General features: G+C 36.4%; 1 pseudogene; it reads left to right on the plus strand.

The window, feature by feature from the left end:
• The first annotated feature begins 18,623 nt into the window (after positions 1 to 18,623).
• On the plus strand, positions 18,624 to 93,944 carry LOC149818274 (pumilio homolog 1-like; annotated as a pseudogene).
• Positions 93,945 to 144,179: the final 50,235 nt, after the last annotated feature.

Raw genomic sequence — 144,179 nt, forward strand, 5'->3', positions numbered from 1 at the left:
AAATGGAGGATGGCACACCTCTGGGGTTTGAGAAGATCGGATATCCTATTGAATGGGGTCATTGGATCACCTTTTCTTTTTACAAAAGTTATGTCTAAGCACAGATTACCCTGTAGTCGTTCCTAAAATTAGACAAACCAGAGGGCAATCCAGTGACTAATGGAATCCCATGCTGGCCAGTGTGGGCAATGAGGTTGCCAACGGCCATTCATTAAAAAGATAAATGTTCCTATGGCTATTCATTGACATCTGTTTTGGTATAGTCTATACCAGGTATTCAGGCTGATTATGGAGAGGGCTCGAGATGGGTGATAACATTAAATCTGATTTATCGAAAAGGCCTGGTTCGCTATGAGGAGGTTCACTGATAGCCTCCTTAAGTTCATCATCATTCATTTACACGCAAATTTATTCCTCATACTTTCTTAAGGCATCTATTTTCCCTGTTTCACTCCCTATATATTACCATTACATTGCTGATCACCCATCCCACTATATACCCTCACTGCCAACTGCGATTTATTGTCGTTAGCAGGTAGGCATCAGATCCAGCAACAAAACAGAGAATTCGGCGTTAAAAGCTGCCCAGGCAAATTCAGCCTCTCTGCTGACAGAGGTGGAGACAGGGAATGAAGACTGCCTCCTGAGGAGTTCACTATAGCTCATCGACATCTACAGCAGTGTCATACACTGCTGTGAATTGTGTTTCTTTTCTTACAGGCGCATTTCCATTAAGCATTCTCAAACCATGTTAAAAACATAGTTTTCTCGGTTTGCTGTAAATCATTTCTTTAGTTTACTCCACCAAACTATGAATCACTTGGGTTGTCTTCTTTTGCATTTTAATACACCCACAACACTCTTCCGTATCTTCATTACACCACTATAAAAACCCATCCTGCTGACATTACTTCAAACTGATTTCTAACTGAGCGAATGGCTATTCACTTGCAGGTTATTAACCTACAGGCAATATCAGACCATCACAGGTATGATACTCCCCTCTCTGTATCCATTCTCGCTATCAATTGTTTAATCCAATATGAATTTTTGTCTCTGTACAATTTATCATAACTCTCTTAGGAAATTTTGGTCTTACTATAAAATCAGGTTGACGTCTATAAAATTTGCTTGGGCCATTCTTAATCGAGAATGTCTGATGAGTTCACTAAATTTCCAGGACAAACCTACAGTGCCCTGTGATTTCAATTAAAAACCTCCCTTTGTTCATATAATGGGTTTTCATCAATCATTCAGAAATAAGTCTACTTAGGATTCCAAACCATTTTGTGAGTTCGGTGGATGGAGTTAATTGAATAGAGAGAATCAGTTCGCTATGGTTCATTCAACATTTTTTTTAGCATGCTATAGATACCATTACACTTGAGACCCACTGTCATACCTCACCTTCAGATTGCATTCACCTGTAGCATTTCACAGGGTTTCACCATTTTATCAGTATCACCCCCCCCCTTTTTGAGGCATGTGTTGGTACCTCAAGTGGCAACTGCGGATATGATCCCCAGATCGGCCATTCCTTTTTTTTTAGTCTGTTTTGCCACTGGCTGCATACTCATAGTTGCAGTGATTCCTCCTTCAGTCTGACTGTCCCATTTGAAGAGGGTTGGACACCTGTGTGCATATTGTATAAATCTTAGTTTACACATATATGTTTCATTATAATAGATAGTAATAGGACGGGTGATCATGTACAACGCTTATGTATGTCCAGCTTCCTACCCCTGCAACAAACCACGAGTTCCACTACAAGATGGTGCGTCTTTCACAGTGGTTCACATTGAACCACTGTGGCTATTTTCATAGTGATTCGCAAAGAATCACTGTGGTTTTCCTTTACTATAGTGATCCATCAAGGATTACAATAGCTACTTTTCTTTTGCAGTGGTTCACAATGAACCACTGTGATCCTTCCTTTCTATAGAAGTCTATCAGGAATTACTGTAGTGGTCCTCCTTCAAAAGTAATTTATGAGGAACCGTGGTGGTCTTTCATTATGAATTACTCTATTTTCATGATGATTCACCTAGAACCATCTTGGCCCTTGCTTTCATCCATCGCATATGCCCTCTCATATAGGTTTTTATTTACCAACGGTGTTAGATATATGTATATGCATCTATATATGTACAAATATATACATATATACATATATATATATATATATATATATATATATATGTACATGTATAGATCCATGTTCTCTCATAAATACAGAAGATGCTATTACTTCCCACATATACAAATATTATTGGTATCCTTAGATTCAATATGAATATTTTGCCATTTCCATTTTCTCTCACTTTATACTAACTAAGTGTCTTGCAGGAAACATTCAGAAGTTGTTGAAAATTGCCTTAGATCTAGGATTTCATTATTTCTTTGCATTCTCCAATTTGTAATAGGTTAGATATCAATGAAAATTTTACCTTTCCAGTCCTAGATTAGAATGTATAAGCATATAACATATTGTTTGTTTTCATATCATTCTTTTCACTTTTCAATATTTCACAAATGGTGAAACACGAATGGCACGTGCACCATTTCGTAAAAGGTAAATTAATCCTAAGTTGATGATCCATATCAATGGCCATAGTAAGGGTGTGGACAAAACTTAGTATTTTTATCTTTTACGAAGTAACACTGGATCCGCACTGGATCCGTCTTTAAAATTCATCATATTTTCCTTAAATATCTTCTTCTTTTATCAGAATTTAACTTAAAATTAACTCAAAATATATACCAATGACCATAGTCAGGGTATATTGAGAGTTTATTTCATTTTAAATTCTATAAAAGCACCAAATGTATTTTATTCTTCACCTGAATTTAAATATAGATTATTATATAATACATTCAATGACCATAGTCAAGGATGTATTATATCTTCAATCTTATTTTAATTCATTTAAAAAATGGAATAGCTTTTCAAACTCCAATTTCAAAAATTTAAATTCATTCATCATTTAGATGAAACTGCATCATATTTTCAAAATTCCTTTTTCAAAAACTCCAAGTGATGTAAATATCTTCCTCAATCTATCTTCAATTCTTATAAAAACCAATTCATCCTTTTCATCTTCAAAATTCAATTTCATTTTTAATCTCAAAAGTTCAATTTAACTTTGAGATTTCAAAGTCATTTTTATTAAAATTCAAATCAGATTTCAAAGTTCAAATTCACTTTGAAATTCCAAATTCATTTTGTATTCAAAACTCCAATCAAAATCAAAATTCAATTTAACTTTGAGATTCTTGATTCATCTTCTGAATTTAACTCCAAACCCATTTTAGGATCCAGGATTCAACACTCATATTGGATCTCAGACTTCAGATCCAATTCCTCTTTAGGATCCAGAGTCCAATCCCACTTTTGGATCTCAGACTTCAGATCCAATTCCCCTTTAGGATCCAGATTCCAATTTCACTTTTGGATCTCAGACTTCAGATCCAAATCCATGTTAGGATCCAGAATCCAACTTCACCTTGGATCTCAAATTACAAATCCAAAATCCATTCAAGGATCCGGAATCCAATTCTACTTTGGGTCTTAAACTTCAGATCCAAATCCATTCTAGGATCCAGAACCCAATTCTATATTTGGATCTCGGACTTCAGATCCAAATCCATCTTAGGACCCAAAACCCAATTTTATATCGGATCTCAGATCTTAAATCCATCTTTAGATCCAATTCCATTCCCAATTCTAGATTTCAAATCCAATTCCATTTTCAGATCTCATCTAAACTCCCTAAATCCATTTTTATTCTTAAATACCACTCGATTATCTCAGATCCATTCCAAACTTAAAAATCCAAATTCAATTCCATCTCAAGTTTTCATTTCCTTTCCTAAATTCAAATTCAAATTCAAATTCAAATTCAAATTCAAAGTCCATTTCTGACTTTGAAACTTCATCTCCTTTCGTTTTTAAAGCTTCAAGTCATTTATTTTCCCAACTCTGATTTATTTCAAAGACTTAGAACTACTCTGATCTATCTCAAAGTTCTAAGTTAGATTCAAATCATTTCTTCACTCATTTATCAAGTTCATCTCGGAATACTTGGAAAATTTTCAAAAAAAAATATCTTTTAGAAAGAGCATACATCCTTGCATTGCACAAGTATGATTCTTTGTGCATTTAGAGTTAGGATAAATTCTTAGATTATATTTAGGCAAAGCAAAAGGCATAGATTCGATCCTTGGTTCGATTACCCCTGGTAAAGGCGCCAGAAACGGTCGAACCTCGTACCGACGAGCGAATACCGTCTCTCCATTTTTCCCGCAATATTTTAAAAACGGAGGCGAGTAATTTTCTAAATATTTTTAAATCAAGGTCAAGTGAGACCGCGCAAAATAGTTCATCTTCTCTCTTTCTTTCTTTCTTTTCTCTTCTCTCTTTTCTCTCTTTTATTCTTCTCCCTTCAAAAAGGAGGAAAATAGAGGTTAGAAAAGGGAAAGAGAAGAAAGAGAGAGAAACCATAAAAAGAGGAAAATTTTTGCGATGATCACAAGATGCTGGTTGATAGGATTAGCCGGGAGGACTAGGGAGGAAGTTAATTTTTATCATTTCAGTGGATATGCTAAGTAGTCTTGAGGAAATAATCATCGAGATTGCACATGGCTACAACTACAAGGATTCCAAACTCCACCAGCATTTCATAATTACTGTGTATACAAACCACACTAGCATCCCCCAGCAGTACCTGTCATCTACAACATTTACCCAGCTCCAGCACCTACACCCGACCTGTATTTGTCATCAGTTTAGCGCAGAAGCCAGGAAACATTTTTTTCCATTGCATACATATAGTAAACTCGTCCATTAAGGCTGCCTCCAGTCCACTGTTTGCCCACTGCTACACTGCTATCCAGATCCACATGGGTCCGATCTATTCCCTTGCTACAGCTATGCTATGGCACAGTCCCCTGTACCATCCAGGTGAATGACCCCCATCTCCCTTCACAGCACCTTTATGGCTGCTGTAGTTTCACTTTAGCCACTCATAAAAGACCCTTCTATTTACTTCATACTTTTATTCCACAGCACTTGTCACATCTTTTGTCTTATTTCAGCCCCATCGTACCTATCACTCACTTCTACACTTTCCAGCATCTCACTCAATGAAATCCCACACTCCATTCATTCGCATTGCTATCCATTTGCACTTTCCCGTACAACTTACCATCATGCATATACCTTCATCGCATTATAATGGTATCCATTCCTGGCCACTTTCACAGCACATCAATTGTTCACTATACAGCATATATATCATCTTGCATCTTAAATATGATATAACATGTCTCTTACTTCTTCTATCTTGTGCTGGCTTGGATTTTGTAAGAATTAAGTAGAAATTGTTTTTTCCTTCCTAGATTAGGAATTTGATTTCAATTTAAAATTCAATGTTGTAATAGTTAGATATCAATGAGAAAATTTACATTCTTGTACTAGATTAGAATGTATGAGCATGCATTTTCATAGAATTACTTGTTTTCATATCATTTTCCCCTTACTTCTCAAAAATTCACAAATGGTGAAACACGAATGGCACGTGCACCGTTTTTCATAAAAGGTAATTGATCCTAAGTTGATGATCCATATCAATGGCCATAGTCAGGGTATGGACAAAACTTAGGATTTTTAACTTTTACGAAATAACACTAGATCCACACTGGATCCGTTTTCAAAATTCATCACATTTTTCCTAAATATTTCTTCTTTTATCAGAATTTAACTTAAAATTAACTAAAAATATATTCCAATGGCCATAGTCAGGGTATGTTGAGAGTTAATTTCATTTTAAATTCTATAAAAGCACCAAATGTGTTTTATTCTTCACCTGAATTTAAATATAGATTATTATATAATACATTCAATGACCATAGTCAGGGATGTATTATATCTTCAAAACTTATTTTAATTCAGTTCAAGAATAAGATAGCTTTTCAAAATCTAAATTCAAATTCTTTAAATTCATTCATCATTTAGGAAAGAACTTTATCATATTTTCAAAATTCCTTTTTCAAAAACTTCAAGTGATGTAAATATCTTCCTCAATCTATCTTCAATTCTTATAAAATCCAATTCATCCTTTCATTTTCAAATTCAATTTCATTTTCAATCTCAAAGTCCAATTTAACTTTGAGATTTCGAAGTCATTTTTATATTCAAATTCAAATCAGATTTCAAAGTTCAATTTGACTTTGAAATTCCAAATTCATTTTATATTCAAGACTCTAATCAAACTTAAAATTCAAATTTAACTTCGAGACTCTTGATTTATCTTCTAAATTCCAAATTCAAACTTCAAAAATTCAAGGTCTAATTTGACTTTGAAATTCATTTGTATATTCAAATTCTAAATTTCATTTTTCAAGTTCAATTTAAACTTGGAAGTTCTGGATTCATCTTTTGAATTTAACTCCAAATCTATTTTTGGATCCAGGATTCAACACTCATATTGGATCTCAAACTTCAGATCCAATTCCTCTTTAGGATCCAGACTCCAATTTCACTTTGGTTCTTAGACTTCAGATCCAATTTCCATTTTAGGATCCAGAATCCAATTCCACTTTTGGATCTTAGACTTCAGATCCAATTTCCTTATAGGATCCAGAATCCAATTTCACCTTGGATCTCAGATTTCATATCCAAATCCATCTTAGGATCCGGAGTCCAACTCTACATTGGATCTCATACTTCAGATCCAATTTTCTTATAGGATCCATGATCCAATTTCACTTTGGATCTTAGACTTCAGATCCAATTTCCATTTTAGGATCCATAATCCAATGCCACTTTGGGTCTCAGATTCCAGACCCAAAATCCATTTTAGATCCAGAACCCAGTTTCACTTTGGATCTCAAACTTCAGATCCAAATCCCCTTTAGGATCCAGAATTCAATTCCATCCTGGATCTTAAAATTTTACATCCAAATTCTATTTCAAATCCCAGATCTAGTTTCATCTCGGATATTAGATCAAGATTCCATTTCAAATCTAAATTCATCTTCCATTCTCAAAAGCCAATATTATTTCTCAAGTCTAAATTCAAAATTCAAATTCCTATGTTGAATTCAAAATCGACCCTCGAAAATCGATTCTAATTCGAAGTCCATTTCTGGCTTTGAAACTTCATTTCCTTTTATTTCAAAACTTTGAATCATTTTTTCTCAAAGTCAAGATTTATTCTTCCAAACTTTGATTTACTTCAAAGACTTAGAATTTCTCTGATCTATCTCAAAGTTCTAAGTTAGATTCAATCATTTTTTCACTCCCTTACCAAATTCATCTCAGAATACTTGGAATTTTTCAAAACATCTTTCAAAAGAGCATACATCCTTGCATTGCACAAACATGACTCTTTGTGCATTTATTTCTTTAGGATAAATTCTTAGATAATATTTAGGCAAAGCAAAAGGCATAGATTCGATCATTGGTTCGATTACCCTTGGTAAAGGCGCCAGGAACAGTCGAACCTCGTACCGACGAGCGAATCCCGTCTCTCTATTTTTCCCGCAAATTTTCAAAATGGAGGCGAGTTAAATTTCTAAATATTTTTCAAATCAAGGTCAAGTGAGACCGCGCAAAATAGTTCCTCTTCTCTTCTCTCTTTCTTTTCTTTCTTTTTATTTTTTCTCCCTTCAAAAAGGAGGAAAATAGAGGTTAGAAAAGGAAAAGAGAAGGAAGAGAGAGAAAGACTATAAGAGAGGAAAAATTTTGCGATGATCACAGGTAACAATTGGTCCAATGCAAGCATCGGAATAAAAAAGAAGCCTGAGTCAGAACTCGAAACTTTGAAAATAAGAACATATACAAAAGGGAAAAACCTGAGTCAGAACCCGGTTTTTCAAAATAACAAATGAAAGAGAAAATTGAGTTTGAGAACCCAAATTTTCGTCGTAACAATTGGTCCAATGCAAACATCGGATCCAAAAGGAAGCCCGAGTCGAAATTCAAAACTCCGGAAATAAGAATACATACAAAAGGAGAAAATTCGAGTCGGAACCCGGTTTTTCAAAATAAAAGAATGAATGAGAAAATCGAGTTTGAGAACTCGAATTCTCGACGTAACAATTGGTCTGATGCGAACATCGGATCCAAAAAGAAGCCTGAGTCGAAACTCGCAACTTCGGAAATAAGAATATACAAAAGGGAAAACCTGAGTCGGAACCTGGTTTTTCAAAATAAAAGAGTGAATAAGAAAATCGAGTTTGAGAACTTGAATTCTCGATGTAACAATTGGTCCAATGCGAACATCGGATCCAAAAGGAATCCCGAGTCGAAACTCGCAACTCCAAAAATAAGAATATATACAAAAGGAGAAAACTCGAGTCGGAACCCGGTTTTTCAAAATAAAAGAATGAATGAGAAAATCGAGTTTGAGAACTTGAATTCTCGACGTAACAATTGGTCCAATGTGAACATCGAATCCAAAAGGAATCCCGAGTCGAAACTCAAAACTCCAGAAATAGAACACAAAAAAGGAAAACACGAATCAGAACCCGGTTTTCCAAAATAAAAGATAAAATAGAAAATCGAGTTTGAGAACTCGAATTTTCGATGTAACAGTTGGTCCAATGCGAACATCGGATCCAAAAGGAAGCTCGAGTCGGAACTCGCAACTCTGGAAATAAGAATATATACAAAAGGGAAAACCCGAGTTGGAACCCATTTTTTCAAAATAAAAGAATGAATGAGAAAATCGAGTTTGCGAACTCGAATTCTCGACGTAACAATTGGTCCAGTGCGAACATCGGATCCAAAAGGAAGCCCGGGTCGGAACTCAAAACTCCAAAAATAGAATACAAAAAGGAAAAACCCGAGTCAGAACCCGGTTTTCCAAAATAAAAGATAAAATAGAAAATCGAGTTTGAGAACTAGAATTTTAGACATAACAGTTGGTCCAATCCGAACATCGGATCCAAAAAGAAGCCTGAGTCGGAACTCGCAACTCCGGAAATAAGAATATATACAAAAGGAAAAACCCGAGTCAGAACCCGGTTTTTCAAAATAAAAGAATGAATGAGAAAATCGAGTTTGAGAACTTGAATTCTCGATGTAACAATTGGTCCAATGCGAACATCGGATCCAAAAGGAAGCCCGAGTCAGAACTTGAAACTCCGGAAATAGAATACAAAAACGGAAAACCCGAGTCGGAACCCGGTTTTCCAAAATAAAAGATAAAATAGAAAATCGAGTTTGAGAACTCGAATTTTCGACGTAACAGTTTGTCCAATGCGAACATCGGATCCAAAAGGAAGCTCGAGTCGGAACTCGCAACTCCGGAAATAAGAATAAATACAAAAGGGAAAACCCGAGTCGGAACCAGGTTTTGCAAAATAAAAGAATGAATGAGAAAATCGAGTTTGAGAACTCAAATTCTCGACGTAACAATTGGTCCAATGCGAACATCGGATCCAAAAGGAAGCCCGAGTCGGAACTCAAAACTCTGAAAATAGAATATAAAAAGGAAAAAACCGAGTTGGAACCCGGTTTTTGTAAACACCCCAAATTTTCACTCACCGTCCTGACATCTCCATCAATCACCACATTTAGGTTCTCCGAAATCACTGAAGGGCAAAATGGTCATTTTCTGAGATTGAACCTTGCAGAAAGTCCTAAATTTCAGTCTCAATCCTCAAAATTTCTATATTTAGGTTCAAAAACCTCTTCAAACTGCAAATTTTGAAAATCTCATGCTTAACAAGAAGTCAGAATTTCCAATTTCAAATTCAGAGTGGCAATTTCATGGGACATGTCTTCGCATATCATCGCATGAGCATTTCATATCATTTCACTGCACAGCATGTCATTTCGAGGTCCAGAACTCCTGATTTTCAAAAATATCAATCCAGATTCGAGTTTTAAATATTTCAAAATTGATTTCAAACCCCTTGGTTTTTAAAATTGCCAATTCTTCCCATTTTACCCCCAGGACTCCGAATTAGAAAAGTTTTCTCTAGAAAATGATCTAGATAGTTTCTGATATTGATTTTCAAAATTTCGTCAGTTGGAAAGAGGGGGACACAATTTGAAATTTAGAAGACTTTATTTCAAACTTTTACAAAAAGGGCTAAGGATTTCTCCACATCTTTCTAAATTTTGCCTTGAAGGACCATTTTCTTCTAAGTTTTGAAATCAAGCCAAATTTTGCTTCGTGTTTTCTAAACTAGCCTACAATTATGAAAATCCCCAAAAGAATTTATTTTAGCTTTTATTTCAAATAAATGACGTGGGACCCGCCTTGAAGTGGTGTCACACTCAAATTCTCAAATATTTCTCTTATTTTCAAAACAGTGCCCATCCGAAGGTGACACCGATTTATAAAACTCTTTCATTTAATTTAATTTTTAATAAAATAATTAGTGGGCCCATGTAGGTGGCGCCCCACTAAAGCCCCTTGCCAAGAAAAACATTTTTTTTTACCTCAAAAAGTTTTCAAATCCCGTTGAGGTGGCACCACCTTAAAAAAAAAAGGAAAAAAGGAAAAAAAAGGAAAGGAAAAAAACAAAATTTGTTTTATCATTTTTTTTGTTTTTTGTTTTATTTATTACTTTTCAACCCCCAAAAAGAACCCACCGTGAAAACCCTTGTCTTTACCTAAGCTTTGAACCCATTTTTTTTTCTTTCCCTTTAGAAAATAACGCCATCCTCTTCTTAACGATTGGCGAACTTCAAAAATTTTTGAAAGTTTGTTTGAAGATTTCAAATGTTTTCGAAATTCAGTTCGGATGATTTCAAAACACCCGATTTTTCTGTAAAAAGAGCCAAAAATTCTTAAAAAGCAAACCCCATTGGAGAAGGAGGCATCGGTGATTTCCGACTTCTCCCATCTCTCAAAACCCCTCTTCCTTCTTCCTTAACCTATCGCCTCCTCTTCTTGACACCACGGTCGATTCCCCTCTTCTAGCAGAGAACCTCCTCCCATCTCGGCTAACAGGAGATCGTCAGCTTCCACCCTCCTTCAAGGAAGTTCCAAAGAACCTGCCAGACATAAGGAAGAAGAGCCCCCTTTTGGTTGCCGATTCTGCATACTGGGATCCATCTCAACACTCCAATTTCCAGGAGTCAGCATCCGAGAGGTGTGCAACGCATAATCAGGTAGGGAATCATCTCCTTTCTTTATTGGCAAGCCTCCTGAGAAGTTATATCCCATCGTTTTCATTGAGGCAGACATGCGCCCAACCCGGTTCACTTAAGCATTTTGTTAAACCTTAAGGTTTTACAGCAGCATAGGGTTGCCTCATTACCTATGATTGCGAAACTGGGTAAATATGCATTGTATTCATTTAGTGGGGGTCATAAATTTGGTTCATCGGTTGAAGTGGCATGCATACATGATGGTCTCATGCATTGATAAGCGATGATGCCTCACAAATGGCATCATCAGCTCCCCCCTGAAGATCATATTTTCTAAAGTCTGCAATTCCTTTCTTCTTTTTTGTTTATCTTGACATAGGATGATATTTGGTTTTAGCCGATGAATTTTCAGAATCATATTCGCATCATACCATATTATATAACTCCATTCATGCTATTGAGGGTCATTTTGCAACTGATTTCTAGTCTGTTAACGTTCCAATTTTTGCAAATTCAGTGAAGGTGATACCAGCTGGTATCATTCTCGCCATCCTTTTGGCAGCCTTGTTATTCCCCATGTTTTCTCACATAGTGACATTTACTATAACTCTCCTGTATCTCATTTTTTTCCATCCATACAGTTTTTTTATTTTTCTTTTAGGAAAACATATGCATGTCATGATCTCAAGCGATACCCTTGTGGAGCTATCGTATAGAAAATAGCGCCCTGGACCCAGGTGCAACATCAAAATTTGACATAAGTCCTCATCTCAACTTGTTATAATGTTTTATTTACATATTGCTACAGTTGATGTTGTTATATGTGCTTTAAGTTTCTCTATTTTCGGTAAACTCATATCCAGGGTACTGTCTTGATGATCAGCAAAACCCTTGATCTAATTGATATGTTAGTCTACAAATTCTCCTCAGCACGCTCAACACTAGAAAATTTTCTGTCTGCTTCTTTACTTCTTACCTATTTTCCTCTTATAAAAGACACTACAGCTCAAGAAGTATAACCACCTGTTTAAACATTTGATTCATGGTTATCATCTGTAAAATCCAGATTTGGATTTCTGCTGGGTCTTTGCGAAAAACCTTGGTTATAACAGGGGTGATTTATGTTTTCACCACTATGAGAAGCCATTTCTGATGATCGGCTGCATTTTTTTTTTCTCAATGCTTGCCAAAGTCGATAAAAATCTGTCATATGGGCTTGTATTTTATCATGGGAGATTTTCTTTTACAACACATTACTGTGTTCCCATGGATATAACACCTGGTCCTGAGTACAAAGGGCCAAGACAGTCCTCTGTAAGTTGAACCCTTTCACAATCTCACAGCATCATGGCAATCGACATCAAGGAAAATACTTGTTCAGTTCGCCTATCAGACATGGATTCAGATTGGCGAAGCATATGTATTCCAGCATTGGTTGTGTCTCATTGCTTCCTCACCTTTGTATTATACTTTTTTTTATCCTTTATATTTCAGCCTTTTAGACTCCTGCACCTTAATTTCTGTATAAATATCTATTTTTTTTATGAACCTGTTTGATAGATCTTACTTTGCTATCACTATGCTGGTATAGTTAGGATGATCTGCTTGCTGGTATTGAAACTGCAGTAGTAAGATAGTCCATCATCATATTTATATTAGTCCCATTCTCCTTTTATCAGGACCGTTCATGTCTATGTATAAAGTTTCCCTTTTAGGCATTTATCCAGGTTTTGAAACTTAATAAAAATCAACTTTCACAAACTGACAGCAACTCGTTTCTTCCTCTTACACCTTCACGACTGGCACTTAGATGCTAACAGTGTAGTGCTTTTCCCCTGTACACTCTGCTATTGCCTTCAATTATATCTAGGCACTTTACATTAAGCACATCACTATTGCTTGTATCTATGTCGTTGTGTGTAGCATCATTATAGTAAATTGATGCACAATCCCTACACATTGTATCTGTACACTATGTGTATCACTGTGTTATAACTGCAGATTCAGTGGTTCTTTTTTTTTATCTCATGATTCTTGCCTCAGCCATATATGGTGTTTTGCAGAACCCTTTATAACAGTTTGTTGATAAATTTAGCAGATTTCAATAGTGCATGATATAATCTAGTTCAGGTAAGACTGACTTGTAGGCCGGTGCTGTAGGAGTTTATTTTTCATGGCAGGCCATTTGGTATATATAGGTCATCAGTTTAATCCATGTGTATTCCATTTTCCAATTTATCGATGAATTAAAAGCCGTTTTGATCTTTACGTTATCCTGCTGTGAGCGCTTCATGGCTAAGTAGGCTATGTTAAGACACTGCATCCTAAAATCAGCCTTTGGATTGTATGCTGCAAAATATCTGATGTTTTCCTTAATTTGCTGAATGTGAGCATGGTCATGTCATCACGTGTCACTTAGCACAGATTTGAGCATTTAGATATGTATACCTATATATTTTGTTGTACATGTTCTATATATACCCATTTCCTTGGGTATCTTGTATATCCATTCCTTGTACTAATTCTCATTTTGCAGGAAAATCTGGAGGATGCTGATTCTTTCACACTCTGTAGTTTTTTTATTTTATTTATTTTGATTTACGTCAGAGATGTAATACTCAAACTTAGAATAATATTTACTTTTACTGCTTAGATTAAGATGCATCTCATATAATTTGAGTTTCTGCAATATCCTGATTCTATGAATCATGCATTTTATTTCAAAATCACTGTGGATGAACACGAATGGAACGTGCACCAACTCTTAGAGAGTTGATGAACTCGGTGGAGTCCATATTTACAGCCCTAGTCGGAATATGGACAAGACCCAGATTCATCATCTTTCTACCAGTCACATTGAGCCTACACTCTTAGGCTATCTTCAAAATGCACATCGTATTTCCAATTTTTCAAAATATTGTGAATTAAATCAATTAAACTCTGAACATGTTTATGGCCACAGTCAGAATATGTGAAGGATTTATTTTGACTTAATACACAATTTTCCAACAAATTTCTCAGAAAATCTTTCCGGATATCTTTTCCAAAGTGCATTCATTCATTTAAATCATCTGCATCATGGCATCATCTGCTTTTCTCATGATTTTCTCAAGAAAATTTCACTCCATGGAAATCGATTCCTCAAGAAACTCTAAAATTTTCAAAATTGGATTTTTCCCAAGTCAAGTTTTCCCGTGATTTTCCCCCAAAAAATGTTATTTTCTTAAGATTCATTTTCAAAAGAAATTTCTCATCTTTTTCAAAATCAAAATTGATTTTCAGATATTTCAAGGACAATATTCTCAGGATTTCAATTTTCTAAGTTTTGATTTTCCTTCTCCAAAGAGTTTTCCAATGAATTTCAATCGTTTTCCAAAGACAATTTTCAAAGTCAGAGTTTTCCTGACAAATATTTTCCTCTTTCAATGTTTATCTTTTCTCAAGAATTCTCTCCACTTTCCCATGATTTTCTCATATCCTCAGAAACTTTCTTTTGATTTTCAAACCCTTTTATGTGAGTTTTTCTGAGAGATTGATTTCCATCTTTTGCCTTAGAAATATTTTCCAACTCGAAAGCATTTTCTAAGCATATATCATATTTTCTAACTTGCATTTTACAAGATGTCATAGCACATGCCTGAATTCTCTGTGCATTTAGGATAAAACACAATTTCGATGATTTAACTAAGTCAAGCACATTTTGGTCCTTGGTTTGATTACCCTTGTTAAAGGCGGCAAGAACGGTCGAACCTCGTACCGACAGGTCGAGCCCCATCTCATGGATTTTCCCGCTATTTTCAAAAACGGCGGCGAGTATTTCAAAACAATTTCCAAAATCCGGTCAAGTTTGACTCGCAGAAATCTTTTTCCTCTCTCTCTCTCTCCCGCAAGAAAGGGAAGACAGAAAAAAATTTGCGACGATAACAACTTTGGCGACCGTGATGGGACTTGTCCTTGTCTGATAAAAATTGTGCTTGGCTTAGTTCAATCATCAAAACTGTGTTCACAAAATGTCAACTCTTTTACTTTTGATATCATGCAAACCTAGGAGCCTAAATTCTGACCTAGCTGACATTGACTGCATATAGATTAGGCATGGTTTGGTAGGACCAGATTGAGGAGATATTTTCATGCTCACATAGACTTAGGTCTAAATACAACTCTCCTCAATTTAGGATCTGAATGCAAACAATGTATGCTTCTTCAAAAAATTTCAAAAGTCTATCTCTTTAGGTTTTAGAGCCATCTATTTTCTGCATGTGATCATTTTTTTCAAACCCCTTACCTATCATTACCCGATCTTCACGTTGCTGGGCTCTCTTACAGAACCCTAGTTCGGGACAGAGCCTCACAACTGGGCCAATTATTTGGGTTAACACCCCCCTACCACGTACCGCGGGCCACAGTCCGAAGTATATCGGTAGGCGCTCAAGGATGTTGGAAAACCTTACCTTAGAACCGGAGTTGAAATTATATGCCACGTACCTCAGATTTCGGTTTGGGTATATCGACATAACTGGATTGGACAAAGATGATCTGAACTTAGAGTTAGGACTAGGGTCCTACAGCTGTTTTCAAAATAATGCATCTAGAGTCAGCCTTCTAGTAAGTGTTGTATGTGCATAAATGTTTGTGCAGGATGTGATTGATTGTATGTTACCTTTATTCCTCCCACATTTTTTTAAAATATTTTTCAAATATCCATATTTTTCACCTTTTCCTTTATTTTCTCAAACCCTGGATGACTTTTCAAAATATCCAATTTCTTTCAAAACTCCAGGTGATTTTCCATTCTCTCGTTCCACTGGATTTCGAATTTCCAGCTGCATTTTATATCCTGCCTGCAAATTTTTTAAAATTTCCTGTATTTTCCTAAGTCTTATTCTGAGCCTTTCTTCGTTTTCAGCTCGATGGCATCCAGTCAAGTCGATCCTATCTTTCCAGAAGGTCACATCTCCTATGAGGTGCGACAAGGTCATCCTGAACATCGAGCCCTTAGCACCGGACCTTTCATTCCCCGGTGGTACTATTCCTGGCTCAAAAGCTTTTCTCGAATGTTCCCAGACCATTTGAAAGAGTGCGGATTAGAAGTGGCATCAGCAGTCGGAAATCAGACCATCAACGACAACCTGATCCATGTAATGGCGGAGCGATGGAATTCACGAACATGCACTTTCTGGTTCCTGTGGGGAGAGATGACCATTTTAATGGATGAATTTTCAGAGATTATGGGATTACCAGAACCAGCCGGTGTGAACACCCCAAATTTTTTAAAATCTTTTAAATATTCCCTTCTTGCCTCTAAATTCATTTTTGAGCAAATGAGTCATTTTTAAATCTAAATTCTAGTTTATTTCTCAAGTTTTACTGAAATTAAATTCATTTTATATGTTTAAATTGATTTCGGATCTGGATCCATTGTCCAGATCCAAATCTGAGTCTTATTGTTCAAATTTTAAAATTAAAATTATAGAAAATACCAAAAATAGTTTTTAAATAGCTCGGACAGTCCCTCCGGTATCCGTTTGGATCCATCACATTATTTTCCTCGATTCGAGGCTTAAAACTCAAATATTTTATCAAAACCTGGATCCAAACCCATTCTTCTGAAGAAATTTCCCCAAAATAACCCTGATTTTTCAGAAAAACCTTTCTTTTATGAATATTTTGAAATTTTTGTAAAATTAGTATTCATTTTCTTAGTTTTTAGAGTTTTGTTTTCAAAAATACAAAAATATGTTTAAAATTTCAAAGAAAAGAACAAAAAAATAAGAAAATCAAAAGAGAAAACAATAGAAAAATTCCAAAAATTCAGAAAAATATGCAATTGAAACTTCTTCTTTTTTGAAAATTGTTTTTGTTAAAACCTCCTTTTGAAAATAAAAACCATTTTTTAGAAAAGTTTTGAAAAGGAGACCCCTCTTTGGAATTTGAGAAAAACTGCAACGGCCACTCCCGTTCGCACCCTCCATCGCCTCTCTCCCAATCAATGGCCTTCCATCCCCAACTGCTTCATCTTCTGGAGGATTCGAGTCTCTCTTTAAGAAGAGACCTCCAAGCCTCTACAAAAGGATCTGTCTTCACCAATACATCTGCTTCTTCTTGATCGAAATCCATTTTTTTCATCATCTCTTGGTGTTTTTCACCATCGATCTTCACCCCTCCTAGCTTAGCCTCGTCCAGTAGTGGTAACCCTCAGCAAAAGTGTTTTCCTTCAGAGTTTCTACAAAAGCCAGATATCTGTTGACGCCCGCAGCAAAACGGCCTCCGGGATATAATAGAAGCCTTAGTTTCCTCTTTCAGAATTTCTGCGAAAACAAGGAGAGAGTCTTTCCCTCTCATTTCCCCAAGGTCACGGTAAGCGATCCTTCTATTCTCTTTCTCTTTACCATTCTTCTCATTTCCTTTTTTTTTTTTTGCCTTATCGTTCGTTTACACATAACTTTTCATCCGCGTTTCAATTTATCGTGTTTACTTCTGTTTCATGGTGGATTGACGGTCTTTGTTCAATACTCTCCCATACATTCTGATGATTGACGATGCCTCGCAATGGCATCGTCGACTCATCCGCGTTTTAAACTCTAATTTTATATCAGCATTTATATTACTTTTACCCTTCTGTTATTTTGATTTCTCGCAGAGATCTCATTTTAACGCTTTAACTATGTTTCTCTTGTTTTTGTTTCATTGATAGGCATAGAAGGTGGGATCGATCTGCATATAGCAGGATCGATCTGCATATAGCAGGATCGATCCACCTAATGCTACAGCAAAGAGGAATGATCTCATTCCAACACGATCTCTCCCTTCCCATTTTCTTTTTACATTTTGTTTAAATTTGCATTTCAGTACTATGACTTATGTTACTTCTTTCCCCTTTCATTGGTTGAATTTTTTGAATTCACGTCTGATCTCTATTTTTCTGTGGATAATCGATTGGCATTTATGAGTTTCTTTTTTTTTTTCCTGTACCCATCATGATTCAATTTCTTACTGGTTTCCGATCATCTTCTTGTAATCGGGCTTATTCTGCCATGATTTTTCATCCTTTTCTATGTTTATTAGGACCTTTTTTATAATGTATCATTGCAGTTAAGCATCGCATTCTCTAGATTAATCTCCTTTGTCTGCAAAATCCCGCATATACAAGCTTCTATGTTGTCTTATGTATCCTTTTTTTATCGGTATAATTGTCTCTGCCCCTGAATGACTTGTATGATCATCATCGAGTTATTGTCCCATCCTCTAAGGCTGCTTAATAGAACTCTGCATCAGCAGTCATGCAACTAGCCCCGGTGTCTCGCATTCCAATTGGATATGCTTCTCAACCCACAAAAGTTATCTTCCGAAGAAGGAAAACCCAATGTGAGTTGTAAGCCCCCCCCCCCCCCCCCCCCTTGGTGTGGATCATGCTGTTCTAACAAGAGGTCAACTTGCAAATGTACATAATGATTTGGATAGTGTTGCTGATCTCCATTCTGGAACAAATAACTTATGCCTGCCAAGAGTTCAGACCATGGGTTCATCCATTTCTCATTCATTTGCTTCTGCTGTGGGTTCCCCTCTGTTAAGAAGTACGACCTCTGATCCTCAGTTGATGGCCAGGGTTCCAAGCCCAGGTCTTCTGCCAGTGGAGGCAAGAGCTTCTTTGGATAAAAAGGTTCTGATGAGCTCAAACTCTTTTAATACTATTCCTTCATGTATGGATGAGCAAGCAGAGGTTACAACATCCTTCTCTGGCCTAAATTTATCCAAGAATGGAGTAATTGATCAGCGAAGTAGTTTACATTCTCAGCTGCAACAGGAGCTTTCTGATCATTGTACTTTTCTTCAAGATCTGCCAAATGGTCACAATGAGTTTTTGCATCAGCAGCATACAGATAGATTTGATGCTGAAATGCTGCATATGTTCGCTCTGTCTAAGACAGTCGATGCTTCTGGAAATTCTGAAAGATCTAATGCTCATTATCAAGATGCAAATGCTTGCTTTCCAGGATTTGATTTGAACTTATGCCCAAATCAAATGTTGCCTTCAATAATAAACAATATTCAATTTAGTGCAGGTACCAAAGATGCACAAGATTTTAGATGTGGGAACCAAGTAGTAAATGGTCTTGAGAGGTCTGTGATGGACCAAATGCATCTGCAGTACCTGCAAAGCACTACTGAATATGCAACTCAGGCTGCTGCAAGTATGAGTGACCCTTCATTGAGAAGGAATTATGTAGATGCATATTTACTTGAGCTTCAGAAATCTTACTTTGAGACATTGCTTGCTCAGCAGAAATCACAGTATGGTATGACTTCATTTGGGAAGGCTGGAAACTTGAATCATGGGTATCATGGAAGTCCTGCTTTTGGTCGTGGCCTGGCATACCCTGGAAGTCCATTGTCTGGTTCATTGAACCCTGCAAGTCCTAACAGGCAGATTGATAGAAATCCACACTTTCTTTCTTCGATGAGGAGCTCAAATGGGCATATGGGATCTTGGCATTGTAAAAATGATGGAAATATGGAGGGCAATTTTGGATCCTCATTATTGGAAGAGTTCAAGAGTAACAAGACCAGATGTTTTGAACTTTCAGAAATTACAAATCATGTAGTTGAATTTAGTGCAGATCAATATGGGAGTCGATTCATTCAACAGAAACTAGAAATGGCTATTGATGAAGAGAAAAACATGGTTTTCCATGAGATCATTCCTCATGCACGTTCTCTGATGACTGATGTTTTTTTGGAAATTATGTCATTCAGAAGTTTTTATTTTAACATGGTACTGAAAGCCAAAGGAAGAAACTTGCTGATCATCTTTCTGGGCATGTGCTGCCTCAGTCTACAAATGTATGGCTGTAGACTTATCTAGAAGGCTTCAGAGGTGGTGGATGTGGAGTACCAGACACAAATGGTTTTAGAACTAGATGGTCATGTTATGCAATGTGTTCATGATCAGAATGGCAACCATGTCATTTCTCTCCTTTTTTTTCACAAATTTTCTCATTTTATTTGTTCGTTGGAGGCAACCCTGTGTAAACACCCCAAATTTTCACCCTCATTCATTATTCATCCATTTCATATGTAATTGCATATCACTGCATACATTTTTGCATATCATTTCATCGCATTGCATAGCATTGCATGTCATTACATCTCATTTTCGAGATCCAACACTCCTGTTTTCAAAACATTCAATCCAGATTTGAGTTTTAAAACTTTTCTTTCAAAAATCAATTTTCAAAAACTGGGTTTTTAATCAACATTGTGTCATTTGCCAACCCCCAGAACCTTATATTTTGAAGTATTTTCTCAGAAAACAATCTGGATTCATTTCAAACTCAATTTCAATTGATTTCAATTCACAGATGAGACCCATTTAGGTGGTGTCGCTTCTGGATTCCTTCATTTATCAAAAATCTCAAAAATTTTAGAGTCCTAATTGGATCAGGACTCTTTTTCCAGAGTCCTAGTCGGATCAAAACTCTACTTTTCACTACCTTTTTACCTGTTTTCGGAGAAAACCTTTCAAAATTTTCTGTTTTGGCCAAAATCTTAGAGTCCTAGTTGGATCAGGACTCTTCTTCAAGAGTCCAGTTGGATCAGGAATCTTCTTCAGAGTTTTAATCGGATTAGGACTCTAATCTTTTACAACTATTTTATCTATTTTCAATCAAATCTTTTAAAATCTTTCAAAATGACTCAGAAACTCAGAGTTTTAGTCAAAACAAAACTTTGTTCAGAGAGTCCTAGTTGGATCAGGACTCTGATCCTGATTTCAATTTTGAGAAAATCTTTCAGAAATCTTTCAATCTACCAAAACTATTACACTTTTATCAAAGAATTTCAAAATTTTGAGGTTTTATCTCAGAGTCCTGATCAAATCAGGACTCTAACCCAGAGTCCTGATCGAAGTAGGACTCTATCCAAAATTGATTTTCTCACTTCATTTTCACTAGTTTTCAAAAAGCTTTGCTTAAATTTCATCATTTACTTATCAGAAAACCAAAATTTTTTAGAGTTCTGATCGAATCAGGACTCTTTCTCAGAGTCCTAATCAGAACAGGACTCTGAACCAAAACTTTAATTTCATCCCATTTTTAACTGTTTTCCAAAATTCTCTCATTTGTTTTATCAGAAAATCCAAAAATCTGAGAGTCCTAGTTCAATCAGGACTCTGTTCTCAGAGTCTCAGTTGAATCAGAACTTTGTTCTATTTCAATACTTGTCATTGTTTACATTGTTCTTTCGTCTGTTTTTCAGAAAATACCAAAAAAATCTAGAGTTTCAGTCCGATCAGAACTCTGTCCCAGAGTCCTAGTCCAGTCAGGAGTCTATTTTCAAGTCTGTTTTTATTTTATTTTTATTGTTTTCAAAATTTAAGTCATTTTACAGAGTCCAGTTAATTCAGGACTCTATTTTAGAGGTCGGTCGAGTTAGGAGTCTACCCCTGACTGTGTTTTTTTGACGTATTTCGTTAGTTTTTGATAAAATCTTTTGAAAACTCTTCCATTTGAATTCTAAAATCTAAAATCTCAGAATTCTAAGAGTTCAGGACTCTAACTAAGAGTTCCAGTTCGCTTGATACCCTATTTTCAAAGATCTTGAATTTCAAATACTGATTTTAACCCCTTTTCAAAACTATTTTCAGTGTTTATTTCAAAATTCTTCAAAACTCGATGCGGGCCCACTCAGTTGGCACCATATCCAGAAGAGTTATGACTTGGTTAGAACCCTATGCCATTTCAAAAATTCTAATTTTAAGATTGCTTTTGAAAATCCTTTTGCAAACTCCTTCAATTTCAAGTTTTAAAATCTTTTTTTGAAAAACTCAAGTAGGGCCCACTCGGGGTGGCGCCATATTCGAGTAAGTCAGGGCTAGACTAGGGTTAGTCAGTGTCTTAGTTAGTGTTAGGGGTTTAGAAGAGTTAATATCATTTTGAAAACCCATTTTGAAGTTTAGTTTTTAAAACTAGTGTTTTTAAAGGTTTTTAAAAAACCAAATGTGGAAGATGCCAAGTGGCATCACATTTGGGGGTTTTCTAGGTTTAGTTAGGGGCTAATTAGGGATTAATTAGAGTCCCACCTAGGCTATAATTCTCCAAAAAATCGTTGCCCCCTTTATTGGATTTATTAGAAAGAGTTCTAAAAAAATAAAACTCCTTAATTAACCCTGATTAAGGAGGTTTTGAAAAACTATAAAAAGGGACCTAAAGGGGGTCAAAGGGGGCTCTTTTTCTATCAAATTTTCATGGCCTCTCTCTCCTCTCCAGCACCTCCACCTTCCTCTATTGCAGCTGCATCCCCAAGGTGAGTTTATTTAATATTATTTTATTATTATTTTATTAGTTTTTATGATTTTTTAATAGATTTCACCATGGAAACTCTTGTGTTCATGGATTTAACCATGAATTTCATCAAAGAACCCCAAAATCGATCCAAGAAGATGATCTAACTCAGTTTTAGGGTGATTTCAAGGATTCCAATCCATTAGAATCGATGAGAGGTACGTTTTTCATATTCTTAACCGACGAAACGTGAGATTTACCCGTTAAATGGGTTTAAATCCATGATTTCAAAGGTGAAAGCAAATTCCAGCCATTGATTCCCTGTATTTTATTTTTTTATCTGTTTATTTATGTTTATTTTACATTTTCCAGCATAGAAATAATTTTTATTTACTGTTTTATGGTTTATTTTATTGTTTTTCATTAGTTAATGCATATTTTCTCAAGTTTCTTAGATTTCTGTGTGTTTTTAGTTTAGAACAGAAAAGAGCATGCTATTTCGGATTGAAATATGTGTTGTTAATTTCTGATTTTTTTATATGTGATGCATGCATATGTTATTAAACTATTGTAAAAAAATCCGAGATTTTGGACTTCGGGAATTCTGTCAGAAAAATCAGACATCAAGTCGAGTTTTTAAATCTTTAAAATCATTGTTAAAATCAAGAAGGTAACTTGCTGTTATGATATGTATTTCATCCTATATCTGATTTTAGATCTGTAAAATGCCATGGATTTACATTGATTAGATCTGTCTACTGCGAAATTTTCAGAATTTTTTATCACTGTTTAGTATTTTTCCTCTGTCAGAGACTCTGATTTTCAATTTAAAACTCGTTAGGGTTTATCAAAACCCTAATCAGACCTGTGTTGTTTATAAATCCCAAACCACAGATCCGATTCATGATCTGTAAAAAGTGAGTATTATTATTTTTCTGTCAACTGTTCACTATTAAAATCTCAAATATTTTAAATGAGTTATGCTATTTATCCCGGAATTTTCAATTGAAAGTATCAGTTAGGACCAAAGTTAAAATCAATGTATTCAAGGCCGGATTGCCGGATAAGGATCTCCCTGATCCTAAGTGATTTTTCAGATCTGTAAATAGGAAAAGTTCTTTTTTTCTGTCTATTTGGTCTCTGTAAAATTTCATAGATTTTCATGGAGGTTTGACGCCTGGTTTGGGTCTTGGACTGAGACTGGTTGGTGAACTAGGTTAAAAATAGCATATTTTTAGGGTTTGATGCTATTTTCGGATTAAATTAATGCCAAAAAATTATTTTTATAATTCCAATCCAATATTAGGGTTATAAAAAGTGCAGGTACCAATTTTTAGGATTTTTATAATCCATTTGATGCTTGAATGGCTTGAATTGCAAAACAGGGCACCCGAAGAATTCCAAAGCACTGCAAAAATCACAAAATTTGTGATATTCTTGGATTTTCGTGTATAAGCATATATTTTTAGGGTTTAATCATGTTCATAATCATATTAGGATACTTTAGGTTAAATTTGATGTTCATTTGATTTCATTTATGGCATAAAACCTAAGTTTTACCAAAATATTTTCTAAAAACCCTGATTTCAAGGCCATAGTCTTGCTATCGGGAGAAATTTGGTCATTTGACCTAAATTTCGAAGTCCTTAACCCTAATTTTCATATTTTTAATCATGTCACATCATATTTAGTTTGATTTATCATTATTTGTATTTCAAAACTTGCATTTTACCAAATATATTTCTGAAAACCCTAATTTTAAGGCCATAGTCTTGTTATTATGGGTATTTTGGTCATTTTGACCCCAATTTCGAAATTTCATATCTTATATTCATGTTTATTCAAGTTTAATTCATATTTTTATAATTTTGATTTAAGGGAATCATGGAAAAGGCTTATATCTAGCAAAATCCAGTAATTTCTAGATATTACTAGATAAACCTAGAAAAGCCAACATATCATCACTAACAAAGTTTTCTAGTTTTGCAGGTACATTGAAGACTTTATTTTTCATGTATTTAAATTTCAATAGTGATGTAAATTAAATTAAACTTTGGAATAAGAATTTACATTTCCTGCTTAGCTTAGGCAGCATTGCATATAGTTTATTTTTTTAAATAATGTTAATGTGTGATGGATGATGATTCATGCATATTCAAACTCACTATGGTCTACACGAATGGCACATACACTAGCTTTTATGAAGTTTATAAACTTGGTGAAATTCGTATTTATGACCATAGTCAGAATATGAAGGATATCTAGATTTATGATCTTCACATTAGCCACATTCAACCTACACTCTTAGGCTAACTTCAAAAATGCACTGCATTTCTCAAAAATACAAAAAGATTTTCTCAATTCCTCAAATCCATATTCATTCATTTCATGCATTTGCCAATTCCAATTCAAAGGAATCAAATTCTTCAAAATTTCCTAAGTCTTATTCAAAATCGATTTTCTCAAAATATGGATTTGCCAATGATATTTCAAGTATTTCCCAAGTTCCAAATTCGATTTTCTAAGTTAGATTTTCAATTTCAAAGTTTGAATTCAAAGAAATCAAGTTTTTTAAAGTTATTTCACATTTCTCAAAATCCTTATATTTCTTCAGAAATCGATTTTCACTTTCTCAAATACAGCATCTCAAAAATAATTCACAATTTTCAAAGAGTTTGTTTTCCAAGAATCTTCCAAATATTTTCCAATCTTTGAAGCAAACATCATGTTTTCAAATGTGCATTTTTAGAAATTCATAGCACATGCCTGATTCTTTGTGCATTTAGGAATTAAAATATGGTTTAGACAAGTTGAACAATGCAAAGCATTTGATTGATCCTTGGTTCAATTATCCCTGTTAAAGGTGGCAGGAACGGTTGAACCTCGTACCGACAGGCGAGTCCCATTCTTCGGAATAATCCCGCATTTTAAAAACGGAGGCGAGTTATTTTCAAAATCTTTTTCAAAGGTCAGTTTGATTTGCAAAAGTAAAAATTTTGCGATGATAACAGGTTTGGCGACCGTGATGGGACCTGTCTTCGTCTGATCAATCTAATGTTTTGCTTAGTTCAAATTGTCAAAATCGTGTTCCATGGAATGTCAGCTCTTACTTTATAATATCATGTGAACCTAGGAGCTTAGACTTGAACCCAGCTGACATGGATTGCATATAGACTAGGCATGGTTTGGTAGGACCATATTGAGGAGAAAATTATTCATGCTCACATAGACTTAGGTCTAATACAACACTCTGTGATCATCGCAAAATTGTTTCTCTCTCGTTGGTTTCTCTCTCTTCATTCTCTTTTCCTTTTCTAACCTATATTTTCCTCCTTTTTGAAGGGAGAAGAATAGAAGAAAGAAAAGAAAGAGAAAAGAAAAGAAAAGAAAGAAAGAGAGAAGAGGAACTATTTTGCGCGGTCTCACTTGACCTTGATTTGAAGAATATTTAGCAAATTACTCGCCTTCGTTTTGAAAATATTGTGGGAAAATGGAGAGACGGGATTCGCTCGTCGGTACAAGGTTCGACCGTTCCTGGCGCCTTTACCAGGGGTAATCGAACCAAGGATCGAATCTATGCCTTTTGCTTTGCCTAAATATAATCTAAGAATCTATTCTAACCCTAAATGCACAAAGAATCATACTTGTGCAATGCAAGGATGTATGCTCTTTAGAAAAGAATGTTTTTGGAAATTTCCAAGTATTCTGAGATGAACTTGATAAGGGAGTGAAGAAATGATTGAATTTAACTTTAGAACTTGAGATAGATCAGAGAAGTTCTAAGTCTTTGAAATAAATCAGAGTTGGGAAAATAAATGAGAAGGAATGCCTAGAAGTTTTTTTTTTTTTTTTTTAAATGAAAGGAGATAAAGTTTCAAAGTCAGAAAATGGACTTTGAATTTAATCATGGATTTGGGAGAAGAAGGTGAAGTTCTTTGAAGTGATATTGAAAATTTGAATCTTAGAATGAATCTGAAAAAAAAACCAAATGGTATTTAAGAATAGAAATGGATTTAGGGAGTTCAAATGAGACTTGGAAATGGACTTGGATTTTGAAATCTTAGAATTGGGAATGGAATAGGATCTCAAAATGGATTTAAGATCCGATGTAGAATTGGGTTCTGGATCCTAAGATGGATTTGGATCTGGAGTCTGAGATCCAACATGGAGTTGATTTTTGGATCCTAAGATGGATTTGGATCTGAAGTCTGAGATCCAATGTGGAGTTGGACTCTAGATCCTAAGATGGAAAATTGGATCTACAGTCTAAGATCCAAAGTGAAATTGGTTCTGGATCCTAGAATGGAAAATTGGATCTAAAGTCTGAGATCCAAATATAGAATTGGGCTCTGGATCCTAAGATGGATTCGGATCTGAAGTAGAGTTAGGCTCTGGATCCTAAGATGGATTTGGATCTGAAGTCTGAGATCCAAATGTAGAATTGGGTTCTGGATCCTAAGAAGGATTTGGATCTGAAGTCTGAGATCCAACATGGAGTTGATTTCTGGATCCTAAGATGGATTTGGATCTGAAGTCTGAGATCCAATGTGAGTGTTGAAATTTGGATCTTAAAATGGATTTGGAGTTAAATTCAGAAGATGAATCAAGAACTTCCAAGTTTTAAATTGAACTTGGAAAATAAAATTTAGAATTTGAATATACAAACGAATTTCAAAGTCAAATTCGACCTTGAATTTTTGAAGTTTGAATTTGGAAAGATAAATCAAGAATCTCAAAGTTAGATTGAACTTTGAGTTTGATTGGAATTTTGAATATAAAAATGAATTGGAATTTCAAAGTCAAATTGAACTTTGAAATCTGATGTGATTATAAAAAAAAAAATGACTTTTGAAATCTCAAAGTTAAATTAAACTTTGAGAAAAATAAAATAGAATTTTGAAAAATGAAAGGATGAATCGGATTTGATAAGGATTGAAGATAGATTGAGGAAGATATTTACATTTACTTGGAGTTTTTTTTGAAAAAGGAATTTTGAAAATATGATGCAGTTCCATCCTAATTGATGAATGAATTTGAAGAATTTGAAATCAAATTTTGAAAAGCTATTCCATTCTTTAAATGAATTAAAATATGATTGAAGATATAATACATCCTTGACTATGGTCATTGAATGCATTATATAATAATCTATATTTAAATTCAAATGAAGAATAAAATACATTTGGTGCTTTTATAGAATTTAAAATGAAATTAATTCTCAATATACCCTGACTATGGCCATTGGTATATATTTTGAATTAATTTTAAGTTAAATTCTGATAAAAGAAGAAAATATTTAAGGAAAATAATGATGGATTTTGAAAATGGATCCAGTGTGGATCCGATGTTATTTCGTAAATGATAAAAATCCTAAGTTTTGTCCACACCCTGACTATGGCCATTGGTGTGGATCATCAACTTAGGATTGATTTACCTCTTACAAAATGGTGCACGTGCCATTCGTGTTTCACCATTTGTGAGAATTTTGAGAAATAAAGGAAAAGGTGCATGAAAATTGGCAATTTATGATATTAACAATGCTCATTCATTCTAATCTAAGACTGGAAATGTAGAGTTTTCATTAAATGTCTAGCTTATTACAACACTGGGATTGAAAAAAAAAAGTTTCTAATCCAAAATTCCCACCATTCCTGTAAGATGGGGTTAGCACAAAAAGAAAGAAAAAATGTGAAGTGTAAATGACTATTCTAAATCTTACACAAGATGTTTTACTCATTTTGAATAAGGAAGGCATATGGCATGCCCTGCATTGGTTAAGAAATATATACATACATATATATAGGTACATACATATATATATAGGCAATGCCGTAGTTAAATGAACATTTTATATGTACTGAGTGGAGGCAAGGGTCAGGATGGTTCAAGATGCACTATCGTGGAATATGGTAACCATAGTAGTTCGTGATGAACTACTATGGGACTAAAGACTTCTTGTGATTCACAGTAAAAGAATGACAAAGAATGGTAGTTATGATAGCTCTTAAAAGGGCTATCATGACAAAGGGAAAGTTGCAGTGGTTCCTTGTGAATCACTGTAAATAATAAAGAATGCTAAAACGACAGTTATGGTAGTTTCAAGAATGAACTACCATAAGAAAAAAAAAAAAAAGCTTACAGTGGTTCCTTTTGAACCACTGTAAATGACAAAGAATGATAGGATATCAATTATGCTAGTTTAAGAACTAACTACCATAAGAGAGAAAAGGCTTACAGTGATTCCTTGTGGACCACTGTAAATGATAAAGAATGATGAAATGTATGTATACACATCCTGTGAGAACGTATGAATACAGATATACTTATACATAATATCTAAGGTTAATGAAAATTTACGTATGAGAAGGCATTCAAAACTGCCTTAGAGGGGGTGGTGATAAGACATACATTTACACAGCAATGTGCTGTGTAATGAATGGTTCAGCAAGTATGTGGATGTAGCAACAGGGTATGTCTCTGCTGCTATAAATGGCATTGTAATAGTGAGGTAACAAGTGATGCAGAAAATTACAGCAACAGGCAATGAAGGTTGTGATAGTGAGCATGCTGTAGGTGTTAACCGCAATTGATGCAAAATATAACATTACTAAGTGACATGATAATCGATGCCAACGTGCTAACACATGCTAACTATTGACTGACGTAGATTGTATCAGCTAACACCCTATATAATTCATTTAATGGAATTCAATTAAATTCCAAAATGCAAAATTCAGCTTAATCAGCAAATCAAGTCATAAATACCTTTGATTCCAGACTTCAGAATAGATCTTTATTAATAGATTTCCTGACAGCAGGTTTCTTGAAAATGAGGTTCGCATGATAAACTTTAAACATATGCTTGGGGAAAATTCATACCCAGCAGAGATTCCCCCTGCTTCAAATGTTGGTTGGTTCTAAATAATGAGATCCCCAAAACATTCTGAATCACAGGACACCAGTTGAATCCTGATTGGTTCCCGCCCATGACGGGCTTTTGTGCCCAATCATTGGAACAAATTTTACTCAAAGTTTTGACTGCTATGATCAATAACTCCATCTTTGAAATTTCCACAGAAAGAAAGTCCTTACCCAGCACTTGGGAGTTTAACAACTCTTAGAGAGAAGCCTTACAGGAAGGCATCTTACAAGAATATGCACATTGGTCGAGGTCTTTGGTTAAACCCTTACCAGAAAAACAGTGAACATGAGTCCTACCGAAACCATTAGCCGAAGAATGAGGCTCTTTCAGAGAGCAAAATATGAGAGGCCCTGGACTGGTATCTGATTGACAGATGACCCCATAGAAAATTCACAAAAGCACCATCCCTTTTATGTTCTGCGGAAAGTTTATCACTGTTGAATATGAAAATCTATCTCAACAGAAATCATTTTATGATGGAGACAGAATATCTAAGGGTGGAAGATGCCACTAGGAATCTAACATGAAGTGACTGTGTGTACATGAGGCCGTAGGGAAATGTAGAAAGACACAATATTTCCCTAAAGAAAATATGAATGATATAATGTATGATGCTAGGAAAATGATTACAGATGTGGTTTGGTGACAGGTAAGAAAATTTTTTAACAGCAACTATTTCAGCTTATTCTGGTTAAGCATAACATTCTTATGCCATTTTAATCTCCTTTAACTTACCAACAAATAATTTTAAAATAACAACTTCATGATATATCATTAAATCCATCCTGCCAAATACATCAAAATTGGCTAGCAGACACCATAAAACATAAGGAATTGGCATTTACTACTATACAGGACAGGGCTACTAACCTTAAACTCTAACCTGTATACCCGAGAATGGTGCAAAGATGCCAACTCGAGGATATCTCAACCTTGAAGTATATTTCGGCAGCAACTCAGTGACTTCCTCTGATATTAGGAAAAACAAGGGAGATAGACCTTGCAAGCCTCTTTGGTGTGAGAAAAAGGGAGATCACTTCCCCCAGTGGGTTGGGGAAGAAGAGAGGGATCGAAAGGATCTGATGGGAAGGTGGACGACCAATGGTGCGATCTCCTGTAAGGCGCTCTTTGGGATTTCCAGATGAAGAAGGATGCGAGCTGAGCTGAAAAAACCGATCCCCCCTGTGTGAGGGATTGCTTCCCTTTTAAAGGGGAGGAAGAGAAAGCTCCAGAAGCCTCTTCCGTTAGGGATGAAGGGTGGATCGCTTCCAGCCATGGATCGGAGGGTGGCGATTTGAGGGATGAGAGAAGTCAGGGAGTTTGTTCGTGATGAACGAAGGAGGTGGTCGTTGGGGATCGGATGGCTGAAGGATAAAGGATGCACATGGGGGAGGTCGTTGGGGATCGGATGGCTGAAGGATGAAGGATGCACATGGGGGAGGTCGGCCATGGAGGGAGAGAGGCGAAAGTAAAGGGGGCGAGAGGGGAAGGCGAGTTAGGGTTTTCAAAACCCCTAACTCGACCTTTAAACCTTAAAAGTTAGTTTTTCCAAAAAAAAAACCTTCTTTTCAAGTTTTTCTAAAAAGACGGTTAAAGATGAGTTTTTCGGCAAAAATCTTTGAAAACCACGCAGTCTTTCGTAATAAATTTTTTTTTTTTGATGATTTTTCCATTTTTTTGTATTTTTGGGACAGAATCTAAGTTTTTTTTTACACGAAAACAAAGATTAAATACTATTTTTTGTATTTTTCTGAGAAATATTTACAAGAGTATTTTTCTGAGAATTTCAGACCATTTTGGGGAAATTTCTTCAGAGGAATGGGTTTGGATCCAAGTTTTGAGAAAACATTCGAGTTTTAAGCCTCGAATTGAGGAAATTTAATTCAATGGATCCAAACGGATACCGGACGAACTGTCTGAGCTTTTTCAAAAGTTATTTTTGATAATTTTGAGAGTTTGATTTAAAATCGGATAATGAAGTTCAGATTTGGATTTTGATGTAGATCCGGATCCGAAATTGAGTCAGATATGTAAAATGAGTTTAATTCCAACAAAATTTGAGAAATAAAAATGGAATTTAGATTTAAAACCGACTCAATTACCCAAAAGATGGGGGAAAAAGGAAAAAAAAAAGGGATATTTACAACATTTTGAAAATTTTGGAGTGTTCACAGATGCCCCTCTTTGCTACTAAGCCGGTTGAAAAGCCGAGCTTAGTGGCAAAGAAACACTCCAAATTTTGAAAAAGGCCCCAGTCAGCTGATTCGAGCTGGGTGTGGAAGAGTTATTTTGAAAACACGGCTTTTTGGGCTTGAAACCTTATCTTGAATGGTCCTGGGGGGATGAAATCCTCGACACTGATGCGACTGAATGATAGAAATGAGGAAATCGTTATGGGACTTTGGGTGAAAATTCCAGGGATGGCGAAAGATAAGAACTTTGATCAAGTTTCATGGGTGAGACAAGATCAGCCCTTTGGAATGACTCAAGTTTAGCCCTTAACCTGGATGGGACGAAGATAGATCAAGATAATTTGGATGGGGAAAGGAAACATAAACGGACCTCGATGGGACATTTTGAGAGAAATGCCTTATGAGATGAAACTCAAGGACGATCCTTTCCTGGATGGATGTACAAAGAGCACGGATTCCTTTGTGGGGAAAATCGTGATGGGATGGGAAGGATTACTTCGTCTAAACGAGGCTCAGGTTTAATCCAAACCTGAAAGGAAGGTACCTCGCGGAGCGAGGTTCAGGCTTCACCCTTACCCTGAAAGGGATGACCATACAGACTCTTTAAACAAAGAAACCGTGATGGGACAGGAAGGAGCATATCATCAGAAGAAGATTTGAGATTTTAATCCTTGACCTGAGTGGGAGATGATGCAGAATCTTTGGATGAAGAAACCATGATGGGGCCTTCAGAATTTGGACGAACAAATCCGAAAGGGGTTTGCGAGAAGAGAAAATCAAGGGATTCCCTAAAGCTCGGAAAGGGGATGATCTTGGGCGCCTCATTGCTGAGACTAAAATCAGCTTTCTAAAAACAGACGACCTCTCGCAGAAGGTTCGGGTGGTATCTCGAGGAGCGAGGTAACATGTTTAATCCTTAGCCTGAATGGATATAGAATCCTCGAGGAGCGAGGAAACGGTGATGGGACTAGAAAGGATATCTAGTCGGAATGGGACTCAGGTTTTTAACCCTAACCTGAACGGAAGGTACCTCGTGGAGCGAGGTTCAGGCTTAACCCTTAACCTGAAAGGGACGACCATACGGAATCCTCGGATGAAGAAACCATGATGGGGCCTTCAGAATTTGGACGAACAAATCCGAAAGGGGTTTGCGAGAAGAGAAAATCAAGGGATTCCCTAAAGCTTGGAAAAGGGATGTTGTTGGGTGCCTCATTGCTGAGACTAAAATCAGCTTTCTAAAAACAGATGACCTCTCGCAGAAGGTTTTTGGGTTACACCTCGAGGGGCGAGGTGACAGGTTTAATCTTTAACCTGAATGGATACAGGATCCTCGAGGAGCGAGGAAAACTGTGATGGGCCTCTAGACTTTGCGCAATAAGTCCAAGAGGGGTTTTCGCAAAAAGGATAAAAATGGGGGTCCCTAAAGCTTGAAAAGGGGTTGTTCTTGGGCGCCTCATTGCTGAGACTGAAAATAGCTTTTGACAACAACAAATCTTTTGCAAAAAGTTCAGGTTTAGCCCTTATCCTGAGCGGGAACTGTCTATGACGGGACAGTGGGGAACACAGGGAAGTGCGCGGATCCGAGAGCGCTCAGATCAGACGGAATGAAAGGACTTTTCAGTCCTAAGGAGGGATGACGTCAGGATACGTCAAAACGACCTCAAGTTCACACTTCATGTTGGGATTATTAGAAAATATTGCCAATAAGATGCCAAAAATTGTAGTTGATTCAGAATGATTGAATTATGCTCATGTGTGAAAATATCACCTCTTTCTACTTAGAGTATTAATTCCAATTGGGCTAACTCTGTAGAATCAAGAATCAAAATTCAAATTTGCCGTTGTTGAGTTTCTTCAAGGAGGATATCAATTTCTCTGATATGAAAAGAAGAGGAAACATCCTTAGCTTCATAAAAGCAATTAAGTGAAAAGATATTGATAAAGAATTTTACATAGATAAAGATGATTCTTTGACAGTTTCGGGCAGTTTGATATCCTGGGCATTTCCCATGATGATCTGTTTGCACTCTTTTGAACCATGAATCTTTTCTGGTTTCTTTTACATCCTCCTTCATTTGGGGGATGTTCTCACTTTTCTCTCTTTTTTGAGGAAGGGTACGTCACAGACTCCTTCATCTTGGAGATGATCCGATCCTTCTTTTTCTTTCTCAGGGATTATGACATTGGTTCTTGGGTTGAAATCTCTAAATGATAGCAGAAATCAAATATCTTTTAGGGTTTGTCGATAGGCTCATCGCATCCGCCTTCATCTCGACGGTGATCCGAACTTTCCCTGGAAGGATTCGTCACAAACTCCATCATCTTGGAGATGTTTCAAATCTTCTTTGGCCCCGGGGGTCTACTCGCTTAATTCGCCTTCATCTTGACGACAATTGAGAGATCTTTTTTGCAGATATTTGATTTACAGCTCAAATGACTGAGGAGATATGGATTGGGTAGGTTCTTTTTTACTGCCCAGGATATTTCCACTATCTTACTGCCAAAGGAATAACCTTTAAGAATGCGCCACAGCTATGATCAATATCAGTTCACTTATGGCTTTTCAACATCATTGAATTTTCCTTTGTCGGTCATATCGAAGATTTTTCTTCATCCTCTTGGTTGACCAACAGAAAAAAGCTTGAATTTAGTTCTTATTTCGCAAGAGTCCTGCTCTTCTGAAAATGATACTGAAGGTAGTTTGAGATAATTCTTTGTGCGATGAAACTTTGAGATCAACAATGACTTTTGATAGCAAATTGGCAACGTATTCTAGAAAATCCTTGACGAAAGAAATCACTTGATGTCGAATCGATACGTCCGTGACAAAATTCTCCTCTCTCCCCAAAAAAGAGACTCAGGCTTAAGCCCTTACCTGAATGGGAAGTTGGAAATACTCCTCTCTTCTCCAAAGAGGAGGTGTTTGCAAAACAGAACTTTCGAAGAGAATTTAAGTTTTCGTCAAAACTCCCTATCTCTAGGATTCTCTTATGGAAAGGCGGCCGAAAAACAAAGTTGAGAAAGTATCATAGAGGAACGAGTCTATCACACTCTCCCTAGAAGAGGGTCCTCTGTGAAGGGGTTGGCCAAAGATGATAAAAACAGGGGCCACAAAAGAAACGAGCTTCCGTCGAAGCTCTCCCTGGAAAAAGGGTTCTCTTGTGTAAGGTTGGTTGTTGTTTTGTAAACTGTTCGCAAAGAAAACGAGTCCCTTCAAAACTCTCCCTGGAAGAGGGTTCTTTGCGAACGAAAAGATGGTTGTATGCTAAAGGAACGAGCTCCCTCGAACTCTCCCTGAAGAGGATCCTTCGCAAGAGAAAAAGATTGATTTTTTGATAAAACGATGACTTGAAGGTCGAAATTGAGAACTTAGAGCTTGAATGATGAGGGCCGGTTAGTGCACAGACTGAACCTGGAGGGCTAACTGATTAGTCAGTCAAACACTAGCGCAAGCACTAGATGCACCAACACTGGATTTCAAAAAGAAAGCCCCAGTATGAGCGCTGGGTTTTTGAAAAATGTACACCAGTACGAGCACTGGGTTTTTCAAAAGGAGGATTTGAAAAATGAGACCGACATTCGAAGATATTTGAGAATTGAGCGAGAATGATTGCCGGTGTTTCAGGATTATCCCTTATCCTGAAGGGGAAATTCAAGGGAAACTCCGCTCCACAAGTGAGCATTAAATTGGCAAGGAGATTCAAATCAGAATTTTGAGAAAAATGAGGATGTACAAAGGTGAAAATCCAAGTCGGGACTCAGTTTTTCAATTATAAGAAAATGGGTGAGAGCATGAGCTTGAAAAACTCGAATTCTCCACATGACAATTCATCCAATATGAGCATTGGATTCAAAAGGGAAGTTCAAGTCGAAACTTGAGACTTTCAAAAATAAGAATATACAAAAAGGAAAATCCGAGTCGGAACCCGGTTTTTAAATACAAGAAAGAAAGTGATAATCGGGTTCGAAAACTCGAATTCTTAAAACAACGAATTGTCCAACATGAGCATTGGATTCAAAAGGAAGTTCAAGTCGGAACTTGAGACTTCAAAAATAAGAATATACAAAAAAAGAAAATCCGAGTCGGAACCCGGTTTTTAAATATAAGAAAGAAAGTGAGAATCGGGTTCGAAAACTCGAATTCTCAAAACAATGAATTGTCCAACACGAGCATTGGATTCAAAAAGAAGTTCAAGTCGGAACTCGAGACTTCAAAAATAAGAATATACAAAAAGGAAAATCCGAGTCGGAACCCGGTTTTTTTAAATACAAGAAAGAAGGTGAGAATCGGGTTTGAAAACTCGAATTCTCAAAACAATGAATTGTCCAACACGAGCATTGGATTCAAAAGAAAGTTCAAGTCAGAACTTGAGACTTTAAGAATAAAAATATACAAAAAAGGAAAATCCGAGTCGGAACCCGGTTTTTAAATATAAGAAAGAAAGTGAGAATCGGGTTCAAAAACTCGAATTCTCAAAACAATGAATTGTCCAATACGAGCATTGGATTAAAAAAGAAGTTCAAGTCGGAACTTGAGACTTCAAAAATAAGAATATACAAAAAGGAAAATCCGAGTCGGAACCTGTTTTTTTTTTTTAATACAATAAAGAAGGTGAGAATCGGGTTTGAAAACTCGAATTCTCAAGACAATGAATTGTCCAACACGAGCATTGGAAAAAGAAAGTTCAAGTCGGAACTCGAGACTTCAAAAATAAGAATATACAAAAAAGGAAAATCCGAGTCGGAACCCGGTTGAGAAGGAGATAATTCCTACCCAAGAGTCGGATTGAAAGGATTGACAAAAAGCATGAATAGATTCTGCCGATTACAAAGGTTTATTCAAGATTCTTGACCCAAGATGGTCTGAATTTTGATGACTTCAGGATTTTCCCTTATCCTGAAGAAGAATGAATAAAGGTTGATATGAATTGAAGAGTTTATGGGAAGTAGTTCAGGTTTTTTTTATCCCTTATCCTGAAAGGGATATAAAAGATCGATAAAATTTAGAAGTTTGATAAAAACTTGATAAAACTTGACAAAATGGTAAAAATGGATAACAAATCGATGAAAATTCAATTAAATCGGAAAATGAAATAGATGCAATTTGAATAAAAATAGATTAACTGAAAATTGATAAGTTTTTCAGGAAAAGAGTTCGTCTAATCCTGCCTGCATATGACGAAGGAAGACAAGTATAGATCAAAACAAAATGCCCCAGTATCAGGGAGAAGATGTGAGAAAAAAAAATCGTCGCTTTATTGAGAGAGATTTTTGAAGAGTACAAAAGGCTAGGAATTTAAGTGTAAAATCTCTTCAAATGTAGGGCATTAATAGGATCTGGCAGTTCTACCCCATCTGCGTTGATCAGACGATAGGAATTGCGAGGCAATGCTTCTTTAACCACATAAGGGCCTTCCCAATTGGGCGACCACTTGCCCTTTGGCCGATGTTTGAGATGAGCTGTTGATCTGAGCACAAGATCATTGACTTGAAATCTTCTCTCAATAACTGATTTGGCGTAGTGCTTAGCTATCCTCTGACGATAGGCCTGAGCGTGCTCTGCTGCCTTGAGTCTTTTCTCGTCTAATAGATCAAGCTGTACCAATCTCTGTTGTTGATAATGATCAAGTAGAAGTTCAATGAGCGACGCAAACTTGAGTGCGGGCTTCTGAACATGTAGAGGTAACACCACCTCCGTCCCATAAACAAGCTCTGAAGGCGTAGCATTGGTTGGGGTTCGAATGGTGGTTCGGTACGCCCAAAGTGCGTCGTGAATCTTCTCGTGCCAATCATGGCCTGTTTCCACTGTTCTTTCCAGAATGCGGATCAAAATCTTGTTGGTGGCCTCAGCGTGGCCATTCCCTTGGGGATAGTAAGGAGCTGAGAAGTGGTGATGAATCTCGAACTTCGAGCAGAAGGTCTTCATCTTCTCATTCTTGAAATGATTGCCATTGTCCGACACAATATCGTGTGGGACGTCGAAGCGGCAAAGAAGATTCTTATGAATAAACAAAACCACTTGTCGACCCTCTACCGTTCGTAGAGTGACAACTTCGACCCATTTGGTGAAGTATTCTGTGGCTGCGAGGAAGTATCGGTGGCCATTAGAAGCTGAAGGAGTGATCGGACCAACTATGTCGAAGGCCCACATTGAAAAGGGCCAAGGAGAGACCGCGGATTGCAAGTATGTTGTTGGCGCATGAATGGAAGACGCGTGCATCTGACATTTGACGCACTTCTTTACAAATCGATGGCAATATTGCTGCATGGTTTTCTAGTAATATCCTGCGCGGATAATCTGCTAGACAAGTGTTTGATAGCTCACGTGACCACCACAAATTCCTTCGTGTGCCTCTTGGACAACTTCCATGGCTTCATCCTTATCTAAACATCTAGCATACTCAGAACTGAACCCACGACGGTAGAGAGTATTGGCAAGGATGAAATAGCGGACTGACATGCGTTGAATTACACGTTGCTCCCTTCTTGGGATGTCTGGTGGGAATTCACCAGTTTCGATAAAGCTTTTGATGTCTTGATACCAAGGCTTTTCCCTCTGAGCGGCCTGGTTCACTCGCTCAATTGGAATATAGGCAGGTTGATCAAGTCTGCCGATCTCGAAGGAACAACAGGATTCACTGTCTTTAAAAGACAAAATAGAGCCTAAGCAGGCTAGGCCGTCTGCTATGTGATTGTATTCCCTCTTGACATGATTGAGCTGAAATTCTTCAAAGTCGCCTATGAGAGCCAAGGCGATCTTCTGATAGGGAATTAACTTCGAGTCTTTTACTTGCCATTCTACATTAACTTGGTTAACAACAAGCAAGGAATCGCCAAAGGCATGTACTCTCTTGACATCAAAGTCTTGCAGAATCTTAAGGCCTTGTATTAGAGCTTCATACTCAGCCATGTTGTGAGTACATTGGAAATTGAGCTTGAGAGAATAAGGGAGCATCTCCTTTTCAGGAGTGATCAACAAGATCCCAATCCCTATACCAGACATATTTCTGGCTTCATCAAAGAATAGAGTCCAAACTGGAGATTCCTGAATACTGCAAATTCGATCGTCAGGAAAATCATCTTCCACCTTGATTTCTTCTGTCAACGGGAAGTCTGCCAACTGATCTGCGATGGACTGACCCTTGACTGACTTCTGAGAAACGTATTCCAAGTCATATTGCATCAGGAGGACTTGCCATTTCGCAATCCGTCCAGTAAGAAAAGGCTGCTCAAGGTTGTACTTGAGAGGATTGAGCTTGGACAAAATTTTGATTTCTGATGCCAGGAGATAATGTCTCAGCTTCTGACACATCCATACTAAGGCTAGACATGTTTTTTCCATCTGAGAGTATCTCTTCTCATAATCGATGAAAGTCTTGCTGACGTAGTAGATGGCATGCTCAATCCGGCTGCCTTCCTCGTACTGCGCAAGAAATCCGGCACAAGCATTGTGGTTGACAGAAATATACAAGAGGAGTGGTTTTCCGAGTTCTGGTGGCTTCAGAACAGGTGGATTGAGAAGATACTGCTTGATGCGCTCAAATGAGAGCTGACATTCTGATCCCCATTCAAATTTCACTTCTTTTCTTAATAAGTGATTGAAGGGCTCGCATCTCATGGCCAAATTTGAGATGAAACGTCGAATAGACTGAATGCGCCCCTGAAGGCTCCTTAATTCTTTGAGGTTGGTGGGAGGCGGCATGTCAATGATCGCCTTTGCCTTGGTAGGATCCACCTCTATGCCTTTCTTGTTGATCATGTAGCCAAGCAGCTTGCCTGACTCCACTCCGAAGACGCATTTTTGTGGATTGAGCCTCAGCTTGTAGAGAATAAGTCTTTCGAAGACTTGGCCGAGAGCATCAAGATGATCCTCTCCTTCTTTGGATTTGACCAGGATGTCATTCACATAGGCATCCATGTTCTTGTGTATCTGATCATGAAAGATCACTGCCATAGCCCTCTAATAGGTTGCCCCGGCATTCTTGAGTCCAAATGGCATGACTGTATAACAAAAGGTGTCCCAAGGCGTGGTAAAAGAAGTTTTGGATTGGTCACGAGCGGCCAATTTGATTTGATTGTAGCCCGAGTATCCATCCATGAAGGAGAACATGGCATGGCCTGCCGTGCTATCGATTAGAAGATCGATGTTGGGGAGTGGATAATCATCTTTCGGGGTTGCTTTGTTCAGATCTCTAAAGTCAATACAAATCCGAACTTTGCCATTCTTTTTGGGGACTGCCACAATGTTCGCCAACCAATCTGGGTATTCGATGGTCCGAATGAACCCTGCTTTTAATAACTCTTCAAGCCCTTCTTTAACTTGTGGTGCCACTCGAGGATCCATTTTTCTGAGTTTCTGTTTGATTGGCTTGCAATCCAGTTTCAACACAAGGCGATGTTCGACTAACTTGGAGTCTAAACCTGGCATATCTTCATAAGTCCAAGCGAAGACTTCCTGATGCTGTTTGAGGAAGTAGACGAGCCTTTTCTTCTCATCTAAACTTAGACTGGAACCAATTTTGAGGATTCTTGGATCGTCTTCCGAACCGATATTGACATCCTCCGTTGGATCTTGAACTAACGGCGATGGTTCATCCTGCTTCTGAATGCTGGCAAATTCTGGCAAACCTTGAATTGTCGAGTCGAATTCTGCCAACTCCTCAATCTGCTTTGTCATTTTGCTGACTTCTGCCCCTGCCTTCGCTTTGCATGCTCTGGCTGGTTTATTTTGAAAAAGGTTGGTGTTGATGACGAGCTTTTTGAACGATTTAGGAGCCATGATCCTGGCAATCCTGGAAGCGGAAAAGAAGGCCTTTGAGAAAAAGGTAAAATGTTCGAAAAATAGCCTTTTGTACAAAAACAGAGAATGACAACATAGATAAGGATATAAGCAGAGGATTTGTGTACACCAAGATGAACAGAGCAAACAAACTTTTCATTGATTAAGTAAACCTTGATATTTACAAGCGACTGTTTGAGAAAAAGAAAGAAACTGGGGCGGATCTTGCCCTTACAAGATGAAAGAAAGGAAAGAGAACAGAAAACACTGGCATTGTCTTCATTACTGAGCTCCCTTGACGAAGATGGTCTTTCTGCCGGATGATTGACCTGTGAAACCCAAGCCTGTGCCGGTGACATGCTGAGCAGGGATGATCGGCTCCAGGATGCCGTCTTCATCTTTGCCCAGGCCCCTGAAGGGCTGATACCCGTGCTTCATTAGGAGATCAAATCCTTTCCTTGATTTTGAGAATCGAGGAAACAGAGGGTGATCTTTAAATGAGGTGCAATCGAGGCGTCCTCCCAGCTTGAAGAAGCGAGGTCCTTGCCACTGAACAACTGCGGTGACATTTTCTGTTGGCTGGATTTCTTTCAAATTTAGCATATCCAGACTTTCACTCAGATCAATCTCTTCGGCTTCCCGGATGCTCGGGATGTCGGCAGTGAAAGTGGGACGGGGAATCATCGGTTGCGGGAGTCGTTCTTCTGGATCCTCTCCTAGGACCGTAGTGATCATGCCCCCCTTCGACCATTTGATACATTGGTGCAGGGTTGATGGGACCGCATTGGCATTGTGGATCCAGGTGCGCCCCAGCAACAGATTGTATGTTGGCGGTACATTGACCACATGGAAGAGTATAGTATGCACCGAATAGTTGATGAAGATCTAGAGAAATATCTTCCCCTTGGTTGTCTGCCCATGGTTATCAAAACCGTAGATCGTGATCGGATCCGGGGTATATTCCTCTTCTTTTAGGCCCAATGCCTTGGCCGTCATCTCAGGACAGATATTGAGGCTGCTGCCTCCATCAACGAGTACATGGGGGACTATCATGCCCCTGGTTCGCACCACTATGTAAAGTGTGTTGTTATGAAAAGAATGAGGTTTTGGCAGATCCTCATCCGAAAAGGTGATTGGCGTATTCGTCATGGCCTGATTGACGATTTGGGCCATGTCTTGCGGAGTGGTGATAGGCTTGACCTTGATCTTTCTGAGAAGATCTTCTAGCACTTGCTGGTGCTCTGATGAAGCGTGGGTCAGGTCTAAGATAGAGATGTTGGATAAAGCAGTAATCGGCTTCTGAACTGACCCTGAAGCCTCTTCTTTCTTCGAAGCTGCCTTGATAAAGCGCTTCAGGATCCTGGGAACCACTTTGGTAATTTTTGTTGTTGCCTTTGTAGTTTTACTGGAAAATGCGGTGACATCTGCCCTCTTGACGGATGACTGTGCCTGGCAAAGGACTAGGACCTGATGTTGATCCTGAATGTCCTGTTTAGAACATGGTTGGATGCTATCTTGAAGAGAGAATGCCTGCTCCGTGATGACCGAAGCTGAGTGCTTAGGAAATGGCTTGGACAAGATTTCTGGCTGCTGCTCATCCTCGTCCTCAATCAGCATGTTCTTGTCAATACAATCCTGAATGATGTTCTTGAGGACAAAGCAATGCTCGGTGTCATGTCCCACAGTCCGGTGAAACTTGAAGAACTTGTCAGTCCATTTACCCATAGCGACGGGAGGATCTGCTACCTTGAGAAGTTTAATCATTCCTTTCGACATCATATATTCCAAGATGTCTTCGCGGGACTGCTCTAAAGCTGAAAATTCCCGATCATAACTCCAACCTTCATGCTTCGGCTTTTCTGGCTGCTTCACTTCTGGTTGGGGCACTGGTTGGATGGGCTGTGGCTTAACAAATTTTCCCTTCTGGGCTGTAGAGTTTGCTCTTTCGGCCCTAGGATGCCCTGAGTTCTTGCTGCGGCCCTTCTTGTTCTTCTTTCTGCCGGAACCACTGCTGCCTTGATCTGTCAATCCTGCGGCATAGGCGACGTGCGCCTTTTTCTTTTGGTCAGGATTTCCTCTGACAAAAGGATATCCTTCGTATAGACCATTGTCCAGGCCGGTCTCGAGCCACTCGGCTCTCTCAATCAATTTGATGAATGACTTGGCAGGCGAAGTGAAAATGAGGTTCCTCAAAGGCTGGGCGAAGTTATTCAGAATAATCTACAGGGCGTGCTCCTCCGGGATGGGGACCTTCATTTTGTTATAGGTGCTCCTCCACCTGTGGATGAACTCACTGGCTTTCTCATTCTCCATCTGTTTTAAATTGTACAGATGATTGAGGGTTGGTGAGGCTTCAACATTAAACATGAAGCGCTCAATGAACAAGTTGACGACTTTATCGAACTCTCATAGTTCGATAGGATTAATGTGGTCTGCATACCACCTGGCCGCTACCCCTTCAAGGCTGCGAGGAAAACAGATGAATAACGCCCGATTGTCTTTCCTGAAACGGCTGCATTCGGCATAAAAGGTGGCCAAATGAGCCTTGGGATTGCTTGTTCCGTCAAATTTAAGGAACTTTTGAGGGAGATTCTCCAGATTGTCATCCCCGTCCAGGCCATGGTAAAAATCTTCACCAGAGTAGGTCTGCTTACCCTTGCTTTTGGACTGGATATCCTTGATGGCCCTATTCATTTCTTTCATCTGCTCTTGCATCGGGTCATTAGTCGGGACGGGCTTATTGATTGATTCGGGCTCTGCAGCGGTCTTTGCAAACTGCGGTGGAGGATTCTGATAAACAAGCTGCTCTTCCTCTTCTGATTCCTCAACTGATTCTGTTTCTTCGGAAGTGGTGTCGGGTTGTACTTGCTTTCTAACAATCCGGACTGGCTTCTTTACAGCCTTCTTCTTTGGCTTGCTTTTTGGAGCAACTTCTTTCTGACTAGCCTCGGCCTGCTCAGCCATCATTTTGGTCATCATTCTTTTGAATAGATTATACATGGCTGGATCTATATCATCTGCTTGATTCTGATTCTGTCCCCTGACTGATTTGGGAGAATCCATCCCTTCGGCCTCACTGTCACTGTGTTGAGGAATTGTTTCTTTTCCTGCCCTCGTTACAACCATTTTGCCAATGCCAGTGATTTCCTGTGAAGGTGAAAGGAATGGTTAGGGTTCGGAAGAAATTTTTGGAAATGTGATTTCTTTTAGGAAAAGACATGAGGGAAGGAATTGACAAATTTTTGCAATGATCGCATCACCCTTTTATGGTGACAAAATGCGCCTTATGACCTAGGCGAGGTCATCTGTCATGACGAGGGATAAAAGAATAGACAAAATGGGTCTCATCGCTGGGGATGAAGCCGTAACTATATGAAACAAAATAAGATTTGACCATAAAAGCTTTTTATCAGGACAAAAGTTTGTATTTTCATTAATGACAAAATTTTAAATACAAAGAGAAGGTGGGCAGACAGTTTGCCACCATTCTCGATACTCTGATGATACATTAGGACCGGGAAATATAGATAAAGGAATAAAGGAGTCCCAAGTGTATTTGGCGACGTGGTATGCTCCAGACCACTGATCCGACTATAGATCGAACTCTGGCATGCGGCCTGTCGGGAAGCGAGTGTTGACACGAACCTGCCGCTGCGAAAACTGTCTGAGACATCTCTCTGGCTGATAGTCTACGCAAAAGAAAGGGCCGAGCAGTTTGTAGCGCTTGTCACGAGCATAGGTGTAGCGAGGAACGGTCTCTCTTCTGTCGAAGAAGTCCCAAATGATTTCCTCCTGATGCAGTTTCTCGATCAAAGCTCGGCACTGAATGGCTCACTTCGGCTGCTTGTTGCTGAATCTGAAAGAACTGGCTTTTGACGGCACATGTCGCAGGAACCACGACTATAAGGCATACGTGCATCCTTCTACCAAAATGGTCTCTCCGAGGGCAAATCGAGCCAAACCGCTGTAAAGAAAAGCTAGAGCTGCCATGGATACTGAAAGCTGACGGGTCTGCTTGCTTCCCCATCTTCGAAAGAGTTGGGCGACTCTTATATCGATGAAATTCTGACCATCCTGAAAGAATGCTAATCCTACTATGCATAGGACCATGGCATGCTGAATTCTTTCTTTTGCCGCTCGAGATAAGGTATCGACTTCTTCGTAGGCCCCATATTTGTTGTAGAGTTCGAACAGATCGATGAACTGACTTCCGCTGATCTCTGTGAGAGGCCAGGATCTGCTCCCTGTAGCTCTGGCCAATGCTTTTCGAACATCTACCCCTTTGACATTGATCAAGAATTGCTGCTCGACCGGATCATCTGGCTGACCAGCTGGTTCTGGCAACCCCATGATGTCACTGAACTCGTCCATTAGCATAGTCATCTCTCCCCATGGAAACCAGAACGTGCAGATACGCGGATTCCATCGCTCTGCCATAGCTTGAATCAGACTGTCGTTGATGGTTCGCTTGCCCACTGCCGATGCCATCTCCAATCCACAATCATCCAAGTGGTCTGGGAACATACGCGAGAAGGCGGTGAACCAAGAATAGTACCACCGAGGGAAGAAGGTACGAGACTGGATGACCCGATGATCTGGGGTTCCATCCCTTATTTGATAGAAGACATGATCCCAAGGAAAGATAACATCGGGAGATTCGGATGCCATCGGAATGATATTGCAGCAAAAAAGAGTCAGATAGAATGCAGGACTTACGGATAGACTTTTGATGATGGAAAAAAAGGATAGACACAAATCCTGGAAATTTTCGAAAGATCAAGGGGCTCAGGAAAAGACTTTCCAGGGTTTTTAAGGAAAATTCTGACACAAAAGAGAAAAGAATGTAGGTAAAAGGAAAAGTATACACCTGGTGTTTTTGAAAAATAGAGGAAAAATTTTGAATAGTACACCCAGGGTTTAAAAGAGGTTGATATACATAGGAGAACACAAGAAAAACATCGCATAATCATAGCTGCACAAACAAGGATGCGCACACAGCACTCCCTAAAGGCTGACTCTATATGCAATATTTGAAACAGCTTGTAGGACCTTAATCCTAACTCTATGGTTTGGATTAGCTGATTTCAATCAAGGTACGCCGATATACTCAAGTCGAAGCTCGAAGTACGTGGCATATAAGATATTTCTGCAGTTCTAAGGTAAGGGCTTCCCAACATCCTTGAGCACCTACCGATATACCTCAGACTATGGCCCTTAGGTACGTGGTAGGGGGGCGCAAACCCAAATAAGTGGTCCAGTTGTGAGGCTCTCTCTTGAACTATGGTTCAGTGAGACAGCCCAACAACGTGAAGACCAGGACAATATAGGTAGGGATGTTTTCAAAATATGATCAACATGCAATAAAAATCAGAAGGCTCTAATGCAAGTCCTAAATAGATAGATTTAAATAAAGAGAAGCATACACTTGCATACATTGTTTGCATTCAATCCCTAAAATTGAGGAGAGTTGTATTTAAGACCTAAGTCTAATGTGAACATGGATATAATCTCCTCAATATGGTCCTACCAAACAATACTTAGATTCTATATGCAATGATGTCAGCTTAGGACAGAGTCTAGGCTCCTAAGGTTTGCATGGAAATGAAGCTGACATATGTTAGAATAAAGACTTAGATTATATAAAAGCAAAGCAAAGACATAGATTCAATCGGATGAAGACGGGTCCCATCTCGGTCGCCAAAACTGTGATCATCGCAAAAATTTTCCTCTCTCGTTGGTTTCTCTCTCTTCATTCTCTTTTCCTTTTCTAACCTCTATTTTCCTCCTTTTTGAAGAAAGAAGAATAGAAGAAAGAAAAGAAAGAGAAGAGAAAAGAAAAGAAAGAAAGAGAGAAGAGGAACTATTTTGCGCGGTCTCACTTGACCTTGATTTGAAGAATATTTAGCAAATTACTCGCCTCCGTTTTGAAAATATTGCGGGAAAATGGAGAGACGGGATTCGCTCGTCGGTACGAGGTTCGACCGTTCCTGGTGCCTTTACCAGGGGTAATCGAACCAAAAATCGAATCTATGCCTTTTGCTTTGCCTAAATATAATCTAAGAATCTATTCTAACCCTAAATGCACAAAGAATCATACTTGTGCAATGCAAGGATGTATGCTCTTTAGAAAAGAATGTTTTTGGAAATTTCCAAGTATTCTGAGATGAACTTGATAAGGGAGTGAAGAAATGATTGAATTTAACTTTAGAACTTGAGATAGATCAGAGAAGTTCTAAGTCTTTGAAATAAATCAGAGTTGGGAAAATAAATGAGAAGGAATGCCTAGAAGCTTTTTTTTTTTTTTTTAAAATGAAAGGAGATGAAGTTTCAAAGTCAGAAAATGGACTTTGAATTTAATCATGGATTTGGGAGAAGAAGGTGAAGTTCTTTGAAGTGATATTGAAAATTTGAATCTTAGAATGAATCTGAAAAAAAACCAAATGGTATTTAAGAATAGAAATGGATTTAGGGAGTTCAAATGAGACCTGGAAATGGACTTGGATTTTGAAATCTTAGAATTGGGAATGGAATAGGATCTCAAAATGGATTTAAGATCCGATGTAGAATTGGGTTCTGGATCCTAAGATGGATTTGGATCTGGAGTCTGAGATCCAACATGGAGTTGATTTTCGGATCCTAAGATGGATTTGGATCTGAAGTCTGAGATCCAATGTGGAGTTGGACTCTGGATCCTAAGATGGAAAATTGGATCTACAGTCTAAGATCCAAAGTGAAATTGGTTCTGGATCCTAGAATGGAAAATTGGATCTAAAGTCTGAGATCCAAATATAGAATTGGGCTCTGGATCCTAAGATGGATTCGGATCTGAAGTAGAGTTAGGCTCTGGATCCTAAGATGGATTTGGATCTTAAGTCTGAGATCCAAATGTAGAATTGGGTTCTGGATCCTAAGAAGGATTTGGATCTGAAGTCTGAGATCCAACATGGAGTTGATTTCTGGATCCTAAGATGGATTTGGATCTGAAGTCTGAGATCCAATGTGGAATTGGGTCTTGGATCCTAAAATAGAATTGGATCTGAAGTCTGAGATCCAATGTGAGTGTTGAAATTTGGATCTTAAAATGGATTTGGAGTTAAATTCAGAAGATGAATCAAGAACTTCCAAGTTTTAAATTGAACTTGGAAAATAAAATTTAGAATTTGAATATACAAACGAATTTCAAAGTCAAATTAGACCTTGAATTTTTGAAGTTTGAATTTGGAAAGATAAATCAAGAATCTCAAAGTTAGATTGAACTTTGAGTTTGATTGGAATTTTGAATATAAAAATGAATTGGAATTTCAAAGTCAAATTGAACTTTGAAATCTGATGTGATTATTAAAAAAAAAAATGACTTTTGAAATCTCAAAGTTAAATTAAACTTTGAGAAAAATAAAATAGAATTTTGAAAAATGAAAGGATGAATCGGATTTGATAAGGATTGAAGATAGATTAAGGAAGATATTTACATTTACTTGGAGTTTTTTTTTAAAAAGGAATTTTGAAAATATGATGCAGTTCCATCCTAATTGATGAATGAATTTGAAGAATTTGAAATCAAATTTTGAAAATCTATTCCATTCTTTAAATGAATTAAAATATGATTGAAGATATAATACATCCTTGACTATGGTCATTGAATGCATTAATAGCGCATAAATGAGCGTTCAAATGGAGATCAACTCCAAATCGCCCATGCGATTCCTTGATCGCTCCTCATTCAAGATTCTGCTTGACGAATGAAGCCCCTATTGGAAAGGCTTCGGTTTTTGGCAAAATGCTCTTTACGTAATGACTAAGTCAATTTCGTATGGCCTGGCTATGGCCAAGGGTTCCTGCAACCTTGATGGATGCAAAGTACGCACAACGGTGCTCATCTATTTCCCGAATTAAGCGTGGCGATTTCCTACCAAAGAGGGGAGATGCCGCTGAAATGGATAAAAGAAACGCACGCCTTCTCCGTAAAAGAGAGGGAGTGCTGCTGAAATTTCTGAAGAAGCTATGAATAGCTCAGAAAGAACGTAGCAGGATACTCTGACATATAGCAGAGTGCTACCCAGTTCATGGTTTGCCCTCTACAACGTAGAAGGGTTCGTCGCACCACTGCCGGTAGAGCAGGGGAGGTGCTGACGAAATGGTTGGCAGAAGAGCTGCCGGAACCAATGGAACGGCATAATGATGTCCGTTGATGGAACGATGCCAGATCGGCTCGTATCCTTGTGCCTGCAAGGGCACCTTGCTCGTAAGGGCCGCTGAGCCGGAGTAGAGGTTGCGCCTTGGCTAGGTTTGGACTCGTTGCGTAAAAATACGCCGAGTAGCCGATCTAGTTAGATCGAGTCATATGCATGCTCATTGAGAACGGTTACACAACCAGACTCGTAAGGGCCGAAGAGCCAGAGTGTGTTGTTTCCACCCAAAGAGGTGTGATGCTCGTGGTGGCCGAAGTGCCAAAGAGCGGTGTTCTGCATGCATATGAATAAGACTTAAGGTCGCACATACCCCGCGGTTGAAGATCGTGTTAGGGGTACCCCCTCAGTAATGACTGTGTTGGGAAAGACTGAATGGGGTCGAGTACATACTCCCGTAGTGCTGAAAGCACGGGCTGCCTAAATGGCATGCAGATTCTGTCCAAGTAATTGTAAGACTGGCAGACCCCTTCAGGAATTATGCTCACTGTGGAATGACAGTGATGGTACAGCCTTGAGTGACATGTATTTTACTTTGGACCTGATAGAGTCCACGATGGCCTCAGTCACTCATGGGTTTTGGGGTCGTGGTTATCCTTAAGATCTAAGGATTGAACCCAACTACTGCAGCAGCAGAATGCATTCGGATACCTAGAAAGGATCTCTTCCGGTATGTTGTACCGTCCTACTAGGGGGATGGGGTCAACAGGCCTCTGGGGTATCTAAAATACATAGAATAATCAACCCCCAGATCGTCGCGTTGTCGCCCAGATATGAGTCCCCTAAGCCCAGGGGGAGGTGCAATTATCGAAACAAAGCATTAGCTTAGGTACAACGCTACTTTGAATGTATGAGTGGATGACGTTGTTGAGTCAGTCCTACATAACCTTTGTGAAGGTGTCATGGTCGGTATACTACTGGACCGATTGGGAAAGAACCCCATTGATATCCGTACGACTAAGTGAAGCTCGGAGAGCTGTCCTTAGATTCGTAGGATACGGATGTGCCAAGCATAAAGGCTTGAGCTAGACATCCATTCGTGACTCTGAGGAAGTCAAGGCTAAGTCGTAGAGACTTGAGAGGTTATTCTAACTCACAGCCCTGAAGAGGCTTATGCGAAGTCATGACGACTTGCGTGGATGTTCAACTCATAGCCCTGATGAGGCTTGTGCGATATACGCTAAGTCATGGAGGCTTGAGCGTCGTATTACGAACTGCGACCCTGAGTGGTCTATGCATTTACTTGAGTTGAATAGATAGGTGTTTGCCTACTTACCAGACCATCAGTGGTTCTGACCCCGTTTAATGGGGATTTCAGGTGTTGAACCTGCGTGGCGATATGCGGAGCAAGGCGGCATCAAGTTCCAGGGTTTCTCTAGACAGAGTTGTACTGCTTCCTTTTTATTGAACCTTCACTGCTTTTCTAAGCAGTAATGTTGTAATAAACATGTGCTTTCGATAAAATGGAACACTTTGGTGGTCAATGAGTTGCTTGGCCACATACCTGCAACGTGCTCGGAGTTTTCTAAAACCGACGACTCATTATCGTCTTATTCCGCTGCTAAAAGCTTTTCTAAGTTCCGCTGCAAAGAAAAAAAAAAGAAATCCATGAAAATTTTAACTTAGCTTTGTTTTGAAAATCCGGGGCGTTACAGAAATGATATCAAAGCATGAGTCTGAGAAACCTGGTTCAAGATCCGTCATGGTCCCGATATCGCACTGTAAGTATATTTTATACTTCTTGTTCTGATCTGGGTGCATCTTTATATAGATGGCAACTCACGACTCCCGAGGATACTGCTATCGTTGCGGGATCATGCACGATGAGTGGGTATGCCCATATGAAGTCCAAGACTGTCAATATTGTGGCGAAGAAGGGCATTCCGTCAACGAATGCCAAATGAAGCATACCGCCGATATGGGTCGGCGGGGATCGCTTGGTCTTAGGGATGAGACCTCGCGTGTTAGTGGGCCACATTACTCCAGTAGAGAGAGTAGCCGTACTCCAGCAACTTCTGATGAACTACCATCTCTGGTAGGATTTGACTTGAACTTCCTTGAGGGATTTGGTCAATCGCAAGGCTATCAACAGGCATCATGTACGCCTAGCTTGCACAGTTGGGAGGAGGGATGCAACAACTCCTATAATCCCATTATGATTTCAGATTCCTCGAATCAAAGTACTATTATATGGGGGAACAGAGCGGGTACACCAACGCCGAGTCTGAATGGCCAGGAAGAGGGATACAACCTATATCATCCCGTTATGGTCTCGGATTCTCCGAGCCATGATGCCACTGAATGGGCAAGTGGACCGGCATCACTGATCTATCCACAAGAGTCGCTTGAGAGTGCGGAAGTGCCGCCCAAGCCAAAGCTAGTTGTGCCTGCACCAAGGCAATGTGGAAGTAAACGATACTTTGGGTTCTTTGGGTCAAGAAAGAAATCCAGTTCCTAGAAGAGACTGGTAGTGTTTTGGAGTCAATAGACTCATGTACCTAGTTTCTCAACGCCTAAAAGTCTGCCAGTGCGGCATGACGTTTTGTTTAAGGCGATGCTTGTGTAAATGTGATGTATATTAAGTAAATAAAACTTTGCTTCGATATATACATTGTGAAACTAAAACACGTTGTTTGTATGTGGTAGATAAATAGCTCCTACGACGAGGAGAACCATACCAAGCGAGGAGTCCCATACTCAAGGATTTCTGCTGGAAACACTCAACAATTTGGTTACTGCCATTCGAGAAACAAGGCCAGAACCAGTCACACCTCGAAGCGAAAACCTTGGTGGAATAACCTATGAAAAATTCCTCAAGCTCGATCCACCAGTCTTCGCCGGTAGAGCCGATCCTGAACTGGCAGAAAGTTGGGTCGAAGAGACCGAACGTGCCTTCCTGGTGCTGGGAGTACCAGAAGAAAAGAAGACCAACTTTGGCACGTACAGGCTGAAAGACAACGCACGGAAGTGGTGGGATACCACTAAGATTATCCAGTTCTCGGAAGTTGAAGTCATTCCTTGGACTGACTTCCGGAGAGCTTTCATGGATAATTACTTTCCATTACACTCCAGAAACAAGAAGAAGATGGAGTTTCTGGAATTGGAGCAGGGTGGCATGAATCTGATTGACTATACCACCAAATTTCAAAATCTTGAACGGTACTGCTCCCGGTTATTTGAGACCGACCAAGAAAGGGCCGACAAGTACATCAATGGACTGCGAGAAGGGCTAAGGTCACGGGTTATCACCAGCATGCCCCAAACGTTTCAAACGGCTGTGGCAGCAGCTTCAAAAATACAAGTGGATTGGGAGCGATCAAAAGTGATCATAGCAAAGAGGCCCATAGTTAATGGTCGGAACAATAAGAGGACGTTACCAGGTGGCCAGGACTCACGACCACCTTTTTATAAGAGAAATTTTCAAGACAACAACTTTACTCCACCGGCCGAGCGGCCATTACAGATGGTAGAAGCCAATCAGCTCTACCAACAGTCTAATTTTCGATGCCCAAGGTGTAGCTCAGATCATCCCGGAGGGGTTTGTCCTCGCGATACGGGAGGTTGTCTGTATTGCGGCAAACCAGGGCATCGTGTGAGAGAATGTCGTAAGAAGGCCTTAGATTTTCAACAAAGAAATATGGGATCTGGAGGACCCTCTCAACAAGTACAACAACAACGACTGCCACTATCCAGAATAGAGCAGAAACTTGTGGCAGGTCGTGTCTATGCGGTGACAGCCGAACAACTCACGAATGATGACCATATCAAGGAATCTGGATACCTTGATAGATAGAGTTGTAATGGGTAAAAAGCTATCAAAGGACAAGATCCAATGAATGCTTGAGACAAGTGGCTTATGACCTTGTGTACGGTCATCTATATCGATATGTATCCTTGCTTTCTAAAGTAATTTTGGATTTGTCAAATTAAAATCTTAAGTGCTTATACCCAGAAAATGATGGCTATAGACTCCATGATTGAGAAATTAAGTTTGCGTAATTAGAACGTTAAAAGTTACTTAATAAAATAAACCATCGAGGAATTGTTCTCAAGAAGAGAGTCCTGTGAGGTTTTACATATTCAAGATCAGATCGTCTAGCCAGAGTGAGCCTGTGAGGGTATACAGCTCCGTGCGAGTGTATATGTTCCAAAACCAGTAGCTTGGCTAGTATGATTCTGTGAGGGTGTACTGATCCAATATCAGGTAAGTCTGACGAAGGCGAACCTGTGAGGAGGTACGTTTCCAATACCAGGTAGTCTGACAGGGGACTTATTTCAATATGGTTAATCTCTAGAAGAATGATCTGTGTGTATGAAATAGTTACACAAGATGGCTATGTTAAATAGCCGGTTAGAAGAACATTGATTCAACAAACTATCGTGGTTGTAGCATAATTTGAACTCAAATATGAGAAACATACCTCATTGATCAGGAATCATGATATGAGGTAATGATTAGAATAAATACGATGTTGAACTAAGTGAACAACATTATGAATCTAACATATGGGAGAAATATCCCGAGTTACGCACTTAGTACTCTTAACTGAATTTCGCGGACGAAATTCCTTTAAGGGGGTAATGATGTAAGACCCGCAATTTTTCAGAAAATATCTGAATAAAATTCATGAGGCATTTACCGGTAAAAATGGCATTTTTCTCAGAATGCGAAACGAATCAATTCCTGCGAGCCAGTTACACTTAGGATATTCGTCGAATCGCGAATATATGCTCAAACACTCTGAAAGCCATAACTTCCTATCTGAACAAAATCAAAGGATTCCTGCGAGCCAACTTTCTTAGTGGCATCAATACGAAGATAATGGCGTACTCAGAATTTTTCGGAAAAAAAATCGCCGAAAACCCGAAATTCTTGTGGGACCCATAGAAATATGGGTGGGACCCACAGAAATATTTCTCAGAAAATATTCTAGAAGATTCTAGAATATTCCAGCACCTTCCAGCACCTTCCAGAGCCTTCCAGCTCCTTCCAGCACCTTCCATGGAAGGGATTCTCAGAAAAGCCCAAGGGTAAAGAGGGGATTCTGAAACTTGGGGCCCAAGTTTCAGAACCTATAAATAGAGGACCCCCCCTCCTTTAGAAAATCGTCAACCCCTCTCTCTCTCCTCCTTTTCCAAACCTCCCCTACCTAGCCTAGCCCACCTGAGCCCACCTGACCTGGTCTGAGCCTGCCTGACTTAGCCTGAGCCTGCTTGACCTGGTCTGAGCCTGCCTGACCTGGTCCTAACCCACCTGACCTAGGTCTGAACCTACTTGACCTAAGTCTGAACCCAGTTGACTTGACTTGAACCTGGTTTGGTTCAAAGTCAAAGTCCAAGTCCTTTTTCGTCCGAAGTTTGAAGTTGATCCTTTTTCGAAGTCGAGCCTCGTTCGAAGCGTTTGAAGCAATCGGAGTCGTTTCTTCCTCAAATTGAAGTAAGTTCGCTTCGTTGATCCATCTCTCTCAAGTATTTGACTGTTTGTATATAGAATATACTTTCTGAAGTAGTATCTTGCTTTAGTTCTTGGTTGAGCCCTCTAGGACGCTTCGGTGTTCACGCGCTCGCCTCGTAACTATCGTCGGATATATATGTTCGAATGCGCAGTATATGCGTTCTTCAAAAATAGTATCTCACCCTAGTTCTTGGTTGAGCCCTCTAGGACACTTCGGTGTTCACTCGCTCGCCTCGTAACTATCGTTGGATACAGATCTAGGTGTATATCTACTGATTCTGCCGACGCGTCTTATATCGCACAGGCTATGTAATTTACCTTTGCCGTCGCGTCGTATGATGCCAAGGCTCCCTGTTTTCTGCACTTCCGATTATGTATTTACTTACGCCGTCGCGTCGAACGATGCCAAGGCTTCTGCTTTGTTATATATGTAGAATATTTCGTTCAGTTACACACCCTGAACAATAGTATATGCATTTCTTTACGCCGCCGCTGTATAAAGCACAGGCTTCTGCTTATACTACATATATAGCGCATAAATGAGCGTTCAAATGGAGATCAACTCCAAATTGCCCATGCGATTCCTTGACCGCTCCTCGTTCAAGATTCTGCTTGACGAATGAAGCCCCTATTGGAAAGGCTTCGATTTTTGGCAAAATGCTCTTTACGTAAAAACTGAGTCAATTACGTATGGCCTGGCTATGGCCCAGGGTTCCTGCAACCTTGATGGGTGCAAAGTACGCACAACGGTGCGCATCCATTTCCCGAATTAAGCGTGGCGATTTCCTACCAAAGAGGGGAGATGCCGCTGAAATGGATAAAAGAAACGCACGCCTTCTCCGTAAAAGAGAGGGAGTGCTGCTGAAATTTCTGAAGAAGCTATGAATAGCTCAGAAAGAACGTAGCAGGATACTCTGACATATAGCAGAGTGCTACCCAGTTCATGGTTTGCCCTCTACAACGTAGAAGGGTTCGTCGCACCACTGCCGGTAGAGCAGGGGAGGTGCTGACGAAATGGTTGGCAGAAGAGCTGCCGGAACCAATGGAACGGCATAATGATGTCCGTTGATGGAACGATGCCAGATCGGCTCGTATCCTTGTGCCTGCAAGGGCACCTTGCTCGTAAGGGCCGCTGAGCCGGAGTAGAGGTTGCGCCTTGGCTAGGTTTGGACTCGTTGCGTAAAAATACGCCGAGTAGCCGATCTATTTAGATCGAGTCATATGCATGCTCATTGAGAACGGTTACACAACCAGACTCGTAAGGGCCGAAGAGCCAGAGTTTGTTGTTTCCACCCAAAGAGGTGTGATGCTCGTGGTGGCCGAAGTGCCAAAGAGCGGTGTTCTGCATGCATATGAATAAGACTTAAGGTCGCACATACCCCGCGGTTGAAGATCGTGTTAGGGGTACCCCCTCAGTAATGACTGTGTTGGGGAAGACTGAATGGGGTCGGGTACATACTCCCGTAGTGCTGAAAGCACGGGCTGCCTAAATGGCATGCAGATTCTGTCCAAGTAATTGTAAGACTGGCAGACCCCTTCAGGAATTATGCTCACTGTGGAATGACAGTGATGGTACAGCCTTGAGTGACATGTATTTTACTTTGGACCTGATAGAGTCCACGATGGCCTCAGTCACTCATGGGTTTTGGGGTCGTGGTTATCCTTAAGATCTAAGGATTGAACTCAACTACTGCAGTAGCAGAATGCATTCGGATACCTAGTAAGGATCTCTTCCGGTATGTTGTACCGTCCTACTAGGGGGATGGGGTCAACAGGCCTCTGGGGTATCTAAAATACATAGAATAATCAACCCCCAGATCGTCGCATTGTCGCCCAGATATGAGTCCCCTAAGCCCAGGGGGAGGTGCAATTATCGAAACAAAGCATTAGCTTAGGTACAACGCTACTTTGAATGTATGAGTGGATGACGTTGTTGAGTCAGTCCTGCATAACCTTTGTGAAGGTGTCATGGTCGGTATACTACTGGACCGATTGGGAAAGAACCCCATTGATATCCGTACGACTAAGTGAAGCTCGGAGAGCTGTCCTTAGATTCGTAGGATACGGATGTGCCAAGCATAAAGGCTTGAGCTAGACATCCATTCGTGACTCTGAGGAAGTCAAGGCTAAGTCGTAGAGACTTGAGAGGTTATTCTAACTCACAGCCCTGAAGAGGCTTATGCGAAGTCATGACGACTTGCGTGGATGTTCAACTCATAGCCCTGATGAGGCTTGTGCGATATACGCTAAGTCATGGAGGCTTGAGCGTCGTATTACGAACTGCGACCCTGAGTGGTCTATGCATTTACTTGAGTTGAATAGATAGGTGTTTGCCTACTTACCAGACCATCAGTGGTTCTGACCCCGTTTAATGGGGATTTCAGGTGTTGAACCTGCGTGGCGATATGCGGAGCAAGGCGGCATCAAGTTCCAGGGTTTCTCTAGACAGAGTTGTACTGCTTCCTTTTTATTGAACCTTCACTGCTTTTCTAAGCAGTAATGTTGTAATAAACATGTGCTTTCGATAAAATGGAACACTTTGGTGGTCAATGAGTTGCTTGGCCACATACCTGCAACGTGCTCGGAGTTTTCTAAAACCGACGACTCATTATCGTCTTATTCCGCTGCTAAAAGCTTTTCTAAGTTCCGCTGCAAAGAAAAAAAAAAGAAATCCATGAAAATTTTAACTTAGCTTTGTTTTGAAAATCCGGGACGTTACATTGGACAACTCCCATCATCCGATCCTAAAAGGGATAACAACAACGCCTGGATACATCAAAATAAACATCAAGTTCTCACTTCATGTTAGGATAACTTGAAAAGATTGCCAATAAGATAAAAATTGTGGTTAATGATAAGCATATATAAAAAAAAATATTCCCTCTTGTCTACCTGAAGTATTACCTCCGACTGAGCTTAACTCCGTAGAATCAAGATTCGAATTCAAATATCATTGCCTTTGACTTTATCTCAAGGAGGCTATCAATTTCCTTGATATGGACGGAAAAGAATGTATTCTTGATATTGCGAGAGCTATTGGTGAAAGGATATTGATAAAAGAATTTCACAAAATTAAAGAAGATTCTTGATAGATTCGGCAGTCTGATATCCTGGGATTCTTTTCTCATGATGATCTTTCTGCATTCTCTTTTTAACAGAATTGGAGCTCTCTTGGATTTTTCGGGAATTACATCATCCTTCATTTTGGAGATGTCCTAGCTTTTTTTCTCTCTTTATTTTTTTGGAAGGGTACGTCACAAACTCCTTCATCTCAGAGATGTTCCGATCCTTCTTTTCTCTCAGGGATTATCATGATGATTATTGGCTCATTGGTTGGGAATCTCTTGATGATAGCAGAAATTAAATATCTTTTAGGGTTTGTCGATAGGCTCATCACACTCGCCTTCATCTCGATGGTGATCTGAACTTTCCCTGGAAGGATCCGTCACAAACTCCGTCATCTTGGAGATGATCCAAATCTTTTTTGGCCCCGTGGGTCGACTCGCTTAATTCGCCTTCATCTTGACGACAATTGAGAGATCCCTTTTGCAGATATTTAATTGCAGCTTAGGTGATTGAGGAGATATGGAAATTGAGTGGATTTTTCTGTATCACCCAGGATATTTCGACTGCTTATTTTCCAAGAATGATCCTTAAAAGTGTGCCATTGACTGCGACCAATATCAATCACTCATGGCTTTGCAACAACATTGAATTTTCTTTGCTGGCCATATCGCGGATTTATTCTTCATCCTTTTGGTTGGCCAATAGAAAGATTTTGAATTTTGAATCCTTTTTCACAAAAGCTTTGTCCTTTCGGAAGTAATACTAAAGGTATTCTGAGGTACAATTTTATGCAGTAAAGATTTTGAGATCAACAACTATTTTTCATGACAAATTGGCAAAATATTCCTGAAATCCTTGGTGAAAGAAATCACTTGAGATCTAAATGACACATCTGTGGCTAGATTCTCCTCTCCTTTCCCCAAAGGAGAGACTCAGGCTTGACCCTTACCTGAACGGGTAACAAAAGATACTCCTCTCTTCCTTGAAGAGGAGGTGTTTGCAAAACGAACTTTCGAAGAGAAATAGAGTTTTCGTCAAAACTCCCTATTTCTAGGCTTCTCTTATGGAAAGGGGGCCGCTAACAAAGATTGAAAGGATATCATAGAGGAACGAGTCCATCACACTCTCCCTGAAAAAAGGGTCCTCGACGACGAAGGTGGCCTAACAAATAACATTTAGGTTTACAAGGAGGACGAGCTTCCGTTGAAACTCTCCCTGGAAAAAGGGTTCCTTGTATGACAATAAAGATTGTTTTGCAAACTGTTCGTGAAGCACGAGTCCCTTCAAACAATCCCTAGAAAAAGGGGTTCAACGAACGAACAATAAAGACATGCGAAAAGAATGAGCTCCCTCGAACTCTCCCTGGAAAAGGGTCCCTCGCAAGAGAAGATGATTGAAATTGGTATTGGGTGACCCAAAAGGGTCGAAATTGGGAATTGGTTCATTGGGAATGACATGGGTTTGATAGGGATTCAGCCTAAGAACGACATTGGTTCAATTGAGAACGACATTGGTTCACTGGGAACGACATGGGTTCAATAGGGATTCAGCCTAAGAACGACATTGGTTCAATTGAGAACAACATTGGTTCACTGGGAACGACATGGGTTCAATAGGGATTTAGCCTAAGAACGACATTGGTTCAATTGAGAATGACATTGGTTCACTGGGAACGACATGGGTTCAATAGGGATTCAGCCTAAGAACGACATTGGTTCAATTGAGAACGGCATTGGTTCACTGGGAACGACCTGGGTTCAATAGGGATTCAGCCTAAGAACAACTTTGGTTCAATTGAGAACGGCATTGGTTCACTGGGAACAACATGGGTTCAATAGGGATTCAGCCTAAGAACGACATTGGTTCAATTGAGAACGACATTGGTTCATTGGGAACGACATGGGTTCCATAGGGATTCAGCCTAAGAACGCGGATCAGGAGGACTTCAACCTACAAATCACATTTCTGAAAAATACCAATCCGAAAGGGGTTCGACCTAAGGACTGTAAAGAATATTGGATCAGGAGGACTTCAACCTACAAATCACATTTTTGAAAAATACCAATCCGAAAGGGGTTCGACCTAAGGACTGTAAAGAATATTGGATCAGGAAGACTTCAACCTACAGATCAAATTTTTGAAAGTGAGATTTGCTCCAAAGGGGTTCAACCTAAGAACCGGGGATCAATAGGAATTCAACCTACAAATCAAATTTTTGAGAATGAGACTGGTTCGAAAGGGGTTCAACCTAAGAACCACTGGGCTGAGAAGAACTTTTGGTTCACAAAGGGGTTCAACCTATGAGCCATATTGGTTTGACAGGCGTTCAGCCTACAAATCATATTGGTTTCGCAGGGGTTTGAACTACGAACTATCAATTCCTTAGGGATTTAACCTAAGGATCATAGTTTAAGAAGGAATCATTCAACTTGTGAGCTTTGAATGGACCAGGTGCTAAACTGGGTTTGAGGGAAGATCGAAATTCAAGTCTCTAAGGAAAAACTAGATGAATTGGATTTTGAAAGAGGGTTCGGGTCGGAACTCGGATCTTCTAGACCAATTGCCAAATTTGCAGGAAAGTTTGAGTAGAAGTTCGAACTTTTAAAGGAAAGCCAAGCGAATTGGATTTGAAAGAAAATTCGAGTCGGAACTCTGATTTTCTAAACCAATTCTGAATTGGATTTGGAAGAAGATTCGAATCGGAACTCGACTCTTCTAGACCAATTCTAGAATCTGGAGGAAAGACAATTATACGAATTGGATTTGTAAGAAAATTCAAGTCGGAACTTTGATTTTTTTTAGACCAATTGTGAATTGGATTTGGAAGAAGATTCGAATCGAAACTCGACTCTTCTAGACCAATTCTAGAATCTAGAGGAAAGAAAATTATACGAATTGGATTTGTAAGAAAATTCAAGTCGGGACTTGGATTTTCTAGACCAATTCTGAATTGGATTTGGAAGAAGATTCGAATCGGAACTCGAATCTTCTAGACCAATTCAAGACATTTAAAGGAAAGAAAAGTTGATAAGTATAAAGATGACATTTGGGACTAGTTCAACTAGTACGAGCATCAGATTTTGGAAGAGTATCAGTACGAGCACTGGATTTTGGAAGATTACCAGTACGAACACTGGGTTTTAAAAGGTTACCAGTACGAGCACTAGGTTTTTAAAAGATTACCAGTACGAGTACTGGGTTTTAAAAGATTACCAGTACGAGCACTGGGTTTTAAAAGATTACCAGTATGAGCACTGGGTTTTAAAAGATTACCAGTACGAGCACTGGGTTTTAAAAGGTTACCAGTACGAGCACTGGGTATTAAAAGGTTACTAGTACGAGCACTGGGTTTTAAAAGATTACCAGTACGAGCATTGGGTTTTAAAAGATTACCAGTACGAGCACTGGGTTTTGAAGGGTCATCAATTGACGATGACTTGGACGACTTGCCGGGGTCTCAGGATTTATCCCTTATCCTGAATGGGTGGTTCAATGCAAATTGATGCAGACGAATGCAGATGAATGCGAATGAATGCATGCAAATGCAAATGAATGCAAAATGATGTAAATGGATGCGCATGCATGCAAAATGAGAGATTTATTTGATCCTGCCTGCATACAGAGAGTTTTGAAGCCAATTTTCAAAATAATGCCCCAGTGTAATGGGGGAAGAAGATTTTGAACAAAAGGATAAATGATTAATGTTCGAAGAACGTTCTCTGAAGGTGACAAGACAACTGACTTTTGATTGATTTAGGAGAGACTCTGAAGAGATCATTCTTCATGAAAGAACATTTTACAGAGAAGAAGAATAAAAGGTGGCACCGAGCTTGCAGGAAAAGTAGACAGCTTTATTGATGCATTGAAGGAAAGTGACAAATCAAGGAAAGACAAACGGGATTGTATCCTCCCATAAAAACAAGACAATAAATTGGAAAAGCACTAATGTTATCAATTTCTGAAATGATTGAGGGAAAGCATGATCAGGATGATTGGTCCTTCTTTCCATCTTCAACGAGGAGATTCTTGTCAATGCCGTCTTGAACAATATTTTTAAAGACAAAGCAGTACTCGGTGTCGTGACCCATTGTCCGATGAAATTTGCAGAACTGATCTTTAAACCTTCCCATGGTCACAGCAGGATCCGCTATCTTGGGGAGTCTAACCGTCCCTTTAGCTATCATATATTCCAAAACTTGCTCCAGTGGTTGTTCTAAGGGAGTAAAATCGGGATCGTATCCCCAACCATCATGCTTTGGTTTTCCTTGGAATTTTAATTCTAATTGGACACTTGAGGAAGAGTTGCCATTTCGCTTATCCATTTTATCCTTTCGACTCGCGAGGTCATTTCTCTCTAGGTTTGGGTTTCCTGAGCCTCCCGCATGATTTTTTCTAGCGCCTCTTTTGTTGTGTCCATTGCTATTTCTGGTGGAATTAGTAGAAAATGTGGAATGAGCCTTCGGAGATCTTACTGTATCTTTCGCGAGCATGTATTCCAAAAAACTTTCAAATATTTGATCCAAAGGGGCCATCTTGCGGTTCTGATTTCGATCATCATGTTGTACCTCTTGCCGAGTGCTTGATTTCTGCTGGGACTTGGCAAAGACAGTCGACTGGTATTCTTTCTCACCCTTAACAAAGAAATTCTTGTCGATATAATCTTGGACGATATTCTTAAAGACGAAACAATGTTCAATATCGTGCCTCGTTATTTGGTGGAATTTGCAGAAGCGGTCTTTCCATTTTCCTAGGGCGACCAGAGGATTAACAATTCTTAGAAGCTTAACCATTCCTTTGCTCAGCATGTATTCAAGGACCTCTTCGAGGGGCTGATCTAGAGGAGTGAATTCGCGATCGTAACCCCAACCGTCATGCTTTTTCTTCTCTTTCTGTTGACTCAATTTTTCACTCTGCTTTAAAGATTTCTTTTTCTGACTTGTATGATTGCCTTTGTTATTTTTGCAATCACTGCGATTGGCATCAACGAAGAAGGTGAGTTTTGTCTTCTTTTCTGAATCTTGATTATTCCTGACGGAGGTGATGCCATCATGGAAATCTTTGCTCCTGAAGACCTTCTTTCCCTTGTCATGAGCTTGCAAATCTTTAATCATCTTGGCCATTTCCTTCAGCTGTATTCGGACTGGATCCATTGCTTGATTTTTCAATTTATAGGATGTCCCTTGTCTATGAGGGAATCTTTGAAGTGCTTGCTGAACTTCATACTCTTCATCGGTGTCACCTACCGATCCTGATTCATCAGATGTATCTTTAGGTTGGATATGTTTCTTGGATATCATCGACTGCTTCTTCAGTGTTTGGCTCTTAGCCTTCTTCTTGCTAGATATTTTACCAGAATTGACCTCTGCTTGCTCGACCATCATTTTACTCATCATCTTTTGAAACATGACATACATCTGGGGGTCAACATCATCATTGCCTTGCTGATTTTTGTTTCTGACAGATCTTGAAGAGGCCATTTCCTGTTCTGAGGCTGGTGAGTAACTGATACGCTGAACGGGTGTAATTTTTCTGCCAGACCTTTTCTGAACCATGTAAGGATGCAGATGCTCTCTGAAATGTCACTAACGCTCTCTGCAGGGCAGAATTGATGGTTAGTCTTCTGAAAGAAATTCTGATTGGGGAAAATATTTATTGAGAATATTACTAGGGATTGAGTCGTCGCTGGGATTATGACAATTGTGTTGTCATTTCTTTGCAAAAATAAACAACTGAAAAATATGCCTTGTTACCTAGGCGAGGTCGTCAAACCAATATGGGATGAAAATTAAAGGAATTTTATTGAAGGAAAAAGACATGATTTTATTAATAATAAACTTGACAAAGGGGAGGGGGGCGAACAATTTTCCACCACTCCTGATAATCAGAGGACACACGAGGACCAGGAAAAATAGTGAGAGTAACAAAAGAATCCCAACCATGTCTGGTAGAATGGTATGCTCCGAACCACTGATCTGATGTGAGATCGAACTCTGGCAAGACCCCTGATAGTGGACGAATCTCTACACATTTTTGTCTTTGAGAGAACTGCCTGACACACCGCTCTGGATGGTAGTATGCGCAAAAGAATGGGCCAAGTAACCTGAACCACTTGCCGTATGCATAAGTATATCTGGGAGGTGATTCGTGACGATCAAAGTAGTCCCATACGACTTCTTTTTTCTGAAGGTTGTCGATCAAGAATCGGTATCGAGCAATTGGAAGACGCTTTTCACCATGATATCTGAATGAACTGGCTCGGGCTGGCACATGCCGAAGGAACCAAGATTGTAATGCATAGGTGCACCCTTCGACTAGAATTGATTCTCCGAGTGTAAAATGGGTCAACCCTCGGTATAGAAAAGCGAGTGCGGCCATGGCTATGGAGAGGTGGCTGGTCTGTTGACTTCCCCATCTCCATAGAAGCTGAACTATTCTGATATCTATATAATTCGGTCCGTTGGGAAAGAAGTCTAATCCCATCGTGCACAGAACCATCGCGTGCTGGATTCTCTCTCGAGCTGTCCTGGACAATGAGCTGACCTCTGCAAATGTTCCATACTGTTTGTAGATTTCGAGCAGGTCCACATATTCATTTCCATCCTCCTCGATCAAGGGCCATGACTTACGTCCTGTCATGCGAGCTAAGGCATCCTTAGGGTCCAGACCCTTAACATTAATCAGAAACTGTTTCTCCAATGGGTCTCCAGGCTGACCGGCTGGCTCGGATAATCCCATAATCTCTGAAAATTCATCTATCAGCACTGTCATCTCGCCCCACGGGAACCAGAAGGTAGAAGGGCTCGGATTCCACCGTTCTACTAGTGCATGGATCAAATTACTGTTGACTGTCTGCTTTCCCACCGCGGATGCCAGTTCTAGCCCACAATCGTCCAAGTGGTTTGGAAACATACGAGAGAAGTTCTTGAACCATGAGTAGTACCACCGGGGAAAGAAGGATCCGGTGCTGAGGACTCGATGTTCTGGAAGACCTTGTCGCACCTCGTAGGAGATGTGACCCTCGGGAAAGACTGAATCAAGCTGACTGGATGCCATCAGAATCGACTGGAAAACATGGAAAATTTGGAATAAGACTTGGGAAAATATAGAGATTTTGAAAATGCAGGCAGGATAAAATGAAGCAGATATTCGAGATTCAGAAGAGAGAAAAGGATGAAAAATCACCTGGGGTTTTGAAGGAAATTAAGGGAAATTTGGAAAATCGTCCAGGGTTTATTGAAATATAAAGAAGTATTTCATAAAATGGAGCATTTGAAAATCGTCTAGGGTTTAAAACATGGACAGTATATGGACATGGATTGGAAATCGTCCAGTATTTTAGAAAGTTGGAAAAATATGGGAAATAAAAAGGAAATAACTATGACACATTCAATCACATCCTACACAAACAAGTATGCACATACAACACTCCCTAAAAGCTGACTCTAGATGTACAAATTTTGAAATAGCTGTAGGACCTTAATCCTAACTCTAAGGTTCAGATCATCTGTGTCCAATCATGCTATGCCTATATACTCAAGCCAAGGCTCGATGTACGTGGCATAAAATCAATTCCTCTGGTTCTAGGTTCAAGTTTTCCAACATCCTTGAGCACCTGCCGATATACGTTGGACTATGGCCCTTGGTACGTGGCAGGGGGGTGTTAACCCAAATAGGTGGCCCAGTTGTGAGGCTCTGTCCCGAACTATGGTTCTGGAAGAGAGCCCAGCAACGTGAAGACCGGGACAATATAGGTAGGGTGGTTTTTGAAAACATGAGCACATGCAATCAAATCAGAAGGCTCTAAAACCTAAAGAGATAGAGATTTTGAAGGAGCAAACATTGTTTTCAATCAAACCTAGATTGAGGAGGGTTGTATTAGACCTAAGTCTATGTGAGCATGAATAATTTTCTCCTCAATATGGTCCTACCAAACCATACCTAGTCTATATGCATTCCATGTCGGCTGGGTTCAAGTCTAGGCTCCTAGGTTCACATGATATCATAAAGCAAAGCAGACATTCCATGGAAATCGATTTTGACAATTTGAACTAAGTAGAGCATTAGATTGATCAGGCGAAGACAGGTCCCATCACGGTCGCCAAACCTGTTATCATCGCAAAATTTTTACTTTTTGCGAGTCAAACTGACCTTTGAAAAAGATTTTGAAAATAACTCACCTCCGTTTTAAAATGCGGGATAATTTCGAAGAATGGGACTCGCCTGTCGGTACGAGGTTCGACCGTTCTTGCCACCTTTAACAGGGGTAATCGAACCAAGGATCAATCTACTGCTCTGCTCTATTCAACTTGTCTAAATCATATTCTAATTTCTAAATGCACATAGAATCAGACATGTGCTATGAATTTTCTGAAAATGCATATTTGAAAACATGATGTTTGCTTTGAATAACTGAAACACTTAGAATAGATATCACATGAAAAATCATGAATTGGGATTTGAAATGTACTTCTGAGAAAAGTAAAATTCGATTTCTGAAGAAATGTAAGGATTTTGTGAAAATCGATTTTGAGAAATGTGAAATAACTTTCGAAAACTTGATTTCTTTTAATTCAAACTTTGAAATTGAAAATATAACTTAGAAAATCGAATTTGGAACTTGAGAAATACTTGAAATATCATGGGCAAATCCATATTTTGAGAAAATCGATTTTTGAATAAGACTTAGGAAATTTTTGAGAAAATGAACTTCTTTGAATTGAGATTTGAATTGGAATTGGCAAATGCATGAAATGAATGAATATGGATTTGAGGAATTGAGAAATACTTTTTGTATTTTTGAGAAATGCAGTGCATTTTGAAGTTAGCCTAAGAGTGTAGGCTGAATGTGGCTAATGTGAAGATCATAAATCTGGGTATCATTCATATTCTGACTATGGCCATAAATACGAATTCCACCAAGTTTATAAACTTCATAAAAGCTAGTGCATGTGCCATTCGTGTAGACCATGGTGAGTTTTGAATATGCATAAATCATCATCCATCACACATTAACATTATTAAAAAAAATAAACTATATGCAATGCTGCCTAAGCTAAGCAGGAAATGTAAATTCTTATTCCAAAGTTTAATTTAGTTTACATCACTATTGAAATTTAAATACATGAAAAATAAAGTCTTCAATGTACCTGCAAAACTAGAAAGCTTGATTAGTAATGATATGTTGGCTTTTCTAGGTTTATCCAGTAATATCTAGAAATTACTGGATTTTGCTAGATATAAGCCTTTTCCATGATTCCCTTAAATCAAATTTATAAAAATATGAATTAAACTTGAATAAACATGAATATAAGATATGAAATTTCGAAATTGGGGTCAAAATGACCAAAATACCCCTAATAACAAGACTATGGCCTTGAAATTAGGGTTTTTAGAAAGATATTTGGTAAATGCAAGTTTTGAAATACAAATGAGAATAAAGCGAACCAAATATGATGTAACATGATTAAAAATATGAAAATTAGGGTTAGGGATTTCGAAATTTAGGTCAAATGACAAAATTTCCCCCGATAGCAAGACTATGGCCTTGAAATCAGGGTTTTTAGAAAATATTTTGGTAAAACTTAGGTTTTATGCCATAAATGAAATCAAATGAACATCAAATTTAACCTAAAGTATCCTAATATGATTATGAACATGATTAAACCCTAAAAATATATGCTTATACATGAAAATCCAAGAATATCACAAATTTTGTGATTTTTGCAGTGCTTTGGAATTCTTCGGGTGCCCTGTTTTGCAATTCAAGCCATTCAAGCATCAAATGGATTATAAAAATCCTAAAAATTGGTACCTGCACTTTTTATAACCCTAATATTGGATTGGAATTATAAAAATAATTTTTTGGCATTAATTTAATCCGAAAATAGCATCAAACCCTAAAAATATGCTATTTTTAACCTAGTTCACCAACCAGTCTCAGTCCAAGACCCAAACCAGGCGTCAAACCTCCATGAAAATCTATGAAATTTTACAGAGACCAAATAGACAGAAAAAAAGAACTTTTCCTATTTACAGATCTGAAAAATCACTTAGGATCAGGGAGATCCTTATCCGGCAATCCGGCCTTGAATACATTGATTTTAACTTTGGTCCTAACTGATACTTTCAATTGAAAATTCCGGGATAAATAGCATAACTCATTTAAAATATTTGAGATTTTAATAGTGAACAGTTGACAGAAAAATAATAATACTCACTTTTTACAGATCATGAATCGGATCTGTGGTTTGGGATTTATAAACAACACAGGTCTGATTAGGGTTTTGATAAACCCTAACGAGTTTTAAATTGAAAATCAGAGTCTCTGACAGAGGAAAAATACTAAACAGTGATAAAAAATTCTGAAAATTTCGCAGTAGACAGATCTAATCAATGTAAATCCATGGCATTTTACAGATCTAAAATCAGATATAGGATGAAATACATATCATAACAGCAAGTTACCTTCTTGATTTTAACAACGATTTTAAAGGTTTATCTAGTAATATCTAGAAATTACTGGATTTTGCTAGATATAAGCCTTTTCCATGATTCCCTTAAATCAAAATTATAAAAATATGAATTAAACTTGAATAAACATGAATATAAGATATGAAATTTCGAAATTGTGGTCAAAATGACCAAAATACCCATAATAACAAGACTATGGCCTTAAAATTAGGGTTTTCAGAAATATATTTGGTAAAATGCAAGTTTTGAAATACAAATAATGATAAATCAAACTAAATATGATGTGACATGATTAAAAATATGAAAATTAGGGTTAAGGACTTCGAAATTTAGGTCAAATGACCAAATTTCTCCCGATAGCAAGACTATGGCCTTGAAATCAGGGTTTTTAGAAAATATTTTGGTAAAACTTAGGTTTTATGCACTAAATGAAATCAAATGAGCATCAAATTTGACCTAAAGCATCCTAATACGATTATGAATATGATTAAACCCTAAAAATATATGCTTATGCACAAAAATCCAAGAATATCACAAATTTTGTGATTTTTGCAATGTTTTGGAATTCTTCGGGTGCCCTGTTTTGCAATTCAAACCATTCAAGCATCAAACGGATTCTAAAAATCCTCAAAATGGGTACTTGCATTTGTTATAACCCTAATATCAAATTGGAATTATAAAAATATTTTTTTGGCATTAAATTAATCCGAAAATAGCATCAAACCGTAAAAATATGCTATTTTTGACCTAGTTCACCAACCAGTCTCAGTCCAGGACCTGAACCAGGGGTCAAACCTCCATGGAAATCTATGAAATTTTACAGAGAACAAATAGACAGAAAAAAAAAACTTTTCCATTTTACAGATCTGAAAAAGCCTTTAAAACCAGGGAGATCCCTATCCGACAATCCGGACTTGAATATATTGATTTTAACTTTGGTCTTGACTGATACTTTCAATTGAAAATTCCGGGATAAATAGCATAACTCATTCAAAATATCTGAGATTTTAACAGTGAACAGTTGACAAAAAATAACAATACTCACTTATTACAGATCATGAATCAGATCTGTGGTTTGGGATTTATAAACAACACAAGTTTGATTAAGGTTTTGGAAAACCCTAACGAGTTTTAAATTGAAAATCAGAGTTTCTGACAGAGGAAAAATACTAAACAGTAATCAAAAATTCTGAAAATTTTACAGTAGCTAGATCTAATCAATATGAATCCATGACACTTTACAGATCTAAAATCGGATATAAGATGAGAAATATATCATAACAGCAAGTTACCTTCTTGATTTTAACAACGATTTTAAAGTTTTAAAAACCCGATTTGATGTCTGATTTTTCTGACAAAGTTCCAGAGGTCCAAAACCTCTGATTTTTTTACCGTAGTTTTTTTGGATATGCATGCATTACATATAAAAAAATCAGAAATAAACAACGAATATTTCAATCCGAAACAGCATGCTTTTTGTTGTTCTAAAATAAGAAACACACAGAAATCTAAGAAACTTAAGAAATCATGCCTTAACTAATGAAAAACAATAAAACAAACCATAAAACAGTAAATAAAAATTATTTCTATGCTGGAAAACGTAAAATGAACATAAATAAACAAATAAATAAAATAAAATCAAGGAATCAATGGCTGGAATTTGATTTTACCTTTAAAGACATAGATTTAACCCATAAAAAGGGTAAATCACATGTTTTATTGGTTAATAATAAAAAGAATAGTGCTAAAATCAATTCTAATGGATTAGAATCACTGGAAAACACTAAAAACAGTGTTAGATCATCTTCTTGGACCGTTCTTGATGGTTCTTGAGGTTGAATCATGGTTGAATCCATGAAATAGATGGTACCAATGGTTAAACTAGCATTAAATCATGAAAAATATTAAATAAAACTAAAGAAATTAATAAAATTTCTCACCTTGGAGTTGCAGAAATGGAGAAAGGGCTGGAGAGGAGAGAGAAGCTCAAAGACTTGCTCTAAAGGTGGCTGGTAAAATCGACCCCCTATGGGTCTCAATTTATAGAAACTTTTTAGGTTTTAAAAATTAGCAATTTTGAAAATTTTGGACTTCTAAAGGGGGGGGGGCGATTTTGGGGTGGACTGACCTATATACCCCTAGACTAAATTATCCTAAATAATGCCTAATTAACCCCTAGCTAATCCTAAAAAATCCCCAAATGTGATGCCACTTGGCATTTTCCACATTTGGGTTTTTAAAGTTCTTTAAAAACCTTTAAAAACACTAGTTTTAAAATCCAAACTTCAAAATGAGTTTTTTTAAAATAACTTTTGACCCTTCTAAACCTCTAACACTAACCAAGACACTAACTAACCCTAGTCTAGCCCTGACTTACTCGAATATGGCACCACCCCGAGTGGGCCCTACTTGAGTTTTTCAAAAAAAAAAAATTGATTTTAAAACTTGAAATTGAGAAAGTTTTCAAAAGATTTTCAAAAGTAAGCTTGAAATTAAAAGTTTTGAAATGAAATAGAGTTTCAACTGGGTTAGAACTCCTCTGGATGTGGCGCCGACTGAGTGGGCCCACATCAGGTTTTGAGAAATTTGAAATAAACACTAAAAATAACTTTGAAAAGGGGTTAAAATCAATAATTGAAATTCAGAATCTTTGAAAATAAGGTCTCAAGCGAACTGGAACTCCAAGTTAGAGTCTTGAACTCTCAGGACTCTAAGATTTTAGATTTTAAAAAGCCAAATGAAAGGTTTTTGAAAGATTTTATCAGAAAATGGTGAAATGAGTCAAAAAAACACAGTCAGGGTTAGACTCCTAACTCGATCAGAACTCTGAAATAGAGTCCTGAACTAACTGGACTCTGCAAAATGACCTAATTTTTGAAAACAAATGGAAATAAATGAAAATGGAATAAAAACAGACTTCTTACTGGACTAGGACTCCGGGTCAGAATCCTGATCGGATTAAAACTCTAGATTTTTTTTTTTGTATTTTCTAAAAAAAATAGTTAAAATAATAACAAATATTGGAATAAACCAGAGTTCTGATTCAACTGAGACTCTGAGAACAGAGTCCTGATTGAACTAGGACTCTTATATTGTTGGATTTTCTGATAAGTAAGTGATGGAATTTAAGCAAAGCTTTTGAAAACCAGTGAAAATGAAGTGAGAAAATCAATTTTTGATAGAATCCTACTTCGATCAGGACTCTGGGGTAGAGTCCTGATTTGATCAGGACTCTGAGATAAAACCTCAGAATTTTAAAATTCTTTGATAAAAGCGCAACAGTTTTGATAGATGAAAAGATTTTTGAAAGATTCTTTCAAAATTTGAAATCAGGATCGGAGTCCTGATCCAACTAGGACTCTCTGAACAGAGTCCTGTTTTGACTAAAACTCTGAGTTTCTGACCCATTTTGAAAGATTTTGAAAGATTTGATTGAAAATGGTTGTGAAAGATTAGAGTTCAAATCCGATTAAAACTCTGAAGAAGAGTCCTGATCCGACTGGACTCTTGAAGAAGAGTCCTGATCCAACCAGGACTCTGGGATTTTGGCCAAAACAGAAGATTTTAAAAGGTTTTCTTCAAAGACAGATAAAAAGGTAGTGAAAAGTAGAGTTTTGATCCGACTAGGACTCTGGAAAAAGAGTCTTGATCCAATTAGGACTCTAAAATTTTTGAGATTTTTGATAAATGAAGGAATCCAGAAGCGACGCCACCTAAATGGGTCTCATCTGAGAATTGAAATCAATTGAAATTGAGTTTAAAATGAATCCATATTGTTTTCTGAGAAAATACTTCAAAATATAAGGTCCTGGGGGTTGGCAAATGACACAATGTTGATTAAAAACCCAGGTTTTTAAAATTGATTTTTGAAAGAAAAGTTTTAAAACTCAAATCTGGATTGAATATTTTGAAAACAGGAGTGTTGGATCTCGAAGGTGAGATGTAATGACATGCAATGCTATGTTATGCAATGCAATGATATGCTGAATTCATGCAATGATAAGCAATGACACATGAAATGTAAGCACTGGATAAGGGTGAAAATTTGGGGTGTTTACAGACTCCTTATCTCGTATGACAAGCCGTCGATCCTGGCCCCCGATCGAGCTGGATGGAAATGAATATGTCAATCTACTCGAGTTGTACCATCAATATGGGACCTTCGTTGAAGTCAGCTCACTATCAAGGACAGCTAAATAAAGGATCCAAAATGCAATGGTCCTATGCACTGTAGGATTAGCCCTCTTTCCAGATGGACAAAACTACATGGATATCAGAATAATCCAGCTTATGAGAAGATGGGGAAGTCGACAAACCAACCGTCTCTCCATAGTCATGGCAGCGCTTGCATTCTTGTATCAGGGTCTGACTCGTTTCTCACTTGGAGAATCCATCTTAGTTGAAGGTTGCATCTACGCACTTCAATCCTGGTTCTTTCAACATGTTCCAGCTCGAGCAAGCTCTTTCAGATACAATGGACAAGAACTTCTTTCAGTGGCACAATACCGGTCCATGATCGACAGCATCCAAGAAGATGACATAGTCTGGGACTATTTTGATCGACAACTGTCTCTTCCCAGATACACATATGTTTATGGCAAGCGGTTCAAATTGCTAGGAGCATTCTTCTGCACTTACTACCAACCGGAGCGGTGTGTTCGGCAGTTCTCTTAGAGGCAACAGTATGTCGAAGCCCGATTGCTATTAGGAGTTATGGCAGAATTTGATCTCACTTCTGCACAATGGTCTGGGGCATATCATTCTGCCCGCTACAGCTGGGATTCCTTTGTTTCTCTTAAATTCTTTCCTGGTCCTAAAGTGTCTGCCGACTATCATGAATAGTGGCAAATTGTTTGTCCTCCACCTCTTTGTCAAGATCAATAAAAATTCAAAATTTATCATTCCAAGAAAATTTTCTCTCTCTCTATTGTGGTTTGATGACCTCGCCTAGGTAACAAGACACATTTTCCGTTGTTTATTTCTCTTGCAAAAGAATAACAACACAATTGTCGTGATTCCTGCGATGACTCAGTCCCTAGTAATGGGATTCCTTTTCAAAATTGTCTACCATATTTTCAGCAACTATTTCTTCCAAAAACCAATTTCTTCAGAATCTAATCTGGTCTTTGCTCTGTAGAGAGCATCCACAGCATTTGATGGTTAGGACAAGGTCAGGGAGAAAAACAACATCACCACAGCACTCCTCAGCCTCAGAAGGAGAAATGGATCCCCCTAGGAGTCAAGATCAGCAGCAAGATGATGATGGCATAGACTCGCAAATGTATGCCATGTTCCGGAAGATGATAAACAAGATGATGAATGAGCATCCTGGGACCAGCTCAGAAAAGAATCCATTTAGAGAGAAGTTCCATGGTCATAAGGACAAGAAGGCTTCCAAGAAGCAAGTCCATTCAGAGGAGATTTCAGATGAATCAGACTCAACTGAAAATACCGATGAAGAATATGAGGTACCTCCGGCATTTCAGAAACAGGGCCGAGAACAAAGGAAGAGTCACAAATCAAAGAGTCAGGTCACAGAAGCGCCCCTGCAAGCACAGTTCAGGGAAATGGCTAGAGTAGTTAAAGATTTGCAAGTCCGCGACAAGGGCAAGAAAGTCTTCACCAGTGAAGATTTTTATGATGGCTTAGAAGGAGATGAAGATCTCGAAAACCTTCCACGTAAATTCATCAAGTTTGACGGTTCTGGCGATCCGAAAGCTCATCTTGCCACATTCTTTGCTGAGTGCTCAAGGTTCAAGAGGAACAACCAAGCACTATTTCTATGCTTCTCTCGCAGCTTGGAAGGAGTTGCAGCTAAATGGTATGCTGAGCATATCAACCCCATCGAGCTCAAGGAGTTCGACAAAGTAGTAAACTTGTTTATTGAACGCTTCCTATTCAACACGGAGGCACTCCTGACACTCAGTCATCTCTGCAGTCTAAGGCAGAACGAGAATGAGAAAGCATGAGACTTTATTCACAGATAGAGGTCAGCCTGCAATAAAATGAGGGATCTCATATCCTAAAGGCACGCCCTATCATTGATCCTCAACAATTTCTCGCAACCCTTAAGAGGATTAATCTCTACTGCACCATCCCGGACTTTCATCGAGTTGACTGAACGAGCCGAATGGCTCGAGCTGAGCGTAGAGAATGGAGTCTATCAAGGCTTCATATTTCCCAAGCAAAACTCCCAAGGTGAACAGAAAAAGAAAACACATTTCACCTATTCTGCCAACAACGGCCACAACAGTCGAAATCACCACAAGGGGCAGAAGAAAGATTACTGCTACGGCGCAGGCAATTCTAACAAAAAAGGAGATAAAAAAGTAAAGCCTACTCCTTAATACAGCAAGCCTCCTCAGCAGGATCAAGAGCCGAAATTGCGTGAGAAGACCAAACATGAAGGATGGAGCTATGACCGAAAATTCACTCCTCTCAATCAATCGCTCGAAGATGTGCTCGAGTACATTTTGTCGAAGGAGATGGTCAAGTTCCCAAGACTGGCCGATCCCCCTGTGCCTATGGGGAAGTGGAAAGATCAATTTTGCAAGTTCCACAGGACAGTGGGACACAATACTAAGAACTATTTTGTTCTTAAGAACATTGTGCAGGATCTTATGGACAAAAATCTATTAGTGGAAGGAGAAGAAGAAGAAAAAATGGACATTCTAAAACAGCCCTTTCCTCCACACACCACAGCTATGATATCTGAACGGCCATTCCAACCTCAGGAGCACATCAAACCATGCTTCGTTAAAGATCTCCAAGTGCAGCATCAGGTTTTAGTACTGCGACAAGCAGCACATGCTACCAAGAAGGTGGACATAATTTTAGCTTTTGATAAGCTAAAAGTGTCAGCAGAGCTAGCCAAAATATTTCCTACAGCAGTCAATCAAATTCCAGAGTTCCCAAAACATTTTCTCAAATCCATCCCAAAAAATGGAGAAACTTCAAGTCAAAAGCCTTTGACTGCTCTGTCCAATGTTTCAATTTTGGACTTAGACAAGAATTCTTGCAAGCACCAACAAGTACTGGATGATTTGCTCAAAAAGATCAAAGTCAAACCCAGTACCACACCTGAAGACATGGCACAAATAGTGAATTCAGCCATGACCAATGCACCGATCACCTTCTCAGATGAGGACCTTCCAAAGCCTCACTCCTTTCACAATAATGTCTTGTACATCTTCGTTCGAGTAAGAGGAATGACAGTACCCCATGTGCTAGTTGATGGAGGCAACAACCTCAATATATGTCCTGAAATGACCGCAAAGGCGTTATATATCAAAGAAGAAGAATACATTCCAAATCCTATCACTATCTATGGTTTTGACAATCATGGTCAAACGGCTAAAGGCAAGATATTTCTGGAGGTGTTCATCAACTATTCGGTGCACTCAGTGCTTTTTCATGTGGTCAATGTACCACCCACCTATAACCTGCTGCTCGGAAGAACTTGGATTCATAATGCTAATGCAGTGCCTTCCACCCTTCATCAATGTGTAAAATGGTCAAAAGGTGGAATGATTACAATTGTACTGGGAGAAGACCCAGAAGAAAGGCTCCCGCAGCCCATGATCCCTCGACCATCATTCACTGCAGATATCTCTCGCATCAGAGAGAGCGAAGAAATCAATCTCGGAGAAAATCAGGAAATACTCCAGATATCCTCATAATTAGCTCTACACACTGTAGCCATGACCCGATGGAGAGGTCCTAAATTCTTCAAGATTGGAGGCTGGATCAACTACAGTGCTATCAAAGATCATCCATTGTTCCCACAATTCATAAAAGCAAGAAAGGGATTTGATTTACTCCTGAAACATGGTTATCAACCCTTCAAAGGACTTGGCAAGAATGAAGATGGTCGCATCAAGCCAGTGATCCAAAAGCATCGTCTCCACAAAGCAGGACTAGGGTTCTCCGGCGAGAGCTCACCAAAGAAGACTGTTTTTGTCAAAGGGGCACATTGAGAACCATTTGTTATTTTCTTTCTATTCTTTCCCAAATAAATGTCTCATTCTATCAATGTCCTTGATTAGTTCAAAATCAATAAAATTTCGAGTTTCTTTGTCTATCTGGGTGCCATCTGTCTCATTTCCCTCTATCTCCTTATTTTATAATGCCAATGTCATTTTATGCATGATTCTCTTCAAATGATTGTTTCTATCATGATGAGCAATTTTACCTAAATCAAATTTCTTATCCAAAATTTTTAGAATGACTTCCCGAGCAATCAAGAAGCTCGTTCTCAATCCAAAGGCTTTTCAGAAGTCGACAGCAATTCACTGAGTCAAAGCGAGCACCGAAGATGGCAAGTTTGCAGAGCAGTCAGATGATTATGCAGAATTTGATCAGTCTCTTCAGGAATTACCAGAGTTTGCCTCAATTCAGAAATAGGATGAACCATCAGCTCTAGTCCAAGATCCAACTGAAGATGTCAATATCAGTTCAGAGGACAATCCCAAAATTCTCCAGATCGGAACCAGTCTGAGTCCGGAAGAGAAGGAAAGGCTCACTAACTTTTTCAAGCAACATAAAAAAGTGTTTGCATGGACATATGAAGATATGCCGGGCTTAGACCCCAAATTGGTCGAACACCGCCTCGTTTTAAAGCAAGATGCTAAGCCAGTCAAGCAAAAGCTGAGAAAAATGGATCCTAGAATAGAACAACAAGTCAAAGAAGGACTTGAAGATTTACTCAAAGCAGGATTCATTCGAGCTATTGACTACCCAGATTGGTTAGCCAATATCGTCGTTGTCCCAAAAAAAAACGGCAAAGTAAGGATTTACATAGACTTCAGAGACCTCAATAAGGCAACTCTGAAGGATGATTATCCACTTCCAAGCATTGATCTTCTAGTCGATAGCACGGCAAGACATGTCATGTTCTCCTTTATGGACGGATATTCCAGCTACAATCAGATTAAGTTGGCCGCTCGTGATCAATCAAAGACTTCCTTCACTACGCCTTGGAGTACTTTCTGCTATATAGTTATGCCTTTTGGGCTCAAGAATGCTAGAGCAACGTATCAACAAGCAATGGCCATTATTTTTCATGATCAGATCCGCAAAATCATGTATGCATATGTTGATGATATCCTCGTAAAATCCAAAGAGGAAGAAGATCACCTCAAAGCTCTTGATCAAGTTTTCAAGCGACTCATCCTTTATAAGTTAAGGCTTAACCCCCAAAAGTGTGTTTTTGGAGTCAAATCAGGCAAATTATTGGGTTTTTTGGTCAGCAAAAAGGGAATTGAAGTTGACCCAGCCAAAGCAAAGGCTATCATTGATATGCCACCCCCAACAAATCTCAAAGAACTGTGTAGCCTTCAGGGGCGCATGCAATCAATTCGGCGATTTATTTCCAACTTAGCAATAAGATGTGAGCCCTTTAACCACTTACTCAGAAAAGGAGTGAAGTTCGAATGGGGACCAGAGTGTCAGCAATCATTCGATCGCATCAAGAAATATCTCTCCAATCCTCCTATCTTAAAGTCGCCAGAATTGGGAAAACCCCTTTTATTATACATCTCAGTCAATCAAGTCGCATGCGGCGGATTCTTGGCACAGTACAAAGAAGGCAACCTGATAGAGCATGTCATTTATTATGTGAGTAAGACTTTCATAGACTATGAGAAGAAATACTCTCAAATAGAGAAGACCTGCTTAGCTCTGGTGTGGATGTGTCAGAAGCTAAGACACTACCTGCTGGCATCTGAAGTCAAAATCTTGTCCAAACTCAATCCTCTCAAGTACATTTTGGAGCAACCTTTCCTCAATGGACGAGTCACCAAATGGCAAGTCTTACTGATGCAGTATGACTTAGAATATGTCTCACAGCAATCAATCAAAGGCCAAGCAATTGCCGATCAATTGGCAGATTTCCCTTTGGCAGAAGAAGTGAAAGCTGAAGATGACTTCCTGTGATCATCGCAAAAATTTTCCTCTCTTGTGGTTTCTTTCTCTTCCTTCTCTTTTCCTTTTCTCACCTCTATTTTCCTCCTTTTTGAAGGGAGAAAAAGACAAAAAATAAAGAGAGAAGAGAAAAGAAAAGAAAGAGAGAAGAGGAACTCTTTTGCGGGGTTTCACTTGACCTTAATTTGAAAATATTTAGAAAATAACTCGCCTCCGTTTTGAAAATTTGCGGGAAAATGGAGAGATGGGATTCGCTCGTCGGTACGAGGTTCGACCGTTCCTGGCGCCTTTACCAGGGGTAATCGAATCAAGGATCGAATTTATGCCTTTTGCTTTGCCTAAATATAATCTAAGAATTTATTCTAACTCTAAATGCACAAAGAATCATACTTGTACAATGCAAGAATGTATGCTCTTTTCGAAAATTGATTTGGAAATTTCCAAGTATTTTGAGATGAACTTGGTAAAGGAGTGAAGAAATAATTGAATCTAACTTAGAACTTGAGATAGATCAGAGAAGTTCTAAGTCTTTGAAGTAAATCAGGGTTGGAAAAATAAATCTTGACTTTGAGAAAGAATAATTTGGAGCTTTGAAATGAAAGAAACATGAAGTTTCAAAGTCGGAAATGGTCTTTGAATTTGATCTTGAATTTAGGAAAGGAAATGAATACTTGAGATGAGATTGAATTTTAGATTTTGAAGTTTGAAATTTAGAATGGATCTGAGAAGTCAAAATGATATAAAAACGAATTTAAGAAATCCAGATATGATCTGTAAGTGGATCTAGATTTAAAATCTGAAAATGAAGTGAAATTGGTTTTGAAAGTTGAAATTGAAAATAGAACTTAATTTGAAATCTGGATTTCAAGATGGAATTCGAATCCAAAGTCTGGATCTTTGAATCTGAACTCTGAATTGGATTCAAAATTTGAAATGGATTTTGGATCTGAGATCCAAGATGGAATTGAATTCTGGATCCTAAAATGGGTTTGGATCTGAGATCTAAAAGTGGAATTGGATTTTGGATCCTAAAGTGGATTTGGATCTGAAGTCTGAGATCCAAAAGTGTAATTGGATTCTGGATCCTAAAGTGGAATTGGATCTGAATTCTGAGATCCAAGATATAGAGTTGGACTCTGGACCCTAGGATGGAATTGGATTTGAAGTCTGAGATCCAAAGTAGAATTGGGTTCTGGATCCTAAAGGGGAATTGGATATGAAGTCTGAGATCCGATATGAATGTTGAATCCTGGATCCTAAAGGGAAATTGGAGTTGTTAAATTCAGAAGATGAATTAAGAACTTCCAAGTTTAAATTGAACTTGGAAAATGAAATTTAGAATTTGAATATACAAATGAATTTCAAAGTCAAATTGGACTTTGAATTTGGGGCTTGAATTTGGAATTTTTAGAAAATGAATCAAGAATCTCAAAGTTAAATTGAACTTTGAGTTTGATTGGAGTTTTGAATGAATTTGGAATTTCAAAGTCAAATTGAACTTTGAAATCTGATCTGAATTGGAATTTTTTAATATAAAATGAATTGGAAATTTCAAAGTGTGATTTGAATTGGAAGTTTTAAATGTAAGATGAATTTGAAATCTCAAAGTTTAAATTTAGACTTTGAGATTGAAAATAAAATAGAATTTGAAGATGAAAAGATAAATTGGATTTTACAAGAATTGAAGATTGATTGAAGAAGATATTAAAATCACTTGGATTTTGGAAAAGAATTTCGAAAATATGATGCAGTTCTATCCTAAATGATGAAATGAATTTAAAGAATTTGGAGATTGGATTTTGAAAACCATATTTCATTCTTTACCTCAATTGAAATAAGATTGAAAATATAATACGTCCTTGACTATGGTCATTGAATGTATTATATAATAATCTATATTAAAAATCAAGTGAAGAATAAAACATATTTTTGGTGCTTTTATAGAGTTTAAAATGAAATTAACTCTCAATATACCCTGACTATGGCCATTGGTATATATTTTGAGTCAATTTTAAGTTAAACTCTAATAAAACAAGGAAATATTTGAAAATATGATGATTTTTGAAGAGGATCCAGTGTTATTTTATAAAAGATAAAAAACCTAAGTTTTGTTTACATCCTGACTATGGCCATTGATGTAAATCATCAACTTAGGATTAATTTACCTCTTATGAAATGGTGCACGTGCCATTCATGTTGCCATTTGCGAGATTTTGGAAAATGAAGGTAAAAAGCATGAAAATAGGCATTTAATGATATTTACAATGCTCATGCATTCTATCTAAGATAGGAAATGTAAATTCTCATTTAAGATCTAATTATTACAACACAAAAAGTTGAATCCAGAGCTCCAAGTAATGAGATTTTTCACATATTCCCTTCAAAACACTCAGTTAGTATAAAAACAGATGAGAATTTACATATATCGTATTAATTTCAAAGATGCAAATTATGAGACATTCATATACCTACCTTATGCTTAATACCTCATGAAACAACATGGATGATCATAGGTACAAAAGGGTAGCCAAATGTATTTACATATATATACATACATATATATATATATATACATACATATATATATATACATACATATATATATATGTGTGTGTGTGTGTGTGTGTGTGTGTGTATACACGTATTATCCTCATCAACTAATGTCAACTTGCAGAAGGATTGTAAATTGGAGGATTCACTTGAAATTCTAGGAGGAAACCAAGCTATCTGCTGAAGCTGAGAATCTCATTGATATGCAATGTTGGATAAAAGGCTGGAGTTCATGAAATAAAGGTACACTCATGGTTTAAAGGAGTCCATTGGGACAAATTGTATCAGATGGAAGTTGCATTTATATCAAGAGGTCAATTCAGATCCAGTCAGACATCTTACCCAAATCAAAACGGCCAACATTCCTAGACACTATATAGCCCCCACAGTTTTTGACCCAGCTTGCATCAGATAGCACTGGAAGCACTGGAACAACAACCTGATGCATTTGTATATATATTATATCCATAGGCCATGAGGTCTTCAGGCTAGGAGATGGTAAAGCGATGATAAATCATAAAAAAAAACTATGTTGCAACACAAGATAACATTGGCCAGTTCTGTTCCCAACATAATCATGGAGTAACAGAGACATCAATCCCCAAATCATCTGCTATACAAACTTGAATGGTAATAGGTATAAATACTCAGCTAAGACAGAGAAGAAATAGACAAACTGATCATGATTCACGTTCTGGAAATCATTTGTGTAGTCATCAAGTGACATATCGAAGTGAGGTTAAGAGATCAAATGTGGTTGTCTAATCTCTTGGCAGAACCAAAGGAAGTAACTGTACTTAATAGAGAGTGCCAAGATTACGTATATAATAGCCTACCATTTATTCGCTCAGTTGAAAAATAGTCAAAAAGGAAGTTTCTGCTAGAACACAGACTTAACTCCACAACTAGAAACCATTTCATCACAGGAGAATATATAAGGAAACATTTTAGCTTTTAGAAGATGGGCTAATCTTTGATACAGTATATATCTATACATATGTTTTTAATAGTGAAAAGAGAGTTAAAAGAAGAATACCTCCTTCAAACGCTCTTCATGAAAGTCTTGCTCCATCAGAATTTTAACAGCCACATCCGATCCATGCCAATCAGCACGATGGACAATGCCAAAAGAACTATTTGGTTTATTTGGGAGCACTTGACTAGCTAAAAAAAAAAAAATGAATCTTTGCCCATATCAGGTCTCTGATTGCTCAAAGCCAATAATGCCTGATCACGAGTGGCATGGCGTTGAATGTGTATCAGTGGTTTGGAATTTTGAAAGGTTTCTGGTGAGATCGAGGAATCCTGTGATAGATCAAGTATATTTCCTGTCTTGGATCAACAATGGACACTATTTAAATGCATTATTGGCAACATCACGATGCTGATCTCTCCTAGGTAACAAATAGATATTTATCATTTCAAGAATTCTTCCTCTTTACCAATGACGGCAGGCATCTCACTACTAATTTGGAAAACGTTGCCAACAACATCACCGAACTGTTGGAGCGCAGTATTAGACACCTAAATCTTCACATCACTTTCAATTTTAAAGTATTCCTAACTTGGCTCATTTAGCAGATCAAATGTTACTACACATCTATAATCCCAGGTTTGCCCCAAATGTCAGAGCAAACGAGTGGCATTGACAGTCAATTAACAGAGAAAAGTAGAAAAATAAGATAGGCATGAATTGCAAAAGATGAGCACATAATCATATAACCATGAATCGCAAAAGGATGGTAAAAGAGCAGAAATATTGTTAAAGGAATGAGATGAATGCACAACAGGGGTATGTGATACTGCTACAACTGCTATGATGAAAACACGTAAGGGAAATAAAAAAAAAAGGGGAAATAACTTACAAAGTGAAGAAGACGAGGGATCATGATATAGCAAGCAAATAAAGAACATCCGATCGAAGATTACATGAAATTTGGCCCATTATGAAGACCATCCATGATATTTAATGAGAGTTTTATGATGAATCAAACAAAGATTTCACCAGCAACCCAGATCGGATGATGCACTGTTGACTCAAACATGTAGGTAAATGTGATCAGATATTGTTGAAACAGTAACGTAATAAGGGAATTCAATGAACAAAGGCATTCATACAACATAATGGAAAATTTAAATAGAGATGCAGAAAATATACACTTAATCAAAACACAAGTGATGATGCTAATACTTGAAACCTAAGCAAATACAACGGATAATTGAGATAAAACAAAAAAAATAGATGTAAGCAAATGAAGGAAAGGAATGGAACTGAAATAAATGTGGGAAATCAAGAACATGAAGGATGGATTCTGTATAAACAGGTAATGGAAATGGAAATCAAATCATAAGCATACGTTTAAGATAATAAAAAAAAAAACTTCAATGAAAATTCAGGGGTAAATTGTAAAAGATAGAACAAGTGTCGGAACCTATGCATTCCATTGTTGTTGCACGGGAGGGTGTTGAAATTGCTATGAGCATCTCAACACAGTCCATGGTGCATTAATGGGGTGATTGATAAGGGAGAACTTAAGAAAGATAAGAAGGAAAAAGGGATAAAGGGGAAAGAAAAAGAGGGAAGGGCTCTTACCGGATGGCTTGAAGCTCCGGCTATAGGACCGACCTCTGTCAATTGATGGGGAAGAAGGCAGGTCGCTTGAGACTCCGTTGGAGTTGCAGGAACTCTGGGGAAGAAGCACCGTGAAGGAGGAGGCGGTGGCAACTATCGAGGAATAAGTAGAAAATGTGATGGCGTGGTAGAAGATGGATTGCTTCGTGAAAGAGGGGTGCGGGGGTGAGGAGCCATGCTTCGGACTTCCCTTGCGCTCCATTTTAAAGAGAAAAGGGGAGATTATCGAAGATGAGGAATGCGTTGAAGATGGATGGGGGAAAAAAATGTTGTTGGTGATGAAGGGTTTTTGGGGGAATAGGTCGCACATGGAGGGTGAACGGGAGATGGTGAGGAGGCGCCAGCCAGCCGAGATGGAGAGAAGGAGAGATCGATGGAGGCGGCTGAGGGAGTTGGCCAGAGAGAGGAAACTCGAGAGGGTCTCCTCAAAACCCTAACTCGATTTTGAGGTTTGAAAAAGGGGGGTTTTCCCTAAATTTTCCAAAAGAGGTTTTTCTAAAAAAGATTTTTTCAAAACGGGTTTCTTCTTCTTCTTTTTTTTTTAAACATTTTCTTTTATTATTTAAATTTTTTTTGTTTCTTTTTTCGGGTATTTTTTGATTTTTTTATTTTGGAAATAAAACCCTAAAAACCTAAGTAATGTGAGAGACAAGACTATATTTTTTTTTGTATTTTTTTTTGAGAAATATTTACAAAGAGAGAGGTTTTCCGAAAATCCAAGTTTTGAACTTTAGCATTTTCTTCAGAAAGTGGGTTCGGACCCGAGTTTTGAGAAAATGTTCGAGTTTTGAGAAATACAATGTGATGGATCCAAACGGATGTCGGATGGACTGTTTGAGCTATTTAAAAACTATTTTTGATATTTTCTATAATTTTAATTTAAAATTTGGACAACGAGGCTCAGATTTGGATCCTTCATCTGGATTCGGATCCGAAATTGAGTCTGATATGTAAAATGAATTTAATTTCAAAAAACTTGAGAAATAAAATGGGATTTATATTTAAAAGTGACTCAATTGCCCAGAAAATGAAGATAAAGGGCAAAAAGGGAATATTTACAAACTTTTGAAAAATTTGGGGTGTTCACAGATGCCCCTCTTTGCTACTAAGCCGGTTGAAAGCCGAGCTTAGTGGCAAAGATAACACTCCAAATTTTGAAAAAAAATGCCCCAGTCAGCAGATCTAAACTTGGTGTGGAAGAATTTATTTGAAAGACATGGCTTTTTAGGCTTAAAACCTTATCTTAAATGGCTTTGGGAAGACAAAATCCTAAAAAATGATATGATTGAGTAAAAAATGAGGAAATCGTGTTGGGACTTTGGGTGATGATCTCGAAATGATGAAAGATAGGGAATTTAGATTAAGTCTCGTGGGTGAGACTAGATCAGTCTTGTGGAATGACTCAGGTTTTAGCCCTTAACCTGGATGGGACGAAGATATATCAAGATAATTTGAATGGGGAAAGGAATATGCGAGGACCTTGATGGGACATTTATGAGAATGCCTCGCGAGATGAAGTTCAAGTATGACCCTGTCCTGGATGGACATACAAAGCATGGATTCCTCGATGGGAAGAATCATGATGGGATTGGAGGAAAATACCTCGTCGAAACGAGGGAAACTCGTTGGAGCGAGATTCAGGTTTAACCAAAACCTGAAAAAGGAATATACCTTGAGGGGCGAGGTTCAGGCTTAACCCTTAACCTGAAGGGGATGACCATACGGAATCCTCGAGTGAGGAGACCATGATGGGACCTTCGGAGTTTGGACGAACAAATCCGAAAGGGGTTTGCGAAAGGAGGAAGAAAATAGAGTTCCCTAAAGCTTTGAAAAAGGGAATAGCTTTTGAATTTAATTACCTCTCGCAAAAAGTATAGGTTTGACCCTTAACCTGAGTGAGTACAACCATACGGATTTCTCGAAACTGTGATGGGACAGGAGAGATACTTCAACTGAATGGGGTAACTCTTCTGGAAGATATAAACAACGCTAGGTTGCATCAAAAATGGATATTGAATGTTTATTTCCTTCTTGGAATATCTAGAAAAATTTGCCAATAAGATAATTTTACAGTTGACTTCAACGCTTGAAAATGTGCACATGTGTGCAAAGATATTCCCTCTTTTACCTAGAGTATTTTCTCTGACGAGGTTAACTTCTCGGTCTTAAGAGTCAAATTCAAATTTTTAGCGTTGATGACTTTCTTCAAGGAGGCTATCCATTTCCCTGATATGAGAAAAGAAGAAATATTCTTAATTTCGTAAAAATAAGTAGTGAAAAGACATTGATAAAAGATTTTTGCATGAGAAAAGATGACTTCTGGCAATTTTGGCAGTTTGATATGATAATCTTTGTGATCATCACAAAATTTTTCCTCACTTGTGGTTTCTCTCTCTTCCTTCTCTTTTCCTTTTCTAACCTCTATTCTCCTCTTTTTTGAAGGGAGAAGAATAAAAGAAAGAAAAGAGAGAGAAGAGAAAAGAAAGAAAGAAAGGGAGAAGATGAACTCTTTTGCGGGGTCTCACTTGACCTTGATTTGAAAATATTTAGAAAATTACTCGCCTCCGTTTTAAAAATATTGCGGGAAAATGGAGAGACGGGATTCACTCGTCGGTACGAGGTTCGACCGTTCCTGGCGCCTTTACTAGGGGTAATCGAACCAAGGATCGAATCTATGCCTTTTGCTTTGCCTAAATATTATCTAAGAATTTATTCTAACTCTAAATGCACAAAGAATCATGCTTGTGCAATGCAAGGATATGTGCTCTTTTTAAAAGATGTTTTGAAAATTTCCAATTATTCTGAGATGAACTTGGTAAGGGAGTGAAGAAAATGATTGAATCTTAACTTTAGAACTTTGAGATAGATCAGAGAAGTTCTAAGTTTTTGAAGTAAATCAGAGTTGGAAGAATAAATCTTGATTTTGGGAAGGAATGACTTGAAGCTTTAAAATGAAAGGAAATGAAGTTTCAAAGTCGGAAATAGACTTTTGAATTTGAACTTGAATTTAGGAAAGGAAACGAATACTTGAGATGGAATTGAATTTAGATTTTGAAGTTTGAAATTTAGAATAGATCTGAAAAATCCAAATGGTGTTTTTAAAAAAAATAGAGATGAATTTAAGGAATTCAGATGTGATATGTAGATGGAATTTGATTTGAAATCTAGAATTGGAAATGGATTTTAATTTCGGATCCTAAAATGGGTTTGGATCTTAAAATGGATTTAGGATCTGAAATCTGAGATCCAAGGTAGAGATTTGGATTCTGGATCCTAAAACGAGTTTTGGATCTGGAGTCTGAGATCCAAAGTGGCATTGGATTCTGGATCCTAAAATGGACTTGGATCCGAAGTCTAAGATCCAAGATGAAATTGGGTTATGGATCCTAGAATGGATTTTTTGGATCTGTAATCTAAGATCCAAGATAAGATTGGATTCTGGATCCTAAAATGGATTTTGGATCTGGAATCTGAGATCCAAAGTAGAGTTGGGTTCTGGATCCTAGAATGGACTTGGATCCGAAGTCTAAGATCCAAGATGTAATTGGGTTCTGGATCCTAGAATAGATTTTTGGATCTGTAATCTGAGATCCAAGATGAGATTGGATTCTGGATCCTAAAATGGATTTTGGATCTGGAGTCTGAGATCCAAAGTGGCATTGGATTCTGGATCCTAGAATGGATTTTGGATCTGTAATCTGAGATCCAATGTGTGATTGAATTCTGGACCCAAAAGTGAATCAGATCTGAAGTCTGAGATCCGATATGAATGTTGAATCCTGGACCCTAAAATGTATTTGGAGTTTTGTTAAATTCGGAAGATAAATCAAGAATTTCCAAGTTTGGATTGAACTTTGGAAAATGAATTTAACATTTGACTCTTGAATATACAAATGAATTTCAAAGTCAAATTGGACTTTGAATTTTGGGGCTTGAATTTGGAGTTTAGAAGAGGAATCAAGAATCTCAAAGTTAAATTGAACCTTGAGTTTGATTGGAGTTTTAAATATAAAAATGAATTTGGAATTTCAAAGTCAAATTGAACTTTGAAATCTGATTTGAATATAAAATGAATTTGAAATCTCAAAGTTTAAATTGAACTTTGAGATTGAAAAATGAAATAGAATTTGAAAAATGAATTTGGATTTTACAAGAATTGAAGATTGATTGAAGAAGATATTAATATCACTTGGAGTTTTTGAAAAAGGAATTTTTAAAAATATGATGCAGTTCTATCCTAAATGATGAATGAATTTGAAGAATTTGAAATTGGATTTTGAAAAGCTATTCCATTCTTTAGATGAATTAAAATAAGATTGAAGATATAATACATCCTTGACTATGGTCATTGAATGTATTATATAATAATCTATATTTAGATTCAAGAGAAGAATGGCATACATTTGGTGCTTTTATAGAATTTAAAATGAAATGAACTCTCAATATACCCTGACTATGGCAATTGGTATATATTTTGAGTTAATTTTAAGTTAAATTCTAATAAAAGAAGAAAATATTTAAGGAAAGTATGATGAATTTTGAAAAAGGATCCAGTGTGGATCTAGTGTTATTTTATAAAAGATAAAAATACTAAGTCTTGTTTACATCCTGACTATGGCCATTGATGTAAATCATCAACTTAGGATTGATTTACCTCTTACGAAATGGTGCACGTGCCATTCGTGTTCCCATTTGTGAGATTTTGGAAAAATAGAGGCAAAAAGCATGAAAATCAGCAAGTTATGATATTTACGATGCTCATTCATTCTATTTAACACAGGAAATGTAAATTCTCATTACATCTAGCTATTACAATACGTGAAATCAAACATACAACTCCAAATAATGACATTTTCCACATATTTCCTGCAAAATCCGAAGTTAGCAAAGGATGATAGGCAAAATAAAATAAAACAAAAAAATGCTATGTTAAAACTAAAGACATACCTGAAAAGGTCCATTCTACTGAAGAATGAATGTATATAACATACCCTGTGCTTTAATGAGGGAGTTCATATAATACAATGGAATAGCAAAATATATATAGGATGTTGAATTGGAGACACACATACACACACATATATATATATGTATTTATATATATATGTATATATATATACACACACATATATGTATATATACATATATGTATATCTATATATATATATGTAAGAATATATTGTGAGAGGTGAATGCTAGTGGAAGAAGATGAGAAGAGATAGTTGATGAACAACACTCTGTGAATAGTGAAGTGAAGGTGAATAAGGTAGTGGGATGTAGTGGCTATAGAGGTTATTGTGAACGGTGGCAGCAAAGGTACATGTTGTTGTGTATCACGAGAATGGAGTGGCGAACAGGAAAATTGAAGATAAAATGCAATAGGTTGCGCTGAAGATGATAAGTGGAAAATGATAAAATGTGAATTTTAAGTGCAGGGAGCAAATGGCACAGGTGAAGAAGGTGCAGAAGCTGTGTGCATCAGTGATGGACTAGATGGAACAAAATGGGAGATGAGGACAATAGACTGTGGTATTCGGTGATTTTGAAGCTGTACAGAGACTAGACACAGATGGTGCCTGCATTAAGCTACAACATATGCTGGAATAACATGGGAATTATGCTAAGTATGGGAGGAACATAATGATAATGGAAAATGAAGGTGGCAAGTAAGGGGCTATGTGCCTGTATTGCATGTAGAGTAGCAGGAAAGAGGTGGGTGCAGTAGGTGGCCAATAGTTGAAGAGATGAAGTGGAAGCATACCGTAGGAAAGGTAAGCTAGAGGATGTTGCTATAGGTGTATATGACAAGGGGTTACAGCAGGTGTTGAAGAAAATGCTGGAGTATGGTGTGGAGGAGTATGAAGATATTATAGTAAAGATGAATGTACAGGTAGATGAGTGTGATATTGTAATAGAGCAGTAGAAGGTGCGTGAGAAACAATAAAGGGGATGTTGTGTATAGTATGTTGGAAGGTTTCAACGATGAATTTAATGATGGAGCTACTGGAGCTATATATGGTAGGTGGTGACAGCAGGGATATGTGTATGAGGGGGGGCGAACAAAGGTATAAATGTAGATGGTGGAGTGGTGAAGATGGAATGGTGGACTAATACCATGTTAACACAGCAACAAACGAACTAACTAATCAATCAATGAGCTGATGGAAAATGTAATATGCAAATGGGCTATAAACCAACAGAGAAATGGCATATAGGATATACTACTGTAATATGACTGCGATGCAAATTACCGATATGAATTTTATGAAATTCTGGAAGAAAGGGATTAGATCCCAACTGAGCTCTTGTTAGGTTATTTCACTGTTTTTTTTTTTTTATATCCAGCTCAGCATCTTTGATGCTTATTGATTTAGAAAACGCCTGCAACAGCCCCCCCTGGGTCAATGATTTCCTGAATCTCTAAACTACGATTTACCCATGCTTGAAACACAAACCTTAAGAGATGGTAGGCACATGAAGAAGATATACTGTATGGTATTAAAGTCACTATACAGATAGAATGCTATGAGAGACGATTACTGTAAAATTGAGACACTATTCACAGGTTAATCACCTTTATCTACTACGCTGTGAACTTGATTTGATATGATGAAACCTATGTATAATGAAATGTAGGCACAGTGAGGTGTAAGAATGTAGGGATGAACAATAACGATTATAAGTGCAACTAAATGAAGTTTAAACACCTATATGTTGTACAGATTTTTAGCTATCTGAATTATGACAAATAATATGTATGGAATGCTAAAATTAACTGATGCTAATTGCATAAAAGCCACTAAACCAATAGCTAGCAAAGGTTTTTGATGTAACCCATCAATAACGTATAAAACATGCTGAAAAACTTAATACTTCTAAAAAATATATATATAATAAAAGAAATAATAATAAATAAAAATAAAAAAAAAGAAACATTAATAAGATGAAAGAATTAACCATTTATACCAAAACAAGTAACATTTATGCAATATGCCTAATAAATTTATCTTCTACATCAATTACAGCATGAGTAACCAACCTATTGACTAATAAAAGAAACAATAGGGGCGATGGTAATATGAAGGTATGCTGCGTGCAAGTGCAGATGAGATGGATCTACTGTAACTACAAAATTAAATTGAGATGAAGACCATGTCCACCCAGTTATTTTAGGTAGGTCAATGGAGCTCTCAAAAGAAAAAAAAAAACTATGTGATCAATGAAGTGATAACTTTCAAACTCAATAATCCTTGAAGCAAGGGTGGAGTGACTGATATCATTAAGAAAGTACCCAATCGCAAAAAACCAAAGAACACTCTAAGTGCACACAGGATGATTCTGATTCGACTCTTAAAAACTTTGATATATGACAAAAGCCAGAGAGGTGGTTACCTGAAGTTTTAGCCCTTCTTCAGTGGGATATAGGATCGTTAATGCTCCAAGGATTACACGTAGCTACAGCTCTTACAATAAAATTTGTAGGTAGAGCTCCAGATCTGCTGGTGATTGCCTTTATGACTCATATTTGACAAACCTCCTTTTTTTTTTTTTTTGAGTTTCTGAGTTCTTCCCCTCTTGAAAATTTTGCCTAATGATCCTGTCGTGTATAGATTCAAGGGCATCTACACTTAGTTTAGTGCCTGCATATACGCTTATGCAGCTTGGATTTCCTCTTCTGAAGTCTTCCTGCTGATCCCAAACCGCTTACACCCTTCACATTAATTCCTGGGATATATTTTTTTTTTTAATTGGTTCATATCATCGAATGATGTACCTATAGCGTTTCTGATCTTGCAAATTTTGGGACCCGATAGTTCCATGTGGAACCCCTCAAATGTTTTCTATCAATAAGAAAAGAAAGTTTTCTTTCTTTGTAACATTAATTTAGTAAACATGCTGAGACCGTTGTAATTGGGGATCCTGACAACCATAGAGATAGAATCAAGCAATATATTTCAATCCAGGTTAATGCATTTTGGAGAATGAACTACAAGCCATTTTCGTAAGAGGAAATCTGGTGTATCTTATATGGGATAATCCCCTTTTGCTTTGGGTAAGGAAGGAAGATAAAAGACATGGAGTATTCTAATAAACTAAAATAATAAACAGAACTGGAAGGTAATGCTGGAGGCTCTGAACTGTCAAATATCTAGAACTAAAATGAAATTAAAAGTTCATTTAACAAGGTGAACAATAAAATCCAATTAAAATTGGAGATCAAATATAGAACAAACAATCCGATATGAGCATCAAGAGCAAATGGGAAATAAAATAAAAAAATGATAAAAAAAAAGAAAGGAAACAAGATATGGAAACAACGAGAAAAAAAAAATCAGGATAAAGAACATAATAACAACAAAGAGAAGCAAAATAAGTGTAGGAGTCGGATTGCTCCATTGTTGTAGCAACAGGTGGATCGATCCTGCTATATGCAGGTCAATCCCGCCTTCCTGCCTTATGATAAAAGAAAGAAGATGCAGAAGAATGGAAAACTTAAAACAGAGAGATGTTATGAAAGGGAGAAAATCCTACAGAGAATCAAAGAGGAGGGAGACAATTACTTACCTGTATAGGGGATGGTCGATCGACTTCCTTCAGATAATGGAGAGGAGGACCAGAGAGAGAGAAAGAGAAATGAAGAAGAGGAAAGGGGGAAAGGATTAGAGCCGTTTTTTGCAGAGATTCTGAAGCTTGGAGGCAATTCGGACAAGGCTTCAACTGTGGGCCTCCTTCAGAACCGATAGTGAAGAAGAAAGAGCGTAAATGGGAGAAGGGAATGTCAGAAAGGGAGAGGGAATCGTGAATCAAGAGGTGGAATGGATGCAAGCGTTCATGGATCCTTCAGAAGAGATTCCCCCCCCCCCTTTTCCCTTCTTGATACCTTCTTTTATAAGCCCTTGAAGGATCGAGAGGGCGGTTTGGAGATGGACGGGAGAGAAGGAGGATCGAGGCAATGTGAACACCCCAAATTTTTCAAAATGTTGTAAATATCCCCTTTTTGATCTTTTCCCCCATTTTTTTGGGTAATTGAGTCGGTTTTAAATCTAAATTCCATTTTGTTTCTCAAATTTTGTTGAAATTAAATTCATTTTACATATCTGACTCAATTTCGGATCCGGATCTACATCAAAATCCAAATCCGAGTCTCATTATCCAAATCTTAAATTAAAATTACAAAAAATACCAAAAATAGTTTTAAAATAGCTCGGACAATCCATCCGACATCCGTTTGGATCCATCACGTGTATTTTTTGATTCGAGCTTCAAAAACTCAAACATTTTCTAAAAACTCGGGTCCAAAACCTATTCTTCTGAAGAAATTTCCCCCAAAATGGTCTGAAATTCTCAGAAAAATACTCTTGTAAATATTTCTCAGAAAAATACAAAAAATTAGTGTTTAATCTTTGTTTTCGTGTAAAAAACTTAGATTCTATTCCAAAAATACAAAAAATTGGAAAATCATGCAAAAAACCAAAGAATTTAGGAAAAACTACGTGGTTTTTTAAGATTTTTGCCGAAAAACTCACCTTTAACCATCTTTTTAGAAAAACCTGAAAAGGAGACCTTTTTTTGGAAAAACTTTCGAGGTTTAAGGGTCGAGTTAGGGTTTTGAAAACCCTAACTCGCCTTCCTCCCTCAGCCGTCGCTCTCTCTCCCTCCATCTACAGCCCCCATTTCCCTCCATTTCTACCATTGGATCAACCTCCTTCGTGCATCATCAAACAAACCTCCATCTTCTGCCCATCCCGAACCTTCCATCGCCAACGGCCCACGCCATGTGCGAAACCCCCATGTGCGAAAACTCCTTCTCGCACGCCTCCACCATCCGCCCTTCAATCTGCCCCATCTCCCTTCCTCAATCCTTCGATCGCCCTCCGATCAGTGGCTCCGCCATCCCAGCCTTTGATCCCAAATCGCTTGCCTCTCGATCCTTCCTTCCCCACTTATTTAACAGACCCTCATCCCCTCAGAAGAGGAGGATTTTTTTTCTCGCGACCTCTCCATTATACATCCATCTAATCCCTTTTCTGGAAGAAGAGATCAAAACCCTATACAAGACTACGGGGCCGAAGGAGCATTCCTTCCCTCGAAACTCAAATCACAGCCCGAGGGTGCCGACCATTGCAGTAAGGTGGTAATTGATCAAAATTTCTGACAATCGCCTTTGAGGATCAGCCATTGCTCAGAAAGGATACGAGGGAATGTAGAAAGAATAGTATTAGGAAGGAATACCCCTTTCGTTTCTCGACTCAACTCGCGGAGGTTGTAATACGCCAGCACATTAACCGTGTGCAATCGCCAGTTGTGCATTCACGGTTAGTTACCTTCTCCCCTTTTTATTCTTTGCAGGAATGTTGTGAGTTTACTTGGTCCCTTTATTTGATTCGTTGAGTCATTCATTATTTCCACGATCTACTCATTGTTTACTGAATTCATGCCATCACTTGTTGTTAAGCAATGGATCAATAAGATGTAGAATTTTCACTGTACTACAGTTTTAATTGTAGTCATGACTGCCCAAATATGCACGTATGAGATTGTCTTTACTCTCCCCATTGACTGAACTCTTGGTGCCTAATCATGGTTTCCTCACGAGTTCCTGCAATGTCTGCATATCCATCATCCTTGTTTTACATTAATAAATTCTTCATACATTAGCTTAATTTTCTGTACATTACCCCTTATCATGTATATTAGTATGACATACCACCTGGTTGAATCGTTATACCAGTATAGCACTCTGCATTTATATATATCAGCTATTGGCATCCCGTATTTTTTTTACTCTGCCGGTTGCTCCAGATCAATGTTACTAAAGAAAAGGTTCATACTGAAATCACTGAGTTTATAGACCTCGGTTCAAATTCAACAAAAAAAAAATCACCAAAAAGGATAGAATAAAAGAACCAAACGATGCTCTCGAGAGCCAAATTTATGGCTCTCACCAGTTGGCTTTTGAAGCAAAGGAAGAAACAGTTGCAGAAGATGCTCACAGTATGAAGAAAAATCTCAAATTCCTCCAAACTGATTCCAAGGAGAGACATCAAGCGTAAGTACGCCCATTTACGGTTAGGATGATCTCTTATCACTGGAATCAACGTGTCGGATAGAATCAAGGTCCTCTGGCTGTCATCTGAAGGGATTCATCAAATTGTTAGGTTATGATAAGTCAGTCTGATCTGTCAAATGGCTGTGTAAGGATATCTGTTTTCCAATTTTTTTTTTTTTTACTGTTGCTATTAGATTCTGGTAGTCCGACTGCGCTTGCACACTTCTGGTATAGGTGTATCATCTGTCCTTCTCACCATTCATACCAACGTACCCTTTGATAACACTGCGCTGCAAATCAACATTGTAGCCCCTTATGATCCTTATCAGTCTTAGCATCCATCCTACCTTCTCCATTCCTTGTTATCCCTTCTCTTAGGTTCTTTCATATAACATTAACAAGTCATCAGCCATTACACTTAGGCTTCATCTTCATCACATTTAGGCAAATCCATATAGGTTAGCATCTACCTCAGAGTATTGTATGTATTATATGAGTTTTTCTTTTTTTCTTTTTTTCTTTCTCTTTTCTCTTTCGTAAGCATTAATATAAGGCATATATATATATATATATATATAGGCATACAATATTATTTCTCCATCTTTTTCACTATTTATATCTCGACATCCTGACTTTTGCCACTAATATCCATACTATTTATACGAGTTTCCTCTTTTCCATACTAATCAAGTGCTTTGCAGGGCGTATGTGGAAAATGTCATTGCTCGGAATTGTACATTCAATTTTATATGTTTTAATAAGTTAGGATTTAATGAGAATTTACATTTCCGGTTTTAGATAGAATGAATGAGCATTGTAAATACCATGAATTATTTGTTTTCATGCTTTTTGCCTTTATTTCTCAAAATCTCACATTGGTGAAACACGAATGGCACATGCACCATTTCGTAAGAGATAAATTAATCCTAAGTTGATGATCCACATCAATGGCCATAGTCAAGGTGTGGACAAAACTTAGTATTTTTATCTTTTACAAAATAACATTGGATCCACACTGGACCCGTTTTCAAAATTCATCATATTTTCCTTAAATATTTTTCTTTTATCAGAATTTAACTTAAAATTAATTCAAAATATATACCAATGGCCATAGTCAGGGTATATTGAGAGTTAATTTCATTTTAAATTCTATAAAAGCACCAAATGTATTTTATTCTTCTCTTGAATTTAAATATAGATTATATAATACATTCAATGACCATAGTCAAGGATGTATTATATCTTCAATCTTATTTTAAATTCATCTAAAGAATGGAATAGCTTTTCAAAATCCAAATTTCAAAAATTCGAATTCATTCATCATTTAGGATAGAACTGCATCATATTTTCAAAATTCCTTCTTCAAAAACTCCAAGTGATGTAAATATCTTCCTCAATCTATCTTCAATTCTTATAAAAAACCAATTCATCCTTTCATTTTCAAATTTAATTTCATCTTTTCAATCTCAAAGTTCAATTTAACTTGGAGATTTTGAAATCATTTTTATAATTCAAATCAGATTTCAAAGTTCAATTTGACTTTGAAATTCCAAATTCGTTTTATATTCAAAAATCTAATCAAACTCAAAGTTCAATTTTAACTTTGAGACTCTTGATTCATCTTCTAAATTCAAAAATTCAAGGTCTAAATTTGACTTGGAAATTTGTTTGTATATTCAAGTTCTAAATTTCATTTCTCAAGTTCAATTTGAACTTGGAAGTTCTTGATTCATCTTCTGAATTTAACTCCAAAATCCATTTTAGGATCCAGGATTCAACACTCATATTGGATCTCAGACCTCAGATTCAATTCATCTTTAGGATCCAGGATTCAACACTCATATTGGAACTCAGACTTCAGATCCAATTTCCTTATAGGATCCAGAATCCAATTTTACTTTGGATCTTAGACTTCAGATCCAATTTTCTTATAGGATCCAGAATCCAATTTCACCTTGGGTCTCAGATCCAAAATCCATCTTAGGATCCAGAATCCAATTCCACTTTTTGGATCTCAGACTTCAGATCCAAAAACCATCTTAGGGTCCAGAACCCAATTCTACATTGGATCTCAGATTACAGATCCAGAATCCATTCTAGGATCCAGAACCCAATTCACATTTGGATCTCAGATTTCAGATCCACTCCATTTTAGGATCCAGAACCCAAGTCCATCTTGATTTCTAAATCTCGGATCCCGTTCAAGGATCCGGAATCCAATTCCAATTCTAGATTTCAAATTCATTTTCGGATCTAATCTGAATCTCCTAAATCCATGTCTATTCTTAAATACCATCCGGATTTCTCAGATCCATTCCAAATTTCCAACTTCAAAAATCTAAATTCAATTTCAAGTATTCATTTCCTTTCCTAAATTCAAGTTCAAAATTCAAAGTCCATCTTCGACTTTGAAACTTCATTTCAAAATTTTCAAATCATTCTTTATTCTTTCAACTCTGATTTACTTCAAAGACTTAGAATTTCTCTGATCTATCTCAAGTTCTAAATTAGATTCTACCATTCAAAAACCATTTCTTCACTCTATTATCAAGTTCTTCTCAGAAAACTTGAAAATTTTCAAAACATCTTTCAAAAGGAGCATACATTCTTGCATTGCACAAGCATGATTCTTTGTGCATTTAGAGTTAGAATAAATTCTTAGATTATATTTAGGCAAAGCAAAAGGCATAGATTCGATCCTTGGTTCGATTACCCCTGGTAAAGGCGCCAGGAACGGTCGAACCTCGTACCGACGAGGGAATCCCGTCTCCCCATTTTCCCGCAATATTTTCAAAAACAAAGGCGAGTTATTTTCTAAATATTTTCAAATCAAGGTCAAGTGAGACCGCGCAAAAGAATTCCTCTTCTCTCTTTCTTTCTTTCTTTTCTCTTCTCTTTCTCTTTTCTTTCTTTTATTCTTCTCCCTTCAAAAAGGAGGAAAATAGAGGTTGGAAAAGGAAAAGAGAAGGAAGAGAGAGAAACCAACGAGAGAGGAAAAATTTTACGATGATCACAGTTTTGGCGACCGTGATGGGACAACGTCTTCGTCCGGTTGGATCTATGCCTTTGCTTTGCTTTTATATAATCTAAGTCTTTATTCTAACATATGTCAGCTTCATTTCCATGCAAACCTTAGGGGCCTAGATTCTGTCCTAAGCTGACATCATTGCATATAGGATCTAAGTATGGTTTGGTAGGACTATATTGAGGAGATTATTCCATGTTCACATTAGACTTAGGTCTTAAATACAATTCTTCTCAATTTTAGGGATTGAATGCAAACAATGTATGCAAGTGTATGCTTCTCTTCATTTAAATCTATCTCTTTAGGACTTGCATTAGAGCCTTCTGATTTTATTGCATGTTGATCATATTTTGAAAAACATCCCTACCTATATTGTCCTGGTCTTCACGTTGCTGGGCTGTCTCACTGAACCATAGTTCGGGAGAGAGCCTCACAACTGGACCACTTATTTGGGTTCGCGCCCCCCTACCACGTACCTAAGGGCCATAGTCCGAGGTATATCAGTAGGTGCTCAAGGATGTTGGGAAGCCCTTACCTTAGAACCGGAGAAATATCTTATATGCCACGTACTTCGAGCTTCGGCTTGAGTATATCGGCATACCTTGATTGAAATCAGATGATCTGAACCGTAGAGTTAGGATTAAGGTCCTACAAGCTATTTCAAATATTGCATATAGAGTCAGCCTTTAGGGAGTGCTGTGTGCGCATCCTTTTTTGTGCAGCTATGATTGTGTAATTTTTTATTGTACTCTCCTATATATGTCGAACCTTTTTTTTCAAAACCCCGGGTGTATACTATTCAAAATTTTCCTCTATTTTTCAAAAACACCAGGTGTATATTTTTCCTTTACCTACATTCTTTTCTCTTTTTGTGTGTCAAAAATTTTCTTAAAAACCCTGGAAAGTCTTTTCCTAAGCCCCTTGGTCTTTCAAAAATTTCCAGAAGTTGTGTCTATCCTCTTCTTTCATCAAAATCTGTCCGTAAGTCCTGCACTCTATCTGATTCTCTTCCTCTTTTTGCCTCAGTATCACTCTGATGGCATCCGAATCTCCTGATGCTATCTTTCCTTGGGATCATGTCTTCTATCAAATAAGGGATGGAACCCCAGATCATCGGGTCATCCAGTCTCGTACCTTCTTCCCTCGGTGGTACTATTCTTGGTTCACCGCCTTCTCGCGTATGTTCCCAGACCACTTGGATGATTGTGGATTGGAGATGGCATCGGTAGTTGGCAAGCAAACCATCAACGGCAGTCTGATTCAAGTTGTGGCAGAGCGGTGGAATCCGCGTACCTGCACATTTTGGTTTCCGTGGGGAGAGATGACTTTGCTAATGGATGAGTTCAGAGATATCATGGGATTGCCAGAACCAGCTGGTCAGCCAGATGATCCAGTCGAGCAGCAATTCTTGATCAATGTCAAAGGGGTAGATGTTCGAGAAGCATTGGCCAGAGCTACAGGGAGCAGATCCTGGCCTCTCACAGAGATCAACAGAAGTCAGTTCATCGATATGTTCGAACTCTATCACAAGTATGGGGCCTACGAAGAAGTCGGTACCTTATCTCAAGCAGCGAAAGAAAGAATTCAGCATGCCATGGCCCTATGCACAGTTTTGAATTGCTTCAGCCCAATGCGAAAGAAATATTTTTGGGCATAAGCAATTAATACAGCATGTTATGTCTTAAATCGTGTTCTTATTCGACCAATTTTACATAAAACATGTTTTGAATTGTATTATGATCGTATACCCAAGATCTCATATTTCAAAATTTTTGGTAGTAAATGTTTCTTGCTAAATACCAAAGATAATCTTGATAAGTTTGATTCAAAATCAGATGAATCAATATTTCTTGGATATTCTTCTAGAAGTAAAGCATATCGTATTTTCAATAAAAGAACATCTTGTATTGAAGAATCTTTACATGTTGCATTTGATGAGAATTGTGAGCAGGTTATTCCTCTAAGCGAAGAAGAAGAAGCAACACTTCAAGAAGAACCCTTGATAGAGAGTACTTCTCAAGAAAATATTCCTCTTTAACCGGTTTGGAAAGAAGTTCCTAATCATCCACATGAACAAGTTATTGGTGAAATAAAGAGTGGTGTCCAAACTAGAAGGCAGTTAGAAAAATATATTGCAAATGTTGCTTTCATATCTAAATTAGAACCAAAGAATATCAATGAGGCATGTGATGATGAATTTTGGCTTTTAGCCATGTCTGAAGAACTTAACCAATTTACTAGGAATGATGTTTGGGATCTAGTTGATAGACCAAAGGATCATCCAGTAATTGGAACAAGATGGGTCTTCCGAAATAAGCTGAATGAAAATGGTGAAGTCATTCGTAACAAAGCAAGGCTTGTGGCACAAGGCTATAATCAAGAAGAAGGCATAGATTTTGATGAAACCTATGCACCAGTGGCTCGATTAGAGTCAATTCGTATGATGCTTGCTTTTGCTAGTTACATGAACTTCAAGTTATATCAAATTGATGTTAAGAGTGCATTTTTAAATGGACACATCAATGAAGAAGTTTATGTAGAGCAACCTCCAGGCTTTGAAAATGAGAAATATCCAGAAAAGGTCTACAAATTGAAAAGAGCTTTGTATGGACTTAAACAAGCACCAAGAGCGTGGTATGAAAGACTACGAAATTTTCTAGAACAATCTGGTTTTTCCATTGGTCGGGTAGACTCCACTTTATTTATTAAACATTTTAATTAAGATATTCTTATTGTGCAAATTTATGTTGATGACATAATATTTGGTTCTACTAATGATTCTCTTTGTAAAGAATTTGCTAAGGCTATGCAGGAAGAGTTTGAAATGAGCTTGATGGGCGAATTAAACTACTTCCTTGGACTTCAAATAAAGCAAACTGAAGAAGGAATCTTCATCAATCAGGGTAAGTATACAAAAGAACTTCTCAAGAGATTTGGGATGGACTCATCGAAATCAAGAAGGAATCCTATGAGTACAACTACTTCTCTTGATAAAGATGAAAATGGTAAAAGTGTAGATACTAAGCTCTACAGAGGTATGATCGAATCTCTATTATACTTAACTGCTAGTCGACCTGATATTATGTTTAGTGTTTGTATGTGTGCAAGATTCAAGCTAATCCAAAGGAATCTCACTTAACTGCCGTAAAACAAATTCTTCGTTATTTGAAAGATACTTCAGATTTCGGTTTGTTTTACCCAAAATCATCTTCCTTTGATTTAGTTTCATATAGTGATGCAGATTTTGCAGGAAGTAAATCTGATCGCAAGAGTACTAGTGGAACTTGTCATTTCTTGGGAAATTCCTTAGTCTCTTGGTTTAGTAAAAAGCAAAATTCAGTATCACTCTCAACAACTGAAGCTGAATATATAGCGGCTAGTTTAGCATGTTCACAAGTACTTTGGATGAAACAGACCTTAAAAGATTTTGGTTTGAATTACTCCACAACAACTATTTATTGTGATAACACTAGTGCTATAAACCTTTCGAAAAATCCTATTCAGCACTCAAGAACTAAGCATATTGAAGTTAGACATCATTTTTTAAGAGATCATGTGTTAAAAGGAGATATTTCGTTAAATTTTATTTCCACTAAAGAACAACATGCCGATATCTTCACTAAACCTCTTAAAAATGAAGATTTTATGAGAATTAGGAGAGAACTAGGTATTTGCTCGTTTTTGGATTTATAAAAATACTGATTTTTGAACAAAATCTCTAAATCGCACTATATTAGTCGACCGATAAAATTCTAGTCGACTGGTGTTTTTATATTTTGGAATATATCGCATCATATTAGTCGACCGATATAGTTCTAGTCGACTGATGATATTTTTAGAATAAGTCGCACTTTTTTAGTCGACCGATAAAGTTTTAGTCGACTAAATGTTTTTTTTAAAACTTAAATGAAGGGACCCGACACCCCTTGGATTTGTTTTTTTTTTTAAAAAAAACCCGTTTTTTTTTTAAAGAAGGCATCGTTTCATTCTCGCACCTTTTCGTTTTTTTTTAACGAAACCCTTAAACCGAAAACCCCTCTTTCTCCTTTGTCTCTCTCTCTCTCTTCCGAAAAACCCTCGGAGTACCGTTCGACTCCATGGGTTGTAATACATACTTTGATCTTTGATCTTTGATCTTTGATAAACTCTCTTTTCTCTAAACTTTGCTAAACTCCCTTTTCTGATCTTTGATCTTTGAAAAAAATACTTTATGGGTTGTAATATTTTAAACTTATCTCTATTTCTGCTTATGCTATTTTTGCCCTTACTCTTTTTTATTCTGACAAAGGGGGAAAAAAAGACAAAGATAGCATTACTTTGAAATTGCAAGGAGATCTTTAGAAAAAGATGATAGCAATTACATTACAGGAGATCTTGCATGAGAAATGCAAAATTAAGAGAAAAAGAAAGCTTTGAATGAATGTATTTCTAAATACATGAATACATGATGAATGAAAATGCAAACCAATCAATATGTGATATATGTGCTTTAAATGTGCTAACTTTTAATGTTTTGCAGCATATTGATAGGGGGAGTAAAATCTCCATCTATGCATCTAAATGCTTCATCTTTGATTAAGTTTGTCATCATCAAAAGGGGGAGATTGTTACGACAATGAAGCCATACATGATACTTCAAGTACAAGGTTTTGATGATGAGCAAGTAGAATCAACTGCATTTCAGCTAAGGCTATGAAGAAATTGAAGAATTCAGTGAAGAATTCAGTGAAGAATCCTTGAAGACTAGTGTGCAAATGTTTAATTCATTAAAAGTCTTAGATTCTTGTAAGAGCCTTACTTAGAGTGCATATTTAGGTTGCATTTCACCTTAAAAGTCTTTAGAAAAACATTTCTAAAAGAAACTCTTTTGAAAATCTTTTTAGAAAACTCTTTTCTTAATTTTTCATGTTTATTAGTCGACCAATAGACTTATCAGTCGACTAATCCTTTCGTGCCATATTTTCTAAAAAGTCATTCTTGTCAAATTAGTCGACCGAAGGTTTTATCAGTCGACTGGACAGAATGTCTGTTTTCTGGAAAATTAGCAGCAGTCGACTAATGATTTTTCAGTCGACTGAACAGAACATGTGTTTTCTGAAAATTTAGCAGCAGTCGACTAATGCTTTTTATCTGTCGACCGAACAGAATGTTTGTTTTTCAGAAGTTTTTAGCAGCAGTCGACTAAAAAGTTTTTCAGTCTACTGATGATATTATCAGTCGACTAACTTTTCTTAAGTCGACTAAGTTTCAAAAGTTTAGATTTTCAAACTGCTCGATTAACAGATCAGTCGACCAACGATAATTGTCAGTCTACTAATAACTAACTATTAGTCGACTAACTGATGTTTCAGTCGACTAATTTTGCCGTTTTCCTGAAACTTCAAAAAGGCGTGTCTTTTAATTTTTCAAACATTTTTTATCGTTCGAAATGGACCGTTTTGACACCCTTTCATACTCTCAACGTATGGAATCTTGTAACTATAAATATGAGTGCATTTTACACTCAAAAACAATAATTCAATCGATTTGAATCTTGTTTTTCACTCCTATTTATTCAAGTATTTGTTTTCTCACTCACGTGATATTTTCACTTCAGTTTTTCACTCAAATCACTTTGAGAGATAGTGAATTCGTGAGTAGAGTGTTTCAATAACCTCAAAAGCCAATTGCATCTCATTTGCATTCAAAAGGAAGGCTCATAGGTTGTATTGTAAGTTCTTATTTCTTTTATGTAAAAAGAAGGACTCCTTGGTGTAAAGGAGTTGTTTGCTTTCAGATGGGTTGTTACTGAAAGTGGGACCGGTTATGGTCTGTGTGATCTTGTAGTTTACAAGGTTGATAGTGGAAAATCTCAAGCGGGTTTTGCTTGGGGACTGAATGTAGGTCGGGTTTGTCCGAACCAGGATAAAATCTTGTGTTCTTTGTGTGTTTGCTTTGAGATTTGCAAAATCATTCAATATTCCGCAGAAAAGTTTTAAAAGCACTATTCACCCCCCCTCTAGTGCTCGTTGCCTCAATCCTAGTGCACTTTCATTTGGTATCAGAGCGCAGGTTTGCTATTACTTTGATTTGACCATCATCTAGCATGGCAACTACAACATCTCAGCACAAGGAAGGAAGCTCCCTTGTTCGTCCTCCTCTCTTCGATGGAACAAACTATGGATACTGGAAAGTAAGAATGACAATATTCCTGCAATCCATGGATCTCGATATCTGGAGAGTTGTTTAAAAAAAGTACCAAACTCCATCAACTGATTTCAGCCGATGGACCGATGATGAAAAGAAGACTGCTTCACTTAATGCCAAGACAATGAATGCCTTATATTGTGGCGTTGACAAGGTAGAATTTAATCGCATCTCTCAATGCTCTACAGCAAATGAAATCTGGCATACTCTTCTCGTGACACACGAAGGTACGTCAAAGGTAGAAGAATCTAATGAAGACGTCGCCAACATGTGTTTTGTAGCACAAGAGAATTCGGTAAGTCCATTTGACTATGATGAGTTATTTGAAGCATTTAATGATTTATATGCTAAATTTAAGAGTCTTAGTTCTAAAAATAAAGAGTTAAAAACTGAAAATTTAACTCTTGACTCTCAAAATAAAGTGTTACTTCAAGAAATAGAAGATCTCAAGAAGGAAAATTCTTGCCAAGCAATTGAGATAAAAGAAATTGGAGTTAGAACCAATCTCTTACAAAAGGAAATATCTAGTCTTAAAGAAAAGTCAAATGATCTTCTTTCTATAGTGACCAAATTTACAAATGGTCAAGAGAATCTAGAAAAACTTCTTGGTTCTCAAAGATGCTCGGTAAATAAAACCGGATTGGGATATAGCTTCTTTGATACTCAAAATAGACCAAACTATGTGGTGAAAAATCAAAGACATTATTCTCAACCTTTTGTTCATAAAACTAAACTTTCTAGTTCTAATAGAAATGCATCTAGAAATGATTATTCTAGAAATATTTATTCTAAATCCTTTTATAGAAAGAATATTTATTATCCAAGGAAACCAAAATCCAAATGGATATGGGTTCCTAAGACTAACTCTCATGGACCCGAAAATAGAAAGGGGTCAAATGCTCTGTTTTCTGATTTTGTTGTAGGTACACAACATAAGGAGCAAATGGATATTGGACAGCGGCTGTTCCAAACATATGACTGGAAGGCTGGAGTTATTTTCCACCCTCCAAAATAAGTATGCAGGAACCGTCACCTTTGGTGACAATAACAAGGGAAAAGTGATAGGTATTGGTAATATTGGTAATCCAAAATTTCCCTTGACAGAAAATGTTCTTTTAGTGGATGGTTTAAATCATAATTTAATATCTATTAGTCAATTATGTGATAAAGGTTTTCATGTTTCTTTTGAAAATGATTTATGCTTAATTTCTGATTTTCAATCTAAAAAGATCATTTTTAAAGGTAAAAGAAGAAACAATGTGTATGAACTATATCTAGATAAATTACCCTCTTTTAATGAAAAATGCCTTATTGTTTCAAATGAAATTCAATGGTTATGGCATAAGAGACTTGGACATGTTAATTTTAAAATTATTTCAAAATTATCCAAGAATGATCTTGTAAGAGGCCTACCTAGAATACCATATAAAAAGGATCACTTATGTGATGCTTGTCAAAGGGGTAAACAAATCAAGAGTTCTTTTAAAGCAAAAGATATAGTTTCAACAAAACGTCCTCTTGAACTTTTGTATTTAGATCTATTTGGACCATCTAGAATTCAAAGTTTGAATGGTAGCAAGTATGCTTTTGTTATAGTAGATGATTATTCTCGATTTACATGGGTGATTTTTCTAAAAAGCAAAAATGATGCTTTTTCAGAATTTTCTAAACTTTGTAGAAGAATTACAAATGAAAAATCTACATCTATTATTAAAATTCGTAGTGATCATGGTGGTGAATTTGAAAATGAATCTTTTCTAAAGTTTTGTGATTTACATGGTATATCTCACAACTTTGCTTTTCCTAGAGCGGCTCCACAAAATGGAGTTGTTGAAAGAAAGAATAGAACTTTGCAAGAATGTGCTAGAACCATGCTTCAAGATAAAAATTTACCAAAATATTTTTGGGCTGAAGCAATTAATACAGCATGTTATGTCTTAAATCGTGTTCTTATTCGACCAATTTTACATAAAACATGTTTTGAATTGTATTATGATCGTATACCCAAGATCTCATATTTCAAAATTTTTGGTAGTAAATGTTTCTTGTTAAATACCAAAGATAATCTTGATAAGTTTGATTCAAAATCAGATGAATCAATATTTCTTGGATATTCTTCTAGAAGTAAAGCATATCGTATTTTCAATAAAAGAACATCTTGTATTGAAGAATCTTTACATGTTGCATTTGATGAGAATTGTGAGCAGGTTATTCCTCTAAGCGAAGAAGAAGAAGCAACACTTCAAGAAGAACCCTTGATACAGAGTACTTCTCAAGAAAATATTCTTCTTCAACCGGTTTGGAAAGAAGTTACTAATCATCCACATGAACAAGTTATTGGTGAAATAAAGAGTGGTGTCCAAACTAGAAGGCAGTTAGAAAAATATATTGCAAATGTTGCTTTCATATCTAAATTAGAACCAAAGAATATCAATGAGGCATGTGATGATGAATTTTGGCTTTTAGCCATGTCTGAAGAACTTAACCAATTTACTAAGAATGATGTTTGGGATCTAGTTGATAGACCAAAGGATCATCCAGTAATTGGAACAAGATGGGTCTTCCGAAATAAGCTGAATGAAAATGGTGAAGTCATTCGTAACAAAGCAAGGCTTGTGGCACAAGGCTATAATCAAGAAGAAGGCATAGATTTTGATGAAACCTATGCACCAGTGGCTCGATTAGAGTCAATTCGTATGATGCTTGCTTTTGCTAGTTACATGAACTTCAAGTTATATCAAATTGATGTTAAGAGTGCATTTTTAAATGGACACATCAATGAAGAAGTTTATGTAGAGCAACCTCCAGGCTTTGAAAATGAGAAATATCCAGAAAAGGTCTACAAATTGAAAAGAGCTTTGTATGGACTTAAACAAGCACCAAGAGCGTGGTATGAAAGACTACGAAATTTTCTAGAACAATCTGGTTTTTCCATTGGTCGGGTAGACTCCACTTTATTTATTAAACATTTTAATTAAGATATTCTTATTGTGCAAATTTATGTTGATGACATAATATTTGGTTCTACTAATGATTCTCTTTGTAAAGAATTTGCTAAGGCTATGCAGGAAGAGTTTGAAATGAGCTTGATGGGCGAATTAAACTACTTCCTTGGACTTCAAATAAAGCAAACTGAAGAAGGAATCTTCATCAATCAGGGTAAGTATACAAAAGAACTTCTCAAGAGATTTGGGATGGACTCATCGAAATCAAGAAGGAATCCTATGAGTACAACTACTTCTCTTGATAAAGATGAAAATGGTAAAAGTGTAGATACTAAGCTCTACAGAGGTATGATCGAATCTCTATTATACTTAACTGCTAGTCGACCTGATATTATGTTTAGTGTTTGTATGTGTGCAAGATTTCAAGCTAATCCAAAGGAATCTCACTTAACTGCAGTAAAACAAATTCTTCGTTATTTGAAAGATACTTCAGATTTCGGTTTGTTTTACCCAAAATCATCTTCCTTTGATTTAGTTGCATATAGTGATGCAGATTTTGCAGGAAGTAAATCTGATCGCAAGAGTACTAGTGGAACTTGTCATTTCTTGGGAAATTCCTTAGTCTCTTGGTTTAGTAAAAAGCAAAATTCAGTATCACTCTCAACAACTGAAGCTGAATATATAGCGGCTAGTTTAGCATGTTCACAAGTACTTTGGATGAAACAGACCTTAAAAGATTTTGGTTTGAATTACTCCACAACAACTATTTATTGTGATAACACTAGTGCTATAAACCTTTCGAAAAATCCTATTCAGCACTAAAGAACTAAGCATATTGAAGTCAGACATCATTTTTTAAGAGATCATGTGTTAAAAGGAGATATTTCGTTAAATTTTATTTCCACTAAAGAACAACATGCCGATATCTTCACTAAACCTCTTAAAAATGAAGATTTTATGAGAATTAGGAGAGAACTAGGTATTTGCTCGTTTTTGGATTTATAAAAATGCTGATTTTTGAACAAAATCTCTAAATTGCACTATATTAGTCGACCGATAAAATTCTAGTCGACTGGTGTTTTTATATTTTGGAATATATCGCATCATATTAGTCGACCGATATAGTTCTAGTCGACTGATGATATTTTTAGAATAAGTCGCACTTTTTTAGTCGACCGATAAAGTTTTAGTCGACTAAATTTTTTTTTTAAAACTTAAATGAAGGGACCCGACACCCCTTGGATTTGTTTTTTTTTTTAAAAAAAACCGTTTTTTTTTTAAAGAAGGCATCGTTTCGTTCTCGCACCTTTTCGTTTTTTTTAACAAAACCCTTAAACCGAAAACCCCTCTTTCTCCTTTGTCTCTCTCTCTCTCTTCCGAAAAACCCTCGGAGTACCCTTCGACTCCATGAGTTGTAATACATACTTTGATCTTTGATCTTTGATAAACTCTCTTTTCTCTAAACTTTGCTAAACTCTCTTTTCTGATCTTTGATCTTTGAAAAAAATACTTTATGGGTTGTAATATTTTAAACTTATCTCTATTTCTGCTTATGTTATTTTTGCCCTTACTCTTTTTGATTCTGACAAAGGGGGAGAAAAAGATAAAGATAGCATTACTTTGAAATTTCAAGGAGATCTTTAGAAAAAGATGATAGCAATTACATTACAGGAGATCTTGAATGAGAAATGCAAAATTAAGAGAAAAAGAAAGCTTTGAATGAATGTATTTCTAAATACATGAATACATGATGAATGGAAATGCAAACCAATCAATATGTGATATATGTGCTTTAAATGTGCTAACTTTTAATGTTTTGCAGCATATTGATAGGGGGAGTAAAATCTCCATCTATGCATCTAAATGCTTTATCTTAAGTTTGTCATCATCAAAAGGGGGAGATTGTTACGACAATGAAGCCATACATGATACTTCAAGTACAAGGTTTTGATGATGAGCAAGTAGAATCAACTGCATTTCAGCTAAAGCTATGAAGAAATTGAAGAATTCAGTGAAAAATCCTTGAAGACTAGTGTGCAAATGTTTAATTCATTAAAAGTTTTAGATTCTTGTAAGAGCCTTACTTAGAGTGCATATTTAGGTTGTATTTCACCTTAAAAGTCTTTAGAAAAACTTTTCTAAAAGAAACTCTTTTGAAAATCTTTTTAGAAAACTCTTTTCTTAATTTTTCATGTTTATTAGTCGACCAATAGACTTATCAGTCGACTAATCCTTTCGCGCCGTATTTTCTAAAAAGTCATTCTTGTCAAATTAGTCGACCGAAGATTTTATTAGTCGACTGGACAGAATGTCTGTTTTCTGGAAAATTAGCAGCAGTCGACTGAACAGAACATGTGTTTTCTGAAAATTTAGCAGCAGTCGACTAATGTTTTTTATCAGTCGACCGAACAGAATGTTTGTTTTTCAGAAGTTTTTAGCAGCAGTCGACTAAAAAGTTTTTCAGTCCACTGATGATATTATCAGTCGACTAACTTTTCTTAAGTCGACTAAGTTTCAAAAGTTCAGATTTTCAAACGGCTCGATTAACAGATCAGTCGACCAACGATAACTGTCAGTCTACTAATAACTAACTATTAGTCGACTAACTGATGTTTCAGTCGACTAATTTTGCCGTTTTCCTGAAACTTCAAAAAGGCGTGTCTTTTAATTTTTCAAACGTTTTTGATCGTTCGAAATGGACCGTTTTGACACCCTTTCATACTCTCAACGTATGGAATCTTGTAACTATAAATATGAGTGCATTTTACACTCAAAAACAACAATTCAATCGATTTGAATCTTGTTTTTTACTCCTATTTATTCAAGTATTTGTTTTCTCACTCACGTGATATTTTCACTTCAGTTTTTCACTCAAATCACTTTGAGAGATAGTGAATTCGTGAGTAGAGTGTTTCAACAACCTCAAAAGCCAATTGCATCTCATTTGCATTCAAAAGGAAGGCTCATAGGTTGTATTGTAAGTTCTTATTTCTTTTCTGTAAAAAGAAGGACTCCTTGGTGTAAAGGAGTTGTTTGCTTTCAGATGGGTTGTTACTGAAAGTGGGACCGGTTATGGTCTGTGTGATCTTGTAGTTTACAAGGTTGATAGTGGAAAATCTCAAGCGGGTTTTGCTTGGGGACTGAATGTAGGTCGGGTTTGACCGAACCAGGATAAAATCTTGTGTTCTTTGTGTGTTTGCTTTGAGATTTGCAAAATCATTCAATATTCCGCAGAAAAGTTTTAAAAGCACTATTCACCCCCCCTCTAGTGCTCGTTGCCTCGATCCTAGTGCACTTTCATTTGGTATCAGAGCGCAGGTTTGCTATTACTTTGATTTGACCATCATCTAGCATGGCAACTACAACATCTCAGCACAAGGAAGGAAGCTCCCTTGTTCGTCCTCATCTCTTCGATGGAACAAACTATGGATACTGGAAAGTAAGAATGACAATATTTCTGCAATCCATGGATCTCGATATCTGGAGAGTTGTTTCAAAAAAGTACGAAACTCCATCAACTGATTTCAGCCGATGGACCGATGATGAAAAGAAGACTGCTTTACTTAATGCCAAGGCAATGAATGCCTTATATTGTGGCATTGACAAGGTAGAATTCAATCGCATCTCTGAATGCTCTACAGCAAATGAAATCTGGCATACTCTTCTCGTGACACACGAAGGTACGTCAAAGGTAGAAGAATCTAATGAAGAAGTCGCCAACATGTGTTTTGTAGCACAAGAGAATTCGGTAAGTCAATTTGACTATGATGAGTTATTTGAAGCATTTAATGATTTATATGCTAAATTTAAGAGTCTTAGTTCTAAAAATAAAGAGTTAAAAACTGAAAATTTAACTCTTGACTCTCAAAATAAAGTGTTACTTCAAGAAATAGAAGATCTCAAGAAGGAAAATTCTTGCCAAGCAATTGAGATAAAAGAAATTGGAGTTAGAACCAATCTCTTACAAAAGGAAATATCTAGTCTTAAAGAAAAGTCAAATGATCTTCTTTCTATAGTGACCAAATTTACAAATGGTCAAGAGAATCTAGAAAAACTTCTTGGTTCTCAAAGATGCTCGGTAAATAAAACCGGATTGGGATATAGCTTCTTTGATACTCAAAATAGACCAAACTATGTGGTGAAAAATCAAAGACATTATTCTCAACCTTTTGTTCATAAAACTAAACTTTCTAGTTCTAATAGAAATGCATCTAGAAATGATTATTCTAGAAATATTTATTCTAAATCCTTTTATAGAAAGAATATTTATTATCAAAGGAAACCAAAATCCAAATGGATATGGGTTCCTAAGACTAACTCTCATGGACCCGAAAATAGAAAGGGGTCAAATGCTCTGTTTTCTGATTTTGTTGTAGGTACACAACATAAGGAGCAAATGGATATTGGACAGCGGCTGTTCCAAACATATGACTGGAAGGCCGGAGCTATTTTCCACCCTCCAAAATAAGGATGGAGGAACCGTCACCTTTGGTGACAATAACAAGGGAAAAGTGATAGGTATTGGTAATATTGGTAATCCAAAATTTCCCTTGACAGAAAATGTTCTTTTAGTGGATGGTTTAAAGCATAATTTAATATCTATTAGTCAATTATGTGATAAAGGTTTTCATGTTTCTTTTGAAAATGATTTATGCTTAATTTCTGATTTTCAATCTAAAAAGATCATTTTTAAAGGTAAAAGAAACAATGTGTATGAACTATATCTAGATGAATTACCCTCTTTTAATGAAAAATGCCTTGTTGTTTCAAATGAAATTCAATGGTTATGGCACAAGAGACTTGGACATGTTAATTTTAAAATTATTTCAAAATTATCCAAGAATGATCTTGTAAGAGGCCTACCTAGAATACCATATAAAAAGGATCACTTATGTGATGCTTGTCAAAGGGGTAAACAAATCAAGAGTTCTTTTAAAGCAAAAGATATAGTTTCAACAAAACGTCCTCTTGAACTTTTGTATTTAGATCTATTTGGACCATCTAGAATTCAAAGTTTGAATGGTAGCAAGTATGCTTTTGTTATAGTAGATGATTATTCTCGATTTACATGGGTGATTTTTCTAAAAAGCAAAAATGATGCTTTTTCAGAATTTTCTAAACTTTGTAGAAGAATTACAAATGAAAAATCTACATCTATTATTAAAATTCGTAGTGATCATGGTGGTGAATTTGAAAATGAATCTTTTCTAAAGTTTTGTGATTTACATGGTATATCTCACAACTTTGCTTTTCCTAGAGCGGCTCCACAAAATGGAGTTGTTGAAAGAAAGAATAGAACTTTGCAAGAATGTGCTAGAACCATGCTTCAAGATAAAAATTTACCAAAATATTTTTGGGCTGAAGCAATTAATACAGCATGTTATGTCTTAAATCGTGTTCTTATTCGACCAATTTTACATAAAACATGTTTTGAATTGTATTATGATCGTATACCCAAGATCTCATATTTCAAAATTTTTGGTAGTAAATGTTTCTTGTTAAATACCAAAGATAATCTTGATAAGTTTGATTCAAAATCAGATGAATCAATATTTCTTGGATATTCTTCTAGAAGTAAAGCATATCGTATTTTCAATAAAAGAACATCTTGTATTGAAGAATCTTTACATGTTGCATTTGATGAGAATTGTGAGCAGGTTATTCCTCTAAGCGAAGAAGAAGAAGTAACACTTTAAGAAGAACCCTTGATACAGAGTACTTCTCAAGAAAATATTCTTCTTCAACCGGTTTGGAAAGAAGTTCCTAATCATCCACATGAACAAGTTATTGGTGAAATAAAGAGTGGTGTCCAGACTAGAAGGCAGTTAGAAAAATATATTGCAAATGTTGCTTTCATATCTAAATTAGAACCAAAGAATATCAATGAGGCATGTGATGATGAATTTTGGCTTTTAGCCATGTCTGAAGAACTTAACCAATTTACTAGGAATGATGTTTGGGATCTAGTTGATAGACCAAAGGATCATCCAGTAATTGGAACAAGATGGGTCTTCCGAAATAAGCTGAATGAAAATGGTGAAGTCATTCGTAACAAAGCAAGGCTTGTGGCACAAGGCTATAATCAAGAAGAAGGCATAGATTTTGATGAAACCTATGCACCAGTGGCTCGATTAGAGTCAATTCGTATGATGCTTGCTTTTGCTAGTTACATGAACTTCAAGTTATATCAAATTGATGTTAAGAGTGCATTTTTAAATGGACACATCAATGAAGAAGTTTATGTAGAGCAACCTCCAGGCTTTGAAAATGACAAATATCCAGAAAAGGTCTACAAATTGAAAAGAGCTTTGTATGGACTTAAACAAGCACCAAGAGCGTGGTATGAAAGACTACAAAATTTTCTAAAACAATCTGGTTTTTCCATTGGTCGGGTAGACTCCACTTTATTTATTAAAAATTTTAATTAAGATATTCTTATTGTGCAAATTTATGTTGATGACATAATATTTGGTTCTACTAATGATTCTCTTTGTAAAGAATTTGCTAAGGCTATGCAGGAAGAGTTTGAAATGAGCTTGATGGGCGAATTAAACTACTTCCTTGGACTTCAAATAAAGCAAACTGAAGAAGGAATCTTCATCAATCAGGGTAAGTATACAAAAGAACTTCTCAAGAGATTTGGGATGGACTCATCGAAATCAAGAAGGAATCCTATGAGTACAACTACTTCTCTTGATAAAGATGAAAATGGTAAAAGTGTAGATACTAAGCTCTACAGAGGTATGATCGAATCTCTATTATACTTAACTGCTAGTCGACCTGATATTATGTTTAGTGTTTGTATGTGTGCAAGATTTCAAGCTAATCCAAAGGAATCTCACTTAACTGCAGTAAAACAAATTCTTCGTTATTTGAAAGATACTTCAGATTTCGGTTTGTTTTACCCAAAATCATCTTCCTTTGATTTAGTTTCATATAGTGATGCAGATTTTGCAGGAAGTAAATCTGATCGCAAGAGTACTAGTGGAACTTGTCATTTCTTGGGAAATTCCTTAGTCTCTTGGTTTAGTAAAAAGCAAAATTCAGTATCACTCTCAACAACTGAAGCTGAATATATAGCGGCTAGTTTAGCATGTTCACAAGTACTTTGGATGAAACAGACCTTAAAAGATTTTGGTTTGAATTACTCTACAACAACTATTTATTGTGATAACACTAGTGCTATAAACCTTTCGAAAAATCCTATTCAGCACTCAAGAACTAAGCATATTGAAGTTAGACATCATTTTTTAAGAGATCATGTGTTAAAAGGAGATATTTCGTTAAATTTTATTTCCACTAAAGAACAACATGCCGATATCTTCACTAAACCTCTTAAAAATGAAGATTTTATGAGAATTAGGAGAGAACTAGGTATTTGCTCGTTTTTGGATTTATAAAAATACTGATTTTTGAACAAAATCTCTAAATCGCACTATATTAGTCGACCGATAAAATTCTAGTCGACTGGTGTTTTTATATTTTGGAATATATCGCATCATATTAGTCGACCGATATAGTTCTAGTCGACTGATGATATTTTTAGAATAAGTCGCACTTTTTTAGTCGACCGATAAAGTTTTAGTCGACTAAATTTTTTTTTTAAAACTTAAATGAAGGGACACGACACCCCTTGGATTTGTTTTTTTTTTTAAAAAAAAACCGTTTTTTTTTTTTAAAAAAAAACCGTTTTTTTTTAAAGAAGGCATCGTTACATTCTCGCACCTTTTTCGTTTTTTTTTAACGAAACCCTTAAACTGAAAATCCCTCTTTCTCCTTTGTCTCTCTCTCTCTCTTCCGAAAAACCCTCGGAGTACCGTTCGACTCCATGGGTTGTAATACATACTTTGATCTTTGATCTTTGATCTTTGATAAACTCTCTTTTCTCTAAACTTTGCTAAACTCTCTTTTCTGATCTTTGATCTTTGAAAAAAATACTTTATGGGTTGTAATATTTTAAACTTATATCTATTTCTGCTTATGCTATTTTTGCCCTTACTCTTTTTGATTCTGACAAAGGGGGAGAAAAAGATAAAGATAGCATTACTTTGAAATTGCAAGGAGATCTTTAGAAAAAGATGATAGCAATTACATTACAAGAGATCTTGCATGAGAAATGCAAAATTAAGAGAAAAAGAAAGCTTTGAATGAATGTATTTCTAAATACATGAATACATGATGAATGGAAATGCAAACCAATCAATATGTGATATATGTGCTTTAAATGTGCTAACTTTTAATGTTTTGCAGCATATTGATAGGGGGAGTAAAATCTCCATCTATGCATCTAAATGCTTCATCTTTGATTAAGATTGTCATCATCAAAAGGGGGAGATTGTTACGACAATGAAGCCATACATGATACTTCAAGTACAAGGTTTTGATGATGAGCAAGTAGAATCAACTGCATTTCAGCTAAGGCTATGAAGAAATTGAAGAATTCAGTGAAGAATCCTTGAAGACTAGTGTGCAAATGTTTAATTCATTAAAAGTCTTAGATTCTTGTAAGAGCCTTACTTAGAGTGCATATTTAGGTTGCATTTCACCTTAAAAGTCTTTAGAAAAACTTTTCTAAAAGAAACTCTTTTGAAAATCTTTTTAGAAAACTCTTCTTAATTTTTCATGTTCATTATTCGACAAATAGACTTATCAGTCGACTAATCCTTTCACGCCATATTTTCTAAAAAGTCATTCTTGTCAAATTAGTCGACCGAAGGTTTTATCAGTCGACTGGACAGAATGTCTGTTTTCTGGAAAATTAGCAGCAGCCGACTAATGATTTTTCAGTCGACTGAACAAAACATGTGTTTTCTGAAAATTTAGCAGCAGTCGACTAAGGCTTTTTATCAGTCGACCGAACAAAATGTTTGTTTTTCAGAAGTTTTTAGCAGCAGTCGACTAAAAAGTTTTTCAGTCTACTAATGATATTATCAGTCGACTAACTTTTCTTAAGACGACTAAGTTTCTAAAGTTCAGATTTTCAAACGGCTCGATTAACAGATCAGTCGACCAACGATAACTGTCAGTCTACTAATAACTAACTATTAGTCGACTAACTGATGTTACAGTCGACTAATTTTGCCGTGTTCCTGAAACTTCAAAAAGGCGTGTCTTTTAATTTTTCAAACGTTTTTTATCGTTCAATATGGACCGTTTTGACACCCTTTCATACTCTCAACGTATGGAATCTTGTAACTATAAATATGAGTGCATTTTACACTCAAAAACAATAATTCAATCGATTTGAATCTTGTTTTTTACTCCTATTTATTCAAGTATTTGTTTTCTCACTCACGTGATATTTTCACTTCAGTTTTTCACTCAAATCACTTTGAGAGATAGTGAATTCGTGAGTAGAGTGTTTCAATAACCTCAAAAGCCAATTGCATCTCATTTGCATTCAAAAGGAAGGCTCATAGGTTGTATTGTAAGTTCTTATTTCTTTTCTGTAAAAAGAAGGACTCCTTGGTGTAAAGGAGTTGTTTGCTTTCAGTTGGGTTGTTACTGAAAGTGGGACCGGTTATGGTCTGTGTGATCTTGTAGTTTACAAGGTTGATAGTGGAAAATCTCAAGCGGGTTTTGCTTGGGGACTGGATGTAGGTCGGGTTTGACCGAACCAGGATAAAATATTGTGTTCTTTGTGTGTTTGCTTTGAGATTTGCAAAATCATTCAATATTCCGCAGAAAAGTTTTAAAAGCACTATTCACCCCCCCTCTAGTGCTCGTTGCCTCGATCCTAGTGCACTTTCATTTGGTATCATAGCGCAGGTTTGCTATTACTTTGATTTGACCATCATCTAGCATGGCAACTACAACATCTCAGCAAAAAAAGGAAGCTCCTCTGTTCGTCCTCCTCTCTTCGATGGAACAAACTATGGATACTGGAAAGTAAGAATGACAATATTCCTGCAATCCATGAATCTCGATATGTGGAGAGTTGTTTCAAAAAAGTACCAAACTCCATCAACTGATTTCAGCCGATGGACCGATGATGAAAAGAAGACTGCTTCACTTAATGCCAAGGCAATGAATTCCTTATATTGTGGCGTTGACAAGGTAGAATTCAATCGCATCTCTGAATGCTCTACAGCAAATGAAATCTGGCATACTCTTCTCGTGACACACGAAGGTACGTCAAAGGTAGAAGAATCTAATGAAGAAGTCGCCAACATGTGTTTTGTAGCACAAGAGAATTCGGTAAGTCAATTTGACTATGATGAGTTATTTGAAGCATTTAATGATTTATATGCTAAATTTAAGAGTCTTAGTTCTAAAAATAAAGAGTTAAAAACTGAAAATTTAACTCTTGACTCTCAAAATAAAGTGTTACTTCAAGAAATAGAAGATCTCAAGAAGGAAAATTCTTGCCAAGCAATTGAGATAAAAGAAATTGGAGTTAGAACCAATCTCTTACAAAAGGAAATATCTAGTCTTAAAGAAAAGTCAAATGATCTTCTTTCTATAGTGACCAAATTTACAAATGGTCAAGAGAATCTAGAAAAACTTCTTGGTTCTCAAAGATGCTCGGTAAATAAAACCGGATTGGGATATAGCTTCTTTGATACTCAAAATAGACCAAACTATGTGGTGAAAAATCAAAGACATTATTCTCAACCTTTTGTTCATAAAACTAAACTTTCTAGTTCTAATAGAAATGCATCTAGAAATGATTATTCTAGAAATATTTATTCTAAATCCTTTTATAGAAAGAATATTTATTATCAAAGGAAACCAAATACCAAATGGATATGGGTTCCTAAGACTAACTCTCATGGACCCGAAAATAGAAAGGGGTCAAATGCTCTGTTTTCTGATTTTGTTGTAGGTACACAACATAAGGAGCAAATGGATATTGGACAGCGGCTGTTCCAAACATATGACTGGAAGGCCGGAGCTATTTTCCACCCTCCAAAATAAGGATGGAGGAACCGTCACCTTTGGTGACAATAACAAGGGAAAAGTGATAGGTATTGGTAATATTGGTAATCCAAAATTTCCCTTGACAGAAAATGTTCTTTTAGTGGATGGTTTAAAGCATAATTTAATATCTATTAGTCAATTATGTGATAAAGGTTTTCATGTTTCTTTTGAAAATGATTTATGCTTAATTTCTGATTTTCAATCTAAAAAGATCATTTTTAAAGGTAAAAGAAGAAACAATGTGTATGAACTATATCTAGATGAATTACCCTCTTTTAATGAAAAATGCCTTATTGTTTCAAATGAAATTCAATGGTTATGGCACAAGAGACTTGGACATGTTAATTTTAAAATTATTTCAAAATTATCCAAGAATGATCTTGTAAGAGGCCTACCTAGAATACCATATAAAAAGGATCACTTATGTGATGCTTGTCAAAGGGGTAAACAAATCAAGAGTTCTTTTAAAGCAAAAGATATAGTTTCAACAAAATGTCCTCTTGAACTTTTGTATTTAGATCTATTTGGACCATCTAGAATTCAAAGTTTGAATGGTAGCAAGTATGCTTTTGTTATAGTAGATGATTATTCTCGATTTACATGGGTGATTTTTCTAAAAAGCAAAAATGATGATTTTTCAGAATTTTCTAAACTTTGTAGAAGAATTACAAATGAAAAATCTACATCTATTATTAAAATTCGTAGTGATCATGGTGGTGAATTTGAAAATGAATCTTTTCTAAAGTTTTGTGATTTACATGGTATATCTCACAACTTTGCTTTTCCTAGAGCGGCTCCACAAAATGGAGTTGTTCAAAGAAAGAATAGAACTTTGCAAGAATGTGCTAGAACCATGCTTCAAGATAAAAATTTACCAAAATATTTTTGGGCTGAAGTAATTAATACAGCATGTTATGTCTTAAATCGTGTTCTTATTCGACCAATTTTACATAAAACATGTTTTGAATTGTATTATGATCGTATACCCAAGATCTCATATTTCAAAATTTTTGGTAGTAAATGTTTCTTGTTAAATACCAAAGATAATCTTGATAAGTTTTATTCAAAATCAGATGAATCAATATTTCTTGGATATTCTTCTAGAAGTAAAGCATATCGTATTTTCAATAAAAAAACATCTTGTATTGAAGAATCTTTACATGTTGCATTTGATGAGAATTGTGAGCAGGTTATTCCTCTAAGCGAAGAAGAAGATGCAACACTTCAAGAAGAACCCTTGATAGAGAGTACTTCTCAAGAAAATATTCCTCTTCAACCGGTTTGGAAAGAAGTTCCTAATCATCCACATGAACAAGTTATTGGTGAAATAAAGAGTGGTGTCCAAACTAGAAGGCAGTTAGAAAAATATATTGCAAATGTTGCTTTCATATCTAAATTAGAACCAAAGAATATCAATGAGGCATGTGATGATGAATTTTGGCTTTTAGCCATGTCTGAAGAACTTAACCAATTTACTAGGAATGATGTTTGGGATCTAGTTGATAGACCAAAGGATCATCCAGTAATTGGAACAAGATGGGTCTTCCGAAATAAGCTGAATGAAAATGGTGAAGTCATTCGTAACAAAGCAAGGCTTGTGGCACAAGGCTATAATCAAGAAGAAGGCATAGATTTTGATGAAACCTATGCACCAGTGGCTCGATTAGAGTCAATTCGTATGATGCTTGCTTTTGCTAGTTACATGAACTTCAAGTTATATCAAATTGATGTTAAGAGTGCATTTTTAAATGGACACATCAATGAAGAAGTTTATGTAGAGCAACCTCCAGGCTTTGAAAATGAGAAATATCCAGAAAAGGTCTACAAATTGAAAAGAGCTTTGTATGGACTTAAACAAGCACCAAGAGCGTGGTATGAAAGACTACGAAATTTTCTAGAACAATCTGGTTTTTCCATTGGTCGGGTAGACTCTACTTTATTTATTAAACATTTTAATTCAGATATTCTTATTGTGCAAATTTATGTTGATGACATAATATTTGGTTCTACTAATGATTCTCTTTGTAAAGAATTTGCTAAGGCTATGCAGGAAGAGTTTGAAATGAGCTTGATGGGCGAATTAAACTACTTCCTTGGACTTCAAATAAAGCAAACTGAAGAAGGAATCTTCATCAATCAGGGTAAGTATACAAAAGAACTTCTCAAGAGATTTGGGATGGACTCATCGAAATCAAGAAGGAATCCTATGAGTACAACTACTTCTCTTGATAAAGATGAAAATGGTAAAAGTGTAGATACTAAGCTCTATAGAGGTATGATCGAATCTCTATTATACTTAACTGCTAGTCGACCTGATATTATGTTTAGTGTTTGTATGTGTGCAAGATTTCAAGCTAATCTAAAGGAATCTCACTTAACTGCAGTAAAACAAATTCTTCGTTATTTGAAAGATACTTCAGATTTCGGTTTGTTTTACCCAAAATCATCTTCCTTTGATTTAGTTTCATATAGTGATGCAGATTTTGCAGGAAGTAAATCTGATCGCAAGAGTACTAGTGGAACTTGTCATTTCTTGGGAAATTCCTTAGTCTCTTGGTTTAGTAAAAAGCAAAATTCAGTATCACTCTCAACAACTGAAGCTGAATATATAGCGGCTAGTTTAGCATGTTCACAAGTACTTTGGATGAAACAGACCTTAAAAGATTTTGGTTTGAATTACTCCACAACAACTATTTATTGTGATAACACTAGTGCTATAAACCTTTCGAAAAATCCTATTCAGCACTAAAGAACTAAGCATATTGAAGTTAGACATCATTTTTTAAGAGATCATGTGTTAAAAGGAGATATTTCGTTAAATTTTATTTCCACTAAAGAACAACATGCCGATATCTTCACTAAACCTCTTAAAAATGAAGATTTTATGAGAATTAGGAGAGAACTAGGTATTTGCTCGTTTTTGGATTTATAAAAATGCTGATTTTTGAACAAAATCTCTAAATTGCACTATATTAGTCGACCGATAAAATTCTAGTCGACTGGTGTTTTTATATTTTGGAATATATCGCATCATATTAGTCGACCGATATAGTTCTAGTCGACTGATGATATTTTTAGAATAAGTCGCACTTTTTTAGTCGACCGATAAAGTTTTAGTCGACTAAATTTTTTTTTTAAAATTTAAATGAAGGGACCCGACACCCCTTGGATTTGTTTTTTTTTTTTAAAAAAACCATTTTTTTTTTAAAGAAGGCATCGTTTCATTCTCGCACCTTTTCATTTTTTTTTAACAAAACCCTTAAACCGAAAACCCCTCTTTCTCCTTTGTCTCTCTCTCTCTCTTCCGAAAAACCCTCGGAGTACCCTTCGACTCCATGGGTTGTAATACATACTTTGATCTTTGATCTTTGATCTTTGATCTTTGATCTTTGATAAACTCTCTTTTCTCTAAACTTTGCTAAACTCTCTTTTCTGATCTTTGATCTTTGAAAAAAATACTTTATGGGTTGTAATATTTTAAACTTATCTCTATTTCTGCTTATGTTATTTTTGCCCTTACTCTTTTTGATTCTGACAAAGGGGGAGAAAAAGATAAAGATAGCATTACTTTGAAATTGCAAGGAGATCTTTAGAAAAAGATGATAGCAATTACATTACAGGAGATCTTGAATGAGAAATGCAAAATTAAGAGAAAAAGAAAGCTTTGAATGAATGTATTTCTAAATACATGAATACATGATGAATGGAAATGCAAACCAATCAATATGTGATATATGTGCTTTAAATGTGCTAACTTTTAATGTTTTGCAGCATATTGATAGGGGGAGTAAAATCTCCATCTATGCATCTAAATGCTTCATCTTAAGTTTGTCATCATCAAAAGGGGGAGATTGTTACGACAATGAAGCCATACATGATACTTCAAGTACAAGGTTTTGATGATGAGCAAGTAGAATCAACTGCATTTCAGCTAAAGCTATGAAGAAATTGAAGAATTCAGTGAAAAATCCTTGAAGACTAGTGTGCAAATGTTTAATTCATTAAAAGTTTTAGATTCTTGTAAGAGCCTTACTTAGAGTGCATATTTAGGTTGCATTTCACCTTAAAAGTCTTTAGAAAAACTTTTCTAAAAGAAACTCTTTTGAAAATCTTTTTAGAAAACTCTTTTCTTAATTTTTCATGTTTATTAGTCGACCAATAGACTTATCAGTCGACTAATCCTTTCGCACCATATTTTCTAAAAAGTCATTCTTGTCAAATTAGTCGACCGAAGGTTTTATTAGTCGACTGGACAGAATGTCTGTTTTCTGGAAAATTAGCAGCAGTCGACTGAACAGAACATGTGTTTTCTGAAAATTTAGCAGCAGTCGACTAATGCTTTTTATCAGTCGACCGAACAGAATGTTTGTTTTTCAGAAGTTTTTAGCAGCAGTCGACTAAAAAGTTTTTCAGTCTACTGATGATATTATCAGTCGACTAACTTTTCTTAAGTCGACTAAGTTTCAAAAGTTCAGATTTTCAAACGGCTCGATTAACAGATCAGTCGACCAACGATAACTGTCAGTCTACTAATAACTAACTATTAGTCGACTAACTGATGTTTCAGTCGACTAATTTTGCCGTTTTCCTGAAACTTCAAAAAGGCGTGTCTTTTAATTTTTCAAACGTTTTTGATCGTTCGAAATGGACCGTTTTGACACCCTTTCATACTCTCAACGTATGAAATCTTGTAACTATAAATATGAGTGCATTTTACACTCAAAAACAACAATTCAATCGATTTGAATCTTATTTTTTACTCCTATTTATTCAAGTATTTGTTTTCTCACTCACGTGATATTTTCACTTCAGTTTTTCACTCAAATCACTTTGAGAGATAGTGAATTCGTGAGTAGAGTGTTTCAACAACCTCAAAAGCCAATTGCATCTCATTTTCATTCAAAAGGAAGGCTCATAGGTTGTATTGTAAGTTCTTATTTCTTTTCTGTAAAAAGAAGGACTCCTTGGTGTAAAGGAGTTGTTTGCTTTCAGATGGGTTGTTACTGAAAGTGGGACCGGTTATGGTCTGTGTGATCTTGTAGTTTACAAGGTTGATAGTGGAAAATCTCAAGCGGGTTTTGCTTGGGGACTGGATGTAGGTCGGGTTTGACCGAACCAAGATAAAATCTTGTGTTCTTTGTGTGTTTGCTTTGAGATTTGCAAAATCATTCAATATTCCGCAGAAAAGTTTTAAAAGCACTATTCACCCCCCCTCTAGTGCTCGTTGCCTCGATCCTAGTGCACTTTCATTTGGTATCAGAGCGCAGGTTTGCTATTACTTTGATTTGACCATCATCTAGCATGGCAACTACAACATCTCAGCACAAGGAAGGAAGCTCCCTTGTTCGTCCTCCTCTCTTCGATGGAACAAACTATGGATACTGGAAAGTAAGAATGACAATATTCCTGCAATCCATGGATCTCGATATCTGGAGAGTTGTTTCAAAAAAGTACCAAACTCCATCAACTGATTTCAGCCGATGGACCGATGATGAAAAGAAGACTGCTTCACTTAATGCCAAGGCAATGAATGCCTTATATTGTGGCGTTGACAAGGTAGAATTCAATCGCATCTCTGAATGCTCTACAGCAAATGAAATCTGGCATACTCTTCTCGTGACACACGAAGGTACGTCAAAGGTAGAAGAATCTAATGAAGAAGTCGCCAACATGTGTTTTGTAGCACAAGAGAATTCGGTAAGTCAAATTGACTATGATGAGTTATTTGAAGCATTTAATGATTTATATGCTAAATTTAAGAGTCTTAGTTCTAAAAATAAAGAGTTAAAAACTGAAAATTTAACTCTTGACTCTCAAAATAAAGTGTTACTTCAAGAAATAGAAGATCTCAAGAAGGAAAATTCTTGCCAAGCAATTGAGATAAAAGAAATTGGAGTTAGAACCAATCTCTTACAAAAGGAAATATCTAGTCTTAAAGAAAAGTCAAATGATCTTCTTTCTATAGTGACCAAATTTACAAATGGTCAAGAGAATCTAGAAAAACTTCTTGGTTCTCAAAGATGCTCGGTAAATAAAACCGGATTGGGATATAGCTTCTTTGATACTCAAAATAGACCAACTATGTGGTGAAAAATCAAAGACATTATTCTCAACCTTTTGTTCATAAAACTAAACTTTCTAGTTCTAATAGAAATGCATCTAGAAATGATTATTCTAGAAATATTTATTCTAAATCCTTTTATAGAAAGAATATTTATTATCAAAGGAAACCAAAATCCAAATGGATATGGGTTCCTAAGACTAACTCTCATGGACCCGAAAATAGAAAGGGGTCAAATGCTCTGTTTTCTGATTTTGTTGTAGGTACACAACATAAGGAGCAAATGGATATTGGACAGCGGCTGTTCCAAACATATGACTGGAAGGCCGGAGCTATTTTCCACCCTCCAAAATAAGGATGGAGGAACCGTCACCTTTGGTGACAATAACAAGGGAAAAGTGATAGGTATTGGTAATATTGGTAATCCAAAATTTCCCTTGACAGAAAATGTTCTTTTAGTGGATGGTTTAAAGCATAATTTAATATCTATTAGTCAATTATGTGATAAAGGTTTTCATGTTTCTTTTGAAAATGATTTATGCTTAATTTCTGATTTTCAATCTAAAAAGATCATTTTTAAAGGTAAAAGAAACAATGTGTATGAACTATATCTAGATGAATTACCCTCTTTTAATGAAAAATGCCTTGTTGTTTCAAATGAAATTCAATGGTTATGGCACAAGAGACTTGGACATGTTAATTTTAAAATTATTTCAAAATTATCCAAGAATGATCTTGTAAGAGGCCTACCTAGAATACCATATAAAAAGGATCACTTATGTGATGCTTGTCAAAGGGGTAAACAAATCAAGAGTTCTTTTAAAGCAAAAGATATAGTTTCAACAAAACGTCCTCTTGAACTTTTGTATTTAGATCTATTTGGACCATCTAGAATTCAAAGTTTGAATGGTAGCAAGTATGCTTTTGTTATAGTAGATGATTATTCTCGATTTACATGGGTGATTTTTCTAAAAAGCAAAAATGATGCTTTTTCAGAATTTTCTAAACTTTGTAGAAGAATTACAAATGAAAAATCTACATCTATTATTAAAATTCGTAGTGATCATGGTGGTGAATTTGAAAATGAATCTTTTCTAAAGTTTTGTGATTTACATGGTATATCTCACAACTTTGCTTTTCCTAGAGCGGCTCCACAAAATGGAGTTGTTGAAAGAAAGAATAGAACTTTGCAAGAATGTGCTAGAACCATGCTTCAAGATAAAAATTTACCAAAATATTTTTGGGCTGAAGCAATTAATACAGCATGTTATGTCTTAAATCGTGTTCTTATTCGACCAATTTTACATAAAACATGTTTTGAATTGTATTATGATCGTATACCCAAGATCTCATATTTCAAAATTTTTGGTAGTAAATGTTTCTTGTTAAATACCAAAGATAATCTTGATAAGTTTGATTCAAAATCAGATGAATCAATATTTCTTGGATATTCTTCTAGAAGTAAAGCATATCGTATTTTCAATAAAAGAACATCTTGTATTGAAGAATCTTTACATGTTGCATTTGATGAGAATTGTGAGCAGGTTATTCCTCTAAGCGAAGAAGAAGAAGTAACACTTTAAGAAGAACCCTTGATACAGAGTACTTCTCAAGAAAATATTCTTCTTCAACCGGTTTGGAAAGAAGTTCCTAATCATCCACATGAACAAGTTATTGGTGAAATAAAGAGTGGTGTCCAGACTAGAAGGCAGTTAGAAAAATATATTGCAAATGTTGCTTTCATATCTAAATTAGAACCAAAGAATATCAATGAGGCATGTGATGATGAATTTTGGCTTTTAGCCATGTCTGAAGAACTTAACCAATTTACTAGGAATGATGTTTGGGATCTAGTTGATAGACCAAAGGATCATCCAGTAATTGGAACAAGATGGGTCTTCCGAAATAAGCTGAATGAAAATGGTGAAGTCATTCGTAACAAAGCAAGGCTTGTGGCACAAGGCTATAATCAAGAAGAAGGCATAGATTTTGATGAAACCTATGCACCAGTGGCTCGATTAGAGTCAATTCGTATGATGCTTGCTTTTGCTAGTTACATGAACTTCAAGTTATATCAAATTGATGTTAAGAGTGCATTTTTAAATGGACACATCAATGAAGAAGTTTATGTAGAGCAACCTCCAAGCTTTGAAAATGACAAATATCCAGAAAAGATCTACAAATTGAAAAGAGCTTTGTATGGACTTAAACAAGCACCAAGAGCGTGGTATGAAAGACTACGAAATTTTCTAAAACAATCTGGTTTTTCCATTGGTCGGGTAGACTCCACTTTATTTATTAAAAATTTTAATTAAGATATTCTTATTGTGCAAATTTATGTTGATGACATAATATTTGGTTCTACTAATGATTCTCTTTGTAAAGAATTTGCTAAGGCTATGCAGGAAGAGTTTGAAATGAGCTTGATGGGCGAATTAAACTACTTCCTTGGACTTCAAATAAAGCAAACTGAAGAAGGAATCTTCATCAATCAGGGTAAGTATACAAAAGAACTTCTCAAGAGATTTGGGATGGACTCATCGAAATCAAGAAGGAATCCTATGAGTACAACTACTTCTCTTGATAAAGATGAAAATGGTAAAAGTGTAGATACTAAGCTCTACAGAGGTATGATCGAATCTCTATTATACTTAACTGCTAGTCGACCTGATATTATGTTTAGTGTTTGTATGTGTGCAAGATTTCAAGCTAATCCAAAGGAATCTCACTTAACTGCAGTAAAACAAATTCTTCGTTATTTGAAAGATACTTCAGATTTCGGTTTGTTTTACCCAAAATCATCTTCCTTTGATTTAGTTTCATATAGTGATGCAGATTTTGCAGGAAGTAAATCTGATCGCAAGAGTACTAGTGGAACTTGTCATTTCTTGGGAAATTCCTTAGTCTCTTGGTTTAGTAAAAAGCAAAATTCAGTATCACTCTCAACAACTGAAGCTGAATATATAGCGGCTAGTTTAGCATGTTCACAAGTACTTTGGATGAAACAGACCTTAAAAGATTTTGGTTTGAATTACTCCACAACAACTATTTATTGTGATAACACTAGTGCTATAAACCTTTCGAAAAATCCTATTCAGCACTCAAGAACTAAGCATATTGAAGTTAGACATCATTTTTTAAGAGATCATGTGTTAAAAGGAGATATTTCGTTAAATTTTATTTCCACTAAAGAACAACATGCCGATATCTTCACTAAACCTCTTAAAAATGAAGATTTTATGAGAATTAGGAGAGAACTAGGTATTTGCTCGTTTTTGGATTTATAAAAATACTGATTTTTGAACAAAATCTCTAAATCGCACTATATTAGTCGACCGATAAAATTCTAGTCGACTGGTGTTTTTATATTTTGGAATATATCGCATCATATTAGTCGACCGATATAGTTCTAGTCGACTGATGATATTTTTAGAATAAGTCGCACTTTTTTAGTCGACCGATAAAGTTTTAGTCGACTAAATTTTTTTTTTAAAACTTAAATGAAGGGACACGACACCCCTTGGATTTGTTTTTTTTTTTAAAAAAAAACCGTTTTTTTTTTTTTAAAAAAAACCGTTTTTTTTTTAAAGAAGGCATCGTTACATTCTCGCACCTTTTTCGTTTTTTTTTAACGAAACCCTTAAACTGAAAACCCCTCTTTCTCCTTTGTCTCTCTCTCTCTCTTCCGAAAAACCCTCGGAGTACCGTTCGACTCCATGGGTTGTAATACATACTTTGATCTTTGATCTTTGATCTTTGATAAACTCTCTTTTCTCTAAACTTTGCTAAACTCTCTTTTCTGATCTTTGATCTTTGAAAAAAATACTTTATGGGTTGTAATATTTTAAACTTATCTCTATTTCTGCTTATGCTATTTTTGCCCTTACTCTTTTTGATTCTGACAAAGGGGGAGAAAAAGATAAAGATAGCATTACTTTGAAATTGCAAGGAGATCTTTAGAAAAAGATGATAGCAATTACATTACAGGAGATCTTGCATGAGAAATGCAAAATTAAGAGAAAAAGAAAGCTTTGAATGAATGTATTTCTAAATACATGAATACATGATGAATGGAAATGCAAACCAATCAATATGTGATATATGTGCTTTAAATGTGCTAACTTTTAATGTTTTGCAGCATATTGATAGGGGGAGTAAAATCTCCATCTATGCATCTAAATGCTTCATCTTTGATTAAGATTGTCATCATCAAAAGGGGGAGATTGTTACGACAATGAAGCCATACATGATACTTCAAGTACAAGGTTTTGATGATGAGCAAGTAGAATCAACTGCATTTCAGCTAAAGCTATGAAGAAATTGAAGAATTCAGTGAAAAATCCTTGAAGACTAGTGTGCAAATGTTTAATTCATTAAAAGTTTTAGATTCTTGTAAGAGCCTTACTTAGAGTACATATTTAGGTTGCATTTCACCTTAAAAGTCTTTAGAAAAACTTTTCTAAAAGAAACTCTTTTGAAAATCTTTTTAGAAAACTCTTCTTAATTTTTCATGTTCATTATTCGACAAATAGACTTATCAGTCGACTAATCCTTTCACGCCATATTTTCTAAAAAGTCATTCTTGTCAAATTAGTCGACCGAAGGTTTTATCAGTCGACTGGACAGAATGTCTGTTTTCTGGAAAATTAGCAGCAGCCGACTAATGATTTTTCAGTCGACTGAACAAAACATGTGTTTTCTGAAAATTTAGCAGCAGTCGACTAAGGCTTTTTATCAGTCGACCGAACAAAATGTTTGTTTTTCAGAAGTTTTTAGCAGCAGTCGACTAAAAAGTTTTTCAGTCTACTAATGATATTATCAGTCGACTAACTTTTCTTAAGACGACTAAGTTTCTAAAGTTCAGATTTTCAAACGGCTCAATTAACAGATCAGTCGACCAACGATAACTGTCAGTCTACTAATAACTAACTATTAGTCGACTAACTGATGTTACAGTCGACTAATTTTGCCGTGTTCCTGAAACTTCAAAAAGGCGTGTCTTTTAATTTTTCAAACGTTTTTTATCGTTCAATATGGACCGTTTTGACACCCTTTCATACTCTCAACGTATGGAATCTTGTAACTATAAATATGAGTGCATTTTACACTCAAAAACAATAATTCAATCGATTTGAATCTTGTTTTTTACTCCTATTTATTCAAGTATTTGTTTTCTCACTCACGTGATATTTTCACTTCAGTTTTTCACTCAAATCACTTTGAGAGATAGTGAATTCGTGAGTAGAGTGTTTCAATAACCTCAAAAGCCAATTGCATCTCATTTGCATTCAAAAGGAAGGCTCATAGGTTGTATTGTAAGTTCTTATTTCTTTTCTGTAAAAAGAAGGACTCCTTGGTGTAAAGGAGTTGTTTGCTTTCAGTTGGGTTGTTACTGAAAGTGGGACCGGTTATGGTCTGTGTGATCTTGTAGTTTACAAGGTTGATAGTGGAAAATCTCAAGCGGGTTTTGCTTGGGGACTGGATGTAGGTCGGGTTTGACCGAACCAGGATAAAATATTGTGTTCTTTGTGTGTTTGCTTTGAGATTTGCAAAATCATTCAATATTCCGCAGAAAAGTTTTAAAAGCACTATTCACCCCCCCTCTAGTGCTCGTTGCCTCGATCCTAGTGCACTTTCATTTGGTATCAGAGCGCAGGTTTGCTATTACTTTGATTTGACCATCATCTAGCATGGCAACTACAACATCTCAGCACAAAAAAGGAAGCTCCTCTGTTCGTCCTCCTCTCTTCGATGGAACAAACTATGGATACTGGAAAGTAAGAATGACAATATTCCTGCAATCCATGAATCTCGATATGTGGAGAGTTGTTTCAAAAAAGTACCAAACTCCATCAACTGATTTCAGCCGATGGACCGATGATGAAAAGAAGACTGCTTCACTTAATGCCAAGGCAATGAATTCCTTATATTGTGGCGTTGACAAGGTAGAATTCAATCGCATCTCTGAATGCTCTACAGCAAATGAAATCTGGCATACTCTTCTCGTGACACACGAAGGTACGTCAAAGGTAGAAGAATCTAATGAAGAAGTCGCCAACATGTGTTTTGTAGCACAAGAGAATTCGGTAAGTCAATTTGACTATGATGAGTTATTTGAAGCATTTAATGATTTATATGCTAAATTTAAGAGTCTTAGTTCTAAAAATAAAGAGTTAAAAACTGAAAATTTAACTCTTGACTCTCAAAATAAAGTGTTACTTCAAGAAATAGAAGATCTCAAGAAGGAAAATTCTTGCCAAGCAATTGAGATAAAAGAAATTGGAGTTAGAACCAATCTCTTACAAAAGGAAATATCTAGTCTTAAAGAAAAGTCAAATGATCTTCTTTCTATAGTGACCAAATTTACAAATGGTCAAGAGAATCTAGAAAAACTTCTTGGTTCTCAAAGATGCTCGGTAAATAAAACCGGATTGGGATATAGCTTCTTTGATACTCAAAATAGACCAAACTATGTGGTGAAAAATCAAAGACATTATTCTCAACCTTTTGTTCATAAAACTAAACTTTCTAGTTCTAATAGAAATGCATCTAGAAATGATAATTCTAGAAATATTTATTCTAAATCCTTTTATAGAAAGAATATTTATTATCAAAGGAAACCAAATACCAAATGGATATGGGTTCCTAAGACTAACTCTCATGGACCCGAAAATAGAAAGGGGTCAAATGCTCTGTTTTCTGATTTTGTTGTAGGTACACAACATAAGGAGCAAATGGATATTGGACAGCGGCTGTTCCAAACATATGACTGGAAGGCCGGAGCTATTTTCCACCCTCCAAAATAAGGATGGAGGAACCGTCACCTTTGGTGACAATAACAAGGGAAAAGTGATAGGTATTGGTAATATTGGTAATCCAAAATTTCCCTTGACAGAAAATGTTCTTTTAGTGGATGGTTTAAAGCATAATTTAATATCTATTAGTCAATTATGTGATAAAGGTTTTCATGTTTCTTTTGAAAATGATTTATGCTTAATTTCTGATTTTCAATCTAAAAAGATCATTTTTAAAGGTAAAAGAAGAAACAATGTGTATGAACTATATCTAGATGAATTACCCTCTTTTAATGAAAAATGCCTTGTTGTTTCAAATGAAATTCAATGGTTATGGCACAAGAGACTTGGACATGTTAATTTTAAAATTATTTCAAAATTATCCAAGAATGATCTTGTAAGAGGCCTACCTAGAATACCATATAAAAAGGATCACTTATGTGATGCTTGTCAAAGGGGTAAACAAATCAAGAGTTCTTTTAAAGCAAAAGATATAGTTTCAACAAAATGTCCTCTTGAACTTTTGTATTTAGATCTATTTGGACCATCTAGAATTCAAAGTTTGAATGGTAGCAAGTATGCTTTTGTTATAGTAGATGATTATTCTCGATTTACATGGGTGATTTTTCTAAAAAGCAAAAATGATGATTTTTCAGAATTTTCTAAACTTTGTAGAAGAATTACAAATGAAAAATCTACATCTATTATTAAAATTCGTAGTGATCATGGTGGTGAATTTGAAAATGAATCTTTTCTAAAGTTTTGTGATTTACATGGTATATCTCACAACTTTGCTTTTCCTAGAGCGGCTCCACAAAATGGAGTTGTTCAAAGAAAGAATAGAACTTTGCAAGAATGTGCTAGAACCATGCTTCAAGATAAAAATTTACCAAAATATTTTTGGGCTGAAGTAATTAATACAGCATGTTATGTCTTAAATCGTGTTCTTATTCGACCAATTTTACATAAAACATGTTTTGAATTGTATTATGATCGTATACCCAAGATCTCATATTTCAAAATTTTTGGTAGTAAATGTTTCTTGTTAAATACCAAAGATAATCTTGATAAGTTTTATTCAAAATCAGATGAATCAATATTTCTTGGATATTCTTCTAGAAGTAAAGCATATCGTATTTTCAATAAAAAAACATCTTGTATTGAAGAATCTTTACATGTTGCATTTGATGAGAATTGTGAGCAGGTTATTCCTCTAAGCGAAGAAGAAGATGCAACACTTCAAGAAGAACCCTTGATAGAGAGTACTTCTCAAGAAAATATTTCTCTTCAACCGGTTTGGAAAGAAGTTCCTAATCATCCACATGAACAAGTTATTGGTGAAATAAAGAGTGGTGTCCAAACTAGAAGGCAGTTAGAAAAATATATTGCAAATGTTGCTTTCATATCTAAATTAGAACCAAAGAATATCAATGAGGCATGTGATGATGAATTTTGGCTTTTAGCCATGTCTGAAGAACTTAACCAATTTACTAGGAATGATGTTTGGGATCTAGTTGATAGACCAAAGGATCATCCAGTAATTGGAACAAGATGGGTCTTCCGAAATAAGCTGAATGAAAATGGTGAAGTCATTCGTAACAAAGCAAGGCTTGTGGCACAAGGCTATAATCAAGAAGAAGGCATAGATTTTGATGAAACCTATGCACCAGTGGCTCGATTAGAGTCAATTCGTATGATGCTTGCTTTTGCTAGTTACATGAACTTCAAGTTATATCAAATTGATGTTAAGAGTGCATTTTTAAATGGACACATCAATGAAGAAGTTTATGTAGAGCAACCTCCAGGCTTTGAAAATGAGAAATATCCAGAAAAGGTCTACAAATTCAAAAGAGCTTTGTATGGACTTAAACAAGCACCAAGAGCGTGGTATGAAAGACTACGAAATTTTCTAGAACAATCTGGTTTTTCCATTGGTCGGGTAGACTCCACTTTATTTATTAAACATTTTAATTCAGATATTCTTATTGTGCAAATTTATGTTGATGACATAATATTTGGTTCTACTAATGATTCTCTTTGTAAAGAATTTGCTAAGGCTATGCAGGAAGAGTTTGAAATGAGCTTGATGGGCGAATTAAACTACTTCCTTGGACTTCAAATAAAGCAAACTGAAGAAGGAATCTTCATCAATCAGGGTAAGTATACAAAAGAACTTCTCAAGAGATTTGGGATGGACTCATCGAAATCAAGAAGGAATCCTATGAGTACAACTACTTCTCTTGATAAAGATGAAAATGGTAAAAGTGTAGATACTAAGCTCTATAGAGGTATGATCGAATCTCTATTATACTTAACTGCTAGTCGACCTGATATTATGTTTAGTGTTTGTATGTGTGCAAGATTTCAAGCTAATCCAAAGGAATCTCACTTAACTGCAGTAAAACAAATTCTTCGTTATTTGAAAGATACTTCAGATTTCGGTTTGTTTTACCCAAAATCATCTTCCTTTGATTTAGTTTCATATAGTGATGCAGATTTTGCAGGAAGTAAATCTGATCGCAAGAGTACTAGTGGAACTTGTCATTTCTTGGGAAATTCCTTAGTCTCTTGGTTTAGTAAAAAGCAAAATTCAGTATCACTCTCAACAACTGAAGCTGAATATATAGCGGCTAGTTTAGCATGTTCACAAGTACTTTGGATGAAACAGGCCTTAAAAGATTTTGGTTTGAATTACTCCACAACAACTATTTATTGTGATAACACTAGTGCTATAAACCTTTCGAAAAATCCTATTCAGCACTAAAGAACTAAGCATATTGAAGTTAGACATCATTTTTTAAGAGATCATGTGTTAAAAGGAGATATTTCGTTAAATTTTATTTCCACTAAAGAACAACATGCCGATATCTTCACTAAACCTCTTAAAAATGAAGATTTTATGAGAATTAGGAGAGAACTAGGTATTTGCTCGTTTTTGGATTTATAAAAATGCTGATTTTTGAACAAAATCTCTAAATTGCACTATATTAGTCGACCGATAAAATTCTAGTCGACTGGTGTTTTTATATTTTGGAATATATCGCATCATATTAGTCGACCGATATAGTTCTAGTCGACTGATGATATTTTTAGAATAAGTCGCACTTTTTTAGTCGACCGATAAAGTTTTAGTCGACTAAATTTTTTTTTTAAAATTTAAATGAAGGGACCCGACACCCCTTGGATTTGTTTTTTTTTTTTAAAAAAACCGTTTTTTTTTTAAAGAAGGCATCGTTTCATTCTCGCACCTTTTCATTTTTTTTTAACAAAACCCTTAAACCGAAAACCCCTCTTTCTCCTTTGTCTCTCTCTCTCTCTTCCGAAAAACCCTCGGAGTACCCTTCGACTCCATGGGTTGTAATACATACTTTGATCTTTGATCTTTGATCTTTGATCTTTGATCTTTGATAAACTCTCTTTTCTCTAAACTTTGCTAAACTCTCTTTTCTGATCTTTGATCTTTGAAAAAAATACTTTATGGGTTGTAATATTTTAAACTTATCTCTATTTCTGCTTATGTTATTTTTGCCCTTACTCTTTTTGATTCTGACAAAGGGGGAGAAAAAGATAAAGATAGCATTACTTTGAAATTGCAAGGAGATCTTTAGAAAAAGATGATAGCAATTACATTACAGGAGATCTTGAATGAGAAATGCAAAATTAAGAGAAAAAGAAAGCTTTGAATGAATGTATTTCTAAATACATGAATACATGATGAATGGAAATGCAAACCAATCAATATGTGATATATGTGCTTTAAATGTGCTAACTTTTAATGTTTTGCAGCATATTGATAGGGGGAGTAAAATTACCATCTATGCATCTAAATGCTTCATCTTAAGTTTGTCATCATCAAAAGGGGGAGATTGTTACGACAATGAAGCCATACATGATACTTCAAGTACAAGGTTTTGATGATGAGCAAGTAGAATCAACTGCATTTCAGCTAAAGCTATGAAGAAATTGAAGAATTCAGTGAAAAATCCTTGAAGACTAGTGTGCAAATGTTTAATTCATTAAAAGTTTTAGATTCTTGTAAGAGCCTTACTTAGAGTGCATATTTAGGTTGCATTTCACCTTAAAAGTCTTTAGAAAAACTTTTCTAAAAGAAACTCTTTTGAAAATCTTTTTAGAAAACTCTTTTCTTAATTTTTCATGTTTATTAGTCGACCAATAGACTTATCAGTCGACTAATCCTTTCGCGCCATATTTTCTAAAAAGTCATTCTTGTCAAATTAGTCGACCGAAGGTTTTATTAGTCGACTGGACAGAATGTCTGTTTTCTGGAAAATTAGCAGCAGTCGACTGAACAGAACATGTGTTTTCTGAAAATTTAGCAGCAGTCGACTAATGCTTTTTATCAGTCGACCGAACAGAATGTTTGTTTTTCAGAAGTTTTTAGCAGCAGTCGACTAAAAAGTTTTTCAGTCTACTGATGATATTATCAGTCGACTAACTTTTCTTAAGTCGACTAAGTTTCAAAAGTTCAGATTTTCAAACGGCTCGATTAACAGATCAGTCGACCAACGATAACTGTCAGTCTACTAATAACTAACTATTAGTCGACTAACTGATGTTTCAGTCGACTAATTTTGCCGTTTTCCTGAAACTTCAAAAAGGCGTGTCTTTTAATTTTTCAAACGTTTTTGATCGTTCGAAATGGACCGTTTTGACACCCTTTCATACTCTCAACGTATGAAATCTTGTAACTATAAATATGAGTGCATTTTACACTCAAAAACAACAATTCAATCGATTTGAATCTTATTTTTTACTCCTATTTATTCAAGTATTTGTTTTCTCACTCACGTGATATTTTCACTTCAGTTTTTCACTCAAATCACTTTGAGAGATAGTGAATTCGTGAGTAGAGTGTTTCAACAACCTCAAAAGCCAATTGCATCTCATTTTCATTCAAAAGGAAGGCTCATAGGTTGTATTGTAAGTTCTTATTTCTTTTCTGTAAAAAGAAGGACTCCTTGGTGTAAAGGAGTTGTTTGCTTTCAGTTGGGTTGTTACTGAAAGTGGGACCGGTTATGGTCTGTGTGATCTTGTAGTTTACAAGGTTGATAGTGGAAAATCTCAAGCGGGTTTTGCTTGGGGACTGGATGTAGGTCGGGTTTGACCGAACCAAGATAAAATCTTGTGTTCTTTGTGTGTTTGCTTTGAGATTTGCAAAATCATTCAATATTCCGCAGAAAAGTTTTAAAAGCACTATTCACCCCCCCTCTAGTGCTCGTTGCCTCGATCCTAGTGCACTTTCATTTGGTATCAGAGCGCAGGTTTGCTATTACTTTGATTTGACCATCATCTAGCATGGCAACTACAACATCTCAGCACAAGGAAGGAAGCTCCCTTGTTCGTCCTCCTCTCTTCGATGGAACAAACTATGGATACTGGAAAGTAAGAATGACAATATTCCTGCAATCCATGGATCTCGATATATGGAGAGTTGTTTCAAAAAAGTACCAAACTCCATCAACTGATTTCAGCCGATGGACCGATGATGAAAAGAAGACTGCTTCACATAATGCCAAGGCAATGAATGCCTTATATTGTGGCGTTGACAAGGTAGAATTCAATCGCATCTCTGAATGCTCTACAGCAAATGAAATCTGGCATACTCTTCTCGTGACACACGAAGGTACGTCAAAGGTAGAAGAATCTAATGAAGAAGTCGCCAACATGTGTTTTGTAGCACAAGAGAATTCGGTAAGTCAATTTGACTATGATGAGTTATTTGAAGCATTTAATGATTTATATGCTAAATTTAAGAGTCTTAGTTCTAAAAATAAAGAGTTAAAAACTGAAAATTTAACTCTTGACTCTCAAAATAAAGTGTTACTTCAAGAAATAGAAGATCTCAAGAAGGAAAATTCTTGCCAAGCAATTGAGATAAAAGAAATTGGAGTTAGAACCAATCTCTTACAAAAGGAAATATCTAGTCTTAAAGAAAAGTCAAATGATCTTCTTTCTATAGTGACCAAATTTACAAATGGTCAAGAGAATCTAGAAAAACTTCTTGGTTCTCAAAGATGCTCGGTAAATAAAACCGGATTGGGATATAGCTTCTTTGATACTCAAAATAGACCAAACTATGTGGTGAAAAATCAAAGACATTATTCTCAACCTTTTGTTCATAAAACTAAACTTTCTAGTTCTAATAGAAATGCATCTAGAAATGATTATTCTAGAAATATTTATTCTAAATCCTTTTATAGAAAGAATATTTATTATCAAAGGAAACCAAAATCCAAATGGATATGGGTTCCTAAGACTAACTCTCATGGACCCGAAAATAGAAAGGGGTCAAATGCTCTGTTTTCTGATTTTGTTGTAGGTACACAACATAAGGAGCAAATGGATATTGGACAGCGGCTGTTCCAAACATATGACTGGAAGGCCGGAGCTATTTTCCACCCTCCAAAATAAGGATGGAGGAACCGTCACCTTTGGTGACAATAACAAGGGAAAAGTGATAGGTATTGGTAATATTGGTAATCCAAAATTTCCCTTGACAGAAAATGTTCTTTTAGTGGATGGTTTAAAGCATAATTTAATATCTATTAGTCAATTATGTGATAAAGGTTTTCATGTTTCTTTTGAAAATGATTTATGCTTAATTTCTGATTTTCAATCTAAAAAGATCATTTTTAAAGGTAAAAGAAACAATGTGTATGAACTATATCTAGATGAATTACCCTCTTTTAATGAAAAATGCCTTGTTGTTTCAAATGAAATTCAATGGTTATGGCACAAGAGACTTGGACATGTTAATTTTAAAATTATTTCAAAATTATCCAAGAATGATCTTGTAAGAGGCCTACCTAGAATACCATATAAAAAGGATCACTTATGTGATGCTTGTCAAAGGGGTAAACAAATCAAGAGTTCTTTTAAAGCAAAAGATATAGTTTCAACAAAACGTCCTCTTGAACTTTTGTATTTAGATCTATTTGGACCATCTAGAATTCAAAGTTTGAATGGTAGCAAGTATGCTTTTGTTATAGTAGATGATTATTCTCGATTTACATGGGTGATTTTTCTAAAAAGCAAAAATGATGCTTTTTCAGAATTTTCTAAACTTTGTAGAAGAATTACAAATGAAAAATCTACATCTATTATTAAAATTCGTAGTGATCATGGTGGTGAATTTGAAAATGAATCTTTTCTAAAGTTTTGTGATTTACATGGTATATCTCACAACTTTGCTTTTCCTAGAGCGGCTCCACAAAATGGAGTTGTTGAAAGAAAGAATAGAACTTTGCAAGAATGTGCTAGAACCATGCTTCAAGATAAAAATTTACCAAAATATTTTTGGGCTGAAGCAATTAATACAGCATGTTATGTCTTAAATCGTGTTCTTATTCGACCAATTTTACATAAAACATGTTTTGAATTGTATTATGATCGTATACCCAAGATCTCATATTTCAAAATTTTTGGTAGTAAATGTTTCTTGTTAAATACCAAAGATAATCTTGATAAGTTTGATTCAAAATCAGATGAATCAATATTTCTTGGATATTCTTCTAGAAGTAAAGCATATCGTATTTTCAATAAAAGAACATCTTGTATTGAAGAATCTTTACATGTTGCATTTGATGAGAATTGTGAGCAGGTTATTCCTCTAAGCGAAGAAGAAGAAGTAACACTTTAAGAAGAACCCTTGATACAGAGTACTTCTCAAGAAAATATTCTTCTTCAACCGGTTTGGAAAGAAGTTCCTAATCATCCACATGAACAAGTTATTGGTGAAATAAAGAGTGGTGTCCAGACTAGAAGGCAGTTAGAAAAATATATTGCAAATGTTGCTTTCATATCTAAATTAGAACCAAAGAATATCAATGAGGCATGTGATGATGAATTTTGGCTTTTAGCCATGTCTGAAGAACTTAACCAATTTACTAGGAATGATGTTTGGGATCTAGTTGATAGACCAAAGGATCATCCAGTAATTGGAACAAGATGGGTCTTCCGAAATAAGCTGAATGAAAATGGTGAAGTCATTCGTAACAAAGCAAGGCTTGTGGCACAAGGCTATAATCAAGAAGAAGGCATAGATTTTGATGAAACCTATGCACCAGTGGCTCGATTAGAGTCAATTCGTATGATGCTTGCTTTTGCTAGTTACATGAACTTCAAGTTATATCAAATTGATGTTAAGAGTGCATTTTTAAATGGACACATCAATGAAGAAGTTTATGTAGAGCAACCTCCAGGCTTTGAAAATGACAAATATCCAGAAAAGGTCTACAAATTGAAAAGAGCTTTGTATGGACTTAAACAAGCACCAAGAGCGTGGTATGAAAGACTACGAAATTTTCTAGAACAATCTGGTTTTTCCATTGGTCGGGTAGACTCCACTTTATTTATTAAACATTTTAATTAAGATATTCTTATTGTGCAAATTTATGTTGATGACATAATATTTGGTTCTACTAATGATTCTCTTTGTAAAGAATTTGCTAAGGCTATGCAGGAAGAGTTTGAAATGAGCTTGATGGGCGAATTAAACTACTTCCTTGGACTTCAAATAAAGCAAACTGAAGAAGGAATCTTCATCAATCAGGGTAAGTATACAAAAGAACTTCTCAAGAGATTTGGGATGGACTCATCGAAATCAAGAAGGAATCCTATGAGTACAACTACTTCTCTTGATAAAGATGAAAATGGTAAAAGTGTAGATACTAAGCTCTACAGAGGTATGATCGAATCTCTATTATACTTAACTGCTAGTCGACCTGATATTATGTTTAGTGTTTGTATGTGTGCAAGATTTCAAGCTAATCCAAAGGAATCTCACTTAACTGCAGTAAAACAAATTCTTCGTTATTTGAAAGATACTTCAGATTTCGGTTTGTTTTACCCAAAATCATCTTCCTTTGATTTAGTTTCATATAGTGATGCAGATTTTGCAGGAAGTAAATCTGATCGCAAGAGTACTAGTGGAACTTGTCATTTCTTGGGAAATTCCTTAGTCTCTTGGTTTAGTAAAAAGCAAAATTCAGTATCACTCTCAACAACTGAAGCTGAATATATAGCGGCTAGTTTAGCATGTTCACAAGTACTTTGGATGAAACAGACCTTAAAAGATTTTGGTTTGAATTACTCCACAACAACTATTTATTGTGATAACACTAGTGCTATAAACCTTTCGAAAAATCCTATTCAGCACTCAAGAACTAAGCATATTGAAGTTAGACATCATTTTTTAAGAGATCATGTGTTAAAAGGAGATATTTCGTTAAATTTTATTTCCACTAAAGAACAACATGCCGATATCTTCACTAAACCTCTTAAAAATGAAGATTTTATGAGAATTAGGAGAGAACTAGGTATTTGCTCGTTTTTGGATTTATAAAAATACTGATTTTTGAACAAAATCTCTAAATCGCACTATATTAGTCGACCGATAAAATTCTAGTCGACTGGTGTTTTTATATTTTGGAATATATCGCATCATATTAGTCGACCGATATAGTTCTAGTCGACTGATGATATTTTTAGAATAAGTCGCACTTTTTTAGTCGACCGATAAAGTTTTAGTCGACTAAATTTTTTTTTTAAAACTTAAATGAAGGGACACGACACCCCTTGGATTTGTTTTTTTTTTTAAAAAAAAACCGTTTTTTTTTTAAAGAAGGCATCGTTACATTCTCGCACCTTTTTCGTTTTTTTTTAACGAAACCCTTAAACTGAAAACCCCTCTTTCTCCTTTGTCTCTCTCTCTCTCTTCCGAAAAACCCTCGGAGTACCGTTCGACTCCATGGGTTGTAATACATACTTTGATCTTTGATCTTTGATCTTTGATAAACTCTCTTTTCTCTAAACTTTGCTAAACTCTCTTTTCTGATCTTTGATCTTTGAAAAAAATACTTTATGGGTTGTAATATTTTAAACTTATATCTATTTCTGCTTATGCTATTTTTGCCCTTACTCTTTTTGATTCTGACAAAGGGGGAGAAAAAGATAAAGATAGCATTACTTTGAAATTGCAAGGAGATCTTTAGAAAAAGATGATAGCAATTACATTACAGGAGATCTTGCATGAGAAATGCAAAATTAAGAGAAAAAGAAAGCTTTGAATGAATGTATTTCTAAATACATGAATACATGATGAATGGAAATGCAAACCAATCAATATGTGATATATGTGCTTTAAATGTGCTAACTTTTAATGTTTTGCAGCATATTGATAGGGGGAGTAAAATCTCCATCTATGCATCTAAATGCTTCATCTTTGATTAAGATTGTCATCATCAAAAGGGGGAGATTGTTACGACAATGAAGCCATACATGATACTTCAAGTACAAGGTTTTGATGATGAGCAAGTAGAATCAACTGCATTTCAGCTAAGGCTATGAAGAAATTGAAGAATTCAGTGAAGAATCCTTGAAGACTAGTGTGCAAATGTTTAATTCATTAAAAGTCTTAGATTCTTGTAAGAGCCTTACTTAGAGTACATATTTAGGTTGCATTTCACCTTAAAAGTCTTTAGAAAAACTTTTCTAAAAGAAACTCTTTTGAAAATCTTTTTAGAAAACTCTTCTTAATTTTTCATGTTCATTATTCGACAAATAGACTTATCAGTCGACTAATCCTTTCACGCCATATTTTCTAAAAAGTCATTCTTGTCAAATTAGTCGACCGAAGGTTTTATCAGTCGACTGGACAGAATGTCTGTTTTCTGGAAAATTAGCAGCAGCCGACTAATGATTTTTCAGTCGACTGAACAAAACATGTGTTTTCTGAAAATTTAGCAGCAGTCGACTAAGGCTTTTTATCAGTCGACCGAACAAAATGTTTGTTTTTCAGAAGTTTTTAGCAGCAGTCGACTAAAAAGTTTTTCAGTCTACTAATGATATTATCAGTCGACTAACTTTTCTTAAGACGACTAAGTTTCTAAAGTTCAGATTTTCAAACGGCTCGATTAACAGATCAGTCGACCAACGATAACTGTCAGTCTACTAATAACTAACTATTAGTCGACTAACTGATGTTACAGTCGACTAATTTTGCCGTGTTCCTGAAACTTCAAAAAGGCGTGTCTTTTAATTTTTCAAACGTTTTTTATCGTTCAATATGGACCGTTTTGACACCCTTTCATACTCTCAACGTATGGAATCTTGTAACTATAAATATGAGTGCATTTTACACTCAAAAACAATAATTCAATCGATTTGAATCTTGTTTTTTACTCCTATTTATTCAAGTATTTGTTTTCTCACTCACGTGATATTTTCACTTCAGTTTTTCACTCAAATCACTTTGAGAGATAGTGAATTCGTGAGTAGAGTGTTTCAATAACCTCAAAAGCCAATTGCATCTCATTTGCATTCAAAAGGAAGGCTCATAGGTTGTATTGTAAGTTCTTATTTCTTTTCTGTAAAAAGAAGGACTCCTTGGTGTAAAGGAGTTGTTTGCTTTCAGTTGGGTTGTTACTGAAAGTGGGACCGGTTATGGTCTGTGTGATCTTGTAGTTTACAAGGTTGATAGTGGAAAATCTCAAGCGGGTTTTGCTTGGGGACTGGATGTAGGTCGGGTTTGACCGAACCGGGATAAAATATTGTGTTCTTTGTGTGTTTGCTTTGAGATTTGCAAAATCATTCAATATTCCGCAGAAAAGTTTTAAAAGCACTATTCACCCCCCCTCTAGTGCTCGTTGCCTCGATCCTAGTGCACTTTCATTTGGTATCATAGCGCAGGTTTGCTATTACTTTGATTTGACCATCATCTAGCATGGCAACTACAACATCTCAGCACAAAAAAGGAAGCTCCTCTGTTCGTCCTCCTCTCTTCGATGGAACAAACTATGGATACTGGAAAGTAAGAATGACAATATTCCTGCAATCCATGAATCTCGATATGTGGAGAGTTGTTTCAAAAAAGTACCAAACTCCATCAACTGATTTCAGCCGATGGACCGATGATGAAAAGAAGACTGCTTCACTTAATGCCAAGGCAATGAATTCCTTATATTGTGGCGTTGACAAGGTAGAATTCAATCGCATCTCTGAATGCTCTACAGCAAATGAAATCTGGCATACTCTTCTCGTGACACACGAAGGTACGTCAAAGGTAGAAGAATCTAATGAAGAAGTCGCCAACATGTGTTTTGTAGCACAAGAGAATTCGGTAAGTCAATTTGACTATGATGAGTTATTTGAAGCATTTAATGATTTATATGCTAAATTTAAGAGTCTTAGTTCTAAAAATAAAGAGTTAAAAACTGAAAATTTAACTCTTGACTCTCAAAATAAAGTGTTACTTCAAGAAATAGAAGATCTCAAGAAGGAAAATTCTTGCCAAGCAATTGAGATAAAAGAAATTGGAGTTAGAACCAATCTCTTACAAAAGGAAATATCTAGTCTTAAAGAAAAGTCAAATGATCTTCTTTCTATAGTGACCAAATTTACAAATGGTCAAGAGAATCTAGAAAAACTTCTTGGTTCTCAAAGATGCTCGGTAAATAAAACCGGATTGGGATATAGCTTCTTTGATACTCAAAATAGACCAAACTATGTGGTGAAAAATCAAAGACATTATTCTCAACCTTTTGTTCATAAAACTAAACTTTCTAGTTCTAATAGAAATGCATCTAGAAATGATTATTCTAGAAATATTTATTCTAAATCCTTTTATAGAAAGAATATTTATTATCAAAGGAAACCAAATACCAAATGGATATGGGTTCCTAAGACTAACTCTCATGGACCCGAAAATAGAAAGGGGTCAAATGCTCTGTTTTCTGATTTTGTTGTAGGTACACAACATAAGGAGCAAATGGATATTGGACAGCGGCTGTTCCAAACATATGACTGGAAGGCCGGAGCTATTTTCCACCCTCCAAAATAAGGATGGAGGAACCGTCACCTTTGGTGACAATAACAAGGGAAAAGTGATAGGTATTGGTAATATTGGTAATCCAAAATTTCCCTTGACAGAAAATGTTCTTTTAGTGGATGGTTTAAAGCATAATTTAATATCTATTAGTCAATTATGTGATAAAGGTTTTCATGTTTCTTTTGAAAATGATTTATGCTTAATTTCTGATTTTCAATCTAAAAAGATCATTTTTAAAGGTAAAAGAAGAAACAATGTGTATGAACTATATCTAGATGAATTACCCTCTTTTAATGAAAAATGCCTTATTGTTTCAAATGAAATTCAATGGTTATGGCACAAGAGACTTGGACATGTTAATTTTAAAATTATTTCAAAATTATCCAAGAATGATCTTGTAAGAGGCCTACCTAGAATACCATATAAAAAGGATCACTTATGTGATGCTTGTCAAAGGGGTAAACAAATCAAGAGTTCTTTTAAAGCAAAAGATATAGTTTCAACAAAATGTCCTCTTGAACTTTTGTATTTAGATCTATTTGGACCATCTAGAATTCAAAGTTTGAATGGTAGCAAGTATGCTTTTGTTATAGTAGATGATTATTCTCGATTTACATGGGTGATTTTTCTAAAAAGCAAAAATGATGATTTTTCAGAATTTTCTAAACTTTGTAGAAGAATTACAAATGAAAAATCTACATCTATTATTAAAATTCGTAGTGATCATGGTCGTGAATTTGAAAATGAATCTTTTCTAAAGTTTTGTGATTTACATGGTATATCTCACAACTTTGCTTTTCCTAGAGCGGCTCCACAAAATGGAGTTGTTCAAAGAAAGAATAGAACTTTGCAAGAATGTGCTAGAACCATGCTTCAAGATAAAAATTTACCAAAATATTTTTGGGCTGAAGTAATTAATACAGCATGTTATGTCTTAAATCGTGTTCTTATTCGACCAATTTTACATAAAACATGTTTTGAATTGTATTATGATCGTATACCCAAGATCTCATATTTCAAAATTTTTGGTAGTAAATGTTTCTTGTTAAATACCAAAGATAATCTTGATAAGTTTGATTCAAAATCAGATGAATCAATATTTCTTGGATATTCTTCTAGAAGTAAAGCATATCGTATTTTCAATAAAAAAACATCTTGTATTGAAGAATCTTTACATGTTGCATTTGATGAGAATTGTGAGCAGGTTATTCCTCTAAGCGAAGAAGAAGATGCAACACTTCAAGAAGAACCCTTGATAGAGAGTACTTCTCAAGAAAATATTCCTCTTCAACCGGTTTGGAAAGAAGTTCCTAATCATCCACATGAACAAGTTATTGGTGAAATAAAGAGTGGTGTCCAAACTAGAAGGCAGTTAGAAAAATATATTGCAAATGTTGCTTTCATATCTAAATTAGAACCAAAGAATATCAATGAGGCATGTGATGATGAATTTTGGCTTTTAGCCATGTCTGAAGAACTTAACCAATTTACTAGGAATGATGTTTGGGATCTAGTTGATAGACCAAAGGATCATCCAGTAATTGGAACAAGATGGGTCTTCCGAAATAAGCTGAATGAAAATGGTGAAGTCATTCGTAACAAAGCAAGGCTTGTGGCACAAGGCTATAATCAAGAAGAAGGCATAGATTTTGATGAAACCTATGCACCAGTGGCTCGATTAGAGTCAATTCGTATGATGCTTGCTTTTGCTAGTTACATGAACTTCAAGTTATATCAAATTGATGTTAAGAGTGCATTTTTAAATGGACACATCAATGAAGAAGTTTATGTA

The sequence above is a fragment of the Nuphar pumila genome, chromosome 13 (genome assembly GCF_984573655.1).
Source record: "Nuphar pumila chromosome 13, dmNupPumi1.hap1.1, whole genome shotgun sequence".
Lineage (NCBI taxonomy): Eukaryota > Viridiplantae > Streptophyta > Magnoliopsida > Nymphaeales > Nymphaeaceae > Nuphar > Nuphar pumila.